The following is a 118,524-nucleotide window of genomic DNA, read 5'->3' as shown; positions in this document are numbered from 1 at the left end:
AAGATGCCCGGTATACACAGTTTATGTCAGATTATTAGTTATACTATTTTTTATATATGTTTACCCAGTACTTTTTTTCTAGCGGTACGCATCTCTGTTTGGTGATTAATGTTTTATTTTAATTAAAGAAATATATTTGTGTGTGTGTGTGTGCAACTATGTGAATGCACGATCATACCACAATATTTTGAGTAGTTCTTACAGAGCGCCCGCACAAGACTTTTATAAAGTGTATCAAAATCGAAAAACTGCATCCTTAAGTTAGATTTACATGTCATCAAAATAAAGCTCTTTAAGCCTTGATTCACATATACGCTCAAGTAACGCTCAGATCACCCTCCGTTCACGGTCCGGTCAAATATTGTTGAATGATTCTTAAATAGAAGCATTCACACCTAGCGGTTCGGTCAAGGTTCGCTCCAAATCACGCTCAGCTCGCGGTCCGGTGACGATCAAGTGGAAGGAATATTTGACTGGAGCGTGACTGGGTCGAAGCTTGATCGTTGATGTGAACGTGTGTAACGCTCAACCCACGGTTCAATAGCAGTCTTCTGCCCCGTTGCAAAGGACACGTAGCCCAGTTTGGTGCTTAAAGTAAAACATATCTAAGAAAGAAAAACGTGACTGAAACAGAAAAAGGTGAGTACAGATAATATTGATTGATGAGGCAATGAGCAAAGAATCCCAAAATATTTTCTTTTCAATTTTGTTTGTAAAATGGCGGTCAAAAAATGTGCTTCATCAACTCGAGTAAAACAAATTTTAAAAAGACAAACCTGACCTGACTGAAACAAAGAAATACAATTACAGGCAATGAAAAAAAATCAATGAGGAACCAAGCGCAAATATGATCCATGAGTACTAGTTGTTGCGATCTTTTTCCAAACTGTTACATCAATTAAGATCCTTAGATCAAAAACCTAACCTATTGATGGTCATATTTTCCCAGACAACCAAATTGTCATTTTTAGGGAGAGAAGGACTTGGTCAATTCTCTACCATGGGAAAAAATCATTCCTGACAACTAGCTCCGGATCAAGATTCACAACGAACTTGCTCTTCGTTTACGGAAAACGATACAAAATTACCCATCCCCCCTTTTTTTAAGCGAGGAGACTCTTCACACGGTGTGCATAATAATTGGCTCCTTAAAACTAGGCTTGCAGCCTGATATATATTTGTTACGTGGTGTGTCGGAAACTTTCGAATAAAAGAAATGGTGAGCAATGTCGGTATGAAACAATCAGCCCGAAAATGTTCATGTTAAAACTAGACCGACATTGTTGACATTTGCAGTTTTGCGCATTGTAGCTGCAAATAAATGTCTGCCGCTTTCAAATCAAAAGTGCAGTATCAATAAACTGTATTATAGTTATAATTGCCGACCTCCGTGGCTGAGAGGTTAGCACACCGCCCTACGACGCCAGGTGTCACGGGTTCAAATATCGGTCTTTGTGATGTACCTTCATCAATTTTATCATATCACCATTCATACTCATCTTCGCGGTAAGCCCAAACTGGCAGAAAAGCGAAGTGAAACCAACCAAATCAATCAATCTCCTCTTTTGCAATTATTTTTCTTTGCCATTTTCTTCTAACACCAAGTCCGTCGTTTAAAATATTTAAAACCTTGTAGTTAGTACAATCGGAAGGCTCTTTATACCAGAAAAATCGGTGTACATTGTCAAGCAGCCAACACCAGACTGACGATGATCGTACCTTGACCGGAACGAAGCTTGACCGCTAGTGTGGATACTCGCTGACCGTGAGCGGACCGCGACCTGAGCGTTGTTTGAGCTACAGCGCCTTGAATAACGTAGTGTGGAAAACGACCCAAGAAACTGGTTCCCCAGACGGATGAGAAACATAGATGGCAGTGCGATCAGTGTTAGTTTCTGGAATATATTATGTATAGGGTGACCAGACACATACATTCAAAAAAGAGGACAGAACATGGCGAAAAAGGAGGACAAAGCCCAAGAAAAGAGGACATCGCAAAAAAATCGCAAAACATTTGCCATTATTAATCTTAACTCTAGCTAACCCGAGGGAGGTGGAAAGGTGGGGGGAGTGGTTGTAAAACCACCGCCTTTTCATAAAGACATAAATGTAACGTACATAGAGAGATACCTAGGGATAAAAATGGACCGGAACAGCGTTCCGGTTTCATGAATATCTGGAACCTTCCCGTACCGTCTCGTCACTGTCGTAATCGGAGATAAAAAACAGACAACAGCATGATAACGAAAGTAAAGCGTTCCGTTTTGTGTAAATTTCCTTTTTGAACCCTAGGCTGTGACGAACAGAATTTTTTTGGTCTGGGCGGAATCGGCACGGAAAATGTTTTTAAATCCCTGCGATCGGGATGGGAAAAATTCACAATTTCAGGACGGAAAATGTTCAAAATTTCCCGACACTGCGGAAATCTCGATTTCTACACGTCATATCCCATTGAGTGATTCTCTCTCTCTCTCTTTTTTTTTGTATTTCTGAAATAAAAAAATAAATTCCAAGAAGTTTCAGACACTTACAATGCAGAAAACATCAAGAATTTATCACTTTTTAAAATGTCCATTTGGAATCCTGACTGTTCGGGATCGTTTAACCATGGTTTAACCTATTTCCAAAACTGAATTAATATTTTATGTAGTTTAGGTTGGGACAAGAAATATAATTTTATTGCCTTGAACATTTTTGGCACTCTTTCATCAACAGGGGAAAGTGACTGACTACACCACACTACATATTGGTGACTATACTATGTGGTCCTCCCAACTAGATCCGAGGGATCCGCTGACCAATGACAAGTGCGGTCCTCCATTCATATTGGGGGTTAGGCGTAGAGCTGACAACTCTGCACTGTAAAAAGACATGTCAAGAATCAGCAATATTAGGCTATGGATGTTCCCAAGGTAAAATATTCCGGAAGTAAAATAGTCTCCCATTCGGATCTCCGAGTGGGGACTGCTTTGGGAGATCCCTGGACTAAGAATAAGATCTACATTAGGCCGAAACCAAGTGTTAGGTAATAATCATAATCTAATTATTGATAACAACTTGTTTGAACCAGTTTCCAAATTCAAGTACTTAGGAGTAATACTAACAAATGCAAATTATATTAAGGAGGAAATAAAAAACAGGCTTGATTCAGGAAATGCATGTTACTTTTCTCTTCATAAACTTTTGTCTTCTCGTTTAATATCTAAGAAACTAAAATATAAAATATACAAAACAGTAATATTGCCTGTAATATTATATGTATGCGAAACTTTGTCCCTTACATTGAAAGGGGGCCTCCTCCATGGCGCAGTAGTAGCGTCATTGCCTTGTAATTGAGGGGTTCCGGGTTCGATACCCGGTGGAGGCACAAGTGGTTCGGATCCCACTTTAAACTGTAGGTCCAGTCCCGATTAGCCTTACTGTGCATAAAGTGGACTTAAAACATCAACTCAACTCAACTCAACTCAACTACATTGAAAGAGGAAGAGAGAGAGGAAAAACATGAAGGAAAATATAGAGAATGGGAATAATAAAAGTCTGATAGAGAAAGAAAAGAGAACAGAAATAAAGAGAAGAAGACAAAGAGAGAATGGAACAGAGAAGGGAAGAAAATATAAATAAAAAGAGAAAAGGAAAGAAAATAGAGATAGAGATAATGAAACATAGGCAGAGAGGGAAAAAGAAAAACCTTAGTATCGCGTACGTATGACTCGTAACGGAAATGCAGAGATTGTATAACAGTATGCTCTCTCATGATACGGATGACATGTTTGGATAAAGTGATGGTAGATCAGCTCTCAGATGCTCAAATGATGATCCTTATGCATGGCTACATTCTCTGTGTAGCACATTCGCTATGGCCGATGCTGTATACTCTTTCCAAAAAAGGAGGACATTTACGGATTTCTATAAAATCCGCCCGGACGCCGAACAGACACCCAAAAAGGAGGACATGTCCGGATAAAAGAGGACGTCTGGTCACCCTAATTATGTAGATTTGTTTGTCTTGAAAGGCGGTACGTGAATTGATGGAAACAGTTATATTATATTTGTGGAGTGATTTGCAGTCACGAAATGGCATTAATTTGGAAAGAAAAGTAAAATAAAATGAATAAATAAATAGCATGCGTGCGTAACACAAGAAGAAACATCGCAATGTGATTCCGGACGTCAGGTCTTGGACTGTATATTAAAGTTTATTTTTCTGAGTTTATTTTTCTATGTTATGTAATATTCACGTACTCGTCATCTCATCCGTGAATATTACACGTACCATTGAGTACGATTATAGAGTTCATTTGTTAAATAAACTCTCCAACCCAATAGACAGTAGTTTCTCGTCGTCTGCCTCGTGTCTCCGTCTATTGGCCATAACAAAAAACTACTCTCTCCTTTTCTCCCCCTCCCCCCTTTTTTTTCTTCCCCGTCGATTACGATCGGGAATACAGTTTAGTTAGCAGTTCGCATTCAGACTTCGCGTTGTGCCTTATCAGCCCAGCAGCAGTGACACAGGGAAAGCTCGCCTTGAACTTTACTTCCTTCGGAAACCTATTGAGACCACGAAAATGGAATACGTTTAGTAGCAGCTGCAATTACGGTCTCAAGTGGAAATACTTAACTGCAGTTTTTGGTACCAGATCAGTTGAGTGTATTTGGTTTACGACTAGAGCTCCGAAGGAATACATATAAGGTAAATTGGACTTCTATCAAATATTCCCGTTGTCTGCTTGCTTATGGAACTGTTCCCTTTTTTTTTGAATTTTTGCACACGCGATCGACGTATGTTATCCCTCCTTTCAGTTTTAGACTTGTCTCGTTGTTGCAATAACGAGTACTGTGAATTTGAGGGACTGCACGATTATTACTCCTAATTATCGCCGCAAACGAAAACTTACAAAATGCTTTCTAGTGTGAAGTGTTCGTTTTGAGCACGCTGCCCGTAGCGAACGACGGTAGTAGTAAAAAAGGGCTCACTTAAATGCAACCACTTTCTTTTTATTCTTGGTTGAGCGCGTGTTAAGTGACAGAGGAACCATTTGGACAGTTCATAGTGTTGTTGAAGAGCTACAGGGAGTTTATCCTGAATTGCTTTAACTACGCCCCCCCCCCCCCTTTTTTGGTAAACCGTACAACACTCCCCGCATTTTTCCGATTTCAATCCAGTACCACCACATAACCAACACGGTAGCATCAACGGCCATGCAATAAAAATTGTATTACAAAAAAAGAGAGAGAAAGGAAAAAAAAATAATTGTAGTCTATTACTGATAAAACAGGTTACCATTCTTAATGCTGTTGATATTTTTGTATATTTATAATGCACTTGTTACGTTGGTAATTACTCCTTGCGAGACTGAATTGTTAACCAGAGTCCTGATGGACCTTTTTATAATAGTTATTGAGAACAGAAATTAAAGAGATTGTTAAAAGGAAGTTGAATTGTACTTGTTTGATTAGAAGTTTTTACCCCAGTTATCTGCGAACAATCTTTTGCTCTGATTAATTAGATTATCGCATAATAAGTCAGGATATGTCTTGCTCCTGGTAACCTCCTTTCTTGTTTTTCCTTCAACAGGACTAAATCTTAGAAACGCCGCGTTTAACTATAATAGCGACGAGTGAAAAAGGTGCAAGTCATTATATTGATACGCAACTGTTGTGTTGCGGAGTGTTATCCAATTACTTACGCTAGTGTGTGCTTGGGCTTGAATTTTAACATATCATTGCCCCTGTCTACATATATGTATATATATATATTTATTTGTTGTTTTTTTTTTTATGCAAGCAATAATATTCTAATTTCTTGCAGCATTTATTGACAAAAAGGTGAACGGAATCATTTGATTTCGACCGTTCCATTGGATTCCAAAGTATACTGGAACCTGACGTGACCTTTCTGTGACTTGCCTTGTGTTTGAGAATATAGGCTTAACAGGAACGTCGCGTCAGATTGTGTTTGTGACCCTTGTGTGGGCGTAGGCGTTGACAATTGTAAATTTCCGCGCGCTTCCATTATACTTTTACCATCAATTCGGGCAAGTCAGCGTCCTCCCCAACACAGGCGTTACAAAGTTTTGGCAGCAGAGCAGGTTAAATTTTCCACCTACATTATATAACAAAGTTTTGCTAGCAGAGCAGGTTAAATTTTTTCGATCTACATTAGTTACCAGTTTAGTGGCAGTACAAAGTTTTGGAAGCCGAGCAGGTTAAATTTTTTCCACCTACATTATATTACCAGCGACGTACCGGGAAAACCTTCCCCCTTTTTTTCCCCCCCTCTTTTGGAAGGAGTGATTGTGATTGACCCGTGTGGGTCCACGATTCCTAAAAATGACTTTTGATGTGCAACCTCCCTACGGACAATCACCGCTACCACCCCCTTCCCCTTCCGTTTTGGATTTTCTTCAAGGGGTAATCCTCCCTCAAAATGCGTCACCGATAAGGGAGACCATACGTTTTCAAACGGTATCCATTCTTTTGAAAGACATGTTACCCGCTACGGGTGGGGATCCTTTATCTTTATTTAAATTTCTGTGTCTCATCCATAAGATTGTTGCCTTGGAACTATTGGATATCGAATCCATTTTATTAATGGCGTTACCATTTACCTTAAATCCTCTCCGTGATATTTGGATGGAGGGCTTACGCCAGAAATTACCATGGCATTTGTTTCTATCAATGGTCTGGCTCAGACTCATACCTCCTTCCGAATTACAAATGTTTCGACTATCTATCCTCCACCGTGTTCAGAAACCATCAGAAACTCTTTATTCTTTTCTTCGCGATGCTTATGATGCTAGCCAGGTGTTGGCCGTTGAATGGCCTGAACAACAGTTACTCGAGGTCTTGCTTGAGGGTGTGAATTTCCCCGCACGGGCTTTAATTTTAAATTTTCCTCGCCCTCAGACTATTCGAGAATTTTTTGCCTTGGCTCAACAAATAATCCAGCCGGAGTTGAAGTGGCGTTCGCAGATGTACCCAGAGTCATATATAACTTCGCCCCAGCCTTCGCACTTATCAGATACCAGGCACACATTCTTGTATTCTGATCATGAAGTCTCTTCCTTACATCCTGTACCAGCGAATACGCCGCCTTTATCTTCGAATATCATAACCAACTCTCAGGAGGGCCGATACCCTCCATCATGTCTTCCTTTGGTGCAGCACGAACCTTTGTCGTTAAATCCCGTTGCGGAGTTGGAGAACGCCGTTGATAGTTCTTCCGTGACTCAGAGTTTAGACACCCCAAATCAGGATATTATTCCTTCATCTATGCCCACCCCTGTGCCCCCTGTCCAAGAGTGTCCATCTCCTATTCAATTACGTTCCGAATATCCATTTTCACCTGAAAATCGTTCTTCCCCTACGATTAAGATTCTATTAGGAGACCAACCAACTGTCGCTCTCCTCGATACCGCTTCGTCGGTGTCGCTTGTTTCTTCTTCCTTGTTGGGTCAAATAAGGCGCGGTTTCTCAATTATACGAGATGAAACTATGGATTTGAAAGACGTGACGAATCGGGTTTTTTCCTTAAACTCTCGTTGTAAACTTTCATTACGATTGGGTCATTTGTCGTGGAAATGGTGTTTTTGGATAGTGGATTCGTTACCTTATCCGTTGCTTTTGGGAATGGACTTTCTTTCTCATACTAAAGCAACCGTTTCTCTGGAGAATTGGATTATTTCCTTTCCTTATTTTCAGGAGGGTCTTTCAGTGGACCATTCTCCTCAGCCTATGCCAGTCCCTTTTTCGGAGACTCGTATTCCGGTTTCAGACCAAGTCCAGCTACACCTTCTACCATCCTCTTCTGGTTTACCCTCACCTTTGCAAAATTTGTTAACTAACTTTTCGGATGTTGTCACTGACAGGGTTGGTGAATGTACTTTACCACCGGTATCCATTCCCCTGGTCTCGGATATCCCTTTTAGGGCTAAGCCTTTTCAATTGAACCCTGTTCAAACCGACATTATGCGGCAACAAATAGAGGAGTTACGGGCTCAGGGTATCGTGGAGGTTTGTAGGTCCCAATACGCGAGCCCCGCCTTTTTGGTGCCGAAGAAAAATGGTGGCCACCGTTTGGTCTGTTCGTTTCAGTCTCTAAACAGATTAATTGCTTATGACCAATTTCCACAGCCTCGTATTGATCTTTTATTCCAGCATTTGCAAAATGCGGCTGTGTTTTCCTGCCTTGATCTATGCCAGTCCTTCCACCAGATTAGGTTGGACGATAAGAGCAAGGATTTGACCGCCTTCGTTACTTCATTTGGACAGTTTAGATACACTCGTGTCCCCTTTGGCATTAATCTGGGTACGCAAATGTTGTCTCGCGTACTGGACGAAGTCTTGGGAAAATTTAAATATAAATTTCTTCTTACATATGCTGACGATTTGTTAGTGTTTTCGCCTGATGAGCAATCCCATATTCAGCATTTGACCGAAATACTACAGGCTCTTCGGGAAGCCGGTCTTACGGTCAACCCTGTTAAATCCACGTGGATGGCTAAAGAAATTAAGTACTTGGGATATATTATTCGCCATAGACAAATGGTTATGGATCCTGAGCGTATTACCGCTATTCAGGACATACCGCCTCCTAAATCCCAGCGTGGGGTGGCGCAAGTCATGGGACTTCTCTCGTACTACTCCCGTTTTCTCCCTCAGTTCGCTGAAAGGACTAGTTTTCTTACAGATAAACGTAAAAAGAATACACCTTTTTTTTGGTCCAAGGAGGATCAGGTTAGTTTTGATAAATTAAAATCTGCCTTTTTGAAACATACTGTTTTGGCCTTACCCGATTTTTCTCAAGAATTTGTTCTTCAGACAGACGCTTCGAGCTTAGCTTTAGGTGCTACTCTAAATCAGCGTGATTCTGAAGGTTTTTTGCGACCAATTGCCTTTGCTTCACGCAAACGTACTATCCAGGAACGTAGGCAATCTATTTATGAGGCCGAATGTGGGGCTATTGTTTTTGGATTTAAGAAATTCGAAACATATTTGACCTCTAAGCATTTTACTCTCCAAACGGATAACCAAGCCTTGTCGTGGTTACTAAAACATCCCGAACAATTTGGCAAATTTGGCCGTTGGCTGTTGTACTTATCTCGTTTTTCATATGACGTTGAACATATCCCTTCTTCAAAAAATCCAGTGGCGGATTGCTTGTCCCGGATGCACTCTCCGGAAGATTTTTCTATTGTACCTACTCCCGTTGATAGTTTGGCATGCGCTGCTCCTAAGCTCAATATCATCCCTTTTAATAAGGCTGATATTATTGCTTTACAGGAACAGGACCCTTTCTTACGTCCTATGATTGATAAGCTTCGAGATAATCAAATTGTTCCCAATTTTGGGCTTTTTCAGGATTTGTTGGTTCGACAGTCGCCACGTTCTACTGCTTCTCAGATAGTTCTACCATCAGTTCTACATAATGTAATTTGTCGTTATTATCACGATACTCCTGTGGGTGGCTCGCATCTGGGAGCCAACAAAACAACAAAAAAGATTTCCGCTCTTTTTTGGTGGCCTAACTATCTCGCTGCCATTCGGAAATATGTACGTTCTTGTGATCTTTGCCAGAAGGCCAAATTGCCCATTCGCAAACCCCAAGGATTGCTTTCTTCAGAGGTGATACGTCACCCTTGGCGGCGCCTTTACATTGATTTGGTGGGACCTTTGGTTCGTTCCGCTCGTGGAAATACGTATATTTTGGTGGTGGTGGACGCCTTTTCAAAATGGGTCTCCTTGTATCCGCTTCGCTCGGCGACTTCACACGCCATTATAGATAGGCTAAAATCCCTTTTTCTTTCTTTTGGAGCTCCATGCGAACTAGTTTCCGATAATGCTTCGTATTTTCGTTCGCATGTGTTTAATAATCTGTTATTTGAATCCAATGTTAGACATATCTACACTAGTCCATATTACCCAAATCCTTCTCTGGCTGAACGATTCATTCGTAATCTCAAGTCATCTTTAATTTGTTACCACTCTAAAGATAATTCTAAATGGGATCTTCACTTGAATAGCATTGCATTTGCTTTTAATACTGCTACGCACGATGCCACTCATGCTACGCCGGCGAAGTTAATTTTTGGTCGGGACATCGACGGCCCAATGAATTTTTTTTGGGAATTGCAATCTGATATGGAGCTAGCGGCTCCTCCGTCTCCAGACCGTGCTCACGCCTGGGGAGAGGCTTATCAACATTTAATGCGTTCTTGGCATTCACGCCAACGCAAATACGATCATTCCCGTGCCCAGGTTTCCTATAAACCTGGGGACATGGTTTTGTACAGAGTGTTTCCCTTAAGCAATGCATTCAATAAGACGTCATCTAAGCTCCAAGAACGATGGTCGGGTCCGGTACAGGTTCTTAAAATGTTAACCCCTGTAACAGCACTGTTGGTGGACCCTGATACCCAACAGCTGCTCCGAAAAGCTCACGTGACCCACCTTAAACCATATACCGTTCGCAATTTAGACCCTCCGGTGTCACCTGTGGACTTGGGATCTACCCAGGTTGGGCATACTTTACAGAATCCAAACGCTAACACGTAGACTGTTTTCTCTAACCTTTTCTGGCTGAGAATTTTTTTTGATTGTAAAATTGTTATAATATAGAGATATGAAGGTGCCTAGGATATAAGTGTAATTGTTATATTCCTGTTATTTTTTTTTACCCAAAACAGGCATATTATTGGTATATCAATATGTAAGTGTTTTTATGATTCAATATGCAAGTTCATTGTGATATAATCTATGTTTTTTCTTATTGTTTTTTGTATGTGGTGCGGGTATATATACCTATCTTTATTGATCAATAACATATTTGTGATGCATGTGGCCTTGTAATGATGCTACTTTCCTTCTCTTCCTTCCTTTTGTAGTTCATAGTCTTCTCTTTTCTATCTCTCTTTCTAATTTCCTACTTTCTTATTCTTTTGTTGATTCCTTTCCTTTTTTGTTTCATATTTCTCGAGACTACTGCGCTCCTGTTACGCCATAGGAAGACTTTACATCATCATTGCCTTTTGGACCATGGTTTTGAGCATGTTATTACACGCCTACGACAAATTGGATCTACTGTGCAACACTACGCATATACCCCCCCCCCTTCTGCTTCGCCTTCGTCAGATTGCACGCTTATGGTGCGGCATAAGTTGACTATATATCGCTTATATGTTTGGCTTGGTACCACGTTTTGTGTGTTGTGCGCCTATAATGACTTTTGTGTGTATAATTGCTCTCCTCAGATGTTGGAGCCGGGATGGCCAACATGGAGTTGTGTGTCATTTGGTATGCATGTTTGTCTTGAACCTTTTAGGTTCCAATTTTTTTTATCTGATTGCAAGTAAGAATGCATATATGTATGGTGTGATGTTATATCCTGCTCATCTTTCCTTACAAGGGATATATATATATATATATCATTAGTATTAGTTTACTCATTTCATGTGCTTGATTTTTTGCCTTGTGATGGTATGGTGGACATATGCTTTGGGTTAATTCCTTGCATACAATTTCATGAACTGCTCTTGTAATTTGTGTGGTATTTTTTCTGCGTATCTTATATGATGTTTAATCTGTCAAGTTTGGGGCTCACTTCAGAGCGATTTCTGTGTATCTGATTTTTCATGAGATTTTTTTGAGTATTTATCTTTATTGGAATAACGTACTATAATTATGCTCATTATATTTTGGTATTCTTGATATAATTGTTCTACTTAAATTTTTTTGGGTTGTTACTTTACAGGTTTCAGGTTTTAGGTTGTCAAGCCTATTGATGCTACTTAGCCGTTTAGGCCTTTTCCTTATTTTTTGTTTTGAGAGGTGGATTTTCTTTTCCCCAAGACCCGGGAATTTGTAATATTCACGTACTCGTCATCTCATCCGTGAATATTACACGTACCATTGAGTACGATTATAGAGTTCATTTGTTAAATAAACTCTCCAACCCAATAGACAGTAGTTTCTCGTCGTCTGCCTCGTGTCTCCGTCTATTGGCCATAACAAAAAACTACTCTCTCCTTTTCTCCCCCTCCCCCCTTTTTTTTCTTCCCCGTCGATTACGATCGGGAATACAGTTTAGTTAGCAGTTCGCATTCAGACTTCGCGTTGTGCCTTATCAGCCCAGCAGCAGTGACACAGGGAAAGCTCGCCTTGAACTTTACTTCCTTCGGAAACCTATTGAGACCACGAAAATGGAATACGTTTAGTAGCAGCTGCAATTACGGTCTCAAGTGGAAATACTTAACTGCAGTTTTTGGTACCAGATCAGTTGAGTGTATTTGGTTTACGACTAGAGCTCCGAAGGAATACATATAAGGTAAATTGGACTTCTATCAAATATTCCCGTTGTCTGCTTGCTTATGGAACTGTTCCCTTTTTTTTTGAATTTTTGCACACGCGATCGACGTATGTTATCCCTCCTTTCAGTTTTAGACTTGTCTCGTTGTTGCAATAACGAGTACTGTGAATTTGAGGGACTGCACGATTATTACTCCTAATTATCGCCGCAAACGAAAACTTACAAAATGCTTTCTAGTGTGAAGTGTTCGTTTTGAGCACGCTGCCCGTAGCGAACGACGGTAGTAGTAAAAAAGGGCTCACTTAAATGCAACCACTTTCTTTTTATTCTTGGTTGAGCGCGTGTTAAGTGACAGAGGAACCATTTGGACAGTTCATAGTGTTGTTGAAGAGCTACAGGGAGTTTATCCTGAATTGCTTTAACTACGCCCCCCCCCCCCTTTTTTGGTAAACCGTACAACACTCCCCGCATTTTTCCGATTTCAATCCAGTACCACCACATAACCAACACGGTAGCATCAACGGCCATGCAATAAAAATTGTATTACAAAAAAAGAGAGAGAAAGGAAAAAAAAATAATTGTAGTCTATTACTGATAAAACAGGTTACCATTCTTAATGCTGTTGATATTTTTGTATATTTATAATGCACTTGTTACGATCGTAATTACTCCTTGCGAGACTGAATTGTTAACCAGAGTCCTGATGGACCTTTTTATAATAGTTATTGAGAACAGAAATTAAAGAGATTGTTAAAAGGAAGTTGAATTGTACTTGTTTGATTAGAAGTTTTTACCCCAGTTATCTGCGAACAATCTTTTGCTCTGATTAATTAGATTATCGCATAATAAGTCAGGATATGTCTTGCTCCTGGTAACCTCCTTTCTTGTTTTTCCTTCAACAGGACTAAATCTTAGAAACGCCGCGTTTAACTATAATAGCGACGAGTGAAAAAGGTGCAAGTCATTATATTGATACGCAACTGTTGTGTTGCGGAGTGTTATCCAATTACTTACGCTAGTGTGTGCTTGGGCTTGAATTTTAACATATCATTGCCCCTGTCTACATATATGTATATATATATATTTATTTGTTGTTTTTTTTTTTATGCAAGCAATAATATTCTAATTTCTTGCAGCATTTATTGACAAAAAGGTGAACGGAATCATTTGATTTCGACCGTTCCATTGGATTCCAAAGTATACTGGAACCTGACGTGACCTTTCTGTGACTTGCCTTGTGTTTGAGAATATAGGCTTAACAGGAACGTCGCGTCAGATTGTGTTTGTGACCCTTGTGTGGGCGTAGGCGTTGACAATTGTAAATTTCCGCGCGCTTCCATTATACTTTTACCATCAATTCGGGCAAGTCAGCGTCCTCCCCAACACAGGCGTTACAGTTATTAGAATATAAATAGTATCCTGAGAGATATTTTTCATACCGAGGCGACAAACCACAAGTGTCGCTTGGAAGCGAGCAGTTTGTAATCAATGCAGCCTTTCGAACCGTAGGGACACAAGCTCTGACTGCACCGTTTCCTCAAGGAGATTTTACACCAAAGCGACACGCGACGAACGATACGAGGATTTCACACCAAAGTGACACGGGTTCTTCGGTCCAAGGCAACTTTCATACCGAAGCGAGACGCGACACATGTTGCTTGGAAACGAGCCAATCAAGAACAACATTTCACATTGTAAAGGCATGACAGGCAGCACAGGCGAGCGTTCGGTTGGTGAAATCCTCAAGCGATAAGTGTCGCGTGCCGCTTTGGTGCGCAATATCCCTAAAGCAAGACACTCATTGCATCGCGCATGCGCGAACAACAAACCACGGCAACACGTTGCAAGCTATTGAGCGACACACAAGCGACAAAGCGACACGTGTGGCTTATTGTGTCGCCTAGATCTGTTGTTCGCACAATTAGCAGCGAACGCTTGTTAATAGACTGAAGTGCCGCTTCAAGGCTGTCGCTTGTCACTTAGTTGGGAACTTCCCCTGTAGCGCGTCGCTTCGGTCTGAGCACCCTTCCTTTTAGGAGCTTTCCGACCGAAAAAACAAGTAGCATGCGAATAAGACATATGAAAGTGTCGTTTGCTGTTTCGACGCTAATGCGCAATGAATGCTATTTTACAGTCTGGAAGTGTCTGTGTCACTAGTCACATCAGAGTAAACATCCCGTGTCGCTTGTCCCATTGGTCTGAAAGTTTTCTTATACTCATCTCGATGGCACTCCCCTTGTCATTTCATGCAATCATCATTATCATCAGTGCCGCAATTAGTTTAAAGCGGAAGAAAATATACAGTAATTATAAAAATATAAATGCTTCAGTGTGTATATCTTTAAAATAAATTATGATGATCATGATAATAATTATGAACCTAATTCATGCATAAAAATTTAGTTACCAAGAGCATTCCACGCGTATTTTTTTCTCCCGAATTATTAATGAAAGTATAACGATAACAGGACGTGGTCGACTGTCTAGAATGTTCGTTAATATCTTCGCGACCACTGTACCAAATATTATAGCAATTATCACATTCATAGAAATGGTTCATGTAAAAGAATCAGACGTTGCAGCGAAAACTCCATTTACGATTCCATTATAAGCAGACGAATACCATGCACCGAGACCAACACCAGCGCCTCTAGCGGTATCATTTTGTAGTGGAACCAGCCAGAGAGGCCAGAACCGTGCCGTTTTCCACACTACGTTATTCAAGGCGTTGTACTTGAGCGTAGATGTGAATCAAGCCTTAAGGGAGAAAGAAAAAAACGAAATAAAAAGAAATGGTAGAGAATGATATAGAATACAATAAGTGACAGAGAGATACAGACAAATGAAAAGAAAAGGAAAACAAGTGAGAGACAGAAGAAGCGAGACAACACACATATGCACACGCAGAAAGCGAGAGAGCTATAGAGAAAGAAAGATGAAAATAAATAGAGAAGCCGGAAAGAGGGAGATAAGATAAAAAGACAGAGAGATAAATAGATAACCAAAGAGTGTGTGTGAGAGAGAGTCAGAGAAGAAGAAAATAAATATAGAAGCCAGATAGAGAGAGAAAGAAATAAAAAGCAAGAGAGAGAGAGAGAAGGAAAGAAAGAAACTTGCAAAGCGAGAGAGAAATTTAGAAGAAAGACAAGCAGAAAGAAAGAGAGAGAAGGAATAGAAATAGTAAATCGGAAGAGAGAAAGGATTAAAAGAAACTCAAAAATTTGGAAGGAAACAGAGAAAGAAATAGTCCAGAAAAGAGTACGTAAACACGAACGAAAAAGTACTAAAACTGAGAAAAAGTTGAAAGCTGGAAACAAGATACGGTAGAAGATATTGACAAAATAATCGCAAATATAAGGGAGGGAAGAAGGGGAAGTTGGCATTTTTTATTATTATTTCAAGGATGAGTGGGTCAAGCGTCCCCCTGCAGACGCCCATGAGTTCATATGATGAACTGAACACAATAACAAGACAACACAATAATAAAAAAAAAAGTTGAAGATTATTTTTCTTCGTAGAAAAAAGCACTGCGTTTACCACATTCCATGTGTTCTATTTCTTTCATTATGTGGCCCCTTTCAAGGCACTTTGCTCTTTTATAGATAAGAGGTCCAGAGCTGTACCCCCCATAAATTCAGACCGTACCATACTCGCATAATTTTGTGCATTTCATATAAGACACCTTGGCTACAGCAGGCTAAAAATGTGTGGCGCGTAGCCTTATTGTCGGTGTAAGTATATCTAATTATATAAGTATTCATAGCATTGCAAATCTTTATTTCATTAACAAGCAAAAGTTGGGCCCAGCCCGAAAACATCGCTACGCCCCTGGTTGAGTGCAGTTGCGAATGATTTTCTCGCCGCGGACTTTCATGAGAGAGAAATATTCGTACGTGATGTTTGGACGAGACAATAATTTATGACCACTTCCCCGTAAGCAGTATGCTACGCATAAACGTACGTACGCAGCCAGTTTTTACGCTTCTCTCAAGTCTGAAGAACTCGCCGACGGTGACGCAGAGCAGACTAAAAATGTGTGGCGCGTAGCGAGAGACAGACAGAAGCAACATGGCTGCACCCACTGTGAGAATGTGTGAGTGTGTGGGAAAAGTTCGTGTGTTTGAAATAATCTGTGTGTGTTTGTTAGTAACATTCATTTTTGAAACTTCTGCATATGCTGAAAGTAACACCAAAACATGTGATATGCTGTATAAAGATGGGACTGAAGCTTATTTAGAAGAGAGATGGGAGGATTGCATTAATTACATGGAACTTGCTATCCAGGAATACCGTGCCTTCAAAAACACTATAGTCAATTGCCGAATTCAGTGCCAAGAAGACGTTGACAGTTCTCCATCTATGTTTGATAATAACATAGAAGATGTGCAGTTTTATGAGAAACTTGTAAGGAAGACGCTTTGTTTATTGAAATGTAAGAAAATGCACTTTAAAAACCAAACTAATACAATTCCTGCCGAGGTGGAGAAGGATTTCGAAACACTGAAACCCTACGATTATTTGCAGTTATGTTATTTTCAGGTTAGTAATAAACATATCTAACATTATAGAAATTACACAGGATTCTGCCAGATAAGTTCCCAGAAATATAATACGTTTTCAGCAATTGCCATTTCAATGAAATCTGGTTCTTAGATTTCGTAGGACCAGCTTGGGCCCTTTAAACTCGATAGTATATAGTACTTTGTTGATTATACCACCACCACCAAATATAGAACAAATAATTACACGGTCCGAGCATAAACTGCAGACCTGTCGAACAATAGTTGACTGTTCTGTTTACTTTTTTGTTGTTTATGTTTCTGTTGTTCTGCTCTAATATCAATGGGGTATGTGTTTTAGTGTTATGGCAATTGAGAAAAAAAAATATATAGCAGAAGGAAAATCAAGATCGAGATCTTCGTTTTATTGTCAGCAACATTGGCAATAGAGTAAATATTTCCAACATTGGCAATGGAGTAAATATTTCTAGCTCAATTTATCATTGACATAGGAGCATGCAGGTGAATGTGCTGTAAGCTTCATTCTCAACAACCTTGCTTCTTTATTTAAGACCTGTGGAGGAGATAGGCTATTATTAATTTTATTTTGTAGCATGTTCATTGTGCAAGATAGTGATTTTATGAGTTAAATGAAGGGGAAAGTACATAACTTTTTATGTGATTACTGAATTTCCTTAGCAAATAGTACCCAATGCCTTAACAAAAATAACACTATTCACTGTGCTTAACAGAAAATGTGCATTAAGTGTACAACACTTCTGTAATGTCCTTTGTTAAAAATGAGTAGAAATTCCTTTCAGACAGACCATTTAATTTTAGGAATGAATATCACAATTACGGCTGAAGCATAAATAAATATCCATAGATGTGCTTTTGCCATAAATGTGGCAATAGTAATGTACTAATAGTTGTAGGCATTATCTTCATGAAAACTGAGTTGATAATTTTATCTGAGTCGCTCAGTTAAATCTAATTTACATTCAAACAATAACATATTGTATTGCGTGTAATTGACAAAGTAATTTATTATGATCAAGTTATGCTCATAGGATTAGGTAAAGTTAGATATGCTTGGATATATTACTTTATGAATAGTATTTTAACATTTTCATGCTTATGAGAAACTGGCTCTATGGAAAAGTGTGTGATACATTAGAATACATTTCGAACTTGACAGTGAATTGGATTGAAGGATAATGGGATCCGTTTACTTACCATACCCCCCACCCCCCCAGCGACAGATTTTGATGTTTTACGTAATATAAAATTAGTTGCAGCATGCGGAAAACTCGTAACGGAGGTATTTGATCACAAAGTATGACCAGCGTAAGCAAAAACCTGCCATTTTGGAGTGCTTTCACCGCTTTTTATTATTAAAACAAACCCTTTGTATGCACACTCAAATAGCGAAAGAACACGTCGATAATCTCAATAGTGTACCTAACCTAACTAAGTAAAATTATAGTTGCTGTTGTAGAATGTCGTTTTTGGTGCTAGATTCACGTATGCGAAGCCTTCAGGCTGTTCTCCTTCACAGTAAAGTAATACACTAAGATAACACATTTCCGCGAGCTAAAATCAACAGAAAACATTCATAAACAACAAAATATTCATATACCATGCAAAATATTTAATTTTCTCTACGGGGTTCAGAGGGTGAAGGGTACCGGATACTGAGCAACATTGGTTTGTGTGTCCCTAAAGTAGGAGAGAAGCCCCAAAGAAAATATCACAAATTGTAAGATGGCATAAATACAAGCATTCAAATAAAAAGGAGGGATGGGAGATAGTATCTTGCTAGCTTCCCTATGGAGATTTAGTTTTTAAAACAGTATCAAGAATTTTTAGTGTGTGGACACTGTTTTTGTAGGTATGCACATTTGAACGAGTGACATGAAATCTTTAATTTTTTGTAGAACTTTTGGTGTAGTACATACATTACCATGGACTCACAAGAGAAAATGTTTACTCTGAAAGTACATATATTGGAATACACTGAATTACATATCCAACAGCCATTATAAAGTGCTCCCCGTAGCATGAAGGCATATAAGGGGTGTGGGGTTAGGGCCCCACACTTTCTTGATCTCTGCTGAGCTGGGAGTGATGTGATAGCACCATACAGGTCCTCCAGGTACCCACTTTATAGGATGCTGGGTGGGTGCCAGAGCCGCTTGAACAGGTTGAAAAGTCCCAATTCTCCCTCGGCAGGGATCGGACCCTGGTCTCTCGCATGGTAGACTGAGCTACCACGGTTTCTTAACAGCCATTATAAGAGAACTGGGAAAACATCTATGACAGAAGGTTAACACACTAACAAACATTACAAAACATAATTAAGAAAAATGGTGTGTTCAAGAAAGTCAGGTCATCATCCTTGATAGGGTGAAAGGAAAATATGGAGGAGGCAGTTTTTGAGGAACATTATACACTCAAGTACTTTCTACTTCTTCCCTACATATCAGTATGTTTAAAACAGCCGTTCCATATACTGTTTTTTAAATGCACGATGGTGGTATACCATACCTAAAAATATTGGTAACATGTTACTTGGCCTAACTTGTTCGAGTATGATATCAAATGTACAGATACACATAATTTTAAGCATAAAAATACTTTATGCTCTTTGGTAACTGAATATGTTATGAGTTCTCAACTCCCATTCTCAGTGCCAAAGATTTGGGGAACTTATGCAATGACATACTGATGTCTCAGCTTGGCACATCAATGTTTGATTGTGTAAGTTCTTCATCTCTTCACCAGTTGTCCACATCATTTATATTTTCGGTACTACTTCCATATAGTGGAAACACCTAGAAATCATTTCTTTTGTATTTTTTTACATTGCTAATGTACAATTCTATATTGCGTAACATTTCGTTAGGTATAATAATGAATTTCTAATGAAAATGCTGTCTATTTTTAAATTTACGAGTACTCACTGTTCTTCCTTTTTCTGGTTGTGTAAGACACAATGTGGAGATAGCGTACTGGTTCATCGCACGTTGTGGCAGTGTTTTGTCGATTTGGAGTGTATATGCAGTGTTCCAACCTTCTTCACCGAAAAATACCTAATTTCGTGGCCGGATTTGAAATTATGCTAATACCTCGTTAGTCTCACAAACCATTGGCGTTAGCCCCACAAACCATTTCCAGTTAGGTTAGGTGCGGTTAGGTTAGGCAAACTTAGTTTGAATTTTCGAAAAATAAAAAATCTTGCAACAAAAAGGCGTGTTTGGAAACATTGACAGGGGGTTACATCATGAAAATCCATGTACCATACTTGACATATAGAAGCAAATGGAACCAACAGGAATTGCGTGTCAGAGAGATATTTTTATAAAAAAAAAAAAAGATTTCATGCTAAAAAAATATTACACAGCAAAAGAAAACACATTGAGGAACTTCAACGATGATACAGAAAGTGATTTCCATAAGTAGTTTCTTCTGTAAAAATGAAGAAATCCATTTTCACTATATGGAAGTATTACCATATTTTCTACATGCTTATATGCATATATGTGTGATTTTGAGTCCCTGTACACCCAAGGGAAAGTGGAAAATTTTGTAGTACCCTTAACCCTCTGTACCCCCTCCAGAAAGTGAAATATTTTGTATGGCTTGTGAAGATGCGGAAATGTGTTGTTTTGAAGTAAAGTACACCTGTTACCTTAGCGTGTTACTTTATCGTAAAGTAGAACAGCCCAAAGGCTTCACGCAAGTGAATATATCACCCAACCTGACATTCCTCAACAGCAGCTATAATTTTATGTGGCTATGCTAGGTTTGGGATTGGTAGTTAATTTCAGCGCGTTCTTTTGCTATTTGAGTGTGCATACAAATTGTTTTTACTAATAAAAATCAGCTAAAGTACTCCGAAATGGCAGGTTTTTTCTTACAGGGGCCATATTTTGGGATCTAATATCTCTATTTGTCTTGCCCGACCCTGTGGCCAAGTGGTTAGCACATCGCGCTGCGACGCCAATGGTCCCAGGTTCGAATCCCGGTCGGGTTTGGTTGTTTGTGAATGTCCATTCATCAATTTCATCATTTCATCACTCATCCCCATCTTCGCAAATTAGCCAAGAGGCACAAAACGCGAAGTAAAATAAACTAAATCAATCAATCAATCTATTTGTCTTTTCCACATGTTGGAACAAAGTTTATATTACATAGAACATCGAAATCTCTAAATTAAGTAAAAAAATCAACATAATTCATGAGGGGTGCAGTGGGTCAACAGCCCCAATTTTGCATTGTTTATGAAGATTCTGTTTAATGTGAAGAGTTCCTATTGTTTCTGACTCATGGAGATATGCTATAGCAAAGTAGTTTTTGTTTTTATATTGTACTATTTACCATGTGTTCATGTCAGTACCGATAGTATTCCTACATTTTTGTTAGGTTAGTGTTAATACTGTTAAAATCTTGCCATATTTTTTGGATTTATGTGTGCATACAACATTTTTTTATTCTTTCAAAGAAAATAGTGAAACTGCTCCAGGATATGAGTAATTGGACAATTGCTGGTCATACTTCGGGACTAAATATTTAGGTTATCCATGGTTTCTGCATCATGAAATAAATTTCATTTTAACATTAAACACTGAAATCTGTTGATTACATTAAATAAAGTTTCAATGTTCGAGGCTGTGCAGAAAGTTGTGATCCCCGTATGTGTATGGTGTTTAATTAATACTTACTGTGTCATCTGCGCATAATATTTTTTTCCATCCATACTTTTTTTTTTTTTTTTTGCAATAAGTGGCCTTTGGGTTACTTGATTGATTTGGTTTATTTCAATTAGATTTTCTGCCACTTTTGGCTAATCGTGAAGATGTGGATGAGTGGTGATATGATGAAATTGATGAAGCGATACTCACAAAGAATGCCCAGGCCAGAATTCAAACACTGGACCCCTGGCATTTAGCATGCTGTGCTAACCACTTTGTCACGGAGGTCGCATGTCTTTCGGTCACTGTAGGGCCTCCCCGGTGGTGCAGCGGCAGTGGTAGCGTCGTTGCCTTGTAATCAAGAGGTCCCAGGTTCGATACCCGGTGGAGACACATACTGGTTCAGATCCCACTATAAACTGTAGGTCCAGTCCCGATTAGCCTTACTGTGCATAAAGTGGACTTAAAACACAAAATCAATCTTTCGATTACTGCTGCCGTGTATATGTATAGATCGACCACAAGGGAAAAAACCTTGGGATGAAAAGTCCCCGTGCAATTTTCCCTTCATCCCTCCACCTCAGGCCATAAGGAAGCATGGTCAACTCTCCCCCTCCCTTACTCGCGGGAGTACGGTGCACAGGAGTCGCGGGTCTGTGCAAGTTGCTTTGCTTGTGGTTCCACTATAGTAATGCTACCATGTCCGATAGAATATCTTCTTTCTTTGGATTGGAGGTTTCATTTGCATTGCAGGTATGTTCAGTTGCATTTAGGGCAACATTCATAAACTCTTCTATATGGTTTCCGCATTCATCCATGTAGATTAGATTAGATATTTTAGGTTAGCTAGCTTTGTTTGTCTTGTTAATATCTCTATATATATTCATGAATATCATGCTTTCCTTTCCTGCATGAGTATTCAGTGTTGAACAGTTATGAAATAAAAATGCTACAAAGATCAACAATTGATAGCTTTTAAATGTTACTTTTTGGTGAACAAATTTCCCCAATTATTGGATTCCAGAATCAGAACTAATGCAACCGAGTTACAAAAGGAGTTTGTTGATCCCGTGCAGTGGCTTGGCATATGTTCTGGAAAAATGGCATGAATTTGTGTGGGTGTGTTTAGGTTAGTGGAGAACATGACATTTTTGATGAAATAACAATTTTAATGTTTTGCAAGTTATGATTACCTTTTATTTTCAATGTTGCTGTCTTTGGGGTTAGTACCTGCGTAGGTGCTAGGTGAAAATATCATTACCCATGTGCAAAATTGATGTTTTGAGGAAAGTAATATTTGAAGCTCCAATTTTTAACAACTTTTAATGTGAAGAAGTGAGTTTAGATTTTAAAAACTTTAAAATTATTTAAATTTCCATAAATCATTCATACTTTTGATATAAAATATTTACTAAAAACTAGAAGAAAAATACAGGTAGATAAAAACAGCTGGAAATGCACCTACAGGCCTTTTGGCATAAGGTGACAGTAGTGCTCAATGACAAATTCACTCCTGAAATGTGGTCTGTGACAGAAAAGTTGGAAACTTCTGATTTATGTTATGCTCCCTAGGTTAAGTTTTTGGGCAAAAAAAATAAAATGTTCATTTAATGCCTGGTAATACTCCCATACATGTCAAAGGCCCTCAACATATGTGTGTGCAGGCACGTATCCAGAGGGGGGGGGCTTAGGGGGCTCGAGCCCCCCCCCCCCCGAAAGTTTTAGGTTTACACTAGATAAAAAGAGGTTTTTGATTTCTTGTGGTGTGAAATAAAATAATGTGACAATAATTTAAGGAGAGAAATAATTATCAAGGCAAGACGGAGAATGTTCCGTAACCCTGTTATTGATAATAGCACGTATCCAAGATGGGGCACAGGGGGCTAGACCCTTTACCCAGGAAATTTTTCAGTTTACGTTAGATAAAATTAGGTTTTTGGCTTCTTAAATAATGTGAAAATAATGTAAGGAGAGAAATAATTATCGAGGCAAGACGGAGCATGTTTTATACCCCTGTTATAGTTACTGGCTCGAGCCCCATCCCCTCCCTCAGGAAATTTTTCAATTTACACTAGATAAAATTAGATTTTTGGCGTCTTGAATAATGTGAAGATAATAAATTTATAAATCTGAGAGAAATAATTATCGAGACAAACCGGAGAGTGTTCTATAACCCTATTATTGTCAATAGCACGTATCCAAGGTGGAAATCAGGAGGCTCGAGCCCCCCTTCGGGATTTTTTTCTGTTTACACTAGATAAAACTAGGATTTTTTCTTCTTGAATAATGTGATGATAATTTGGGAGAAATAATTATCGAGACAAGATGGAGAATGTTCTATAACCCTGTTATTGTTAATAGCACGTATCCAAGCTGGGGTTGAGGTGGCTCGAGCCCCCCAGGAATTTTTTTTATTTTACACTAGATAAAATCAGGTTTTTGGCTTTTTGAATAATGTGACGATGATTTAAGGAGATAGACAATTATCGAGGCAAGACGGAGAATGTTCTATAACCCTGTTGTTGATAATATTGCACGTACACTTTTCTTGTGCTTTCGGTGTTCTCGCAGCGCACTTGAGCACTATGTAGATACTTGTCAGCATTTGGAAGCTGCACAACAAAGGTAGCACCACACTTAGGGCGATTCGTTGTAACACAGAGAAGATATAAAATTATCTTCTCTGTGGTTGTAATTTCTAATTTCTGGAAGGAGGGAGGGGGTACGTTCTTGAATGAGAGAAGGAGTCAACTACTGGCGATATTAACGAATCGTTTTATCTGCGGAACGTTCTAGAATATAATGAGGATATAAATACGCGGATTCAATTTTTCGGTTGGTCTGTACAAAGAATCGGTTAATGAGATTTCAGAGGTAAGTGTGACAATTCATACAGTCGTTGGTGATCAGATCAGTCAGCGTCCTCTGATTGCTTTATAAGATATAGTGATTCGAAAATGAAGACATTGACGACAGCAAAATTTCCCGGGCCTCAGTGTAGTGCTAGTTCGTTTCGAGGGCCGAAGAGATCAAAGGTCTCTCTTTAAAGTGAATATTTCAGCAGTACCGGATATTGGAGTGGTTTATTAAAACAGAAATAAACTGCATAGATCAACTGAAAAGCAAAGTTTTGAGTGATGATTTAGTTTTGCCAGAACTAAATTTCGTATATGCAGTCCGAGAATTTCATGGTATAAAAAATACTTTTGTGTAAGCCTACTGGGTTCGAAACACATTCAAACACTTAACTACCATAAAGAGACAGCCGAAAATTTTATGAATGTCGAGAAGAGAAAGCAAGAAGATGTTGCATATGTAGACATTTTAGGCGGAAATTGCAGGCTCTACCAGGACCCAAATCAGGGCTCTACCAACTGAGCCACCTAGCCATCCTTGACTTCAACCGATTTTTCGTTAAAATGTCTACATAGTACATGTCCTGTGTATATCAAATCGTAAGGTGTTGCCTGTATAATGAACAAGCACAGAAAATATAGGAGAGAGAAGAAAACTGAGGAGCATTATCACCGGTTGAGGATAATTTTTTCTGTGGTCAACAAGAGCTACTACTTCGAGGTGACAATGACAGTGGCCTAATAAGGGAGATTTCACACCCTGTCGCCTGAGGATTTCACAAATCGAAATTAGGTTTGTGCGGCCTTTTGTGTCGCTACGGTGTGAAACGTTGCTGTTGATTGGCCCACTCCAATCGACATGCATCGCGTGTCCCTTCGGTCCGAAACCTTCCTAAGTCTTGAAAATCCAAGTCACAAGGATGGAAAATTAGGGTCTTGTTAAGGTTAGGTGCGAAGGCAGGCAGACGACAGCACCCTAAAGGATCATATCCAAACCTGCAGGAAGAACGCATCTTACTTCAATCTCCAATACGATGATAAAAACTTCTGGTGAGTTGATTTTAAAAAATGTCCGAGATAAAGAGAGGCGTGCCCAGAATTTTCGGAAGGGAGAGGGGGAATACTGAGTCAAATGGGGTTATTACCTCACCAAACCTCCCTTGGACACGTCACTGGAGATAAATGAGTAAGCATTTCATCATACTGGGAGACGAAACATTAGATGTGTTGGGAACGGAAGGATTTTCACTGTGCATTAATTGTTTCGTGATCCACCTGTATTCGAGAAGACTTCCTTTGTTTCGTGCCGATATATGACAAGACAGCGGAAGCTGTGACAGGCATTTTTGAACACTTGTGAGTGCTAAGGCCTGAATCTGAACAATTTGGTGGGTTTCGGCTTTTATAAAAGCTGAAAAATGGGAGGACAAGACACGTTAGTGGTGTTCAGGCTCGAATCAGAGAGAAATATTCGAGAGCTGTCTGCGTCCAGTTCGCAGCCCACAATTTGAATCTCGCGTTGTCGAGTGGATTGTCCATCCCGTGCATGTGTAACAGCTTCGTAAAAACACTCAAAGACACCATAGATGTTTTTATGTCTGATAGATGAAATGGACAAACACACATACTGATATGGCACACAATATTAATGCATGGAAACAGAGGAGTCGAGTGGTAAAAAAATGTTCCGATTTCACGTTCTGATTAAAATGACAGCCTTACAGTGGCAACGATTTAAGAGATAGTTGTTCCCCATTTTTTATTTTTTTGCCTCAACATTATGACCTCTTAATGTTAAGCCTTGGCTACCAAGAGAAAGTAAACTTTCCTTGCAACGCCCTCCGCACCCCCTTCCCCCCGTTTTGGAACCCAATTGCCACGTCTGGTCTTAAACACACAATTGTGAGGTTCTTACTATACCCCTTAAAAAAATGGTGTTGAGCCCCCCCCCCCGAAAGGAATTCCTGGATACGTGCCTGTGTGTGTGTGTGAACATCTTGAAAAACTCAATTGGATATGAGGGATGTACACCTTGTGCTGCAATGTTGCAGACCAACGAAGCTCTTGCAGTCGACTCTCAGACAGTATAATCCTCTGTGGAGCTTGTATTATGTTATCCATATATTTTTGTGATGGTCCCTCACCCATTTAATCTTTTCATCATTCATCCCCATCATCATGATTAGCCAAAAGTCGCATCATGGAAACGAAAGTAAATCAACCAATCAGGCTTGAGTTATCTCCAAAATTTAAGCATGAATTTGGCAAATTTTTATTGCAGTTTGTGTAGTGCTGCAGTGTGCCATGTATTAGAATGGCACCCAACTTTGAAGCTATTGTATGATTACATTTTCTTGTGTTAAGTGGTACATAATTCTGTTCAGTGAGGGATTTTGTGTGCATTAGGAAAGTGACCAATATAAAATATAGTCATCATAAAATTCCAAGCACCTTATGCTGGGACAGAAATTGTTACAGTGCAAAAAGTAACTACGTAGATCTCCAGTAAAATGTGTTTATGTGCAGTATCTGCATCTTATTTTTAAAATTAGAATTTACAAGTTTCTACAGTGTGTACACTTATTCATTAGCACTTTACATACCTCACGGTAAGTTGAGTCTTTCATACTCGATAATGGTACATCCTTGACAGCCATAATTATGGGCCATGTTGAATGTCTCTTGATATTGTACTCATTTGAACAAGTTTATTGGTTAGAGGATCTTCAAACACATTGAATTTGATACCATACATGTGTATCTTTGGCCACTTTTTTAATTTGATATTAATTTTGAAGTCAAATTTTAAAATTAAATTTTAACTAGTTCAATCTATCTAAACGTCCCTGAAAATGTAGGAAGTGTACTATACAATTACATGATGTCCGATAAAGAAATCTCAAAAAATTATATCCGCTATTTTGAAAACCTGGCTGCATCATGTATCCTAAGGGATATATTTTTGAGAGAACCTCTGAACCAATATATTAATTTTGTGTTTACGTATGAGCAACAAAATTGAAGATTTCACATTTCCTTCTTCAGGTTAAAGCTGGCTCGGTGACTGAACTTCAGTGATTGAATTTCAATCTCGCTACCAAACTTTCCAGGTTCAAGTCATAGCATGGACAGGTTAATGTCGGATTTTTTTTTTTTTTGTTAAAATTAATGTTCAGTTATAAGATTTCATTTATTTTTTTGTAAAATATTTTTTATTATATTGTTATTTTATTTAATATATTCCACTACAGTTAAGAAAATGGTCATGGCAAAAAGACCAATAACATCAAAATTTATCTCAACATATTAGCCTTCATTTACATAAAAAGTTACGAGAATAGAAATAAAAGTAGTTCAGTCTTTCAGCTGAGGTGGGACTCTCCCAGTGGTGTAGTGGTAATGCGATATCCTTGCAATCAAGGGGTCCTGCATTCGAACTCCAGTGGAGGCACATTGCATTGGGATTCAGATCGCACTTTAATCTCCAGGCTCAACCCGTTTAAAGTGGCCTTAAAACCTCTTTTTTTTTTTCTAAAAGAGAACCGATACATATGATGTTAAACGAATCAATATCAGTGGCCATCTTGGAAAGTTAGCCTATTTCATTGTTTCCTAGAGCCCTCTGATTAGGTGCTGGAAGTTTCATCTGGTCCCTCCACCTGAACTTTCCATCGGGGGGGGGGGGGGTAAGGGTAAATTTGGGGCTAAAATTGGTCCTTCTAGAAATACTTTAAGGGGATGTTGCGGCTTGTGTATATATCAGTGCAACAGTGCATAATGGATTCTTCCTAGACTTTGCGTCGGGTATCTAGCACATTAAGTGGTCGACTCACAGTCTCACGATATTCCACCATAGAGGCATCTCCAATGGTGTTGTCCTTACTTCTTGTCGACTGGTCAAGGGCTCCTGTATTCGGTTTACAGTGCAGAATGGTTCAGGTCCCACTTTGAACTTTAGGCCCAATGCCTATCAGCCTATCTGAGTGTAAAGTGAACCTAAAATTTAATCACTGTAGGTTCCGAATATGATACCGTGGGTCAGGGGTAGAAAAAAAAAACTATAACTAATTTAGGTGCCAGCCTCTTTTGCTCAGTAGCCAGAATTTTTATTTATTTTTGCAAATACGAACTAAGAAAGCCATGAATCCAACTAAGATGTAGCTACTAATTTTGAAACGCGATCTTAAAACATTTAATTTATTAATTAATACAAGACTGGATTAATGTAATTAATTCTTGCACCATAGTAACATTCCTAAAGAAGGCTCAACCGGTAACAGCATGAATAACTATACAATACATTTTAATATATGGCCGACTCTACCATATTATTTTTGCCCTAGTTGTTATTATTCTTGTTATATATGTATATGTGTGTGTATGTGTCCATCTTATTATTTTGTTTATTTCTTTTCCGGTTGATATCCTGACGTAAAATGGATTTTTCTGTATTCAGGACTTTTCAAATAAATAAAATAAAAATAAAAATATTTCTGCAGATTTCAAAATTTGCTTAGCAAGGCCAACAGTGAAAATATTTATAATGCAAGTTTATTATTCTGATTTAATTATACACGTGATACAGAAAACACACACTGTACTCGTTATTTTTTTAACAAAAAGTAATTGAAATTTCCATAAGTGGACTAGAAATATTTAAAATATATATATTTTTTAGAACTGAATTAAAATGTTCAGGCACCCTGTACTTTTCTGCCCCTGCCATGCCCCTTATTCCATTTTAATCCAATCGCTATTCCATCGTTTCCATTATCTTTATATTCGCCCACAATATTGACTACGCTCCAAATAAAGTACCTAATCAGTGTTTTTAGTATTTTGAGAAAGGCAAATATTTTACGTTGTTCTGTAGGTAAGTGATGTTGGAGGAAAGAACCTACTTTAATGTGAGGAGCAATTTTTATTTTTTTCTGGTCTTTGCTTTTCCTTTCATCTCCGAAACACAGATGACATGCAGTCTTCTCTCTGTTTACTTTCTGCTTCTGACCTTGAATGTTTAGTTGAACTTGTCAAGGTCATTAGCGGCAGCCTTCGAATTTTGTATCATCCTTATAATGACTACATTTATAGATCTATCGGACTTCCAACTCTGTTATTTACTAAAGCAAGCGGCTAACGATCTACTTTCGTGTGCGTACATGTTAATATTGAAAAGAGCACATAACAGGGACGTCGGAACTTATTTCGGAGTGAGGGGGGGGGGAGTTCTCTTCACACACAAAATAGTCTCGCTCGTCGCCTAACTTCTCGCTCCTTTTTTGGAGAGTTACTGCTTTTCAGTCGTCGTTGCGGTTAATCTGATTTTATCAATATGTGACGTTAGAAAAAACTTTTCGAAATTGTCATAGATTTTCAAGAATCCCACTTTTAGATATTGTCAATCGTAATCAACATTACATATTATTTGGAGCTGGTTCCGTGCGTTCATTTCGATCTTCGGCCGAGAGATCGGGAGAAGCGTGGCCGGCGGCGCTGACGGAGATGCCGACATTTGCGGCCTGTAATACCCGCTTATTTTTATGGACATATGCAGACATTTATATAAATATTGCAAAACGAGCACTAACCTTTGTTATAAGAGAACGGTTTTAATTTTTGTACCTTAGTGGCTGTATGTGCTGATGATTTTGACACGCCCAACTCCTGTGAAACACGGCGTAGAGGTTTGTTTGGAGAACGTTCTAACGCTGCACCAATTTCATCGAGTTTTGCTTCGGTTAGAATCACTCGTTTTTGCTTAGGTGTTTTAAAATTTAACGATCCAGTTTATCGTAATTTAAGGAGAAGATGTCTAACCGTATCTCTATGTGGAGGTGAAACGCTTGGGAATTTATGTACAAATTGCCTACACACTTCCCGACACGAGTCTGTTTTCACGTAAGTGTCATACATAAAAATTCTTTGTTCTAAAGTGAAACTTGAGCTGGCATTCCAATCGTCTCACTGACACAACACACACACACACTGCAATAACACAAGTAACGACAAGTAACCAAGAATAACACTCTTGCGCACAGTACGAAATTAACACGCTCTTGGTATACATCTGTTCGCCACTATATTCACAGCTCTGTCTTAATCTAGTCGTGAAGGAACAAAAACTCGAGCTCGAAGATTTCGGATTGCAAGGAAGCTCACGAAAACCATTGACTTTTGACGGTTTCGTCTGCAGCGTAATCTTGATACAGTGTTGCACATTCGAAACCTCCAAACGATCCCATCGATACAAAAATTTTTCAAGGATATAAACTATAGCAGGACGTTACTGGTCAAAACTATGATTAAAATGTTTTATTATCTGTGGCTCTTAACATCGTTTCTAAAGCGTATTTATTTGTGTGATGAATTACAGAAGAACTTTTGGGTGTTATAACAGGTTAGTGCTCGTTTTGCAATATTTATATAAATGTCTGCATTAGTCCATAAAAATAAGCGGGCATTACAGGCCGCAAATGTCGGCATCTCCGCCAGCGCCGCCCGCCACGCTTCTCCCGATCTCTCGGCTGCAGATCGAAATGAACGCACGGTATATAGTTCCGAAGCGGTGAAATTGTCCCCTGTCCCTTTAATGATAAGACGGCTGCATTAACCACTACGCTATCGACGGTAAACAGCCAATTTTTGTAATATTAAGTTTTTCTCGGAACCGTCACTAAATTATTCCAAATAAACAGTTAAAGGATGATACAATTCATCAAAAATAGTCTTAATTCTCTTTAAAAACTATGTTTCTCTTTTCAAAATTTCTAATAGTCACATGGTTCTTGGAAAGGCTGGTAAGGCAAAGCTGACCCCTTCCAGGGCCATCCCTAGGTGGGGGCATATAATATACAACCAAAACCTACAACCAAAATATTTCAGAAGTCTGAAAAATCAAGGATTTTTTGTTCCTTAGTCTAAAGTACAGGTGTTCTATAAAATCACAATTTCATGCTACTACCTAAGAGCAATAAGCAGAACATGTTGAAGGTTAAAACCAAGAATTATGTGAGCTTGTAAATTGGTGTTTCTTTTCATGTTTTCATTATATTTAATTACAAAACTATGTGTGTTCAATATCAAACTATTGGAATGTGGCAGATTTTAATTATATACAATAATATTCTCTATCATCATTCATTTTGGTTTACTTTTCATTGAATTTTAATGCTGTAGCGAATTTATATTGTTTCGTAATAAAATAACATATCCACTTCCTGACTTCACTCTATAATTAAACGAATATTTCATATGAACTATAGTTGATTGAAATACACGATCTTAATTTAGTACTTGTTTACAATATGATTTAAATAATTTTGGATACTTTCAAGTATGTCAAAACAGCCCATAAAGTTATGAAAAAAATCAAATTAGTTGCTTTATTGGAACCACGAAGACAAGGTCATATAAATCAGCAATAAACTGGGCACAAACAATTATTTTTATCTGGCGCGGGACCCTCTGAAGGGCTGGACCTCAGGCGAGTGCCCGAATCGTACCCCCACCCCCTCCTTCCTCCAACCGATGCGACACAAAATGCGGTGCGATGTGTTACACATCGTGCGATCACATTTTACATTCAGTTTTAAATGTCTTACGTTCAGACAGAGGCGATTACTGTAAAACTATGATGATGATAATCATGAATGAAGGAATCATGTAGGCTATGTGCTTCCCCGGAAATCGAACACCTTGTTGTTAAGCTTATAATTTTCGCGGTTTTACTACAATCGCTTCCTTTCGTGTAAATGATCAAGGAAAATTTTATTCTACTGCTTACCTCAAAAAAGACATCTTTTGTGCTGGTTGTTTCACTCTTCCCCAGCAACCACCTTTTCATAATCAAATTTGACATACAGGGGTGCACATCCCCCAGGCCAATGGCGCATCCCCCCAAATCATATCATTCGCGCCCTCAAACCATATCGCAATCCGCACGATTTAATTAAGATAACAGGGGGCCCATCACTCAAGACCCCCCCTAAAATCGTTCATCATAATCGAGAATATCGCTTATCTTGTAATCTAACTATAGTTTTAACACTTCATATTCACCTCATTAAAGCACCAAACACGCATCCCAGCAACTCATTATTGCGAGCGAAACGAGCAAGAAGATTTTTTACATCCATTTCTTTGCAGGCTTTGAAGAATATTAATTTAATAGCATGTCAATACTTTCTTAGTCTTTTCCAGCCTCTCCTTTGGCACGTTCGGGGTCGAAATCGTGTGGATCGCTAAATACAGTCTCCAAAATTTAATGTTCGAACTCTCTCTTCTCTACAGAAATCCCTTGACAATCTAAGATTTAACACTTTATCAAGAGCTTCATATCTCTACCTTTAAATTTAATACTCAATCAATTTTAGACTTACTGTTGATATTGAAGAGTGGATATTATGTTCTCCAAAAATTTAATTTTCTGTCTCCACACTAGAATTTCCGCAACAGTCTAAGACAATAGCAATACACAAGAATTGGATATTCCATCAATTTAATGCTCAATCTCCCCCCCCCCCCACTTTCGATAATACCCTTAAACACTTTATTTTCTTCATCTAATGGATTAAATATGGTGCTTTTACATATATTTTGGAAAAACATATAAATGTGGAATTTTATATTATTTGAAGGAAAAAATCCCCCCAAAAATGTCGATGGCGCACCCCTATTCACATATTAATAATGATACGATGTGGTGATCGACGGACGCACTGTTTCGATGCACCGGGGCGATTCACAATAGATAACTGACTAACTGGCCAAACCAAAACCAAACTTCAACTGAAAAGTTCCAGACAAAACGTGCGAAACGCGCATCTGCTTTTACTTAACCTTCATATTCTCCCGCCAAAGAGGTTGCGGGCACGAGGCATGCAGAGAGGGGGAGGCCAGGAATTCGTCAAAGGACATTTGGTTCATTCACGGCACCTGTTTCGCAGAAATGTGTCAGGTAGTATCTATAGGCTGAGTGCACCGACCTCTGCCCCTCTCCCCAGAGTATTGTTACAAGGGAGCGCACCTGTACAAAACCTGGTGGATCTCTAAACAAAAATAGCAAATTCCTCGGGGGAAGGGGGTAGGAAACAATTCAAGTTCCACTTTATTTGACGAGACCAAACTGCCATTCCTAATCTGCTTAGGGATCTGTCAGTCACGTACTTCCTGTTCTTGCTGTTAGCAGAAACTTGAGGCCAGGTTCATTTAACGAGTGCAAAAATATAAGTCTCAAATTTTCTTCAGAATAAAAATGTTAGAAAAAATATAGCCTCATTTTTTTAGGGTGCGACTGGGGGGGGGGGCCAAAAGACCATATTGCCCTCCTCGATAACGAGTGTTGTGCAAGTTGCCCCTTGGTTCCAACGTCCCTGGCACATAATTTTATTTACTGTATGCAGGGTTCGATAATTTACTCGATATATATTTTACGTAAATTCACTAGTTTACTACTTAATTTACTACTCCCTCTGTCCCATAATTATTGTCCGGTACACCTTTGTTTGTTGTCTCATAATAATTGCTCGATATTCAAACTGTGACATTGCTGTATACAGAAGAAGAACATGAAACACGGGAATGAGTCATACAACTTTATTACTCAAGGATCAGTACAAATTGGGCTTTCCATCTGCCTCTTCGTCTGTCATTCCTGTACTACCATTTTGGCACACCGGACTATAATTATGGGACAGAGGGAGTAGTATCACAGATTAGAAATAGGTTTATAGTATAGTAGTATATTATACCGCGTTTGTTACAACCTGTCCCGGTTCCCGCGCTAGCTGGTCGCTGGCTTTTCTCCGTGCTGGGGAAAGTCAAAGCCAGGCAGCCAATTAAAATACGTAACGTCTCAACAGTGTCTACGTAAGCGCCTCGCTTCTGGCTTCCATTCGCTCCTCGCTGCCCAGCAGACGATTTTTTCCTCGTTTCTCATTGGCACCGAAACTGTTGACCGATCGCTAACGCGGGAAACGGGACAGGTTCTAACAAACGCGGTATACTTGGCGTAGAAAACAGTTTGTTTACATCAGTTATATACAGTGATTGTTTAAAATTTATTCATATTTACTTCAAAACAATAGGGTGAATACAAATACATAGTTCTATGACATTCTGGTGATAAATTTGAAATTTATAAAATTACACTCATTTAATTTAATCTTGAATGTGGTCTCTCACTTATACCGTATACGTGTTGATGAATGGATTTCTGTGTTTTCTGTGCAATTATGTGAATTATATTTGTGCGTAGTAAAAAAAAAGTTTTACCTGGGTCTTCAAAACATATTGAGAGATAAAAAAGTGCTTCCTTGTGCTTAGCACCACGCCATGAAGGCGTATAGGGGGTGTGGGGGTAACGCCTCACACTTTCTTGATCCGGTCGTGAGTGGGGGTGATGTGATCAGCATCACGCCCCTGACCGCCTTTAGTCCCCAGTGTTTCCCCCGGGTACCCATGTCATTCGACGCTGGGTGGGGGCCGGGGCTGCTTCCAACGTTAGAAAAGTTCCCGGATTTGAACCGGCCGGGGATCGAACCCGGGACCTTTTAGCATGGTAGTCAGATGCATTCCAGATTTCTAGAGGCAATGATTTCCAAGGACAGGACCATTGAGCTTGAGCCACCGCAGGGGTGTGTGAAAGCATCATATACAAGCTGCCGCCCAATGTTCTTGCTTTAAAAAATTTCAGTTCCACAGTAAATAGAATAATAGATGGTGCTTTGTCTGGATTGTTATAGCTTTCTGAGGCATCCTCATAAAATCTTTCATTATATTTTTTTTACGTAGTTTACACTTTTATGCGAATTTGACACGTCAAATAGGAAAGGGTGTTTTATGTGTAATTTCTCAGGCCTGATGGTGTAAGACAATGGTGTTTGTAATCTGGCATTAAACTAGAGCACTGTGAAACAAATTACTTCTGTTTGTGGACCATTGTTATTACAAGATCGCTGTTCAAATATAGACAATGATAATTTCGATTGTTAACAGCATAGAAACTGGATTTACGTATATTCACACCGTTCTTTTTTTTCAAACCCTCGACCATTCCGATATTTAAATATATTTCAAATTTTGATGTCTGGAGGGATGGCGTTCCCACTGCCACTTTGAGCACCAACTGGTTGTGTTTCATGTTCCTATATTAAGAGTAACTTTATCAGTGATTTCTTCTGGGGAAAAAAAGTTCCGATACTCTTCAACTTGGTTTGTAACTGTTCCGGATGTTATTGTGTACATCATGGGCATCCGAAGGGACCGTCTAGTGGGTCGTTTGAGCCCCTTGGATTAAGGGGAAATTGCCCACTTCTCCTTCCTCCCTCCCTTTTATTTGTAACACTGTATTTTTCCTTGTATCTTCTTTCTAGTGACGATCTTTTCTCAGTTTTAGTATCTATTAGCTCGCGTTTACTTCCTCTCTTCTTGGACTTCTCTCTTTCTGTGCTTTGACTGTCAGTTTATTCTTTCTCTGTATTATCTTCTGTTATTCCTCTTCCTTCTCTCTTTTATTCCTCTTTCTCCTATATTTATTTTTTGTATCTTTCGCTTTTCTATTTTCTTTCTCTCTTCTCTCTGTCGCTACTCCATTTCTTTCTCTCCCTGTTTCTTTGTTTTCTCCCTCGCTTCCTCCCCGTCTCTCTCTCTCTCTCTCTCTCTCTCTCTCTCTCTCTCTCTCTCTCTCTCTCTCTCTGTCTCTCTCTCTCTCTGTGTGTTTGTTGTTTTGCTTCTTTATTTCTCTTTATTATTTATCTGTGCCTCACTCCTTTTTCCTTTTCTTTCTCTGGCTTTTCTAATTCACCTGCTTTCTCTCAATCTCTCCAGCTTCATTCATTTATCTTTTTCGTCCTTCTTCTGTCTTGTGATGACATGGAAGGAAACATGATGTCAAAATAAGGATGCAGCTTTTCTATTTTTATATCCTCTTGGAAAATGTACTGTAGGCGCTCATGTAAGAACTACTCAAAATATTGTGATATGTTCACAAACGATCGTGCATCCATGAACACACACTCGTTTTTTTTGTTTTTTTGTTAAAATAAAAAGTTATTAGTTTTATTCTCACATTTAAAAAGGTGCCGGTATGGTACCGTTGCGTTCCCTATCGCCAGAAGAAAAGCAACAAGCAACAAGATTCTGAATAGCTATGAGTTGTTTTCCCATTTGGTTTCCAATTCTCCCCGACGACGTAGTGGTATCGTGGTCGCCTTTTAAAACCAGTGCTCGAAGTGGAAATTCTTAGCGGGGGATGCTTGGTCATGTTTGGAGATAGGTGGTGGGAATCGGGGTATTTATCCAGAATTTGCCATCGGGGGGGGGGGGGAGTTTAAGGGTATATTAGGAGCCAAAATACCAAAAATGGGCATCTGAAAAATTTTAGGGGGGGGTTGAAATTTTAGGAGGGTATTGGGGTGTATGGATGAATCACTGGGAGAGAACTTGTGTGGATAAACATGGAGACAGTGCAGCAGGTCCAGGTATACTTGTGTCAATTATACTAGCGCCAGTTCTTGCACTGACCATTTGGATTCGGATAACAGAAAGCAATACGGAAGCAACAGCACAAGGAGCGATGCGCAATTGTTCCCTAGAGATTGAATAATCAGCAGTGTCCGTTGAGAAATTGAGCTCTCCTTTCTCTCTGCCATGGGAGTAAAGTATCATATTCAGTGTGAAGTGCTATAGTCATCCTGAGAGTCTCCCGTGCGAGCCAACTGGCTCCAGGCGTCGGAGGGCGTGATGGCTGGGTGTTTGAGGATCAAAGTCACGTATGAACATTACATAGACGCCGGTTCTATTCCAAGAAATATAAACACGTGGAATAAAAAGGAAAAGGAAAATAAACTTTCGGCGTTACCAAGAGAAGGCAGGAAAAGTCCAATGGACTTTAGTTGATGACGAGAGCCTGGCGTAGGCGTACCAAAGCAAACTTGCCTTGAATGAGCGTGTCTGGCTTGGCTTTCTCTGCTTGTTTTGCTGGCTGGACCAGAACGGGTCTGGTGCGGTACACATCCACCTGCTAACAGTTCTTAAAACTAATTGCTAAGACCAGGCACGTATCTACTATCTGGAAATGTATTTCGGGTGGGGATCAAAGTGTGTCAGAAATATTATTAATAATAATATAAATGTTATAATAAGTATATCATAATTATATACAATAAAATTAAAATAATAAAGTAAGTAAATGAATTAATATTGTATTATTATTACATGAATGGGTAATAAGACTTATAGGAATATAGATACAACAGCATGTGTTCATTATCTAGATTACGTGTAGTTAAGATCGTCAAAATTTGTACAAGAACAACTGCCCTGGCAAGGAAATTAATGTTAAATAGATAAAGAATGGAATATTTATTGAATAACAAAAAAGGATGCGAGATACAGTTGAAGAAAAGTGAGGTTATTGAATAATATTTTATATATAACTAGTAGTGTACATAAATTCCTTCAAAGTCGCAATAAAAATCCTTGCCTTCCATTAAGTTCGGCGGAAATAAATAAACCCTTGTTATGCAAGAAATACTAAACAAATATATTTTCATTATGTAACTTTAGTACTTGGTAAGTCTTTCCAAGGGATTCGGAACCCCCCTAAATACGTCCTTGGCTAAAACCTCTAAACCTGGCCTTCCTAACCTACAATTCCGCTTAGTTCTAATATTCCATATGTGGTTAGGAGGACAAGGGTGTTAGTTTTAGTTACTGTTATCAGATGGATGTGCCCCGCATCCGCCCCCTCCACTCTCCGTATTCGGCAATGCTCCGTTCTGGAGTTGTAGAGTGATGATGTCAGCAGTCTGTTAGCCCCAAAGACTGTTCAAAGGGAGAGCTGCGGACTTCTACCGTAGGCGTAATGACATCACAAGACGCCACATATATAAAAGGCAACCTGCTTTCAGAAGCGTTCCTATTGTTGTCTGGTTTATTAAGACTCAAACCATGCTCCTGCTGAAAGCGATCTTAAAACATGCTTCGTAGTATCGAACTTCTTATGCAAGGACGGCGCTTAACTGCATGTTGTCTGCTTGGCATCCTTCGTCATTCATCAAATAAGAATACTCGGGGTGGGGGATGCGAGTTAAAGATAGGGGAAAGCATAAGAAGCAGCAACTACTGACTGTATTTTTCCTTTAAATTTCTACATCCCCAAAACTGACTTAGTAAGAACGATGAATATTTAAGGTGAAAAGAAAGTGATTGATTTGGTTTATTTTACTTCGCTTTTCTGCCACTTTTGGCTAATCGAGAAGATGAGGATGGGGGATGATATGATGGCATTGATGAAGGGACACTCACAATGAACATCCATGCCCAGGCCGGGATACGAACCCGTGACCTCTTGCATCGTAACGCGCTGTGCTAACTACTCCGCCACGGAGGCCGGCGTTTTTTTCCTTTCTTTTTTTTCAAATATGTATATCAATGTAACAATTATATCCACAAATATTAAATTTGGAAAGAAATTTTAAACTTGGTTCAGCCAGTTTGACTGCCAAGCGGAAGACTCAGGTTCTATTCCTGGTGTGGGTGATCTCTGTATACTTTACGCCCACCCGATTATCAATATATCTATAGCTGATAATCTACCGATCCGATAATAATGGCGAACGTTCTGTGAAAAACCAACGTATATAACAAGATGCTATAGTAGGTTTTGGTTTGAAGAAGGAACTACGCGTTTGGGCTTACTTTTTAATGCCTTGGTGCATTAATTTAATCCTTATTTATGAACATAAAGACAATGAACAATGGCAGAATCCTTCTCTCAGTTACAGTCTGTTTTTAGCAATATCATAGTGCTAAAGTTATCGGCAAATCTACCAATACACAGATATGCCTATGTCGGCCGATACCGGTAGAGCACCAATTAATCTTCCCCCGGGGGGGAGTGGTGGAAGCTTATCACATCCCCTCCGTTTAGTTCACCCCTTGCCAAAAGAGAGAACGTTGGAAAAATATAGGAGTGGCTACAAGAAAAGCCATAACTGGGCGTGTAACGCACCCAGAAATCAACCTAACTTCCACGTAGAACATTCCAGTAACTGCAGCCTTGCAGGCCAACGAGGCTCTGGCGCCTGAACCAACGACCAGTATGATTCTCTGTGGGGTCGTTTGTCTCTTTACAGCGTCAACATTTAACTAGGGTACGGAGATTTTATCCTCGGAGACAGTATTGTTGTAGTTCTTGTTGAGGAATGTGTGACTATAAGTTTTCGAAATTTGGTGAATTTTTTTAGATATTTAATTGTAATTTTTACGGCCCTGTCCTCTGTATTGTGCGACAGGCAGCACATGAAGTGGATAATGTTAACTGGGGGATGTTTGTTCGAGCCTTGGGGTAAGCTGGGGGGGGAGGTGCTCTGCAAAAAAAAATCCCCCCCGCATCACCCCTCACTTCGAGCACAGGTGACGGGAAAATAGTTGTATGTGCTGGTGTGCCCGTAATATAGAAACCAGCCAATCAGTCGCAAGACATAATCCTGTACGAAAATCCTTGATACGCCACTGAATCATCTCCATGTTTAAGTTGAACGAAAGGCCAGCATCTGAAAGACGAACGCGTCCTTCCGGCATTGCAATTGCAGTTAAACTGTGCAGCAGCTGCATCACACAATAGACATTTAAACAGAAGGACTGCCGCAGTTTAAGTTATCCAGTTTTGCCACCCCACATGTCTTCCCTTGATTAGCAGAGAACAGAGTTCTGGAAAAATCATTAGTCGCTGCTGGTGAGAGCGGAGATGAGCGATTTATACGATCTGTCGAACAGTAATGAACAGAAACGCATCATCAGCAACTGGTGAATAAGTAATGTGATTTGTTGAATCTGCACTTTTGTGATTTACTCATAAATGTAGCACTTGTGGATTAAATGAACGCACGCAGGCATACACATTTTTTTTTTTAATGTTGTATACTGAACTTAATGGAACACGTGTGAATTCGGGTTTTGTGTTAGGGAGAATTCACACCGAAGAGACTCGGCAAGCGACACTTGTTTCTTTGCTCAGTTTGCATGACGGTACCGATATAATTGCATTAATCAGTTTATTAGTCACCCGAAAAAAACAACAACATGTAAATCGCGTTGTAAAATTTGTGCAAGTTATTGAAACTCGGGAGAGGCATGTTGTGCATGAGAAAACTGAGAAATAATATGCACTGATCTCAAATTGTATTCGCTAGACTTTCCAGCCTGAATATAGCGAATGCCTAAACACTAGATGGTTCTCAACCTTCGTGAAACCATGTCCCGGTATTTTTTTAAGTTAATGCCCTTAGCCCAAGGATTTTCCTCGTAAAGTATTTAAGATTTTATGCTTGAAATTACCTATGAAATTAAATATTGATAAAAAATTCTAACATAATCATAAAGAGTAATAATAGTTTGACAAATGTAAAAATATGGATGATGAAGTGGTAACGTCGTCTCCTTGTAATTAAGTGATCACGGGTTTGATAACCGGTGGAGACACATAGTGGCGCGGGTCCCACTTTAAACTGTAGGTCGAGTCCTGATAAGTATATTTGTGCATAAAAGATGTGCTATTGTGCAGAACGTTTCTTTGTCCAGATGCTCGGACTAAAAGTTTGGTGCACATCAGCACTCACCCTCAGTGATGTCATTCATAAGAGCAGACTCCCACACACGATGGGCAAAAAAAGTGGAGCTTTAGACCTGTAACTGATGCGTGCCCTCATACGTTGCGACCATTTGTGTGCGGGTCATGATGTGATGAATTCGTTCTTACCGTATTGACCGTCATTTAATGTCGCGTCCTCACTTGGCATCGGTGGCGTAAAAATTGTCCCCTGTCACCCATCCATGTAATCGCGTGAATAGGATTATCGAGTGGTCTCATGATTACTCTCGTTGACTGGTAGTCAGGGGAACCGGAATTCAATCCCCATGGAAACTCGTCGAATGCTTTACAGTGGACTTGAAACAGAACTGAATTCGCGCAGTCTTTGAATGCATTAATTATGAGAGAAGAATTACTGGAAATTTGTCTCTCAAAGTACTACTGTGTACTCTCCCGCCCCCTCTTCATCGAGCAACTTGTGTGATTTTGGAAATTTCAAATTGCATTGGCTTTCACCGCAGCCTATAGCAGTTGAAGGGGTTGTCCTTAAAATGTCCCATTTCATTTTCCGGGGACATTTGATTAAGCGGTTTGAAACGACTACCATCAATCAGCTTTTGCGCCAAAGTCACCACTGTTTGAATTTTGATTTCAAAAAAATATGTTTTGTAGTACACTAGTGTCCAAAATTAAAGCAACAACAGAAATCCTTTCCTCGTGTGATTTTTTTTGATAAATTTGTCAAGTTTAACCTGTTGCTATCGTGATTTTTTTGTTGATAAATCCTGGCACATTAAGGTTAGTTTATTTTCCCATCTTAAACCAGTTGTCTATGACATCATAAATATTGCTATCACCTGATCGTGTTATGTGGTCAAACGAACACACGGGAAAGAATTTCCGTTTGTTGCTTTAATTTTGGACATTAGTATATATAGAGACACTTGTTTGAAGTTATTCCAATCACCTTCTCGGTAGTTTATGGCGTAACAACAGATATTTCCCCACACATACATATACTCTATCCCCGGCCAAATGTCAACCTCACTTCCACGTAGTACACCCTGGACTGCATTTTGCACACTAACGAGGCTCTGGCGTCTGGACTTACGACCAGTTTAATCCTGTGTAGTGGTGTGTGTGTATTGTCCTTATGTGTGCTGAGTGCCCCATTACAACCTCTGCTTTTAACCCAGGTAAGAATATTTTAGTCCTCCGAGATTATAGTTATGTTGTATTAGTTATATTTTAGTTATGGTAAAATAGCGTTAGTGCTGACACACCCAAAATTTCAAATTCATCAATCAATCAATCCCCAGAATCTGTAGAGCAATGTCGCGCATAGCGGCAGAAAAGAATGGGGGGGGGGGGTGGAGTGGCCAGAGCGAAGCATTACATGCTGATGCGAAGGCGGGTAACTGCAGTCGCTTCCCCCCTCCATGCATTCCCGTTCCCTCTCAAGTGTTCTTTGGTGGAGCCGTCTGGCGTCGCTACTTGCGCAGAGAGACTTGTTTTCTTTCGCTTGCTCCAGAGATAACCGCCGGGACTTATTCGGGTCTGCCGTCCTCCGTGGCGGAGTGGTTAGCATAGCACGTTAGGGTCTGCCGTCCTCCGTGGCGGAGTGGTTAGCATAGCACGTTACGAATCCAGCGGACCTGGGTTCGAATCCGGGCGTAGGCACGGTTGCTTTTTGTGGGTGTGTCTTCTTCCCTTTCATCTTACCATCCCCATTTTGGCAAAAAGCCAAAAGTGTTAGCAAAGCGAAGTATTTTTTTTAAAAAAAGTCAATCAATCGAACATCTGGTTCAAAATATTGCAAAATCCTAACTGAAAAAATTTTCTTCCGTAAGAAAACATTAAGAAAAGTAACACTTTTTTTAATGGCCGCGGTGGCTCAATCGGTAATGCGTCTGATTACCATACTAAAGGTCTCGGGTTCGATACCCGGCCGGTTCAAATTCGAGAACTTTTCTAACGTTGGAAGCGGCCCTGGCGCCCACCCAGCGTCTAATGACATGGGTACCTGGGGGAAACCCTGGGGGGTAAAGGCGGTCAGGGGCGTGATGCTGATCACATCACCCCCACTCACGACCGGATCAAGAAAGTGTGCGGCGTTACCTCCACACCCCCTATACACGTTCATGGCGTGGTGCTAAGCACAGGGGAGCACTTTACCTTTTTTTTTTACCCTTCATGTTTTTTTACCAAGCACATTTCATGTTAACTTGTTACAGTTTTCGTTACTCCAAAAAAGTTACTCTTTGCTTCCGAAGACCTTTTCCCGTAAGTGTCCGATGACAGTATAGCGTTCCACAAATATGCCGAATGTCGCGGTTAACCTTTGTAACGTATACCCGACGTAACGTGGGAACTGAGATGCTCTGACGCCAGTATAATACTCTGTGGGGCTTTTGTTGTCCTTATGTGTTCGTCGCTTCATCAATCTCATCTCTAGAGGCATGCATATTTCTTTTTTGACACAAACACGAAATGTAAAATAGCATGGTAATGTTAATTTTTGATGTTTTTGAAAGGTGTGTGCGTGCGTTTTCCTATCATGTTTTGCCACGAAACGATGCGAAATGAACTGCAAAATGCGAAATAAACTCTTAAGCATGAAATTTACAGTTTAATTAACAACGTGACACTTTGTGAAGTCTGAATTATCCTGCGAGCTATGCAAATCACGGAAAATTGATTAATTCTGCGGTACATATTATGAGAAGCAAGAATAGACTCTTTCACAGAAGAATAAACATAATACTCCGACAACTACATTAATGTGCTATTAGAAGGGAGGAAATATTTTGTGTTTAGGGCTGAGCCGATACCACTTTGAACCGATACCGATTCTTACCAATACCAATACTTGAAAATTGTAACATTTCAAAGTTTTTCAAAATACAGTAACACCTCGTTAATCCGGGCCCCGATAAGCCGGACTTTGCTTAATCCGGACAGGCAAAAGGGAAGAAAAAAAAGCAGAATGCAAGGTTTTAAATGTGGCTAGAAGTCAACAAGAGAACTTCCCAAAGAAAAGGCAGTCAGCCACTGATGAAAATCTGTTTCTCGCAGACTTTGTACTGTACTGTATAGTGTATTTAGGCCTATTTAAATACACCATAATAAACGTGTTTTGTTGCTATGAACGGAGTTTTAATGCACTTTCTACTGTTCTTTTAGGTTATTTCAGTTAATCCGGACTTTCGTTAAACCGGTCCCCTCCATTAGTCCGGATTAACGAGGTTTTACTGTATTGATCAATAACAATGTATAAGTGCTATAATTATTTGCATCGTTTTACCAAGTGGGGTGACCTTCCACGTAGTACTCCCAATTGTCAACCTCACTTCCACGTATTACACCCTGTACTGCATTTTGCAGACTAACGAGGCTCTGGCGTATGAACTGTTACTCGCTTGGCCCCCCACACTTTACCTCCGCACTCGAGGTTCGGTGCACTTCGTACTCGGCTCAGATTTGTCTAGGGGTATCTTTCTTTGTACGACAATGCACGTGGGTTGCTACAAGTCAACATAATTATATAATTAACTACAAGAGACAACGAATAACTTTTGCGAAACCTTTATGATCAGGGGTATAAATTACCTTGTCCAGCATGTGTGAAATTAAAAACGGAAATTTTGGATAATTTCTATAGTTTAATTAACGTAAAATTTAAAGTATATACAAGTCGTATCCGAACGTTCATTTCTCTAATTATTTATCGGGCCAAAACTCTAATTTTGATGTTGGAATCTCTATTGTTTGTACCTGGATGCTTTACATTTCATGAATTACATCAGGAGTACGCTTGTCACAAGGTAGACTCGCGTTACTCCAAGAAAACGTCTTAACAGGCGCTAGGCCGCCCGACGTGTACATTTCTCAACCTCCACGGTGACAAGGCACTAGGCTGCCCGGCGCACCGTAATTATTTCAAAATAACATCCAGTACAAACTACCTTTTTACCTGTAAACTGGACACCAAGGCACTAGCTTGCCCGGCAATCCAATCTCTTACAGCATCCGTTTCGGGAGACCTGTCCTCCGGTCCTAGCTAACCGAAGCAAAAACAGCCTCTCCCTTCCAAGTCTCAGTTCCAACAGCCGACCTCCCCTACTCTCATCTGGGAGTTTATATACGTTTGGTTGGCGTCTGTTGCCAACCGCCCTTCTTTCAAAAATTTTTAATCTATAACAGCTAAACTGCCCGCCTTTCTTTTGAACGTTCGAAACACGAAGCAAGAACAGAGAGCTACATGGTATTTATACATGGAATAATACGAACCTAAAAATGCATAATAAATTGATTTACACTAATCACACATATATATGTTTATACACTTGGTTACCCAATTAATTAACATATTAATAAATATTTCAATAAGAAAAAAAACACTGTTGCCCTGACACGGGGGCAGGGTAACAGAACCTACGTCCAGTATAATCTTCGTAGGACTGTGTGTGTTGTCCTCCGCTTTGTCCTTGTGTGTGCTGAGTGCCCCTTTACAGCCTCAGGTTTTAAGTGAAGTCAGAATGTTTCAATATTTTAGTGATATGATATTACAGTTATGTTATTTTAGTGCTGGTAATTGGCTGGACCCCGCATGACGTGACGGGTGCAAAATAGCCTAAGTGCTGACGCACCCAAAATTTTAAATTCAAAGTCAAGTTCATTTTACCAAGTATTTTGCTTTAAAATATTCAAGAATTACATCAGAATATTAAAATGCACTTTTAGGATCTAAAATGTGTGCTTTTAGGTTCGTAAAATAGGCTCTAAAAATCCTAAAATACATTCAAAAAACCCTAAAATAGGTTCTAAAAATCTGAAGTTAGGCTCAAAAAATTCTGAAGTTGCTTCAAAAAACTTTACATAGTTCAAAATTCCTGAAAAATGCTGATTAGCAATTTTGTCTGTGAGGATCATCTTATATGCTAGAAATTAATCTTTCAACAAAAACTTAGTCAGTGGTGCAAACTTCAATGCTGAAATGCTAGATTGCAAGGCGTAAATGCCACAAAGCACCGAAGTGAAGCGAAAGTGAGCAAGACCTCACAGATCAGACCACTTTGGATTGTGCAGGTAACAGTGGCACCAGGAATTTTGCTTTGTTTAGCTTTGAAAAATCACCATGGACTTGGAGGAAGCGAAATTGACAGAGTACGTTTCAAACACGTTCGCTATTGATTTTTTCGTGGCCAAACAAAGTAAATGCCTCTGTGTGACATAAAAATCCTGCAAAACCTTTTAAAATATATAAAAACCTTTTAAAAAGGCTTGATTTAAGTGCATAAACCTAAAATAGGTTCTAACAAGCAAAATAGTTTTTTTTAGGCACCATAAAACTTCAGCAGTTGTTGCGTTTTGTAACGAAACGCTGACATACCTTATTATTTCTTACATACCTGTAAAGGGGAAAAAAATATGTTACAAACCTAAAATCCGAGATCTAGTGATCACAAAATCCATCTTTTCGCGCAAAATTGTTGCATTTAAAAAAAATCGTTTTTTTTGCATAGTTTCCAGAATAATTAAACTCCGCGAAATTGTCGCCCGGCATTTTTTCATACCCCGTGAAGGACTAAAATGCTGGGAAAATATCGGCTGGTATCGGTGGATGAATTCCAACCGATGCCGATGTATCGGCATCGGTATCAGCTCAGCCCTAGTAATAAGTATAGACTTGAAATGAATTTTAGAATTTTATTCACCATTTTAATAGCGAAATGTCATTTCATTTACAGGTTTTGATATTGAAATGTGCCCAGTTTTTGTACCAAAATCTTTATTCACCATGCATGTGTGATTCTGCTCATCGACGCGATTAGTCAGAAGTGGTAGAAATGCGACGTTAACCAATCATTTTAAATATCCGACGTAGGCATTGAGAAAAGAAATACCAGCCAAAGAATTCGTTCTGATTTCAGTTCCAAAGAAACAGTATTGCGCTTTCTTTCGCTGTTTGTAACTCAGTGTTATTGTAGATGTTTTCTTCCTCTGCTTTTGACCATACAAGACATAAAAAATCGCAATGGGTTGGGGCAGTCTGCCTTGTTTTTCTTGCTTCTTTTTGCGTGAGCAGTTGTTCCGCCAGACTCGCCGCTTGTCTAATTGGGCAGCTTCGTAAATGGTGGCTAATGATGCTAGTCGGCTCATTAGGCCACTAAAGTGAATGGACTTGTATGCGCTTTCGTGGAATTGGACTTTTATCTTTTGATACTGATATTTTCCGTCCCTTACGTTTTGTAGTCCAAGATGTGAGTTTAATGTGGCTCTTTATCGTTCTCCCTATTTTCAAAAAAAAATTCGGTGCGAACTGTTGAGCAGCATTTCGTCTTTTGTTTGCTAATCAAGGTTGTAAACTCTGAAAATATATTATTAATAATAAAACTAAACTCCATGACACTGCAGCCCTCCGAGGACCAAGGCCCGCCGTGCGGTTTTCTGGCTTTCAAGTAGGAGTCCGCGTCTTCTCAAATAGCACCCCAATTTTCCTCACGATGCTGAGTTAAGGCTCCTTCATACATTTGACGAAAGTCGAATCTGAGGAAGAAGAAGAAAAAAGGAGGGTCATGTGGGTTGGTTTTTGCGTGGCTTACTCTGTAACGTATCTCGGACGTAACCGAGTACGTCACGAGATTGGCAGTCTTCACAGTTTGCTTGGGTCTCAGCTTCTACTTCCTCGCAGAGCTCCGACACAGTAAATAGTCCCTAACGAAAATACACAAGTTATGTTAAAGAAACAGCGAAATGATTTTAAAAAAGTATAAAATATCACCTACACATGGAAACAGATCTTCATATGAGATCGTTGAAGATAGGCATTTGCTGTTTACTGTTCACGGCTGACGGGAGGGCAGTTAGGGGGGGGGGAGTACCTGAGGAGAAACAAACACAATCGCTTGCAAGGGACGAAGGACGAAAATTTGTTTGTTGTGAAGCAGTTGACCGACCATCTGGCGCGCAGGCGAGCGAAGAAAGCAAACATGAATTATCGTTCTTTTAACACGTAACGAATTTTTCATGGATAGTAAATCCGTAATTTGATGACAAAAGATTCTCAAACATTCATGAAATGGAAGATAGTAAACACAGCCGCGCTTTCATGTCTTGATTCTTGGATATATCATTATGTGGGAGAGGCAGGGAGGGGAAAAGGCACCTTCTCTCTCTCTCTCTCTCTCTCTTCTTAATCTTCCATAAAGAGCAATGAAAGAAAAATCTAAAACTGTTCCTGTTTTGTACCTACAGTTCCTAAATAGAAATTACAATTTTTGTAACTATAATTGGCGTACGCAGAATTTTGTCGCGAGGTATTTCAAGTTTGTTAAGATTTTAGTATTTATAGTAATAATAACAATACATTGTTTTTTGATTGATTGATTGATTTGCTTTATTTTACTTCGCCTTTTGTGCCACTTTTGGCTAATGTGGTGATGATATGATGAATGAACATTCACATACAGTGGCGCAGGAACGGGGTGGGGGGTACAGGGGTACATTGTACCCCCAAATTTTTAAAGGGGGTACTGTACCCTAGTAAATCGAGTTGTAGCCCCTTTTGGTAATTTTACAGCAGACGGAAGGTACTATTTCAATTCACCCAATAAAAAAGTGTATATTGTTTATAATTTATGAGCATTATCTTTCTTACCACAGAAATTCAATCCATTGCAAACTTATTCTACTACATTGTGCTTGCTACTAGTTAGTTCATTGACCTGTGTTTTTGGTAACCTCCTTAAGGAGATGAAAATTGTTTAAAATGTGTGTGGAACGATGGAACCATATTTGCTCTCAGAAAATCATGCTGCAGACGAATGCTAAAGAAGTGGTCTCGTCGATTCGAAGATAAGATACAAATCTTCATCAGAAGAGTATATGACTGACTCCATTTTCTTTTGAATGTTTAAAATGTAATTTTTCGAAACGAAATATTTACACAAACGAGACGAGACACGACAGACCAACTTGGGGGGTACAATGTACTCCTGTACCTCACCCATATTTTTCATAACTTTGTAAGATGGTGTACGGAAAACTATACTTAAACCTATATTTTAAGATTTTTTTTTGGAAATAGAGTCCCGATTAGCCTATTTGAGCATGAAGGGACTCTAGAATAAGTTTTAATAACTTCAGAGTGGAAACCGAAACAAAAATAAGCACAAACAAGAACGAGATGGACCTCACCACACAGGAGATGAGATGAGGCTGTGACAATTCTCGACTCATCGCATAGCGATATCACTCCTAGGTGAAATTAAATTTTTCCTAGACATTTAAACAGGATGCAACTTTATCAGGGGGACTTATTTTTACCTATGTATTAGGGTATACTTATAATTGGATATTAATTGCTTATAATCTAATTGTGATATCGAATGCAACACAAACACAAAGCCATTTTAAGTTAAACCCTAAAGTCAAACTGTACATTACATTAGTCAGGTGAATGAACGACATAAATGAGATTCACTGCAGGTTCTATTGGTATATTTTGGATTGGATGGATTCACAAGGTGTTTGATTAATTTATTTTATTTATTTAACTTCGCATTTCTGTCACTTTTGGCTAATCGCGAAGATGAGGATGAGTGATGATATGATGAAATTGATATACACTCACAAATAACATCCATGCCCAGGCCGGGATTCAAACCTGGGTCCTCTGACGTCATAGCGCGCTATTCTAACCCCCATCGTCACGGAGGCCGGCGAGGTGGGAATGTGTTTTGGATTTTCTCTGTAGATGCGAAAATTTTTAACTGTGACGCGCACATGCTTTTGCTTACATTAAAGTTTACCTTTTCACATAAACGAGAAATTGACATGTCACCCAAAAAAACACGCATGCACCTGCATTTAATACCATTACATACGAAAATAAACCTTGGCCTGCTCTTCATATTGTCCACCAAGGATTGAAAAGAAGAAAAAAAGTCTTGAGCAAATAACTTTCCTAGTTTCCTCTGAGATCTGAAGGATTTCAGTTTTGTATATGTAATGATAAAGTGCTTGTAGAGTGTCATTAGGTACAGCTAATTGTAATTATATAAGAAATAAATGCTTTGTCAAATGTTTCACAAATATTTCAAACTTAGACTTCTTACGAGTTGATCGGGAACCATCTCAACTCGAGTTTTATTTTCTTTTTTAATACAACGCCCTGTAGGTGTCTGAGAAAATACCAAATACGTGGCTTCTCAAAGGCATTGGATGTGGTACACATCTGCCATAAATTGTTTAAGATATTTTTATGCGTAGCTATGGCACTTTAAAATTAGAATGAAAAGTACTGAAGTGGAACTCCATAAGTATTATATATTTAATAATGTAATTTCTATATCCATTGGGTGGGAGATGATTATTTCTGGTTGGGGTGGCCCAAAATCCTCCTCATCCCCTTTAATCTCAACCTGCATTAAAATGAATAGATGTATCTTTGTTCGCAATTTTCACAGTTAAAACTCCGGATTTTCCGTTTCGTTAAATTAAAACAAACCCCGAACGAGGTCCAGAGCTTTATATGTTTCAGAATTTTTATCTGGTTTTAAAATCTGTTGTTTTTTTTAAATTCTAAGAAAACAAAGAAAAAAATATTTATGCAAAATATGCATTAAATAACACGAATGTGTGTGTTGTTCTAAAATATAATATTTCACATTATACTTAGATATCAAGGACGTATTTAACGGGGGGTTCCTGATCCCCCTCCCCGAAAGACTTAACAAGTAGTAAAAGTAAATAATCTAAATGTTGTTTAGCTTTTGTTCGATGATTATTTCCGCTGAATTTATTGGAAGCAAGGAATTTGACGCATACAGCTTTGAAGGGTTCCAAACATTGGACACTACTAATATCATCCATAAAATATTAATCAGGAACTTTACTTTTCATTAATTGGATCCAACTCCTTTTTGGTTATTTAATAAATATTCAATTATTTTTCTATTTGACATTAAATTCCTTGCCAGGGCAGTTGTTTTTATGCAAATCTTGTCGATCTTAACTATACGTAAGCTAGATAATGAATACGTGCTGTTATATCTATATTATTTTACTATATTTTACCTATTCATGTAATAATAATAATTCATTATTAATTAATTTACATATTTAATTAATATTTTAATTTAATTAAATATAATAATTATTATTATTATTGTGACACTTGGTTTGAAGTAGTATGTGTGTGTGCGTGTGTGTGTATATATATATATGGGGGAGGGTGAATTTTGTACCCCCCAAATGCAAAACGTTCCTGCGCCACTGCTCACATACAACGATACCCAGGCTAGGATTCGAACCCGGGACCCCTGGCGTCGTAGCGCGATGTGTTAACCACTCCGCCACGGGAGCCGGCAATACATTCTTTTTATTATAACATTTATTAACAATAGTAATCTAATAATATGAACTGTTTATATTTTCGTGTGACACTAGTTAGTTTAAAACAGAGCACGAATTAAACATTTCTTCAGTTTGCCCAGTCAGTGATCACAACAGGTTCATTGAATGGACAGTGTTCCATAAGATATACACATATCATTCTGATCATGTACAATTAACTACACGTATGCTAAAATTGTAGTTTTACAACTTTGATTTTACAACGAACAACGCTCACACTGGAAGAGCAAAGTTGTGCGCTACTGAATTAGTAGTCTTTCTGTATTATTTTCTGCAGATAAAGTTTATTTCGTGGTGAAGAGTAATGAATGGGATGATGAGAACAGACATTGCCATCTACATCGCAGGGAACGGAGTAGACTGGTTTTTCTCGAGGTACATTTATTTTTCTTGCTTAAGTAACAGTTTCTTATGTATATATACCGGGTGGGCCAGACTCAATTAGGCAGCTTTTGATTAGATGTTATTTTTATTTTTCTTCATTTTATTTTTATTGACAAATGTTAACAATTCCAACGGCTACAAAATTGTTACAAAAATGGAATCACACACACATAAGTCATTGATTTTTAAGATAGTGGTCGACCTGGGCACCATCTAAGTCAACACAGGCTTGTAGACGCAAAGCAACATTTTCACACGCCTTCCTACACTTGTTAACCTGAACATTCTTGAACTCCTGAACAATTACCTCACGCATATGTTGCTCACTGTCAATGGGATTAGCGTACACCTTGTGTTTGAGGTAACCCCAATGGAAAAAGTCTGGTGGGTTGATGTCGGGTGATCGGGCTGGCCAGTCCACAGGCCCTCGACGGCCAATCCAGCGATCAACCTCGTTCACAGCATACCGTATTATGCAGCCATCTATTGACAAAAAATGTACTTTCCAATTTTTTCCGTATGCTGTTGGATTTATTGGTTACTAATGTTCGAAAACTGCCTAATTGAATCTGGCCCACCCTGTATACTATTCCAATCTTTGCTTATTTGAAGTACAAATAACAAGAAAAGAAAAAAAATCTGACAAACAGATAAAAAATTACTGGGCTACAAAAAATAAAGAAATCATACACGGACAGAAACAATGAGCTTCTTAAATATTCATGAACAGCAGTGCACGTAGATACACTATGTAATACAATAAGAACAAATACATGACAACGAAATTCTCACAATAATTGGAAAGCGCCCTGTGTTTCTGTACATTACGTTACATAAGCTAATAATACTTTGCGAACAATTTATATGACAAAATCAGTCTCAAAGGTAAACATATTCTCTGTTGCTATACAAAACGCCTCCTGTGCACTGCAATACATAAATAAGATCAAATTCATGAAGAAATTAGCCTCTAAATAATTACTATAGTAAAATCTGTTGCTGTACGTTATGTGTAGGCCTCCCAGAAATAACTACTTCCAACTATGCCACAAACAGTGCATACGTTACCTACAAAGGTTACCTCGTTTAGAAAGATTCTCCTTCTTGATCAGTTTGCCGGTGTTTTTTTTTATTCCCTTCTATTTTGGGCTTGGATTATTCTCGTGGGATTTCGGATCTGCATTGAACATGTGTGCCGTGGATAGACAAGTTTTGGTAGTAGACACTCAACATAGAATTGTTGTAGCTGCGTTTCCATATTCTTCTTCCAGAACTGATCATCTATCTGGATGTATTCTATTTTAACACCTTTCTGTGTCCACAGACCAAAGATACAGTACCTTCTTCCGTGTAATAATTACTATTACCCTACACGTGGTAATAGTAATTATCTGTGGTGTTCATGATATTGGCGTTAAGCTCTTCGTCAAATTTTCAGAAAGTTACTTTCTTCGTCTTGATGGCATGTGCAGGTGTTACATGTTTGACAGAAAAGGGACACTTAATTTCGATAATTGCATAACGAAATAAATGTTAGATACAGTGAAGTTTCAGATAGATATTGTATACATATTGTTATAAGTTGTAGTATGCATAAACCTTCTTTGTAATATCATTCAAAGCCGTGCTATCCCAATATAATCCTTGCTTTCCAATAAGTCCAGTCTCTTCAGATAAAGCTAACAACCATCATATACAACAAATGCTAAACGAGTATTGTTATTATTTTATTACTTGGTAATCTTTTCGTTTGGGGGAGGGGGTCCAGACGCCCTAAATAAATCCTTTATGTCTTTCAAAGCCTTATGATCTCAATCCTAATCATTGCCTTCCAAAATATTCAGAGTAAAAATAGTAGTACTTGATAAGTATTTCGGGTGCTATACTTCAAAGCCGTATTATATTTATAGCTATAATCCTTCCCTCCAATACGCGTTCAGAGGAAATTATCCATCGAATATGCAAAAATTGCTAAAGGAGTATATTTACATTATTTAATTTTAGTACTTCATAATCCTTTCGGGGGGTCCGGACCCCCAGCAAACTTGTTCTACGTATTATAGCGTAATATTTGCCAAGGACACCGGTTTAATTGAATTACTCAAAATAACGTTACTGGTTTACGTACGTACAATGTAAACGTCTAATGGAAACCGATAAATACTTCCCCATTTGATGATGTAGTAAACGGATAGGTATTATTTATATTTCATTCTGAACCCTTCCACAATACGTGAACGTCTGTGTAGTTATTTTGCCGGCGATTTTGTAGAGCTTGAAACTTCATTGTTCTCGGAGCCCACATCTTACTTCAAACACACTTGCTGCCGTCACCCATATTTTGCAATTGAACACGTCCAGTTGACGCACGCACACTTCCCCCTGTCTCTCGCGATCGTGTTTTGTCTTCGAGCTATTTTGTTGTATCCCTCCGCGTTCTACTGTGGGTGGAGTTTAGAACGCTTCTAACTATCTGCACGAGATGTCGCCACAGTGCAGGGACACTTTTACGTATTGCAAGGGTTTCGTTTTCCTCAAACAGTCTCAAAATAGGAAAACTGACTTCTACAGTGATGATGTTAATGTCAAGTACAATGAACATTGCATGGCCCCAACAAAACAGTTTTCCATAAGCTTGTGTGGTTACCGAGATAATTGCATGTGAAAATTACGGTTTTCCCCATTTTTATGCCCAATTTACTTATTAAGCAGGGTCTTTTTTTAAATTTCGGCTTTGTAGGAAATACGCAGCCATATTTTCTGAAGGATAGAAAACAAACCCCGAGGTCCTATCTTTGCTCGTAACTGAAAAATCTGGTTAAAACGGAACGTCTGCACTGCGCGTTTTCGTCAATGTATGAAGGAGCCTTAAGAAGAAAATTTCGGACGCTTCCACCGGGAATCGAACCGAGAGCGCTAACCATTTGGTTACACGGAAGCTCATTTAATCTTAGACTCCGTAAGTTTCGGGTTAGAATCCCGGCCTGGTCATGGGTATTCTTTGTGAGTGACCCTTTAACAATTTCATCATATCGTCAGTCATCCTCATCGTCGCGATTAGCCAAAAGTGGCAAGAATGCAACGTAAAATAACCCCATTCAATCAATAAGACACTTCCATGGTAAAAGCCTCCCCTGTGGCATAGTGGTAACGATGTTGCCATGTAAACAAGGTCCCGGCTTCGATTCCCATTAGTGGTACACTCCTGTTCACATAAAGTGGCACTCTTTATAGGGTCGAACAGTTGAAGCGTGTGCCACTTTATCTGAACAGGAGTGTACATCGCACAATGTTTCGGACCCCACTTTAAACTGTATTGCAAGTCCCCATTATCCTTTCTGAGCATAAAATTGACTTAAAACACACTTCATAAAGTTTGATAAGGTGTATATCAACATGGGTTACATTTTGGGTGTCCCCGTACAGTATCGACATTTCACAGTACGTAGTGGACAACGCGAACCAAAAAAAATGCTCCTTAAGGGCTCTAGAAACAGGAATTTATATCCTGTACATATGCAACCTGATAGCTCAAATTCATGGTTGCCACAGATGTTATTTTCTCAGACAATGATAAATGCCACCTCTAAACAGTCTATACTTCTCCACAAGAATTATGAACTCTATCTTTATTTAGCCTTCCTGATGGTGGTATGTTACTACTGTCTCTTTGTAATCATCAAGGGGGCCTCCCCGATGCCGCAGTTGTAGGGTCATCGCCTTGTAATCAAGGGGCTCCAGGTTAGATACCCGGTGGAGGTAGACCGTGTTACGGATACCACTTTAAACTGTAGGTCCAATCCCGATTAGCCTTACTGTGCATAATGTGGACTTAAAACACCAAGTCAATCAATCAATCAATCTTTGTAATCATGGGGTCCCTGGTGGGGTCACATTTACACTGTGGTTTGGATCCCACTTTAAACTGTGGCCAGTCCCAATTAGCTGAGTATAATGTGAACTAGAAACTATATTTACTGCAAAAGAAACAAATTATGTGTGTGGTATCATGTTACATACATGATTTGAGAGAAAGGGGTAAACCCAATAAATTGATCCTGTCGGTACCTCAGCTGGCAGGGTACTGCCTGTATTTTGCAAGGTAGAAGAATAAATACCAGTGGGAACCCTGAACTTGTGGTACGTGGTTGCATACATACAAGATAAAAATAACTTCTTTAAAAAAAAATAAAGAAAAGAACTTGTAGGGTCCAGTGTCAGAACGAGGCTTCTCATTGGACAAAACATTGTTTTAAAAAGTTGTTCACCTTCTCTACATGTTAAGAAAATTTTCTGCAAGTTGAATATGATACATGTGTGTGTGTTCAATTGGTATTTCAAAATTGAATTTTCAATAGTCGCATTTGATGAAAATATGCATTTGTCATGTACCTGCGTGATGTTGCTAGAATTCTAGGCTTGATGTGCACCATTGAAAAAATTAAAAATTGAGTTGACCAAAGTCTTGACTTGTCTCTGGATACAAAGCTTTCCAGTGTTGCCAGTTGACATAAGGATGAATGAACCCCAGGCAGGTCGCTTTGTACTACAATGTGTTTTACCTTCCAAATGGGCAAATACTCATGTCTCAATTCTATCTGAAGCACATTCAATTAATTTAGAAGGCTATTTTTTGTGAACTGTTTTGGCACCATGTTTTAGAATTTTCTTAAAATTGCAATACAACCTACAAGCTACAAATTTTCCATAATGCTTTTGTTTTTGTTACAGAAAAATATGTTGCAAAAAGCATCATCAGCTGCATTTACATTTCTGGTGGGAAATCCAGATCATAAAGTGATGCTTTCAAATCTCAAGTTTTATGCAACTTTACCAGAAGTTGGAATGGATGAAATAGTAAACTATGAAGCACCAGTGAGTATGAATTTTATTCAATACACTTTCTCTGCATGCAAGTAGTTTTATGTACAGTTATTACAAAGTAATTGTAGGTAGGTAAGTAACTGCCTAATGGATATTTCACACCAAAGTGATGGTTCATTTTGTCTGTTAATCAAGTGACATGTCACGTGAAAATGAACCCTTTCAAATAAATGCACAATCTTTTGCATTAGAGTAACATGGCATGCTACATGAGTCACTTGTCACTTGGATTCTAGTTCAACACAGTGCTTCCTCTATAGTGTGGATCATCATGTCACATTGAGATGTTGGGTATGGATGCACAGTAATTTTTTTTCCAGTCATAATGGGAAAATACTAGGGGTGAGCTGATACGAATGCCGATGTATCGGTATCGTCATCAGAAAGTGTCTTTCAGATCTTATTTACTGATAGAGACCAATCCCTGAAGATGAGAGTGACGTTAGCTCTCGAAAGCTTGGAAGCCTATCCGGAAATCACCTGGCAGATTGCCCAAGAAAACCTCTTCAAGATACCAATACGTTCCGGCATTATCATTGTTCACAGGGTCAGTAAAAATGCCGCTGAATTTGTACCAATATTATGTGAAAAAAACTTAATTTTGTTATTACATATCAGGTATTTCTTTCTATATTCTGATGATGTTTTTTTTTTTTTAATATATCAATGCAAACATCTGGAAATTGATTAATATAATTGCAGTTGAATACTTACTCACTAACATTAATTGGTATTTTGAACAGCTTTAAATCATTGCAATTTTCAAGCATCGGTATCAGTATCTGTGGGAATCAGTAAGAGTATTGGTATCGGTTCCAAGTGGTATCGGCTCAGCCCTAGAAAATTACCTATTTCAAAGTATACAATTTGTGGTACAATGTTGTGTGTCAATGTGACTTGGTTCAGTAACATATTTATGTGGAATTGTGTGAATTGTGGAACCCATACTCCAGTTAGAAAACTGCACTGTGATAACAAATAAGGGTTATGGATATATATATATATATACAACCTCTTGACCATTTTCATCATATTGTTAATCATTACCATCACTGTAATTGGTCAAGGGCAGTACAAAACCAAAAAGTGCAAAGAGAAACAAAAACCACAAAAAAAAACCTTCCATCATAGATAGATAGATGTATTTTAGATAGATATAGATGTATTTTTGAATTCATGCATCATTCATAGCATACATAGAGCCACATTTGTATCTTGATTAAAATATCAAGATTTCAAATGTGTACAAAAACTGGGCACATTTTAGGATCAAAAGTAGTATATAAAATGGCATTTCGGTGTTATAATGGTGAATATAGCCCTAAATTTGATTTAACCCTTAACCGGGCAACCAGTGTCTACCAGACACTGTTGCTTATATTTTTTGTCACATACTCCAAACGATACTTCCTGCGAACATTATATTTTTTACTTTGTTTGTTTCTCTCTTTTTTTCTCATTTCACAATATTTGACTTGGTTTGATAAAGAAGGTCAGGCGAAAAATAATATTTTCCATTTCACATACGTAAACGCGCAAGCAGTGTCTGTCGGACACAGTGTACAATTAATATGTAAAGAAGTCTTCCTTTTTATTTGTCGTTTTCTTTTTTGTTTATGAAATTTGCTTCATTGTTGTGTGGAATTGGATTCCATTGTTGTTGTTCGTTGTTCTCTTGCAATGTACTAACAATGTACAATGCAGCATTTGTCGTGTGGAAGAAGCTACATCCAACATGGAATGCAAATAAGCATAATATGCGCCACCTGTTCCTGCAAGATATAGCTGAGAACCTTGTTCTTCCTCACATTCAGAGGAGATCAAAGAAAGGACTTCATAAAAGCACACTTACGTCCATGCAACAGTTTTCGAAGCAGACACCTAATTCCAATGCTTCTAATGGTACTCGTTCATCTAAAAAAAGGAGATGTCATTTGTGCCCTTACGGGAAAAGCCGTACAGAAACAGTGTTGCAACAAATGCAACCTGTCTGTGTGCAATGAACACAGTGAAGTAATCTAAAAAGTGTACAAGAGCATAACTTACTACATGTAAAGACAACAAGTGTTTTTTAATGTTCATGCATCAAGTATGCAATGTATCAATATATGCACGTAATGTATCTATCAAGCAGATAATTATTGCAGCAATATTTTAATTCGAAGTTTGTAAACATATAAACAAAAGTTGTAACATTACTTGAATATGTATTAAGAAATGTTTAATAAAAAATAAAGTATTTAATAAGACATCACATAAAAACATTATTAACGCTAAAATAGAAAAAAATGAAAAATGTATGAGCAAATGAAATAATTTCCTCACACTACCTTCTGGCCTAACATGTTTCATTTACTATACTGCAAAAATTGCAATTACGATGAAGATGATGATGAATACAAGAATTATGGACATAACAATGATGATTAGGTTAAATATCATGTTACTTGCTTGTTTCCACAGTGATGAAACATAAAAATCTCGCATTAGAAGGGCAAGATCCATTTAAAACAATGCAGTGTCCAACAGACAGACACTGCTTGTCCGGACACCTTACAAAAATAGCTTGCCCGGATAAGGGTTAAAAACTATTCTTATTACACAAAATAAACTTCTCCCTTCTAATGTAACATTTATGTAGTTGCCAGTTGTATTAAGTTTATTCCTGTGTAAAGCAGTCCATTTTAGCTTCTATAATATTTACAGCAGAATTACTCAATTTTCTGTGATTTGCATAACTCGCAGGATAATTCAGACTTCAGAAAATGTCATGTCAGTAAATAAACTCTAAATTTCACATTTTGCATCATTGGTGACAAAACATGGTAGGAAAATGCACCTCACACCTTTCAAAAATGTGAAAAAATGTGAACATTACAGTGTGTCATTTTACATTTCGTGTTTCTGTCAAAAATATGCATGTCTCTAAGCATACATAATAATTGTATCCTTTTTGCAGAATTATGTTTCTCTCTATGTTCATGGTTCTGATGCATATAGCCGAGAAGACTACAAATCAGTTATTAACTACATTGAAGAATCTCTTGAAGATTACTTGAAGACTGAAGAGGAATGTCGAGCCTTTTGTGAAAAGCCTTTTGATCAAGGCTGGTTCCCAGATTTTACTTCATCAGTTGCAAGTAAGTTACATTACATTCATGTTGGTAAACATTCTCATTATTCCCCAATATTCAACTGTTAGTTAGTATCAGAATATTTGATTTGATTTAATTTTTGTTATTTACCATCACCTTTCTGCCACTTTTGGCTAATTGCGACAATGAGGATGAGTGATAATATGAGGGAATTGTTGAAGGGACTCTCTCGAAGAACACCCATGCTGGGATTGAAACCCAAGACCCCTGGCATTGTAGCACTATGCTAACCACACCACCATGGAGGTCAGCTTTATTATCAGAATAAAAGGACTGAGGACACTTGTTTATGGTGGTGCATGTTATATGCCAAATATAATATCTGTGACAGAATATGCAAGTTGTGACTGCTAATTTCAAGTATTTTCTGGTGCTGAAATTGATATGTAGTTAATTCTTTTTAATATGCACCTTGATGTAGGAGTTACATTACATTGTAATAAGTTCAAATAAGCTTTCTGTTGAAGTGCCTGTAATAATAGATCGGATATAATCATGTAATCATATTTATATCTTCATACCATGTTTGTAGGTTAACTGTATGCATTTACATATTTCCATAGTTGCCATTAGCCTGTGTACTTCAAGATCTGCTCAGCTAAAAAGTCAAATGACCCATGACATCATGGCAATATTACCTAATATGTAATTTTATGATCATCATCTTTTTTTTTTTTTAATATGCATGTTAACACATTGTGCTTGATTACCTAGATAATACAATTTGAGCATACCAAGCCTCAGCTCCACTTTTGCAATGTGATAACATCATGGAAAATCAGTTGTTTGAACTACATAGTAGGGATATATAACCCCAGTATATGCATGATGTGTGTATATATATGTGTACACACACACACACTCCCACACATACATAGCTGAAATATTTATGTAAGAAACCTTTGTTACGATCATTCAAGATCCACTTGACCTCATTGCCAGTGCGCTGACCTCCATTGAGGAGTGATGAACACAGCGTACTATAATAGCAGGGGCCCCAGGTTCAAATCCTGGCCTGAGCATGGGCGTTCTTTTTGAGTGTCCCTTCATCGTATCATCACTCATCCTCAACATTGCGATAAAGCAAAAGTATCAGAAAAGCAATGCTAAGTAACAAAAATCAAACCAAGTCAAATCATTGCCAGTGGGAGGACTGACACTCAAAAAAATTGTATTAAAAAACATGTTTGTTTCCTCTTTTGTTTGTTGGAGTCTGTACATGTCTAGCACATAGAGAAAGACAATCACTGAAAAAAAAAATCATTTTGTGCATATCGTCTGAATATTGAACAATTTGAAGTAACACATTTCCGACAGGCAATGGGCATAGCCTGCTCTTCATTTTACATTCATATTGTGAATGAATGATGGACCATATTCACACGTCTCTCTTGTGCATATATATTGTTTTCACCGCTGCTGAGTCTTACCTGTACTCATGTCAAAGCTCATTGCACTTTTATTTATGGTCTTGAGAATGGCATTGATCAATTTAGATGCAGAACCATATTGTAGAAATGATTCACGAGGATTCCACTTCAGATTTCAAAGTTAATGACCATTTCAGTTCTGAAGAGGAAATGGTGTATTTAGAATTTTAGGTATTTTTAATTGATTATTTCTATATTACATATTGAATGTGTTTTTTATATATTTTTTCTTTCAAAAAATTGTTACAGAAGAATGTTCATAAATGTGAGAAAATATATTAAAAGTGTAACATATATATCTGTGGAAAGAGGATGTTTTGTGGGTTGTAGAAAGATTTGGTAAATGTAGTAACTACTTGGAAACATTTTTTGTATGACTTTTTATAAACAGCAAAGAACCCAGTCTACATGGAAAAACATGATGTTTTCAGGTCAGTCAACTAAGTGTTAAGGCTTGACTGGACCTTTAGCTGACTGCAGGCCAGCTGTTTTCAATTTTTTTTTTCCTTTCAAAAAAACACTATGATATTCCATAATCTGAAAAAACTACATATGCTTAAAATTCCTTGTCGAGCATTCATAGCAGTTTTTTGAAAGGAGAGGAAGATTCAAAAACAGCTGCCCTGGTATCAACCAAAGGTCCAGCTTAAATATTACAAATATTCCATTCTTCTGTCATATTGAACTCACATTTTCTACCAATTTCAGATCATTATACTTACTGCATGAAGTGCAAGAGAAGATGTCCAGATAAATTAAGTTCTCTCAACGGTGAGAAACATGAGGATTTGGTTCCCAGTCATTACCATTTTTTGCAGTATGCATATTTTAAAAGTAAGTACTGATCATGATATTATAGTGATCCATATATTATGTATTGCCATATTTATCTCTGTGTTGGGGCCTATCCGCTGGCTACTGTTTGTCAAAGTAAAATCAAACACCTTGTTCAGTCTCTGAAAATTGGGTCAGCGATGTTTTAATTATGAGACATCGTCCTCAACTATTAGGCAGATGAGAAAGCCTGTCGATAGGGGCCTTAATTTTCAGAAATGCGATAACACCGAAAAATGTTCATTGTTGCAAAAAAAAATTGTTTTATATGTGCAGTGACTGGTGATAAACAACGACTGGGCTACTGTGGCTGGGAGCCTATGAAATTATTGTTGAGAATTTGTGCGTCAAATGTGGTGAATGAGTACATTTCCCAGTTACATGCATGTCCATGTGACACGTGGCACCACACTGTTTGCCAGGGAAATAAGATCTGTGTAACATCCTCAACACACTCACTCACTCTCTAGCCTTCTTAAACCCGAAGGTTCATGGCTGCAGCAACACAGGCCTTCCATCTGTCCCTATCTTGAGCAAGATCTATATTGTCCCTATCTTGAGCAACCACATAGATTTATTTTTATTAAAATATTTCACAATTACAAGTAAAGTAATCACATATGTTTGTCACCAATGATGTTGAAAATGTTTTCCTTGTACAGCCACACATTTTTTACATCTTTTGAGAAAGATCACTTAAAAATTGCCTCCTCACATTTTTGCAATAGTTTATTTTCACAAAAAAATCATGCATAAAAATTATTTCTTGTAAAGTGTACATGTTGTGACATTATAACAACACAAATAACACCAGTTTATCACTTACCACCTTAGTAAGCTACACAGAAATGAATATGAACTTTAGTAAGCTACACAGAAATGAATATAAATCTTTCTTCAACACGACATATCCACCCATGTGAAAGCAAATACTGACATTCATGGCAGACAGATAACATGAATCTGTTCTCGATAATATTTAGTGATCAGAGTTAGCTCCATTGCAGTCTTTCGCAGTGTGCTTGCCAAAGAGGAACTTGACAAAACTTCAGTTTGTAGAGCTACCAAATGTGCTTCAGTTGAGGGGATACACGCATCCGATTTCCCCGGCAAGCAGCATTGTACCAGTCACTACTTGGGCACACCTTCAAGTGGCACAGTAACTAAATGAAGGCACTGTAGTTGGTTATTTACATTCTTGATTTAGCTTCAGTTATTTGAGATAACCCTTATATAGTGTGAATGTCACTGTACAGTCATGAACAGTTCTTGGTTGTGACTGCATTGTTTATATAAAATTTCAGTCAACATTCTGAAAGCCTTAACCATATTAGTTAGTATTACATTTTTCAAGTAAGGTGTAGAACTCCAGAATTACCTCAGACATGTGGCAAATGTTTTGCCAATGAATTATCATTTCAATGAGAAAATCCTCGGGGTCATAATTTCTGTATTGTTACTTCCTAAGTCAATGGATTATGTTAATAAAATGAGCAAGTACTCTGTTGTCATAAGAGTGATGTTCTCTCTCTTATGGCAACTTCTCATAGATATCATCACCATTTTTATAACATACACCCATGCACTGAAAAGCATGCATGTGTGTATAAACATGTGCTCAGTTTCTGAAAATGTGGTGTACTGGCCACGTCGTTGTCTTGTAATCAAGGGAGCCTGGATTCCAGAGGAAAAATGTAAAGAAATTAATTTTTTTTTCTCAATAAAATAACAACATTGTTAAATAAGTTAACCGACAGCGTTGCAGTTGAGTGTATATTGCAGAGGACATTTTTTCTGCAACCGACAAAAGTGAAGAGACAGGCCGTTCCGCTACCCTCAAGAGGCAACAAGAGGAAAGGGTGCTCGCCAATGCAAGGGAACAGCAGGGAAAGACTTGGAGGCAAGTGTGCTAGGGGGATTATTCATATTCCTGTTTAGGGGTTCTGTTGCCTCTGCAGCCTACCGGATCAGCAAGTGTTGTCACATTGGATTTCCAGAAAAGAGCTAAATCTCGCCTAAAACGGGGATACTATTTATCTGAAGCAACAAGAACTAGACTGCAAAGCCAAAGCTGGATTTAACTACAACTGAGACCGTTTAGAAATAGACGAAAAGATAAGTACTTGATGCGATTCGTGATTTGGACAGACCTTGCTCCAAAAAAGTAAGTTGGCAACATTAGTGCGTACATCTGGACTTCCCTTCCACCTCTGGAGGAGGGGAATTCTGTCTTCTGCTTAACGCAGAAACGTCAAACTGACCCGAATGTGTGGTTCTTCTTCCCCTTACCACCTCTTTGCAAAGAAACAGAGATGGTTGACAAGGCTCGACTACTATTCACTGGATTTTCGCGGTAACTCTCTCATGAAAGGTAGTTCTTTCTAGGAGTGATTGTAGCTAAATAAATAATTGAGCGGATTGAAAAAAAACAATCCAGATCAAAAGCATGTTGGGGGGGGGGGGGGCGGTAGGGTGGAGATGATAACGTCTGATGGCCGGTAACACTTTTGAAGAAGTCACTTCACGCCACGCCTTCTGGGTTCTATACCTGGTGGAGGTGCATAGTGCTTCGGATCCCACTTTCAATTGTAGGTTCAGTCTGTACATAAAGTTGACTTAAACAAAAACTCCGAGACTGTGATATTTTCCATTCTTATCGAAATGTGAGCATAAGCTTGCTGCTGAAGCAGTTCTCAGCCTTTTTACTCGCATGAAACATTCTCCAAAATAACATTAGGTGAGGTTTTATTCATATGACCGAATGTTGTATTAAATGCATGTTTTTACCTCAGCCTCTTGATGGCAAACAGTGTTGCTCCAGGCTGTCTGGGTAACTAATGTTTATTTTAATTATTTATGTGTATTTTTTTCAGTGGGCAAATTGGAAAAGGCTTGTGAAGCAGTTGCAAGTTACCTGCTTTTTTCCCCAACAGATGAAGTTATGTTAAGTAATAAAGAATACTACATGAAGCTGCCAGAAGTCAAAGAAAGTTTTTTCAAGCCTACAAAGGTATGTATACTGATGTACGAGGGTTGGAACTTAAATAGTGGCAACTATTTATTCACAACCGATACACAAGAGTTACATGTTTGTACCTGTTACTGTCCTTCAAAGTAGTCACCAGCGTTGTGTAGAACCCGTTGCCAGCGATGTGGAAGGCGTAGTATACCGTTAGCAGAGCCTGTTCTGTTGATGGTGCGAATGGAGCGGTCTACTGCCTGTTGAATCTCTGGAACAGTTCTGAAGCGAATGCCACGAAGTGGTTCCTTCATCTTCGGAATCAAATCAAAGTCACAAGGACTTAAGTCCGGGGAGTATGGTGGATGGTACAGTACTTCCCAGTCCCATCGACCGAACAGAGCAGCCACAGCTTGCGCTGTATGCGCCCCTGCATTGTCGTGCAAAATGATGGGGGAGGGGGGTTGTGCAGAAAGTGTCGCCGCTTCTTTCGCAAAGCTGGTCGCAGTTGATGCTCCAAAAATGAACAGTAATACTGGGCATTTACAGTCTGCCGTGGAGGAACGTAATGCGTTAGGATAACACCATCACAGTCGTACACGAGAATCACCATAACTTTCACCACACTGGGGCTCTGACGCACTTTCGACTCTCGCGGCGACCCATAATGACGCCATTCGTTGGATTGGCGTTTCAGTGTTGGCTCATAAGATCTGGCCCATGTCTCATCCAGTGTTACGATACGGCGTAAGAAAGCCTCACCTTCGCGCTCATAGCGCTCCAAGTGCGTCTGAGCAGCGTCATAACGCATCCATTTCTGAATTTCCGTCAACTCATGCGGAACCCATCGTGATGCAATTTTGCGCATGCCCAGGCGTTCCTTCAGGATGCGAAGCACAGTCGTATGCGCTAATCCGGTTTCGTGGGCGAGCTCACGAATCGTCATGCTTCGATCACTGTCCACTAACGCGGCAACAGCTTGCACTTCTTCTTCAGAGATGCTAGGATGACCTGCCCGATGCATGTCTGCCACAGTTTGCCGACCTTCGTTGAAGGCTTTTACCCACCGTGCCACTGTTCTGTACGGCAATTCCGATTCCCCGCACTCCTCTTGAAGCCCTTGATGACACTGTACGACCTCTGGCACATTCAATCTTGATCCAACTCCGTTGTTCCTGTTTGGAAAACATAGTGACCTTCACGTTAGACCGCTCGCTCACAAGTGCCTGTGTTTCCCTCGTTTGTGCGCCTGCCTGTGACGTGAGACGGGCGAGTTCATTTGCTCGGAGGTAAGGTAGGTATGTCAACAATGTGTGCTATCAGCGCCACTACTACATTCCATTGCATAGTGTCTCCACAGCAGTGTTGCCACTATTTAAGTTCCAACCCTTGTATATGTACGACATGTTATAGGAGCATGATAAACCTAGTAAGGTGTTCACAATAGTGCATGATGTATTTACTTTTTCACATGTTTATTATTTTCTGTGACATCAGCTTCCATGCAGGTAGTGTGATCATTTTCTAAATTAAGCATAGGTGATTTTTCCCATTAAGCATGGCGATTTTTCCCATTTATTTTCATTTCTGAATTCATCATCCATCCATCTCATCAGAGAACTTTGACAATCTTTTGAAGACTGTAATAATGTTTGTATTGTTGTACATCTTATTATCAGTATGCTATTTTTCATTGTTGATACCCTGATATAAAATGATTTCACTCTGTATTTGGGGGTTTTCAAATATATAAATCTGGAGGTAGAAAAGTAATGTGAAATAAACAAAATTACAAGTTATGAACTTGTAGTGCTTGCACTGTTGATCATAAACAATACATTCACTATGGTTATTGTTTTAAGAAATCTGTTTGACAAACCAGATAGTTGAACAACTATGAAGTTTCTCGTTCTTTTATATTTTTAGGAAGCTGAGAAATATGTGAAACGCCAAAATTCTGAAATTCAATTTCTGGAATTTATTGAGAGAGAATTTTTATTTGAAGATGAATCCAAGAATGAAATAGAACCCAAAGAGGTAAGTGCGGCTTTACACAAGCTTGATTACATCTAGTTCCTAAATCCATGCTGCACAATTCAGTATATAATTAATTGCTTACACAAGATAGATGTGAAGGGCTCCAATACCTAACAGCAAGAAGTGAAAGATGTAAATTAGGGCTGAGCAGATACCACAATTTGCCGATACCGATACCTTAACAGATTCCAACCGATACCGATACCTGTATAATTCCAGTAAAATAACAAAGGCTAGTTACTGAGTCACAAAACTTGTCACATCACATTCTATTATCAAATACAACCAAATTATTCTCATATAGCATTATATCACTTAAAATGTCCTGTGACACTTTATGTTAACTTCTTTCTACCCCCAGAGGATGCAAAAAAAGAAGAATAAGTTTTTGTAATAAAAAAAAGTAAAGTGCTCCCCTGTGCTTAGCACCATGCCATTAAGGCGTATAGGGGGTAACGCCCCACACTTTCTTGATCCGGTCGTGAAGGGGGGTGATGTGATCAGCATCACGCCCCTGACCGCCTTTACCCCCCAGGGTTTCCCATGTCATTAGATGCTGGGTGGGTGCCAACGTTAGAAAAGTTCCCGGATTTGAACCGGCCTATGATCAAACTCAGGACCTTTAGCATGGTAGTCAGATGCATTACCGACTGAGCCACCCCGGCCACAGTTTTTGAAATGTTGCAAGCATTGTTAAAGTGTTGCAGATACACCGAAAAATCAGTGGATTATTATAAGTGTCCCTGCCAAAGAAAATTATAGTGTGTAAAATAAAATGTATGTAGTGCATCTAGCGTACAACTTGCACGAGGAATACAAAATAAATACAAATGTAAACAACATTCTTATCGTTTAGATTAAACTGGAGAGGGAGGAAAAAGGCGTAAAAATATACACAAATACAGATATATATATTTAAAGCTCATTTGGCAGCTCTGTATATGACATGCTGTCCATTATCCTCTGCCATTTGCAATGAAAACAAGTCACTGCAGTGTCGGCATAGGGCAGCAGTCACACGGAAGGGTAAGAGCACAAGAAGAAAATCCACAACCCTCCCTCCCACAGTAACATTCATCCCTTTCTCAGGAACTCCAGAATGAGCCTAGCATTATAATAATGCTGGTTTTGAAAAACGTCACGTTCTTAATCCACAAGTTTGCGAGCAAGAATTGGCAATGAATGGTTTCTTTTATTTCCACATAGCGTTGACCACCAGGCAGTTATATGCCTTCGATGTCGCTTTTGGGCACAGTGCTTTCACTTCAGCCCTGCCTTTGATCTTGTCATCTGCTTCCCAGGAGGGTGCATCATTTTGGAAAATGTACATGGAATTCTTGTGCGGGACCCCAACCTGTCACAAGGAGGGTGAACAAACTTTTGAAAAGGACAAATCTTGACAAATGAGTTGTTTCTCTTGGCCGCTCTAGCCACTCAAAATCTTTGGTATCATCGCCAGCCTTTGTGGCAGAGTGGTTAGTACATCGCGCTATGTGTCAGGGGTCCTGAGTTTGAATCCTGGCCTGGGCATGGATGATTGTGAGTGTACATTCATCAAATCATCACTCATTTCCATCTTTGCAAATTAGCCAAAAGTGGCACGAAAAGCGAAGTAAAATAAAGCAAATCAATCAATCAACCTTTGGTATTGGATGGTATCGGCGAAAGAAATTGAACCAATACTTACTGATACCGATACCCATACATCGGTATAAATTTTAGAATGTGCCATGTTACTATATTTATTCTGGGGCTGAGCCAGTACCACTATGAATGAATACTGATATGACTGCCCATTGATACTTGAAAATTATAACAATGAAAGTAGTTCAGAATATTTATAAATAGCTTATAATAACTTTTTTTAAATAAACTCAGAAATGACAAAAATGTCACTTACCATGTTTTACACCCAAGCCCTTCAGTTTTAAAAATATTTCCATTGAAACTATATCATAGCAATCTGCCATTTTTGCATTAAAATATTCATAATTTCACACAAAATCCATTTCTCCTGAAAATGTCATTGCAAAAATAATAATCGTTATGTATAATTTCCAGAACATTTGGACTCTGCAAAAATGTCAAGTGTAATTTTTGCAAACTACACAAGACACTCAGACTCCAGAAGAGTATCGATTTGTATTGACGATTAAATTTCAGCTGATTCTTTCCAATACTGATACATCAATAATTGTTCAACTCCAATTTATTCATTTACAAGGCAGTCAGAATATTAAAATTGATCTAATGGAATCCATGTATCCCAGTCATGCAAAGCTAATTGTAGATAAAGTTCTCTTCTAAGGGTGGGGGGGTGGAGGAAATTGTGTATGATAATGGTGGAAAGTAAAGAAATGGAGGTATTGAGTGTGGTTATGGTAGAGGGTGGTATTCAAGTGGTGTCCCTCAATGAGACATCCTCATCCAGGATAGCCTCCTCTCATGCCAACCTAATCATATGTCTACTTGAACACGAGTTCCTCACAAACCACTCCCCAAAACTAGTGGTTCGGATACCACTTTAAACTCTAGGCCCAGGCCCGATTAGCCTATTTGTGCATAAAGTGGCTCTGTAGTCATTTTTCTCCTCTGCTCTCCTCCTATATCAACATTTTACATATTTTTATTGTTACTTCTGGTATTCAGTGCCCCATTTCTGCCACTTTTGGCTAATCGCAACAATGAGGATGAGTAACCATAATTTTTAGAATGTGCCATGTTACTATATTATAGGGATGGGACAGATTAATCGGTACTCCATCAGTATTGGCCAATATAGGTATATATCGGTAAAATTACCAATTGCTTTACCGGATTTTTATGGATAGTCTCCATGCCCTACTTAAATGTCTAAATATGCAACTTCTTTTGCATTGCAGTTACCTTGAAACACACATTTAATAGGGAGGTCAATGATGCATGCTCTTTCTTCAAGGACCATTTGGAATTTTATATCGAATTCGTAGAATATCAGTTATTTGTATCATTACTTTATCGGTATCAGCCAAAATTTCATATCTGTGTATCAGTACTATATTAATTGAAGGGACACTCACAGAATGTCCATCCCAGGCTGGAACTCAAACCTGGGGCCCCTGCCATCATAGCATGTTGTTCTAAACATTCTACCATGAAGGTCAGCTCTGTATCAACTAAACCAGTTCAGCACCACCAAGTTTACCTGGTCCTGCTTTACCAATGATGTTCCCTTTCTACACATACGCACACACAAATGCTGGTGGAGTTTGGGTTTATTCTTAAGTCCACTTTTTGCAGAGAAAGACTTATCGGGGCTGGGCCTACAGTTTAAAGTGGAATCCGAACCACTACATGCTTGCACTAGGTATTGAACCTGGGACTATTTTATTAGTTAACAAAGTCATCAGCTAAGCATAGACATACATGTACAGGCATGGACACTGCCGGCTTGTAATGAATACATTGACTTTCAATGGAATCGTTACAAGCTGGTAGTGTCTGTGACTGTACACAATAAAAATAATTTAACTTTAATTGCTTCATCTAGATGACGTGTGGTCACCTCATAGTTTCATCAGCGTTGTTAACCAAGTACCTGTGGTTGATCTATATTTCGACTCTCTAAAAGTTGTCCTTTTTTGCAGAGCGTCTATGCATAGATGGTATTTCAAAATTAACGGTTGTTGTATTGCGGCAAGCCATTTTTATAGACACCACTTTTTCATGCCTTTATTAGTCTGTGTTGGCAAACAATCCATTGTTGATGCTGTGTTGGTTCTTGAAAAATATTTTTTTTGTAATGAGTGTTTTCCTCTGTTTTACAATTAAACATATATATTGCTTTCCTTAGCTCATTATGTTGCAAGTCTTTTTGTAGTCCTTATTTACTATTATTTATGATGAAACAAATTTCCGATTTCATCTATATATAGATGATTTCTTTTCGGAAGCACTTCCATTCAAGGTCACCCCAGGGAAGGGGTTAATGTATAATTTATAATTGAACACTAATTTAGCTTAAGATATTAACCACCTTGGGTCTTGTATTTCAATGCAGTATAATATGACAGTTCCATTTGAAGCAAGTGGATTGTACATAATATAAGTTGCCTTGCTATTCACGAGTTTAGTTTATATGTGTGCTTTATCATTGCTATTTTAAGAAATGTAATATTTTATGCAATACCATGTAGTGAAATAGACATTATAGCCAAGTAAGATGCCAAACTAGTTTCCCCCATACATTGTTATAAAAGAATGTACTTGCACGAATAATAATTGCATGCTTGAAAATTAAAAATTGTGATGTGTCACAAATTTTCATGCATGCTGTGCCTTGCTCTTTATGCATGTGAAAAGCAATAGTCAGGAAGAAATTATTTTTTTAAAAAAATTTAACATGCTTGTAATTCATGCTCAAAATTCTTGTGCTCAGCAAACAATGAGTTGCAACAGATTTACTTTCATTAGCTCCAAATTGGCCAATTTTCTTACGTTACATTTCATTGCAGGAAGAATCTTCCTGACTATTGAGATTCACCATAGTCAGGAGAATGTAATTTCTTCATCTGTGGAGAAGCTCCCTAGTACTTCAGCTGTTCAATGCTTAGAAGATGTTTGTGAATGCTGTCTGTGTTTTATTGTGATGTGCACTAGTGTATATACACTTCAGTTTGCTGTTAGTTATTATGTATAAAAATGTAATGCTTCTTTCATATGTAGGACCACTAGTTTTCAACATAGAACAATCAGGCAAAACGTCTCATTTTTTCCGACAGTGAGTATATTTTGTACTGTTGTGGGTCACTTGTGTGAGATTTGCATTTTTGATTCATAGTAACATGTATAGGTACGCAAATTAGGGATAACCAAATCTGTATTTTTATAAAATCCAGAATCTGGATTGTAAAACTGGATAGTGATACAGATGTGCCGATAAGTGTCAAAGATGCTGGGAAAGGTGAGAAAGCAAAAACAATGAATCCTCCCTTTCACCGTGCTGCAGTTTTTGCTGGCTGGCCTAGAAGAACCTGTGCTAAAATTTCATGTGAATTTTGAATACATATGCAACATACTAACACCAGAAAGACCTTCATTGTACAACTCTTGCTAGTTTTTGTTTAAAATACACACAAAATTAAAATCAATTTAATTTGAAAGTATGACATTTTCTTCAGGTCTAATTTATTACTGAAGCTCTTAATGTGCTTTATTTTAACACTCGTCTCCTCATTTCACGATCATGTAGTCATACTAGGTTTTCAGTTTATCACAGTATACGTCTAAATTCAATCCCAGAACGAGCTAGATCTCTCTATTTACCATTGCATGTGATGCTGTACTTGCAATTTAAGCACATTATTTTTACCACTATTCATTTTCACCGTGATCCATCACTGTGTTAGAACAATTCAAGTCCAGAGAGTTGGGTCAAATATTGACTCCATGAAGTCTCAATGATATCTTATGGACTCTTGCAAATACTCGGAGCATGACACACCAGTGAGATGAGACACCTCGTCATCAAGTTACGGTGTCAGTTTTCAGATGTCAGGAAAATTTTATTGCTCCAATGACTCATTCCGTATGTTGTATGAGGATGTATGTCTTTGAAGACAAAGTTTTTAACTTTGGTCATTGTTATGCTGCAGAGAAGAGGTGAGGAGAGATTGTTAAAATTTAATTATCTCAATGGAAAGACTTTTGGCTTTTGAAGCAGATTCCGAGCACCAAATGATTTTCTTCATGGGACACCACAGCTTCTGTACATGCACATCTGGATTGCCTCCGAAAGCTAGATTCTCTGGTTTTACTATCCGGATTAAAAAAAAATACAGATTTGGCTATTCCCAATTAGCATACCTATCTATGCTGACCCAACCAGAGACTGAAACCTGCGAAGAATGATTCCATTGCATAAAGTCTGAGAAGACTATGTATAATAGCATACACATAAGAGATGTCCTTTTCAGTTATCTGTTTTGTCAAACTCTAGGACCATTTATGTAGTAATTCCTTTAGGATAGATCGTGGATTGGAGCATGAAAAGAGTGATTTGCAGATATATTATGGCATATTCGCTTATGTTCCTTGAAGGAGTGAATGAAAGCTTTGAAACAAAATAGAGTCTTTGAAATGAAAAGACAATGGAAACTTGTAATCATTGATTTTTATTGTAATTTTCTTTTAATAGACAGAGACGTCTGAAAAAGATTCCAAAATTTTAAATCACAATTGGACAATTGTAGAACAAAGAAAACTAGTGGCCCCCTACATATGTAATGCAAACAGGCATTCTCAATGTGTAAGTGCACAGTAACAAACTTATTGTAGTGAGAAAAGATTAATTGTAGATTACATTGAAGTTCCTAATTTGTTCATACATATGATGTACAGAAAGAAATGGTCTGGGTTTTGAAAATTGTTAATTTTTTATCTTAACTGTTACATACTGGAACCTCGATTTCATGTTTTTCAGGGATCCAAGGTGAAAAGAAAATGTAAAATCCACAAAAAAATTATAACATTTTGCTCTATGGGGATTATCAAGATTGGATGCATAATGTGGGAAAATGTAAAATCAGGGTTCCACTGTATAAAGTAACAAAAGCATACATGAAAGAGGAACTGCAGATATTAGAGTGCTCAAAATTATCTCTGTCTGTTACATGAGATATATCCAGCCAGCAGTCACCATTACCAACAGCTGATGCCACACATCATATGTATAATACATATATGTACAGCCTGTTCATAGCAACCATAGCATAAAACTCTACAATAATCTTTTGCATACAGAATATAGCAAAAAGAACTCCAGTCTCAGTGCCATAAATGTAACACTGTAAAATTGAAAAATATTTTTTATTAAATTGACTAAATCCCCTCCCCCAGTTAGGAATATGTGTGTAAAAAATCACCCACCTGTTCCATTGCCACCAGGTTGAACCATACAACCATTCCCTCAGGTATCTCCACATCACCTAAAAGAGAATAATAATAATAATTATAATAATAATAAAGAAAGAAAGGCCGAGATCAAGAATGTGTGGGGCCCTAAATGTGCCTTCATGGCAGGTTGCTATGTACATGGGGAACTTTACCTTTAGCTTATTAACAAATGTTTCTGTGCAGAGCAGGAACACCGGGGAATGACCTTAAAAATTGGCTCCTCACTCTTCTGCATGAGTGTTTTCACATAAGAATTGTACATAAAAATCATTTTGTTCTAAAGTGTAGTTATGTTGTGGCATTATGACAACACTAATAACATGTACACTTTAACACTTGGCACTTTATCACCACATCAAACTTCACCGAAACAAATATAAATCCTTCTTCAACATGACACTTCCACCCATCTCAAAGCAAATATGGACTTGCACGTCATGCAGACACAGAGATAGTGTGTTCTGACAGCACAGATCTGTTCTTGATAACATGTTGTGGTTGTGGGTCAACAATGACAAATTAAACTGGGATCTCCCGCCCCCTCCCTAAATGTGCCTTCGTGGCACAGTGTTATATGCATTTGGAACTTTACCTTTACAGTGAACTTAGATATGTTTCATATGTGTGCTTACTGGGGAGAAACTTGATGAAACATCAGCTTGGAAAGATACGAAATGCACTCTAGTTGAGGGGGTATATCCAATTCTACTATCAAGCAGCATGCTGCCAGCACAAAAACCTTTGAAATACACTGTACACAATGCAAATATATTCATGTGTGTATGTGTGCGATGTATGGGATAACACGTGTTCTAAAATTGCATTAATACTGTGAAATTAGATCAAAGGGTGCTGGATAATTCCTTAATTACAGTGTGCACATGTTTCTCCATCTTCTAAGGCATTACAGCACTATATACTATAGCTTGATTGTATGTGTGTGTAGCAAGCATCCAAGTGTGGTATTGAAGCACATAGTAGAAGAATAAATCACAAATTATTGTGCATGTAATTGCATGAAACTAGTTTAATAGTGTAATGTGAAAATTGGTTTAATGTGTTAATGACACTGTTGGGTAATTTAGTGCAGTGAATCACTGTTATAGAGTCATATGTTTATTGTGTGTTGCATTTTGTGCATTGACACATTTTGCATATTTTATGTTTATTGCTCTTATAATTTGTAATCTGAAATATATGCATATTTTAATTGCTAAAAAATAATAATTATGTATATCATACAGTGTGCCATAATAAGCTAGCTTAAAATGTATATGATAAACTAGTGTGTGGATTGTACTTGAAACACACACAGTCCAAAGGTGCTAACATTGTTTGTGATAATTTTTGATAGCTTTGCTTTTGAACCTCAAGTGCCTCATAATTGTTATTCAAACTTTATTATATCTTCAGTGATATATCTATTTGCATTTCTATAAGGAACACAGTCTAGTGCATATAATTATTATTCTTCCTGTTAAAAGCATTTGTATATTTAAAATATGAATAGCTGTTATGTACATTATTTGGAGAAAATATATTATTTTCCAGTATTTCTTGAATTGTAAAATTTTCCAGCTATCCAATTTTCAGCATATTACCATGATTTCTAGTAAGGATAACGGATTGCAAATTTATTTGTTTCTCATATTTTATTGCTTGTGAAAGATTTGTAATTATTATGATAGAATGACACAATTGTTGGCATACTAGCAAGAGTAGTAGTAAATTGGTTATGGTAGTTGGTGAGTGTTGAAAAATTAGGTCTGAAGATGTAAGTATGATGTGGAGGAGTGGTAAGGAATGTGTGTGTGTGCAATGTGCATACATATAGTCCAGTGAATAACCTGTATGTATATAAACATAACCATGTTCCTTTAGGTAAAATGTGCACAATTTCAAGTGCACGAGTTGAATGCTAGGAATCAGTTAATCACTTGAAAAGAATAGAATAATTTAATTCGGAGGAGATGATGATCTTGTGGGACATAGAAACTTATATTTGTTAGGTGAAAATGCATATAACTTTTCAATATACAGGATGATTCAGTAAAAGCATGCAAAAAGGAAATAGGTAATACACCACTGAAGGGTTGTAGATGGGAACCTATGATCGGAGAAGCCAGCGTACTGAGATATAGGCTGAAACATGTTGAGTGCTAGTGTGTGTACCATCGTTTGTAGAAATGACAAATAAGTGACACGTATTGACACCGCTGATGCACAATGAGTAGCGACATTATTAGAAACTAATTTATGCATGAGTCATGCTTGTACATTTGGAAACTAGTGTCATTGCATTGACAAATGTTTTTAAAAAATGACGGCTGCCAACCTCAGTGTAAGCATGACCGTAGCATATGAGATTCTTTCACACCCTTTTAAATATCCCTGGAGTGTTGTGAATCACATCACAGGTGGCGACAATCCTGGCAACCTAATTCCACATCCACTGGGGTCTCATATACAAACGAACGATTTGAGATATCCCCAGATGAAAAATAAAGCGGATTCAGGTCAGGTGACCTTGCAGACCAGGTAATATGAACTCCTGTCTAATCCAGTGAGCAGGAAAGGTAACATCCAGATAACTTCAAACATCCACACTGCAGTTAGGTAGTGCTCCATATCTCAGTACACTGACTTCTCTGACCCAAGGTTCCCTGTCTTCCAAGTGTTCAGTAGTGCATCACCTATTTCCAGTTTCCTTTTTGCATGCTTTTACTGAATCGCCCTTTGTGTAAAACACTGAATTAAAGCTGGCTCAGTGGCTTTTGATTTAGCAGCCAAGCGCAGGTTCGATTCTCGGCCAAGGCATGAGTGTTCTTGTGTGCATTTCCCTTCATCTATTCATCACCCATCCTTATCATTACAATTAGCCAAAAGTAGCAGAAAAGTGATGTAAAATAACTACAATACAAATACAAAACACTGAATTTAAAACAGACTAACCATTCTGGTGCTGGGAACAACTTCTTGCCAATGCTTCAAAAGCTGTTTTTTTTTTTTTTCTTTTTGGATTTGGTAGTATGTTGCTATCCAGAGCTTGAAATGGAAATTTGTGCGAAAATGTATGCTTTACCTTCCTTGACATGGTGTTGTCTTGCTTTTTCCTCAGACTACTGTGATAAGATTAACCACTAGCCCGACCCTGTGGCCGAGTGGTTAGCACATCGCGCTGCGACGCCAAGGGTCCCGGGTTCGAATCCCGGTCGGGCTTGGTTGTTTGTGAATGTCCATTCATCAATTTCATCCTTTCATCACTCATCCCCATCTTCGCAAATTAGCCAAGAGGCACAAAACGCGAAGTAAAATAAACTAAATCAATAAATCAATAAATAAGATTAACCACTAGTAAAATGACCTGCTATATTACAATTAATAATAGTAATAATTCTAAAATATTTACATTAACATCAAATAATATAAAATACATTAGAAACTAGTCTTCTGGAAGTTTCTTCCCTTTTTAAAATTTAAATGGAAATTGTGAATGGCAGTCAGTTCACCCAACCGGGATTTTTTAAAATTCAGTGTAACGTACATAACTTCAATACTTTGTCTTAATGATGCTTATTAAAGGAATCAATTTGTGCAAGTTTTCCATATGGTTATTTTGCGTATGATCAAGAGTTGGATTTATTCTTCAGAATTTGTGTAAAGATCTTGTGGAGGATCTGTCAGATCAATGGAATCCACAAGACATGAAAAAGAATAATAATGATAATTAATAAATAAAAAGTAAGGAGAGAACCAGGAGGCACAAATAATTGAAGGCAACATAGATAACATGCTATGATAAGTGAGAATGCATATCCACATAGAGGATAAGCTTATGTAAATGCTATAATATATACTATTAAAAAAATATTAACAATTTAGTTCACATTGAAATGTGTAATGTGCAAAAAAAAAAAAAAAAAAAAAATGAACCGGAACAGAAAGTGCCATTTCTAATGGAGACTGAATGGGAAAGTTCCAGATATTCACAAACCAGACTGCCATTCTGGTCCACTCCGATCCATTTCCAGGCCTGTTGCTGTCACCTCATGTTGATTCTAATAGGATAAATAGAAATATACTTACAGATTTCAAAGTTGTACTTAAGGTAAAAACTCCTCCTCTCTCCAGTATTCTTACCCATACTAAAATATCCCATTCTTGGGATGATGTTAAATAGTATAAGGATTCTCAATGTGATATTAGATTCTGATTGTACAACTTAAGTTGAACAATATTAAGTCTAATATGCACAATATGATGTTTGTCTTGCAGAAAACAGTTTCGTCAGATAATCAGAAATCGGAACCTAGAGAGGAAAGTTCACTTCAATCTGCCATGCAGCATGCGAATCTCATTCCTCCACCAGTCATAAAGTTTGAGTGGCCCAAGTATGGTGTTGCAGACCTGAAGGATTCTAGTGAATTGCCAGTATTAGACGAAGTACCTGATAAACTAAGTATTCCAATACAAAGCGACAAAAGTAGAATTCATCCCAGCGATAGCAGCAGGGAGCATGAAACTGTAAAAGAAGAAAATATGAAAAAGCTAAATAAAAAGAGAGCAGTGGAACAGCTGCAGAGGACTTCAACGAGGAACATAAAAGTTACCATGGGGGAGAAGGAACTCAATGGAAAGGAGCGATTTCTTGCTGAAGGTTTTGCAGAACAAGAGGAGTGTGATGAATTGGTTCAGTTAGCTCAGGTAAGAGATGAATTGTAATGACATTTCAAACCATACTGATGCATTTTTTAAAAAAGATAAATGCAGGAACAAGTTGTTTCATCACCTTACTATTTGGCACACACAGAAGATATACTACATAGCTATTTCAGTGAAAAATGCATGCTCGGCCAGGACTCGAACCTAGGTCTGTGACATACCGTGTTATTACCAACTGACGTACCGAACCAGCTCTGGTGAGTCAGTCAGGTGCATCCAGGACTGACTCGGTAGTGACGGTGTGCCAAAGACCTGGTTTGAGTCCTGGGTGAGCCTGAATTTTTTGCTGATATTTCTATGAAGTTGTTTCATTGTTTGAAAAATAGAATTTGAATGAATTTTAGGGCTGAGTAGATATTCATACCAATTCAGCTACTAATGAATTTGTAACAATCAAAGGCTGTTCAGAAACTGCATAAATATTAATATATATATAATATCCCCAGTGTAACTATACCATGCCTTGTAATCAATGTGTCCTGCAGACATTACACTGTTTCGGATCCCCATTAGTCTATGTGACCACACAGTGTGCTTTAAAACAAACTTTACCTGAGTTTTTGCTTTAAAATATTGAATAAATACATAAGAGATAATTGAATATTAAAATAGCTATCATTTAAGTATGAAATCAATTTTTTTCACACAGTTTTCTTGCAAAATTAATAAAATTATGCACTTGTACAATTTACAGTATAATTAAACTCCTGCAAAAGATCGGCTGGCATTGGTGATTAAATTCGAACCAGCACTTTCTGGTGCCAAACATTATTGATGTAAGCCCAGCCCTAATGTATTTATAAGTGAACACTTGTGAACATACAGGAAGAAGATAATACACATGAATTTTTTAGAAATAAGTGCCGCATCGTCTGATCTGTACAGAACAGTTTGTATTTGTACACTGCTACTTTCTTTCATATGACACATGTTTCTATAATACAATTATAATAATTGTATTTTCCATATGTTTTTGTGCAGAAATTAGACTGGAGACACTCTTTATGTGCTTTAACTTGTTTTAATTTTTCATAAAAAAGAAATCCCTTTGTTTATTACATCTATTCTCTTTCTGTAACATAACTCAAGAACATTCCAAAACAAGTCAAGAAACTTTGTTGTTCCTTAAACTGATGAGTTTATGAAAATAGTAATGCAGAGAAAGGTATTAAAATCAGAATTTGAAGTTACTACTTGAGTGAATTAAAGGTAAAGAAAGTAAGAAAAAATATAAACAAAATGAATGGTGCATTATTTAATACTAAAGTTCATGTGACTTAGTATAGTTTTGAGGAACCTTGTGTAGAACATTTTGGTATGTGTATATGATTGAAGTAAAAAGGTGTATATTTTTTCTGATATTTTATTAATGCAGGTGCTATTATGGAAACTCCATTATTCAATCATTCCTATGTAAATACATTTTAGCTCAAATAAATATCAGTAATTTAAAAGCTTCTTTTCTTTTCTATACAAACATATAAAAATCCTTCTCTTCACCATTCATATCAGTTGTCAAGTGCCATATTAAACACATCTTCATTTTTCTACCATTTCCAAGTATTTACTTATTTTTCTTCACCCCTGCTTAGCTGTGACAAAGCAAATACATTTACTTAGAAACAAATACATAGAATGATGATGCATTGTAATATTACTTGCGGGCTGCTCTTTGGTTAATTCATTGTATTTTTGACACTCAACATGCCCAGCATAGTATGTAGGAAGAGCATTTTGCAATACTGGTGATGCTACCATTACAGATAGAACTGATTATAATCATCCATTATTCAGTGGATGATGGTTATCAGTAATTTAATTAAAATTAAATTTTAAAAAGGATCTTCACAATTAACCAAAAGTGGCAGAAAAGTGAAGTACGTGGGTTGGAGATTTAATAGTGGCAACTATTTATTTACAAATGATACAAAAAAGATACCTCTGTGAAACTTTTACAGCCCTTCAATGTAGTCACCAGCATTGTGTACAACTGTTGCGATTAGCCAAAAGTGGCAGAAAAGCAAAGTAAAACAAACAAAATCAAGCAATTATCGATCCCTGGCTAAATCCTGGGCCAGGCATAGATGCATCATTATGTTCATCCCATCATTTCATAAGTTCATCATCTCAATTAACCCAAGAGTTTGACATACAGTTACAAATAACCACAATATAAATAATAATAATTATGGCTGAGCCGATACCAATGCCAATACTCTTACCAATTCCCACCGATATTGATACTTGAAAATTCCAATAATTAAAATTTGTTCAAAATATTGACCAATATTGGTGTGTAAATATTCTCCAATTATATGTATCAATTTACCAAGAAATTTGCTTTAGAATATTTAAGAATTGTATCAGAATATTAAAATAGATATTATGTAATCACAAAATATATTTTTCATGCAAAATTGGTACAAAATGAAAAGAAAGTTTAAATTTTGCTTAATTTTGAAGATAATTAGACCGCAAAAGTGTTGTGCGGAATTTTTGCAGACCCCATGAAAGACCAATATGCCACAAAAGTATTGGCGGGTATTCGTAGATGAATTCCAACTGATACTTTCTGATACCAATACCACTGGTATCAGCCAATACCGACACATGAGCATTGGTATCGGCTCAGCCCTAATAATAATAATAATGCCTTCTTATGAAAATACTTCTGAAATGTTTTGATTGTTACCTGAGAAGAGTCATACTATCAGGATATTGTGTTTTGAAGTGCTTTCGACTTTTGAAACTTTGTAATGTTTCCTTCTGAGTTGTTGGTATTACACCAAAGAATATATTTAATTCACTTTTGTAGAACTGTTATAATAGACCATTTTAATGTAAAGATTGCAGCTGTTCAAGGTGATGGCTACAGTGGAAACAAATCACCTCATACAGACTTTGAGAAGTTTGAAGGCGTTACCCTTGGAAGAGCTGCTTTAGTAAGTTAAGTGTGTGGGTGTGCACATATATTTGGAAAAATTGCTTTGGAACGAAAACATATACTTACAACTAACATGAGTAGAAAATGTAGTACCTTCTAAAGCATGAACATGGGCACAAATACTAACAAAGCTAAAATATTATTGCAGAAAATGGCAGATTATTAACCTCACATGTGTATGTAAATATTTTATGTGCTGAGAATTCTTTCTTTGTGTCATAAAGTTCTTTCCAGATCTATTTTAACATTTTCATGTGGCATTTAAGATGCATGTGAGAAATTAATGATATAGAATAAATGTATGTTTAATCTGCATGCTGTGGTATGTGCTCTATATACGGCATGTGTTCATTTCAGATGGAATGTTCATCCCTTACTAGTGACTGGGTTGCATAAAAGATATGTGCTTAAGATGCACAAAAAAGACAAAATTGGAGATGCATTGGCAATGTTATTCGTTAATAACTAACTTGGAAGCAAGGTGAGAAAGAGCTATAATTAATAATACTTTCATGTAACCTATGTATGCATGCATGCACACGAGTTCCATTATTGCAATGGGAAATTGTTATGAAATTTCACTGCTTTTTAGTATCTGTAAGGTTTGAAGATTATTTATGTGGAACTTAATTTGAAGTAAACTGTGATGATAATAGTAACAACCATAATTAATAGTAATAATAATATTGTGTGTCCTGCAGTCAGAGCATGGTGCTGATCATATCACCTCCAAAGTGGCCAAGATCAAGAATGTAGGGCCCTACCCCTTCATCTCCTAAAATGTGCCTTCATGGCCCAGTGCTATATGCAAGAGGAACTTTACCTTTTACCCTCTGTAAAAGTAAGAATAAATTGTTGATAGCAAATGCTCTCCCTAGACATCTAAATTAAATATCACTTCCCGAGAGGCCAACCTTCATGGCAGAATGGTTAACGCAGCATGCTATGATGCTAAGGGGACCTAGACGTGGGTGTTCTTTGTGAGTGTCCCTTCATCAATTTCATCATATCATCATTCATACTTATCTTCATAATTAGAGCTGCAGAAAAGTAAAGTATAATATACCAAATCAATCAATCACTTACTTCCCGAGACCTTTAAAATTTAGTGATTGCATCTCCACCTTCCATGTCTTTAAATGCATTTCCCCCCTTGACAATTTGGATTAAGCAATCGTCACTCGAGAGAGCCACTGTGGGTTTGATTCCCAGAGCAGGTGATGTAAGGTCAGAATTTTCCCAGCCTTGTCTCTGTATAAAGTACTCTGGGGCTCACCCAGCCTCAAATCAATGGGTACCTGGGAGGTAAAGGTGGCTGGAGCATGTTGCTGATAACATCACCTCCATAATGGCTGAGAACGAGAATGTGTAGGGCCATATCCCCTAAAATGTGCCTTCATGGCATGGTGCTATATACACGGGGAACTTTAGCTTTACCTTAATCGCCATTAGAGGCAATGACTAAAATTAGTGATATGCAAAACTATTTGATGACAGCTAAGAAAGTAACATCTGTCCCAACAAATGAAGATCATTAATTCACCACTGATATCTCTATGAATAGACACAGTAAATGTCACATGATCTATCACTACTTCAGGAGATTGTGAAACCAATGCTTGACAAACAAGCCTTATCCCTTAGACACTGAGGCTGATTTTCCAGGTATTTCAGTAACACCGAGCATGTTTTCAGTGGGAAATTTGAAATTCTGCATGCTTCTAAATGAAATTTTATATTTCCGTAACTAAGAATGTTATACCTCGTTTTGTTCAGTATACTTTGGGCTATAATCCTAATGGGAAAAAAATCCATAATCACTTAGAAGACAAAGGGGAAAGTAACTATTTTTTTTTACACGAAATCTGAAATTCATCAGACCCCCACGCAGGCTACACCAGGATGTGAATCTCCAAAATGTACCCAGCCGTACCCTATGGCCGAGGTGGTTAGCACCCTTGCGACACCAAGGGTCCCAGGTTCGAATCCTGCTTGAGCTTGATTGTTTGTGAATGTCCATTCATCAATTTCATCACTCATCCCCATCTTCACAAATTAGCCAAGAGGCACAAAACGTGAAGTAATATAAACTAAATCAATCAATCCAAAAGGTACCCTGCATAATGCCTGGTATGTTTGCCACTGATGTGCAAAAATTTACGCACTTATTTGTAATACTTTTGGAGAAAAATAATATTTTTCAACATAGAGCAAAATAATTCGAAACTACAAAAAATAATTTGTTATCTTACCTTGAGCCCGCCTGGCTGCCAAAAAAATATCACAATTTTTCGGACATCGTCCCCCCCCCCCCCAATATTAACTATGAAATTAAACTTTACTAATTGTTAATTACATACCTCTAGGCTCATGCAGAACTCAAAACATGTATCTCCAATCATTATCCAAGTTACAGTATGTTAAAAAAGTAACGTACTATAAGAAAAAGCTAATTGTGACATAGGTGTCACAAGCCATCCTTAAGGGAAATATCTGCTGTGACACCCGTGTCACGGCCCATCCTTTAAGGGTTAATGGAACATAACATCCTGATGAATCATAATATCTCAGGAATAAGAAGAGGCAAGAATTACTTTCTTGTTTTTGATTGGATGGCATACTAAGTACTTACATTATCTTGTTTGGTCTCTCTGTCAATGGAAGCTAATAATATACATATTGCATTCTAACAGCTAGGGAGATGCATGTGTGTTACTAAATGCCATATTTTTATTTGTATCATATATGTACTTCCATCATCATGGATTCCATAAATGTTATGTATAAGGACATACAATGTATGTTTTAATTGCTTCATTAGAGAGAGATAAATTTTCTTTATAGTTTTTCCTGCATATAATTCATCCTGTGCGAACCAGAAGAATGTGACTCCAAAATTCAGTTTTCAGTTTTGTTTCAATAATCTTCTTTGAAGAGCTCTACGTTGTAGTCAGATCAACACATCTCCACTTGTAATTGTTAGCAGTAAGGTGGAGTCACATGTGTTTAATTTACTGACTCATTTTAAGAGTCAGACATATTCCTGAGAATACATTATTTCCTCTCCCGTGTAAATTGGAGTCTCTCTGGTTCTCATATGATGAATTGCACATGTGATACTGAAAATAATTTGAGAATGTTAAAATAAGTGCTAGTTACATGATTTTTAAAAAATAGATTTTCAGTATGTTGTAGAACTATCAGTAAGGCCGTGGTTAAAATCATTTTACAGAATAATAATTCCAGACAAAAGGTTCCTTCAGAGCCGTGGCATGCATGTAACCGCTGTTGCCGCAGGTAACAACAAAATATAAAGAATTGAAGAACCTGTCTTAAAATATTATTACATACATAAACTGGTAATATTGTCGTAAAGTAAATATTGCAGACTGACATTTTTTCTGACACCGGCAAAAGTGAAGAGGAGAGCTGATGCGGTACCCTCCTCAGGCAACATGAGGAAAGGACCCTGAGCCCACGCAACGAAGACTTTGCGTTGCGGCAAAGACTGATGGCGGGAGGAGGAGGTGGGTTATTGCCATCCCTGTGTAGCCACCACAGTTGCCGGTGATCCTTACCGGATACAGATCAATGTTGCCATATTCAATTGACTCCCCCATGGCGCAGTGGTAGTGTCATTGCCTTGTAATCAAGGGGTCCCGGGTTCGATACCCGGTGGAGGCACAAGTGGTTCGGATCCCACTTTAAACTGTAGGTCCAGTCCCGATTAGCCTTACTGTGCATAAAGTGGACTTAAAACGCCAAATCAAAATATTAAAAAAAAAATCAAGTCGCACTGGGGAAAAGCAAACTACCAAGTGATATTTTGTATTTACACTAAATATCAGGGATTACGAGAGCCCTCTTTGTTCTTCTTCGACATCATGGGCAAGAAGGAGAGGGGAGGGATGGAGATGGTCAAGGGGTCCACTGTCCTAAAAATGTCAACCTAAAATTCTATATTTCACACACATAATATTATTTTGGTTACAGGAATTTGTGATAATTGTTGAAAGGCCTATTGAGATTGACATACACTGTCACAGGAATGTGATAATTTCGGATTGAAGCAATGTTTTTGATGTAGCAGCACTGTTTTTGGGTGAAAACTTTACATAGAAGCATAATTTCCCGATTGTTATCTTAGCATGCTCTGAAGTGTCAGGTGTCGCAGGTTCCAATCCTCAGCAAGAAATGGTTATTTTAATGTTTGTTGTTATTCTTTTACTTACATAATTATAAAAATTAGTAATTACATACACAAAATAATAATAATTTTATTTCAATAATTCACCAAGCATCCTCATAGTCACGATTACGATTATCCTATAAAGCAAGCAAGGAACATAAAATATACGAAATAGTAGTGGTGTGAGAAATGAGATTTCTGTGGATTTAGCAAAACATGGTAGTGTTATTTGTTATTTGAAATGAAAAGTTTCGCGATTTGGGCAAATCTGGTTTCAAAAGAACTAAGATGGCAACAGTATTAGAACTGGATTTCTTGCAGTGTAAGGTTCCAAAGGAAATATTGTCTATTGGGGAAGCACCGATGCTGAGAGGGGAGGGGGCAAGGAGGGTGCTTCACATGCTACAAAAGTAAACAACGGTTGGCGGGAGGGACTGTGGAGTGTGAGTTTTGTGAGTGGTGTCTTTCATCCTTTTGTTGTTTTCGGGCATTGTCAATTAATTAACAAGCGGTGTTAATTACTTCGATGTTTCTGTAAGTATCAAATTAAGTATTTCTTTATTAGGCTAATGTTTATCGTGTCAACAACCAATGTTTGCAATTTCACTTCGGTGCTTATGCCAACATTTTTTTTTTCCTGATTAATAACTTTATCAAAATCTAGTATTGAATTGCAGTCGTACCAGAATAATATTATACGAACTACTTGGAAGACAAGGGGGTGGCATGAGGTGGGGAGGCACCCAAGTCTTATGGCTCCTTCCTTAAATGTCCTACTGATAACCGGTAACACTTTTAAAAATCTCACGCCACGCCACTGGGTTCCTTTATTCTTCTTGACATGGTTTGATGACCTTCATTGCCCCTGTGCCAGGAGAAACCACAGCCATGAAATCTTGAGATTTAGGAACACACTGACAAAGAAGGACTACCTCTGAGTTGCCAAACATCTTTCACTTTGACAGGTGGTGGTTAATGAACATCTTACCCTTGATTTCATTAGTGAGGAGAAGGGGCATGTGTGTGTGTGTGTGTTTGGGGGGTGGGGGTAACGAAAAGCTTATAATTGGCCATTTTTACTATAGCTCTTTCCAGTCTTGTGACAGGCACTCTATATGCTGCCAAGGGAAGTGGGGAAGCAACCAATCCAGCGCGATAAGAAACGCAGCAGCCTGTAGAACGAGGTGAGTGTAGTAGTTCCTTCCCTCGACGTCGTAACTCTCGGTGCCACCGCTGTTGTCTGGTTGGTCTGCTGTGTATCCTGCTCCCCACTTCCCTTGCCAGCATATAGAGTGTCTGCCGTAAGAGTAGAAAAGACCTATAAGTGAGTGTAGAAGAGGGATGCCTTCAGATGTCAACATTGGTACATTCTGTGGTTTATGTAGGAAGAGGGATAGGGCAGTAATGTCAAACCCTGTCACAGAGTATAGTTTGTCGTACAGTCCAGACCAGAAATTTTCAGAAAGACTAGTTACTGTGTATGGCCATGAGCACCTGTGCATTGCAGTGACCCTATTGACAATAGGTGTACATGGCATTATTTATTAAGTAGTGCTGGGTGTTTTATTGTGTTTCTTTAGCATCTATGTAATCCAATCATCATTTATTCTCCTCAGCATAATTGACTTAATGAAACAGAAATGAAGTGCAAAATAACCAAAATATGAATACACAATTTTCCAAATGTTAGTGGCAATGGTAAGCATTCCATGTTAATTGGACATCATCCATTGTCTATTGCTTTAAACTATACTTACTCTTAACACTACGTTTTTTTGGGAGGGGATGAGGATGCTGTGGAGGAGTTTGTTAGAACATCAAATTTGTAGTAAATTCACAGGTCTGTCATAGGTTCAATCCCCACCACCGACAAAAAGAAATTTGCTCACTTGAAGACGAAAGTAGAGGTGCTCTCTTGAAACATAATGTTAGAATAAATATAGTTCAAAGCACTAGACATTGGATAATGTCCAATTAACATTGCATGCTTATGTGAATGCATAGTCAAATGAATATTATTATTTGAAAAATTTCAAAGTAAGAAGCTATGCATAATTGATGCATAAGATCTAGCAATGGCTCTATGGCACGGCACATCAGTCATTCTTTTGTGAGAGTAACAGAGTATTGTCCTTAATCTTTCCATACAATCATTTTTAATAAATATATATATTATTCTATTGGAAAATAAAAAAAATACCATGATGGAAATATATATATTCATATGTTTTTATTTTTTCCACATACTGATGTTACTATATCATAGTATCTAACAGAGTAAACATTTATAAAATCAGAATATATTAAAATATAGACACGGTAAACAAAATTAGGTAACTTAGTATTTTCTGTACTATTTTGAACTTCAAATGAAAAATTAAATACTTCGTTAAAAATGTAATACTTTGCTTATTTCAAGTCAGAAAATATTCTCAATTAAATTTACATACAACATGTAAAATATTTTGTTGTTGAGAAACCTATGATATATATATATATATATATATATATATATATATATATAATATTACTTTCCCTTTGTAGTTAGTATATTTTGGTTTGATGCCATCTGAGGTTCTGGACCTGTACTTGAATATGAGTGAGAGAGGCAGAGATTATGTTGAGAGATTTTTCAATCTCAAAACACCATTGTACTTCACGTACACTCATCTAGTCTGTCGAACAGCTTTACCTGGTAAGTATTTGAAGTTACTTTTGCAGACCATTTCATACTTAATTTAAGATGTAGTAGTATCTAATAATATGTGTCTTGATATTAAAAAAATATTATTTTAATGTAAATTTTCCTTACTGTCAGTGAACTATAGTTCAGCATACATACTGCAATGTAATGTAATATATATTAAAATAATTAAACTCCAATTTAATTTTCTTGCAAGCCAATAACATAAATAAAAATAAGCAGGAACATATAGCAAAGGTGGAAAATAATCAGTAAAAGTCAGTTTTTCATCTTACCGATAAAGTAACGGTATACCAATAACTGATATTCTACCAATCTGATATAAAATTTCAAATGCTCCTTGATGAACTTGAATAATTCACTAACCTCCTTAACCCATTCGCCTATAAATTTTCAAATTTGAAATTTCCCCTGGAAACTGATTTAAATTTAAGCGACAATGAGAAACAGAAACAAATAGTGCATAACCTACATGCTGGCATGTCAGACACATCAAACGTCACGAAGACCAACTGGGTCCGTGCGTGCGAGAGACGTCAAACAGGTCAAATGGGTTAATGTGTGTTTTGAGGTAACTTCAGTGCAAAAGTAGTCTCATATTTAGACATTAACTTTTTTAAAAAGTAGGGCATGGAGATTATCCATAAAAATATAATAAAATGGCATGATTTTGCACTAAATTTTAAGATATTTATAGATATGTATATTGGATCGGTAAAATAATTAATTGGTAATTTTACCGATAAACCAATAGACCAATATGCCTATATCGGTTGATACTAATACAGAGAGACAATCAATCTGTCCCATCCCTGATTTTTTTTGTTTGCGTGTCTCCAAATTTGTGCTTTTTTTTTTATTTATTTTGTTGCTCCATTATGACTTCTCATTGAGATTTTTCATATTGATTAACGATAAGACTTTTTCCTTTACCATTTTTCTTGCCAGTGATGAAAGCATGGAATTATTGGCTTCTTCATTTGTTGAAAAGGTCTTAATTTTACTGCCTGAAGGCCACATGTCCTACTATGTTATTTTATATCATGTATGTAGAGGCACATATGTAGAACTATAATTTGTGAGTTTATAATAGAGTTTATAATGAATAGGTTAATAAGATTAATTAGCATGCAATGTTAATTGGACATTATCCGTTGTCTAATGCTTTAAAATATATTTATTTTTTAACACTATGTTTCCAAAGAGCACCTCTTCTCTCATCCTCAAAGGTAAAGTTTTCCGTGCATATAGCAATGGCGGCCGGCGGCAAGTATGATGGGTAGTGCCAACGTGATCAAGAAATCGTAGGGAAAAAAAAACTCCTTAAGGTTGCCCCACTGGCCAAGATGATTATCCTCATTTGGTAATGTGGAAAACAGTGTGGGTTTAAGTAATAACACACTAATACGATTCATCTTCACTCACTAACCTATCTTTATACACTACAGGACACTTCACTAAAAACACAATTACAAGAGGAAGGGAGAACAAATCTTCTCCTCCCCCATGCACACGTATTCCAACTGGATGTTGAAAATATTCTACACATTTGATGTAAAAAGAAATTGTCGAAATGCCAAAGAAAACTCGCATCACCATAGGATTTTTTACTTTTATATTTTTAAAAAGTCTGGATGGCCCTCTAGGTGCATCTATCTATTATCAAAATGTTCATTTAACTTTGGAAAAATACTATGTTCATTTCTCCAAAAGTTGGCAGAAAAGTAGATAGTACCTTTTTCAAGAATTACTTCCCCAACGGGTCTTACAAATCAGTCATATTTAGCGACTTATCTCTGAAGATGGCAACTGTGTTAACACTGCGAAAGTTCCCTCACTGTGCCAAAGTGAAAACGGGCACAGGTGGTGTCTTATGGGCTAACACCACCCCCTGCCACCTTCTTCCCAGCTCATGGTGGAAATGTTACTCGCTGAGACTTCTCATGTGTTTCAACTTGGTTAGGCCAGCTCTTGAGTGGCGTGGACTGCTGCCTTGCCGAGGGTACGAAACAGCCGGCGATGCAGTGAGGAGGTTGGGGCTGTTCATATCTAGTCTGTGGTTGGGGCGGTCGTCACGTCACGTCAGCCTGACCGATTGCAAGATTCGAATCTCCTTGTCTGTAAACTATCAATGTATTAATTTAACAATAATTGGGCTATGTATGCATTTCTTCTGAGGGTAGTGCCATGGCACGGCGGCTCTCCCCCTTGAGCCGCCGCTGGCATATAGTACCATGCCATGAAGGCACATTTAGGAGATTTGGGGTTAGGGCCCCACACATCCTCAATCTCAGCCATTTTGGAGGTGATGTGATCAGCACCATACTCTTGCCACCTTTACTTTCCAGTGTTGCTCCCAGGTACCCATTGATTTGAGGCTGGGTGAGCCCCAGAGCCGCTATATGTGGGGACAAGACTGGAAAAAATCACACCTTAGGTCACCCACCCTGGGAATCTAACCTGGATCTCCTGCTTAGCAGTCCGATGCCCATACAACTAGACCATTGTGGCTCATCTTCAGGTGAACACATTTCTTTTTGCCGGTGTTGTGGATTGAACCAATGACAAACCTATGATTTTACCATGAAACTGGTGTGTTTACAAACTACTCCACAACACTCCCCTCCCCCTAAAATGCTGTACCAATTTTTGCTCTATATATGCAAGCGATAAATATAGAGTTGAGATGGTAAACACTTCCATGTCAGCATGGTTATCTCTATATAGCATACATGAGCAGTGAGCCGCCACTAATATACTGTATCCATGCATTCAGATGCTTTTCCACAATGATGGAAACACTTCACTTAAACGAAAGTAAAGAAAGGTGTGATCTTGAACAAGGACTGAAGGTGTGGTTGCTTTGGTTATTGTCTCATTCTTGCTAGTAAGTGGTTCAAAAACATTTGGTGGACTGTGCTTACCATACAAGCACTAATTGGAATGAACTTTTTGTTGTTTTCATTGCAAATAAGTTACAATAAAGTTCAGCTTCAATTACTGATGGGGACAAATTTCAGAAGTTGACACCAGTCCCGGTTAGTCTGTCTGTGCATTAAGTCGACTCAAAACAAATTTTGTCAAACATTTGTGCAAGGCAGGAACCTGATTTCTTTTATCTTTCTGTGGTAATTACATTTATTTTAGTATTTTTTTTATGTATGAGCCTGTGTGCTATTTTATTTTTTACTTTTATTTTGCAATTGGTGATTTATGAACAATAATTTGTGCAGTGGTGTATTCTGAAAATTTGACCTGATTTACCACAGCAATTCTTATTTTTCGGTCGAGTCACCCACGGAACGGTGGTTAGTGCGGTGGAAAGTAAGATCGCGTCTGCCGGCAAACAGGATGCAATATCCGTGTAACTGGAGCCACTAGCTATGTAATGAAAGAAGCTGGTACAATTACATTGAGAGTTACAATTAAAATGAGCACATAACTTGTTACACGAGGTGTTGGAAATTATGTCCTCCTGCATCCACACATTTACAGAATTTTTAAAGGATATTTTCACTAACCCGTATCAGTTCATATTCCAAAATTGCTTCAATTTCCCTCCTGATATTTTCTTTCAATTCTTCTAATGTATGGTTTCAGGTTGGAAAGCTTGGTAGCTCACCATGCAGACGTCATGAAAATGTCTGTTTCTTGTGCAAGGCTCCAGAGGGATTTTTGTTCATACTTCACCGTTTCTCCTCATTAAGCACATGCTGTTTTACCCTTTGCTTCTTATCAAGAACAAACACTGATTACCTAAATTTCTTCACAAGTATCCAAACACTGTCTCTGTGTGAAACAGGAACATGTGGGAATTCTGCTGCAAAACTTATTTTAACTTCCCTACAAGAATTCGTAATGATGCAAGAGTCGTGCATAAAAATGCATTGTTCCAAATTGTACGGATAGCGTTACATTATTAGACTGCAGAAAATCACCCATAATACATGAACTAAAACAAAACAATCTAAAATACTTGCTAACACCTTAACACTTCACAAACATGTGCAAACTGGACACCAGATCTGAATGCATCCAGTGCAAAGATCAGAGTACAGCTGTGGGTCTAAATGCCGGCAGATGTGATCTTTCTTCCTGCCGAGCTAGCCGCCATTCCATGGGCAACTCGACTGAAGAAGGCACTGTATTTATTATACACCCCATCTAGATTAATTAAGATTAAAACATCAGTGCTGTCATGCAAGCAAAACAAAAACAGAAGTCTGACAACTTTAAATTTTCTGCCCATTTCTATATTTTTCATAAAATCTTCCTTTTTACCTAAAATTGGACTTAGATTTCCCTGCACCAAGGGACACTGCTTCTGCCAAGCATGGCACAGAAAGCAAGAAGGGAACAAGTAGTTTTGTCCTGCTTGTGCCTGAACTAACCCCGAAGGTGGCATGCTTTTAAATAGCCACTCACTTTGGCTTCCTTGCCCTCCCCGTGTGCAATCAGGGAGGAAAACCGGTCATCAGAAGGGTGCGATGGAGAACGATCAGTGGAATACATAAACCAGTTTTTAAGTTCTTTAAACAATTTACTTACTGATTTTGAAGCTTGTTTTAATAGTTTGCATAATATATAATGACCAATTAAGCATATATTAAAGCTAAATATATAAAAATATATGAAAAAAGCTGGTTTCTGGGTGATAAATGGAGAATACACCACTGAATTTGTGGTATGAAAAGATTTAGTGCTTCCCCAACCCACCATTCATTATTTGGTGTGATAGTGACAACAGTGTATCTTTCATTTCAGGTTCACCTCATAATAGATCTGATTTAAGCCATGCTGTCCATGCAGATAATTGCAATTTGCTGGAGTCTGGAGAATGCACAAGGGAGCCACCAGCATATACATGGAGAGATTTTAGGTAATAAGGTATTTTCCTGGAGTTAGAAATTTTTATATAGTTTCAGTTGTCAAATTGTTATTAGATGATTAGTAGTAGTGATTAGGGCTGAATGACTGACTACTGATTCCGATGTATTAGTATCAGCTGATACTGATTCTGAACATCAGTATCAGCCGATTCCAATTCCAATGTATCACTATCAGCCGATACCAGTGGTATCAGTATCAGAAAGTATCAGTTGGAATTCATTTACTAATACTGGCTGATACTTTTCCTACATTTTGGTCTTTCACGGACTTCGCAAAAATCCCATGAGACACTTTTACGGAGTCTGATTATCCTTGAGGTTATGCAAAATTCAAAGTTTCTTTTCATTTTGCACCAGTTTTGTATGAAAAAACTGAGTATTGTGATATCATAACATGAACTGTAATATTATGATGTAATTCTTGAATATTTTAAGTCAAAAATCTTGGTAAATTGTGAGTACTCACAATATATTTTGAATAACTTTTGATGGTTACAATTTTCAAGCATCTGTATCGGTATCTGTAAGATTTAAAACAGAATCAGTAGAGGCAGCTGAAAAGGTATGTGGCAGGACAAGCAAGAAAAGATAGAAGAAAGAAACACCATGGTGGAATGAAAGAACTAGAGAGGCAGTGAAAAACAAAAATGATTTATTTAGAAAACAAAAATGATTAATTTAGAAAATGGTTTAAATTTAAATCACAAAATGCATGAAAAGAGTATGTGGAAAAGAAGAAAGAAGCCAGAACAGTAGTAAAGGAGGAAAGAAGAAAGTGGATGGAAGAGTGGGTCAAAGTGTTAGAAGAAGATGTAGATGGGAACAAGAAAGTATTGTATGGATTAGTGAGAGAAAGGAGAAGAGAAAGAGGAGACAGCTGTAAGCTAAGGGATGAAAGGGGAAAAGGATGAAGAAATAAGGAGAATGTGGAGAAATCATTTTGAGAAATTTGCTGAACGTGAAAAAAGGAAATGAGCATGAAGAAGTGAAGGAAAAAGAAAACAGGAAGGAAAAAATTAATCTCGCATGGAAAGAAGTGGAGGAAGCACTGAAGAGAATGAAGAGAGGTAGATCACTTGGAATAGATGAAGTGTCAGTGGAAATGATACTAGGAGCAGGAGTGATTGGTGTGCAGTGGCTGTGCAGTGTGTTGAAAACAGTGTGGCAAGAGAGAGAAGTGCCAAGAGCTTGGACAAAGAGACTAATAGTTTCCATGTTCAAGAAGGTGTACAGAAAGGAATGTAAAAATTACAGAGGAATAACAATAATGTGCCACTCAGCAAAGGTGTATGAGAAAATATTAGAGAAAAGAATAAGGGAAGTAACAGATCTGAACATGAGAGAGGAACAGTATGGATTTAGAAGAGGCAGATCAACAGTAGATCTGATATTCACCATAAGGCAATTACAGGAAAGGCACTACGAGTATGGAAATGATTCGTTTATGGCATTCCTAGATATAGAAAAGGCATATGATAGCATGGACAGAACAAAGATTTGCATGGCTCTAAGAGAGAGAGAAGAGTTGAGAAAGAGATAGTGTGTAGAGTGCAGAGCACATACAAGGACAATCAGAGCTGTGTGAAGACCCCAGTGGGAAGAACGGAGTGGTTCAGTATAAGTAATGGGCTAAACAAATCCCCACTGCTCTTCATAATTACAATGGATGCAATTAACGCAGAGGTGGGGAAGGAGATAGGAGAGGAAGAGATGAAGGCCCTGTTGTTTGCTGATGACTTGGTAATATGGGAAAACAGAAAAGAAGTACAGAGACAGCTTGATAGTTGGAATGAGAAAATCAGAAGAGCAAGAATGAAATTCAGTGCAGCAAAGAGTGAGGTGCTAATAACAACAAGAAACAGAGCCAGAAATGAACCAAGAATAAAGATGGATACGGAAGAGTTGAGGGTAGTGGAGAGCTTCAAATATCTAGGACGCATAATTGAGAGAAGTGGAAGAATAGATGAGGAGGTAAACAGAAGCATTCAAAAATTAATATGGAACAGGGATGTACCTATGAAATGCAAGAAGGAAATATACAGGTGAAAGTACATTATAATACCAGCAAAAAAGTTTCAGTAAACATGGGTCTGCAAACAAGCCATTTTCGAGATAATCGCGAATGTGTGATTACAAGCTGCTACTGACTTCATTGTTTGTAAACGTCGTCCTAGTTGGTAAAATGCTAATAATGTGTGTGAATGTATGGGTACAAGCCATCACTGACTTCAGTGTTTGTAAACGTCATCCTAGTTGGTAAAATACCAATAATACAGTATGAAAAATCAGGAGATCTCATTGCTTTAATTGAACATTCTACTTACTTTAACAAGGAATACAGCACTACTTTACTAGTACATATGTTCTACGTTACAATTGCTGTACACTCGTACCTGTTAAAGGAGGTGTTCAAAGTGTCATCCTTCCATCTGGATGCAATACTGTATGCGATTCCACATTGAGTTTTGAATTATTTTGAACACCCCCGGATCATTTCGGAATTGGTCACAAGCATGTACAATTCTCTGTTCCAGTTCTTCAACCATGTCAACGGGAGTGTTCTACTCTATACTTTTGAGGTGACCCTAGACACAAAAATCCAAAGGATTTAGATCCGGTGAACGTGGAGGCCACTGTACAGGCCTGCCTCGACCTATCCATCTTTGATGATATCTGTGTGTTAGATGTCGTCTCACAGCAGCAGCAAAATGTGCTGGTGCTCCATCATGCATGTACCACATACTCTGACGTGGATCAAGGGGAACATCCTCAAGCAATCCTGGAAGAATGTGTGGTCCAATGAGACAATCACCTAGTACCCCTAACCACACATTCAATGAGAAACATTGCTGATGTGGTGCCTCATGAACAGCATGTGGGTTTAGTACACTCCAAACATGAGAATTATGAAAATTAAAAATACCATTGCATGAACCCCGCTTCATCTGTAAATAAAATGTTACTTGTAAAACGAGGGTTGAGTACAACCTGTTGTTGCATCCACTGACAAAACGTCACTCTAGGAACACAATCCATATCACTGAGACACTGAACTCATTGGAGGTGGTAAGGGTAGAGTGAATTGCGATGTAAAATTCTCCATACACTACTGCGGCTTACTCACACTTGTGTGGCAATTCTCCTAATAGAGGTTTCTGGAGAGTGTTCTACTGCTTCCAACACCATGTCCTCAACTTCAGGCGTAATGTGTGGAAGTCTACCTGCTCTCCTACTATGTTCGAAGCTCCCATGTTCTTTGAGGCGCTGATGTACCCTAGTAAATGTCCGACTCTCAGGGTGCCTTCGAGCAGGGTATTTTTCTTGATACAAGTGTGCAGCCTCCGGTGCATTGCCATTCGCCAAACCATACACAAAATGCATATCCACATACTCTTCATTGCTGTAAGGTTCTATTTTCACTATGCAGTCCAACACAACTGACGTGACTCCCACAGTGCGATTAGACTGTGTACTGATTGTATCCATACAACGTCACCTCTCGGAAATGTTCTGTTTGATTGCAATGCCACCTCTCAGAAATGTTCTGTTTGATTACAATGCCACCTCTCGGAAATGTTCTGTTTTGTAAACAAAGAGCAAACCTCAGACCGTGCAAGGAGTAAAGCACTCGGTGTTTACAAAATGCAATCAATGACTGCTTGTAACTACACTTTCGCACACATTATTAGCATTTTACCAACTAGGATGACGTTTACAAACAATGAAGTCAGTGGCAGCTTGTAATCACACATTCTCGATTATCTCGAAAACAGCTCATTTGCAGACCCATGTTTACTGAGACTTTTTGGCTTCTATTATCGTGTACTTTCACCTGTGTCATTTTGCGCTATTATTTATGAGACACCCTGTATAATACATACTATGTGCCAATAATTACATAGGGAGCAGAGACTTGAACAATGGCAGAGAGAAAGACAAAAGAGAGATATAGGCAGTGGAGATGAAATTTTTAAGGAGTATATTGGGGAAGACTAGAAGGGATAGAATAAGGAATGAGGAGATCCAACAGACAGTGGGTGTGGTGAAGCTTCAGGACAGGATAGATCAGGCACAGATGAGATGGTTCAGACACATGAAGAGGTTGGATGCAGAAAGACTACCAGTAAGAGCTTACAATGCACAAGGAGTGGGAATAAGGCCAAGGGGAAGACCTAGATGTCGGTGGAAAGAGCAGATAGCAGAGAGTGTTAGGAGAAGAAGACAAGATTGGAACACTGTGGAAGGAGAGGAGTGGTGGAAGACCAGGGAAAAATGGAGAGGCTTGACTTCTATGCTGACCCAGCCACAGGCAGGAAACTGTGAAAGATGATGATGATGATGATGTATAGTTGGGTATTTTTGAGAGTATTGGCATTGGTTCAAAGTTGATACATTGCTGGACAAAGTTCTTACATGGACCACATGTTAGACCATTTCAAAAATACAGTAAGTATGTTTTGACTGAGTTCACCCAGCCTCAAATCAAAAGGTACGGGGGGGAGGGGGTAAAGCTGGCCTGAGCATGGTGCTGATCACATCACCTCCAAAGTGGCCAAGATGGAGTATGTGTGGGGTCCTACCCCCCAACATCCCCTAAATGTGCTTTCATGGCATGGTGTTATATCCATGGGGATCTTTACCTGCATTCATAATTTCTTTTACTCAAGAATACTGTACAGAGCCCCTTGGGGCAGTCTACAAGGGTTGGATAAAAAGTAATGGCAACACTGCTGTCCCGTGAGGGGTGAGTCACAACGCCACAAGCGTTTCGTGGCTGATAAAGGAATGTCAGACGAGGAAGTATAGTGAGTGGGAGCGATTGTATGTTATTCTGTCAAAAACAGCAGTGCTCTGAAGCAGAGGACGAGAATGCAAGCGCCCTAACAATATGTTTAGGCAAGAAGAACAACGTCTCTCAGGCAGACGGTCAACGCAGCCTACTTCTGCACCTTCTTGCAACACCAACTTCGTCTCGCATTAAGAAGGAAGCGACGGCACGGTGTCCCATCATCCTGCTTGACATTGCAAGGTGTCACACTGCGAACAATGTGACGGCGCTCCTGCATAACTGGTAGTGGGAGGTACTGGAACATCCGCCGTATTCACCGGTATGAGACCATGTGATTACGACCGTTTTGTCAAAATGAAGGAACCACTGGGCGGGAAGCACTACGACATGCACGAAGCCATCATACGTGCTATAGGGCGGTCACTGCGGGACATCGACAGAGATGGACACGCTGACGGTGTACGACGCCTTCCATACGTGTGACAGAAGGTCGTAGAGATGAGGGGCGATTACTTTGAAGGAATGTAACACGTGCTCCTCTGCCAATACAGTCAAGTACCAATTACACCAGTGTTGCCATTACTTTTTATCCAACCCTTGTATATATAAAAGATGATGCCCACGATATTTTGAAGATGAAATTTGAAGTTGTTAGTCAGACTTCTGTTTGTGTGTTACTTGCATGCATGCATTTTTTCTATTATACCATACAGTAATTAACATACAGTGGGTTCCCATTTAACTGCCTCGGTTCAACCGGTTGTCAGTTTAACCAGCCGCTCAGCTGAGGAAGTGACTCATACAGCACCTGTTGTGACATGTTTGTCTCTAGCCTCCAGTTAAATTCTCTATTCAGTTGAGCAGTGGACATCATTTTGTGTGAACATTGTTATTGTTTTGTGCGAGCAGTGTACTGTACTGTATATGGTTATTTTTACTCAGTTACCATACAGTAATTTTCGATAGCAAAATGAGTGAAAAATGAAAACTCAATGTAGTGACGATGGAACAAATGCTCTAGAATGTTTAGGCAAAGGCAAACCAGTGAAACATATTGGTAATGAACTCCATGTAGGAAAGAGTACAGTGAGCGACTGGTGCTGGTATTCCATTACATGATTCAGTTTAACTGGCCATTTCGTTATTGTTCCAAGGGTTTGGTCCCATGGTGGCCTGTTAAGAGGATGCCTACTGAAAATAATATTATAATATAACCCATGGTGTAACACCCCATGGGGGCCAGTGCCTGTCCGCCAGAGATGATAGATCATCCAACCACCATGGTGCGGGACATATATAATAAATATATACAATAAATAACATTTTAAATTCATTTGATCCTTGTTTTGACTATGGCCAAGATCAAAAATGTTTTATGTACCTTCAATGCACGGGACTTTTTTACTGATAAAATGTGTGAATTATATAATAATGGCATAGGGGAAGCTATAACTCACTAATACTCCATGTGTGTTCTTTTCAGTGCCATATTGTACCTAAATGATGATTTTGAGGGTGGTGAGTTTATATTTGCAACAGATGTGACAGCTAAACATGTACAGGTAAGCACTTATGTTTAATTTTTTAATTACACAAATTTGTAATTATCTGATGGGCATATATTCTTGAAGAAAAATTCAAATTATATCTAGGGACAAGTATACTTCAATTTTGACAAACATTTGTCACACACGGGAGATGTACTAGTTGAAAATTTCAATTTGAGCTTGCATTCTTTGCTGAAATTTCTATGCATTTGTATGTATATATTCTGCTAGCCTCTTGAATAAATGCTTAACAGATGTGATAGATTCTTCAAATGTAATCTAGTAGAGATGATTAGAAATTCTGGTCCGTCACCCTTTTAATGAGTAAACCATAATGGAGGCCAGTGACGGCACCAGACAAAAGTGACTGGGGGGAGGTGGAAATAATATCACAGAAATGAAAATCTAAAAAAGGTTAGAGTTTTCTTATAATTCAAGAAATGTTCTGACCCTGGTGCACCTCTCACTCTATGACTCCAAAGTATGTTTGTGCTACACAATTACAGGCATCTATGGAGTTCTTGTAAATAAGTTCTTTGATTTTGATATATGCAAAGAGCAAACCTGCATCAAATGATTGATTGAGTTGGTGTTTTAAGTCCACTTTATGCACGGTAAGGCTAATCGGGACTAGACGTACAGTTTAAAGTGGGATCCGAACCACTATGTGCCTCCACTGGGTATCAAAACCGGGACCCCTTGATTACAAGGCGGTGACGCTACCACTGCATCTGTCATCAATGCAAATAGATTTGCCTCTTCCACTTCCTGGCTTATTTTGTTGAAAATAAGTGTGTACATTACGTAGATAAATTTGTTTTGAGTCAAATTGTGAGTATAATTTGAATTTTAAGGTTCAAGATCAATACAATTCCAAATAATATTGCCTCATTTTGAAATGAACTTCAAGAGTTCCAAGAAATTCCCTCTGTTAAGGCTTGCCTCAGAATCATCATCATAGTATGAAACCGCGATGCATCCACAACAACTGACATGTAATGTCTGTTTTCTTGAATCTCCTTTGAATTACTTTCACTAATTAGCGTTGCCACTAACAATGCACTGTTAGAATAATTTGCCCAAATTACAGATGGTGTTTTGTGGTCCTCAGAATGTTTGTGATGTTTTAAAACCATCCACATGTAACACTTTCCTCCAGTTCATAGAGCTGGTTAAAACGTAGGTTAATCGCGACAATTACAGGACATAAATGAATGAGAAATTGCCTATGCCCAGGTCGACGCTGGAATCTTGAACAAAAGTCTCACTAAAACAATTAATTTTTGTTAGTCAAGTTGGTATTGTAAGCAGGAAAAGTGATAACGTGCAGAATACACCACTTAGAAAAGGTGAAAATCGCCATACCCTTATAAATTAACTCTCTTATTATTTTATATTTTCTTAACGTCAGTTGGGGGGGGGGGTCAAAGTGTTTGACTGGGGGCCACCCCCTGCCCTCCCTCTGGCATCGTCACTGATGGAGGCCTCAGAATATTCGTTGACATTTCTGCACTAAACTCTCAATTGTGATTTCTTATTTAGGGTGTTGTAAAACCACAATGTGGAAGACTTGTTGCATTTTCTGCTGGTATCGAAAATCTCCATGGAGTTCGAGGAGTAAAGAAAGGCAGCCGTTGTGCGATTGGATTATGGTTTACACTTAATCCAAAGTACAAGGAGATAGAAAGAGTACTTGCTCAACAAGTTTTGGTTCAAGTGCGAAAAGATGGAAGCATTAGCGAGCAGTTAATGAAGGAGTTAAGGAAACATGTTGTATTTGATCCGCCTGGAATAACAAAAGGTAAAACAGAGAAGAAAGTAGATTTATCTTCCAAAAAATCAGTTCCTTCAAACAGTGAGCAGCTTTCTGATGGTATTGAATAAGAAGTATATCGTGGGATAAAACATTGATTTATTTAAATGTCGACAAGTTGAAAAATATTATTTTGTGTGTGGGTGTCTTGAAAAATAAGTGTCGTGTACATGTGAAAATCATTGGATGAATGTTTTTGAAAATCGATTGCAACTATCTAAATGTCTATTCTTACCTCAAACTGTCTCTGCTGGCAGTATTTACATTATACCTCAGTTCATTTATTTTTAATACTATGGATAGGATGTTTGTATGTGTGAAAATAATATCTCAGCTGCTTGGTCCCCAAAAAGGGAGGCATAAAATGTAGTTCATTTTGTAAACAAGATATCTGATTTTGGCATGGCATATTATTTTTATATTTTTTCATCCACTTGTTAACAACTTTTAATTAGCCTTAATGTTCTCTACTTTAATATTGAATGTGCCCATGACCAACATGGCAGATGAAGGGTGTGAGATGTCTAGGCTAACACCAAACAGTCACTTGTCTCCTGATGTCATTTAAAATCAAGTATGACCCCCGAGACCTCTATGATAACAATAAATCCCCAGTGAACATAGCTTTAAAAAAAACTCCCATTAGAGATCATTTATCTCCCACTGAGAACAAATTCACTGTAAATGAGTTGAATTTTGAGAATGCAAAAGGAAGTAAGGTTTATTTATGATAGCCATGAAAGCATTCATTCTAAACCATGGGGTATCTACAAGGGGGAGACAACTGAAAACATTAAAAGTCCAATAAAAATTGTAGGACAGACTGTATACAGCTCAAATTTACATGAGGTATCAACTGTAAGAGCCATGGTAGCTCAGTTGTTAGGGCATCTGACTACCATGGAAGAGATCCAATTTTTTTCACCTGTTCAAGTTGCTCCGGTGCCCACCCAGCATCCTATAAAGTGGGTACCTGGAGGAAACTCTGTGACAGCCAGGGATCACAGATGATCACATTGCCCCCACCTTTGGCCGTGATCAAGATAGTGTGGGACCCTAACTCCACACCCCCCTATATGCCTTCATGGCATGGTGCAAAGCACAGGGGAGCACTTTACTTTTACTATCAACTGTTATTTACAAAACGACCTCAAGGCTGCAACACTAATCAAGTGAGCTTGAAAATTCCATTTTTGTCATTTCAAAGATGTCGCCTCCTCTACACACTTGCACCAGTGAAGAGGAGTGGTTTCGTGCCTTTTCAAATGAAAATTCAATATCTGTGTGCATGCTTAGCACACCAGCAAGCTTAATAATGGAGGAGAAAGTTCGACAATGGCCTCAGTTCGCAGGCAGATGGTGGAAAGAACTTTACAGTGGCTCATAAGTGACTGCACATGGACCCAAGAGACTTATTCTTCTTACGGCATACAGGCACTAACTCAAAGTTGAAAATATGTGTAGATCACCAATAGGTCTGTGCTAAAATGCAGCAAACTTGCAACCCTACATACAGAAATGTACTAGATAAGAAACAGAAACATTTGACTCTCCCTTGTATATTATGTGTGCTGATGAGGCTCAGAAACCAGGTAATAAGAAGAGAGTTAGAGGCATTTCTGTTCAGTTAACTTCTACAAAGTTCCTTTTAATGTTATTAAATTAAGTGCCTTAACATTGATAAATTAAACAAAGTGCCAACCTTAGTGTGAATTTCGTATTCATAAATATGATACTGAGCAACATTATTGAAACAATGTTTATATACCAATATTTTTCCTTTGATTCAAAATGCTTGCACCACTGTTGAATCCCCCCTTTTTGTACAATAGTCCAATGCATTTAATATTGTATTAGCATTCCAGACATGTCATGAGTTTCTGTCTTAACAGTTTCTATGTGCAACTTACTATAATAGATCCAGAAAGTAGGCTTAATTTTCATACTGAATGTTGATTTTGGCTTTAACAGCAATGGCCAGTCACTAACTGCAAGAAAACTTTGAATAAAGAAACATTAATGGGAAATTCCATATTACGGATGTACTATTTTCAAACTTTAACATTATATATTCTTTGAACAAATCATGTGAAAATTTTCATTTTACTTTACAAGTATTTTACTTAATTATAATTTGGAGATTTAGGTTGCAATTATTATTTCTACATTCATAAGAATTATAGCATTATGGATGTAATTCAGAAAACATAATGAATGAATGAATGAGTTAAAATTTTTGGGGTGTGACAACACATATGTTAGTAAACATACCTTCACTTAGTAAATGCAATGATTCTGTGACATGAACAGGTAAATAAGAAAATTTTTGATGTGCAAACAATGATAAAAGTTCAAGTTTTTATAAATTGGAAGGTAAAATTAATAAGTTGTTCCTATTTCCTAATTACAGAATAATACATTGTCTTGCTGACATCATCACAACAGTAAGAAAAATTTGTACAAATACATATCAGATAGAGTAGTACAAAATCATATTGTCAGTATATATATACTTTTATATACATCTGAGAATTGGCATTTTTATTTCACTTTTCATGGAATTGCCCTAATATAGTAAGAAAAATGCTTCCTTACTTGTCATTCTTACAAATAATGAATATTTTTATCAGAATCTTGTACAAGTATATATTTAAATGCATCTTTGTTTGAAATGCAGATGGTGTTTCTAAGACAAAACATAATCCTAGTGGTTTGTTGTAATTACTAGAGTTAACAACATGTGAAGTGCATATTTCATGTACACAAATGATAGTTACCAAAAACACCATAAGTGGCTAATTTGATGAACAAAGTTTACTATGTATATATGGCAGCAAATATCTAAATGAGGTTGTGTGACAGTGTTGTGTTTTTAGATGTAAGTAGCATTATTTATAATAGAGTAATGTGTACAGCAGTACAAAACAATGTCATTGTTAACCATGAAGTGTAAAAGGAATATCTTTAAAGCACTAATGTAAAAATTACATTTTCTTTCGATGATTATTTAATGCCAGCTTCTACTTTTGATCCTGAGTATGCCATGTCTAATATTTTATCTATTGCTCAGCTTTCATTCTTTAGACATCTGAGTAAAATTGAGGAATTTCTCCACAATATTTGTAAATATTATTTTCAAATGATGTAACCAAATTTCAGTATCGATTCATTAATACCAATTGGTGTATTACTTTCAAGGCAAACAGCCTTCCACCAACTTGAAACTTCAATAGTACAGTGTGTTGTTCCCCATCTCTGGAGACAATTTTTCAGTATTCACATGCAGTGGAATATCTGTCTACTACCGACCAAGCTGTACTTGCTGCACTACAACTCCAGGGGTTCCGGGTTCAAACACCAGCCTGGGAATGGATGTTCTTTGTGAGTGTCCTTTCATCAATTTCATCACTCAACCTCATTGTCGCAATTAGCCAAAAGTGGTAAAAAAAAGAAATGCTAAATAGCAAATCAATTCAAATAGCCATTCATTGTAGCAATTGCTCTGAACCTTGGTTGCCACTGTAGAATGCTTTTCAGATGTACAAGTATCTCCACTCTCACATGCTTTCCATCATCTACCTAATCAAGAGGTCCCAGGTTCGATACCCAATGGAGGCACATAGTGGTTTGGATCCCACTTTAAACTGTTGATCCAGTCCCAATTAGCCTTTTAGTGCATAAAGTAGACTTTAAGCAAAAACTCGAACTCCAACGCCTGCCTATAGTGTGAAGATGTCCATTTCCAATGCCTCAGGACACAAAAAGAACAACAACATAAAACCATGTAATATTCATCAGGTGACTTCTGCTGGAATGTCACCATTTCCTGTTTCACTGCCTCTGAAAATCTGATTGTCAAGCCAGATGTGTGGTTTCATGCCTCCTCCTGATGCACCAAAACTTTTGCTACTATATTATAGAGATTCAGGATCATCTTGCTTTAAAATGAAGTCGGGGGCTGTGATTAATAATACACAAAATTGACTTTTGTCTTTGTAACAACTTAGCAACTAGTTATTATTCCGTTATAGCTCTATCTTATGATAATCATGAAACCCTTGCAAAAAACTCTTCCTGCATCCTGAGTAGTATTTTTGAAAAATATTTTTAATTTTTGTGATGGTAGCAATCGGGCCAGATTTGTTGCAGTCATTTAGGTTAGTATATGCTTCATCTAATAATAATAATTATAACCCTTGGTGCAACAGCTCTTGAAAACCAGGCCCTTACCTACTGACTGCTGGTCTCACTCTGACAAGCCTCAGCAGAGGTGGGAGATATCCAGCCAGTTATGGGGGTTACGCTCCTCATTCGTAGCTCCCCAATTTTCTCATGATGGTGGGTGGCCATCGCTCTCGTACACTGGTCAAAATCTCAGGAGAAAAGTTGTTATGCTTCCCCCCAGGAGACTCGAACCTGTGCATTCAGATGACAGGGTCACCTAAAGCCAGCAACATGTTTCCATCATTATCTCCCATGCTTGGTGACATTTGAGATGTCTTCAGTTCCAAGTTCACATCCCAGTGATGATTGTGGAACTTTATTGGAATGCCCAGCTTACACTTGTACAGGAAGATTTTCTGTGTGGTTTTATCACTGCCAGAGACAAATGCTTTGACTTGTCTCACTATATCTGGAGTATGACTGGTAGCAGTCCATGGGTTAGCTAATTTCTAAAATGTTGAAATCAACCCCATTTAACACAGGTCTGGTTTGTCTCATAGATACGCTGATAATACGCTTCTACTTTAGCAGCAGAGTAGCTATACCTGGCTATTGTAAAGGAACTTTTAGACCTCCAAAAACCCCTGACACCATTAGAGATAGAGACATGTTAGTGCTATTTTGTATTCATCACAATGAGTTCTTTATTCACGAGACCCACTCACAATGAGGCATGCCGTGTTTCTGAATTTGTTTCTAGACATTGGAAACAATCCTCTGTACATGACTCGGCAGGCAACATTCATATAATTTTCTGTACTATAAGTAAATTCCTGATAGTTACACATCAACTGCTGTATACATTACATTTGCAAGCAACGGGTTTCCTTTCTTCTAAGTCCTGGTAAAGTTTTTATATTGTGTTGAACGCTTTTTTCTTTTGCAAGCACACATTTTAATGTTTTTTTTACATATCTACTTTTTTTCATTTTGTAAGTACTTCATATGGCTGTGCCAACATGTAAATTTGGACACATTTTATTAGAGTTGAACAAGTTTTCTATATATATTTAAGTATTATTCTCTAAAGTGCTATATTACTAACACCAAATAAGAAATACTGTGGTAAATCTCTGTGAATTCTAATGTCTTCAATTTTGTAATAAGGGTGTACAGATATATTTCATTTAAATGCCAGATGAACAGCAACAGTTGAAGCATGCAAGTTAAAGTATTAATTGCAAATTATATGTTCCTTCTTGCATTTAAGTTACAGTAGACTTCATACTTTCCTTATTGGTCAAATCATTATGGTATTAGTATTGTAGTAAATTCACTGCTCTTCAAAGTTGTATAAAAATAGCAGGTGTAATAGTTTCTTTGTAATACATTTGGATCAAAATTTGGTGTAACATGCAAATGTATATATTTGAGGCAAATATTTAAGTGGAATGTGCTTCCACAATAATTACACCAAGTGCTCCACCCACATAATTTCCAAGACATGGCCCAGTACCATTGCCAATTGATTGATTGATTTTATACCACTTTTGGCTAATCATGAAGATGAGAATGAGTGATGATATGATGAAGGGACACTCACAATGAACACTATGCCCAGCCTGGGATTCGAACCTGGGGCCCCTGGCATCGTAATGTGTTGTGCCACGGAGGCCATCCCATAGCCAATTGACTGGCCACTGTAAGATGGGAAAGCATTGACTATATGCTACATAACAAAAATCGCCTGGTAGACCTGCCATAAACTGCCCATTCACAAGGCGATAATGACACAACTGAGTCAATTGTTGTGATGAATTGTGTCAATTATCTCCTTGCCAGTGGCCAAATGCAATTGAATTGCCTGCAAAAGTGGAATCATTGAATATTTTGATTGACGACTTGGTCTATGAATTGAGAAATTTGCAACCAGAACATTTGATTCCCACTTTGAGAAATTTGGAATTGGAACATTTGATTCCCACTTATTTTGCCAAAACAAATTCCCTGACTTTTCCAGTTATTTTCAGATAACTTTCCTGACTATTTCATAAAGCTTTAACATTAAATCCTTAACTTTGCATGCCAATCAGATCAGTCAATATTTTTCATTATTGTTGAAGATAAATTAAGAAGAAAAAACTTTAAAATATTTTCCTACAAAATACTATATACATTCCAGAAGCTTCCTTGAGAAAAATCTGAAAAGGTGTTTTTTTTTTTTGTTTTTTTTTTTTTGTCTCGAATCCTGGCAAGCACAAAAACCACCAGTTCTGGACTTTCACAGGGTTCTTAATTTTTTTTTGCAAAATTCCCCTATGTTTCTAGGATTTCTAAATCAGGGGGAACCCTGAAGAATGTACACATATTGGTTTGTCTCCACCACTTGAATATCACCTAGTGAATGCTAGTTAACACTGAATCTTCAATATTCTAATATCTGAAAAATTAGATCCATTTCGAATAGCTCAAAGTGTTTGTGCCGATTGTGTTTGCTTTGTCGTCTACATATTTGTAATAAAACATGTCAGCATAACACGCTATTGAAGTTTCAATTTCAATTTCAATTTCAATTTTCCTTTATTAAAGGGCGAGGTTCAGCCTGCGGCTGTTCTACCACCTAACCCCGATGGATATATATACATACTAAATACATTCTACCTACTAAATGTTTGTACAATAACAAACAAAGAAGAAAGAGAGAAACATAAAGAAGACACAAAAAGAACAAATACAAAATTGAGAACAAAGGCTCGTCTACACACTAAAAATAATAATAATAATAATAATAATAAAAAGATTGAAAACAAATACACAAGGATACACAAATTAATTGACACAATTGTGCTTGGTGTCATATGGTTAAGAATAATACAAATTAATATTAATGTTATGTGTAAAAAAAAACAAAAAAAAACATATAATTGTTCTTAATATGCGAGAAAGGACAAAATATTGTTAGGGGTAGGCAACATGTAAGGGGAAAAGTAAACAAGCAAAATGTAGATGAAAATACTTGTTATTAGGAAGTTGGATCAGAAATGCGAGCTATTATTCGTGAGTGCTGGAACACAGATATTGTTCATTTAACAATAGAGTTTTTAGTTTGTCTTTGAAGTTGTTGCGATTAGTGAGGGACGTCATGGAAGGAGGAAGTTCATTCCACGCTCTTGCAGCTGAATACGTAAATGATGATTCGAAAAGCACTAGTGTGTGCTTTGGAAGTTCAAGTTTCGATTTTCCCCTTGTTTTGTAATCATGTATTTCCCTTCTGAATTTTAATTTCTGGAATAGGTTTCTAGGTGTTTTGGTTTGTAGAAGATTATGAATAAAACAACACAGATGCAATTTTCGGCGTCTGGTCATGTTCAACATTTTGTTTGCGTTTAGGGTTGGGAGGATATGATCGTATTTTCTTATATGGTACACGAAACGGAAACATGAATTTTGGACTTTCTGGATTTTGGTTTTGTTTCGAACGGATAGATTTGGTCCGAAAATTACGTCGCAGTAGTCCAGTAAAGGAAAGATAAGTGATTGGATTAGTTTCATTTTAATCTCTGTTTTTAGGCATTCTTTAAAGCTGTACAGCGATCTTAGCATGGAGTAAGCTTTTTTAATTTGTTCTTGTACATGAATATCCCAGTTAAGGTGTTCATCGAAAATTACGCCTAGGTTTTTCACATTTGTTGAATAAGGGATTATAGATGTGTCTAGTTTGATGCATATCTCGTTAGGATTTATCAGAGAGATACTATTTCGGGAACCAATAAGAGAGAAAGTTGATTTTTGTGGGTTTATTTTTAGACCGTTACTTTTACACCAGGTATTTATGTTGGATAAATCATCATTTAGCAAAGCTAAGGCTGCATCTGGCGATTTCGGTGGAAAAGGAATTTGTAGTTGAGTGTCATCTGCGTAAAAATGAACTTTACTGTGATTGATTACGGTAGGTAAGTCGGCTGTAAAAATGGTATAGAGGAGAGGGGCTAGAATGGATCCCTGTGGGACACCAGTTTCCAATGGCAGGGTGCGAGAGAGAGGAGGCGTGGCAGTGTTTATGAATACTCTCTGTTGTCTGTTGTTCAGATACGATCTAAACCATCGAAGAGCGGTAGGTGAAAAATTGTAGTATTTTAACTTGCTCAAGAGCAGGTCATGATGGACACTGTCAAAGGCTTTAGTGAGATCCAGTAATACTAACGCTACTGCCATTCTCTTGTCGATTGATCGTAATAAATCGTCGGTTACTTTAAGTAAAGCCGTTGCCGTGCTGTGTGAGGGACGGAAACCGGATTGACATTTCGGAAGCAGATCTAGGTCATTGACGTGTTTGCGAGTTTGCTTGTTAACAATTTTTTCAGTGATTTTGGAAAATATAGGTAAGAGACTTATTGGTCGAAGGTCATTCAGGGACGTTATTACTTTTTTCTTTGGTATCGGAACAACACGTGCTGTCTTCCAGCTGGTCGGGTATTGTCCAGTCCGGAATGAGAAATTTACGATGTGCGTCAGAGGACGTAAGATGTGCGGTAATAACAGTTTAATCATTTTTATAGATATTCCATCATTACCAGATGCATTGGATGATATTTCGTTTATCGCTTTCATTGTTTCGGCTTCGTTTATTTCTTGCAGGTGGAAAGTTTGAGCGCTTTCGTTAAAAGTGTTACCATCAAAGAACTCTCGAGTTTTGTTAACGGCATCTTCTGAGACATTCGCTTTGCTGCATACGCTAGAAAAATGCCGGTTAATTGAATCTACGTTTCTCAGGTCGGAAGGTATCTCGTTGTTCATATTTTTACTATATACTCCCCACGTTTTTATTTTTTTCCACAACTCTTTGCTGTTATTGTTGCAGCGGAGGTGATGATTAAAATATGCTTTCTTTTCTTGCCGTTGGACCGAGGTGGTGAAGTTTCTCAGTTCTTTGTAATAGTCCCAGTTTGCCTGGGATTTTGTGCGCTTATATTTTATTAGGGCATTGTCACGGAGTTTCATGAGCAGTTTTGTATTTTCGGATATCCACGGAGAGTTTTTTGATTTTATTAATTTAGTTTCAAGGGGCGCATGCTTGTCGAAAAGATTAATTACGTTTTGAGTAACGAAGTGTACTTTATCATCGATGTTGTCGAAGCTATCAATTTGCATCCATTCAATTGTTGCAGCATCCCTATCGAATATCTCTTTGTCGAGGGTAGAGAAGTTTCGAGATTTGATAAACTGTTTAATTAATTTTGGTTTTTCGATGGCAAGTGTCGCGTTTACTAGACAGTGGTCGGACGTTCCGACGGGAGCGGTTACGTTAAATGAGCGTACAAGATCCGGGTCATCCGTTATTACCACATCGAGGAGTGATTGGGTGGTTGCCGTTATTCTGGTTGGTCGGTTAATGATCTGAACCATGCCGAAAGAGTCGATTATTGATTGTAAATATACTGTTTCTGGTTTATGGGGAGAAAGGAAATCTGCGTTTACGTCACCTAAAATAAGTAATTTGTGAACGAGTGGAAAAACTTCCGAGATCGTGGTTTCTAGGCGCGATAATTTTGTATACGATATATTAGGGGCTTTGTACACACCAATTATTCCCAGAGTTAGATGCTGGAGCTTCACAGTTACGCTAATCATTTCGACTTCGTCGTCAATTTCGTTGTAAGAGGGAACGATCTTGACATTTAGGTCTTTACGGTAATACAAGATTAGGCCACCCCCACCCTTTGTTGTTCTATCCTTTTTTATTGCTGCGTAACCCGGTATGGAGAAGGTCGAGGCGAGGGCTTCGCGGAAAGACCAGCTCTCGGTGACCAGGAAGATATCGAAAGCCGACTCGAGCACCGTGGTCGCCAACTCCTCTAATTTTGGTGACGACAAGGACCTGACGTTCGCTTGAGCGAGGGTCAGGAAGGGTGGCCTTGGGGGGCGATGACCGGGAGGGAGGAAACCGTTAGTTGCAGGGTTTTCATGCGGTGGAGTCGACATCAGGGAGAAAACAAAGACAGGGGTACCATTTGTTGCGAGCTTGAGGGAAATCGAACCTTCCCTTCCATAACGTCATAGCGTATTTTTAGCATTATTTCAAATATGAATGTAGGTGCAAATTGGGAGAAGAAAGACATAAGGAAATTCGGGTACTTACATGTTGCCTTCTTGTGAAGTCTTGAATGTTCGTGATTCACAGGTATATTTGACGCTAAAACATCACTTAAAGAAAACTGTATGAAATAATTCCCAGTAGCGCACACCGAAACACTTGCGGAACACTTGAGCACACGCAGAGAAACATAAACATTCGCGTAAAGGGATATGGTTGACACACAAGAGACACACAATGGACATAATAGGGAAACGATTTCAAACACACGTTCATAATACATATAACTAAGAAATAAAATGAGGATGTTCATCACGGATATACACTTTGATTATACACTTAAGTTTGTGGGAGAAAAAAAACAAAAAAACTAGTAATAATAATAATAAAAAAATATATAGAATGATAAAAATAAAAGAAATATTAAAAGTATTTCAATGTAAACCGGTTACTAATGTTAAAGTGGCTAAGGAGTCCGAGTAGTCTTGTTTGTGGGTCTAGTCTTTTGAGGGGTAAGGCTCAGGGGCCAATCGGGATAGTTCCTTCATTCTTGTAATAGTGAGTTTCCGCCCGGTAGCGGTGCGCACCACGATCCTGCCGTCTTCCGTGTAGCACGCGCGGCGACCGAACTTCTCTTTCGCCGCCCGCAGCATCTCCTGTCGCACTGGAGTCAGCGACTCGGTGATGTAGATTCGGGACCCGGCTTCTTTTAGCTTTTTCTTCGCCGACCACACGGAGTGCCTGGTTTTGTAGGTTCCGAATTTAACAATAATGCAGCGTTTTCCTTCCTGCACGGCCTCTGCCATGCTACAGTTTGGTTTTCCCAAACGATGGCACCTCGCGATCTGGTCACTCTTGATGTCGACGTGCATCTTATTTCGGAATAAGTCCAGGACCTTCTCCTCCACGTTCTCCTGGACGTTCTCCTGCACTCCGTGAATAAGGAGACACTCGCGCCTTGAATACTGTTCCAAATCATCCAGCCTATCTTCTTGCGATTCTATCCTATCCAGTAAATAATGGAAGTCGTCCTTTTGCACTCTGAAACTTTCCTCCAACCGTGCCTCCAATTTACTCAGCTCGTCTTTGAGTTTCTTCGTTCCTTCGGAATCGTACGTAGCACTTGGGTCCCCGCTTCTTGACTGTGTTTCATTATCAATTTTTCGTTTGAAACTGTCCAACTCGCCACGCACCTGCTTTTCGAAGCTTTCCAGCCGGTTGCCGAGTTCCTTGGCCACAGCACGAGACATCTTGGGTTGGTACGCGTGAAGCACAGTGGTTATGGCTTGCGACGAGCGTCAGATAATTATTCCAATATTTTCTCTTAATTAACGTTGAAGTTGCACTTGCACACGTCAGTCCTGAACCTTGACACTACCTCTTCCTTGTGTGAAGATAAGAATCAGCCAGCAGCCCAATGTCCAGCAGAATTTTACAATCTTCTCCGGAGCCGATCAGCACGTCCTTAGCACACTTCCGCCATGTGCCATGTGCCTGGTTAAGGCATGTCAATGTGTTTGTCTCAACATCCATTTCATCTTCTTCATTGCAATTAGACCAAGAGGTATCTTCACAATTAGTCTAAACCCTACTAAAAATTCTGTCTACTGTTTTCAGTAGCTGAAATGTACTGCTAATGTTTTCTACTGTTTTTAGTAGCCCAACTGTTTGTACTGTTTTCAGTAGATGAACTGTACTGCTAATGTTTTCTACTGTTATTAGTATCCCAACTGTTTCTACTGTTTTCAGTAGATGAACTATGCTGCTAATGTTTTCTACTGTTTTTGGTAGTCCAACTGCTTCTCCTATCTTAAGTAGTTGAACTGTACTCTTAATGTTTTCAGTAATATATGTTATTGTACAACTAACATCTTTTATTGCGTTCAGTATATTGATGTATGAAAACAGTATTCTTGTCAGTAATGAAAATTTTCTTATCTATACATCTGAAAATGCTATGGAAAAATCGTATAAACAACTAAAATAAATGTATGGTAAAGCATGTGGAATTTGCTACTTAGGAATGCGTTCACACAAAAGTTAAATCAAATAAAGTGAACACGTTTTTAAGTGTGTAGCTTCATTGATTGATTGATTGATTTAATTATTAACATCCGTTCAACTTTACAAAAATTTGGAATTGTCACATCTATAAAATTACAGGCATAATATAAAATGCAATAGATAGCATGAGATAAAAGATATGATATAAATAAAATAGAATAAATGCATCCTCAATGTTATTTTCTTGAGACAAATTGGCTAAACATTTGTTTTCTATATTCAATGTTCACTTCATCTGCTATGACATTATGTACACACACATTGTGGTTAACGCACTTGTAGAAAATTAAAAAGCATTCTCTTTTTATACATAAATTGACATATTGTTCTTCCTATATTCACATGAAAACAGCAAAAGATTACTTTAAATGAAGACCTGACCCTCAATGCTTGAAAAACCAAAACAAGCAAACACTGTTGACTACGATGATCAAAATATGGCCCTTTTCTGCAATTGCATTACACAGATAACCATGGAAATTTCATGCTGAAAAAAAATCAACTGATATGATCATGTATTCAAACTACTAGCTGCTTTAAGGTTGAGTTATTTCTTAAGAACGAATTGTAGTAACTTATTCATTAAGAGATATCTGACTTCAGTAGTATTCATTAGAAAAACAGTAGAAATTCAGTTCATGTACTGTTTTTCCAATTCACTTCAAAATCACTGAAATTATGGTGTCACTGTCAAGAATTCATTTTTGTCTATTCTTGGAGTCAATAAATGATTTTATTGATAATATTATGCATTATTATTTACATTGTTGTTTTTTTTTGTACAGTAGCCTTACTGCACAGTACAGTAGTCCTACTGTAGAGCACAGTACAGTAGTCCTACTGTAGAGCACAGTAGCAGTACAGTAGATCTACAATAGGATTTCAGTACTTTTCACAGTACACAGTGGAAGACATTTGAAAACAGTAGAATTTGTCTACTGAAAACAGTAGAAATTTCCAGCAGGAAAATGGCAGAAGAGTTAAGTAAAAGAAAACAAATCAATCAGGTAGAAATGTGCCATATTATAAACAAAAGAGAAAGAAATATCACCACAAAACTATTACAAAAGTTAACTATATTTTCCTGAGTGCTCTAAGAATAATTCTAAGTAAATGTACTTTTTAATAATATAAGTGTGGTTTTCAAAACTAGAAGAGAGATTTTTTTAATACAGAGACAGACCCAAGATCAAACAAAACCTCTTGTGCTGTTATGCCAGAAAAATAAACTTTTTTTTTGTTTTAAATTCTGGAAGTGCATTCTGGTATGTTTGTCAAAATCAAGAAATTTTAGTTTTTGTGAAAAGGGGAAAAAATTAGTACTTTGAATACCCTATCACTTTAAAAAAAGGGGGACTGAACTTGTTTGCATGTTGCTGTTACAGTACATAAATAATACACAACAACTGTTACAGTTAAAAAATATGTTTCGAACAGTACTGTGCAGAAATTAGCTGTCATTTAATGTATTTCTTCCTACAGCTATTTTATGTTCTCAAGTGCAATTTTTTTACTTCTCTAGTCACTGTAGTACATTTTATACACAATTTTCAAAACATTGTGGTTTTCTCAGTAATGATTTTTTTTTAAAACTAATGAATTGTTGGGCCTTTTTTAAAACAATAATTATATTTTCTGTTGCCATGTAAACTTTATTGTAAATATGGAAGTGTTATGTTATTATTGTTTTTTATTCTTCCTGGTAGAGAATTACTTGTGTGCATTTTTGAAGCAATGCATTTGTTAATATGGTTTAAATTTGTCACAAGTGCCATAATTTTCATTGCACTGTGTGCTGACCAATTTTTGATTTCTCTCTCTGGGATTTCATTATACATATCTCCAGACCAATACCCTTAGAGGCTATGTGCATTAATATGCATACATTATTGAAGTTGCTATTTTTTTACTTTTTTAGGATTCTTTTTCAATATTTTACATAATTAATTTCATTCATGTGTGTTAGCTCTGGAGGCTTTTTATCATATATGTTGTTTGAGGCATCAAATATTTATGTTGTGAAAGGTGGTAGTGTGTTTCTAATGTTTGTTAAGCTATATTGTATTTAAAAAGTGTGATTTTTATAAACATAAGAGACTGTTATAATTTCTTGAAGTGTAATAAATTTGTGTTACTAATACTACTGGCATTTCTTTAATAGACTTACATTTTTACGGAGATTTCACCACAAGTTCACTGCACACATCTGAGTTGCAATTTTCTCTTCGAGTATGGATATAGCATTTGACATACATCCATGACTAACAGATTGTGACATAAGGGTCAAACAACTTCCTCACCCTTCACCTTCACCTTCTGACTTCAGCTGAAATGCCTTCATTGTTTGGTTTAGTTCTCTTAGCATAAATAATACTTATTTTGGTCAAGTTCCAAAAAAATGCAGATATATGCTAAGATACCCAAACCTAACAATGAAGGCATTCAGTACTTACATCAGAAAGTGAAGGGCAGGGAAGTTGTTTTGAGGTATGTGGAATAAATGAGACTTGTGACACAATATGCTATAGAAATAACAGCCTGATGCAAGTGACATGCAACATGTTGCTCACTTTCCATGAAGCTGTTTTTTTTCATTGTTTTGTTCATTTATTTGGCCACTGCCACCACCATCCTCGTTGGAACTTGCTGCACTGTTGTTAAGCTATATTGTATTTAAAGAATGTGATTTTTATAAGCATAGACTGTTACAATTTCTTTTAAGTGTAATAAATTTGTGTTACTAATACTACTAGAATTTCTTCATATAGACTTGTAACAGTGCAGCAAGTCCCAACGAGGTAGTGGCCACTAAAGTTAATAGAACAACAAAAACGCAGCTTCATGGAAAAATGGATTCTTACGATTTCTGTATCTATTTACTACTCTCTCATTTTCCAAAATATGAACATGTTGCTAGATGTAAAACCTCATTTAAGTCATAGTATTACTCTTTCCACAAAACTAGACCAGTCAAGGTCACGGGTTTCCCTTGCCTCCTCCACATCCCTGGCCCTCAAGGGTTGCCACACTTCTTCTAAGCTGCTCAGTCGACATTTTGGGTGTTGTACATATGCAGTTGAATTAGTCTTCGCTGGTGTATTGCGTAAAGATTGATGCCCACTGAGAAACATGACAACAGATGTGTTTATGGTGTCTCAGTGGGCCATAGCCTGCAGACTTCTGGCACGGAAATTGCAGCTTCGGTTCTGCACGTTTCCCTATAGTGGGCATTACATCATTAGATTTCGATAGAAGCAGAGAACAGGAGTTCTGTTGCTGCGTTTCTCTGTGTCACAGTGGGTGTTAAGCTTAAGGGTAATTTTGTTTTGTATTCTTTATGAATAACATTGAGGAGTAGTGTCGTACATGATACATTAACAGGTAGAAGTGGTGGTGTATGTGCCTGCTGAATGGACATTAAAAAACAAAGTAAGATAATCATTGGAAATGTTCACAAGTTTTTTCAGAAATCTTCACTATAACAAAGAAGCAAGGGAGAGCATCAACTTCGCTTGCACACCGCACCGTTAATTTTCTTCCACATCTCTTTTCAAAAATCCATGTTTAACCGAAAACACTATTATTTAACTATTGCAGTGCCACATTACTTTACAACTTATTAAATCCTTGTCGTCATATTGAGTGTAGAATGTTAGGTATTGAAATGACTCCACTATTTTTGCATGCAGCAGAGAAGCCATTGGTTACAAGTTGAAAATGAAGCTGCATTAGCTTTGATGTAGTAGCGGCAGTCTCTACAAAGATCAGCGGCTGCTATCTCTCTTTTGCTAGCATTGTTGTTAATTGTTTCCTCTTACATAATATAGTATGCCATTGCCCTTCCTTGAACAAGCCTTACAAAAGATGTGTTTATTGGCTGTGGTAACATCTTGCAAATATGAAACACTGCCTCGGTGGCACAGTTCAATAAGTAGTTGACTTTTGCTCTTGCCACTGAAGTTCACTGATTACAGTCTTGACCTTGTGTTCTTTGTGAATGTTCATCACAAAGAATAATGTCATGTAATCATAATTCATCCTCATCGTCGCGACTGACCAAAAGTGACATAAAAGCAATGCTAAATAACAAATACACAAAAATTAAGACAATTGCTGTAGTAGTTGTCACCAGTGATCAGAAAGCTATATTTGAAAAGTAGCTTCACTACAACTACAGCTACTCTTTCAAAAAGTAGCTCGCTACACTACCCCTGTTTGCTACTTGCTACTTTTGCACTACTTCTGCATAAAAAAACTTAAAACAACCAAATGGATATTTAAAAGAAACTCCTAGTATGATAGTTGTATTTTCTGGAAAATTATTCTGTTATTTATTATCATGATTCCCGTCATTCGATAATTTTGATAGCAGTGTTACTTCAGTTACTTATTTTTACTATAGTGTTTGAAAGTAACGTACCTATGTAAGTGGCATATCAATTCAAATTTGATACATGAGTATTGCAATTAGGGTGTTACATAAATTAATGATTATAAGTACAGTATACCCAACTAAAATTTGGTAGGATATCAACATATTTTTCTTGAGAATAAATATTTCATTTTTTAATAGACTGATATGAAGACAGTATTTTGAATGGAAAATACAGAGCATTCCCTGACA

The 118,524-nt window shown here is 37.9% G+C and overlaps 1 protein-coding gene across 1 annotated transcript; it reads left to right on the top strand.

Moving 5' to 3' along the window:
* The first annotated feature begins 16,337 nt into the window (after positions 1-16,337).
* Positions 16,338-108,012, top strand: LOC145984284 (prolyl 3-hydroxylase 1-like). The gene is made up of 12 exons (XM_083117923.1): positions 16,338-16,843; positions 56,481-56,624; positions 59,593-59,773; positions 61,927-62,052; positions 64,926-65,062; positions 66,938-67,048; positions 78,257-78,685; positions 81,550-81,645; positions 88,381-88,531; positions 93,305-93,419; positions 99,702-99,780; positions 101,308-108,012. The coding sequence occupies exons 1-12, from the start codon at positions 16,373-16,375 to the stop codon at positions 101,647-101,649; spliced, it is 2,382 nt and encodes a 793-aa protein (XP_082974049.1). The 5' UTR covers positions 16,338-16,372; the 3' UTR covers positions 101,650-108,012.
* The last annotated feature ends 10,512 nt before the right edge of the window (positions 108,013-118,524 follow it).

Source organism: Lepisma saccharinum, chromosome 2 (assembly GCF_977018435.1).
Source record: "Lepisma saccharinum chromosome 2, izLepSacc3.1, whole genome shotgun sequence".
NCBI classification, from domain to species: domain Eukaryota; kingdom Metazoa; phylum Arthropoda; class Insecta; order Zygentoma; family Lepismatidae; genus Lepisma; species Lepisma saccharinum.
The sequence above is the reverse complement of the archived record's forward strand: the minus strand, read 5'-3'. Positions and strand labels throughout refer to the sequence as shown.

Excerpts from the sequence above, each read along its gene's own strand:
- LOC145984284 (XM_083117923.1), top strand. The coding sequence starts at position 16,373 with ATGGCTGCACCCACTGTGAGAATGTGTGAGTGTGTGGGAAAAGTTCGT. Across the intron at positions 78,686-81,549 it reads AATTGGTTCAGTTAGCTCAG|ATTGCAGCTGTTCAAGGTGA; the intron begins GTAAGAGATGAA and ends TTTAATGTAAAG. Across the intron at positions 88,532-93,304 it reads CTGTCGAACAGCTTTACCTG|GTTCACCTCATAATAGATCT; the intron begins GTAAGTATTTGA and ends CTTTCATTTCAG.